Below are 144179 nucleotides of genomic sequence, written 5' to 3' on the forward strand. Positions count from 1 at the left end.
TAAATGCTGGAAAGGGCGTCGGCAACTTGCATATGCTACACCGTAGGCTTTACATAGAATCACTGCATAAATATTAATAACGCGCCAGTGCTCATGAGGTTAATTAGTAACATGAATGGTTACAATTAGCATCTCAGAAGCAAACATAGGGAGTTCACCACTGTCGCAGACTGCACAGGAGAAATCATTTTAGGATTTTTATAATTTATGGTACATGATATCATTAAGAGCATCCACAGAAAAGTGTATACACAATGGGCACCGCTAATTTTAGGAAACCATTATTAGAAAATATAGTTAATCACTCCACCCACAAATCGGGGTTAAAACTACCATGTGAAAAAAAAGGAGAAAAAAACATTTAAAAAATCATCTTGGATAAGAGGAGAGGGATGTGATCTGATTTGTGATTAGCATGCAATCCAAAGGGAAGGCGTTTCTGCGAATGACATCTGTTAAGGTGCCATTAATAGTGAGCAACATATGCTTCAATCCAGACAACATCTTTTCAGGGAAAGCCTTGTTTTATTTCAGCAAGACAATGCCAGACCACATTCAATATGTATTATAACTGCAATGCTGTGTGATAACAGAGTCCTGGTGCTAAAACTGCCGGCAGTCCAGAGCTGTCACCTACTATAAACATTTGGCACACTATGAAACAAAGAAAAATAAAAAGAAGCCTGTAACTGCTAAAATCTTAATGTAAGCAAGTAATGTAAAACACCCTGCTTTCAAAAATGGTCTCCTCGGTCCCAAATGTTTACAGAGAGGTGTTTAAAAAAATGCAACAGCAGCAAACAGCACCTTGTTGCAGCTTTTTTGAAAAGTGTTGGAACCATTATGATCGTCAAATAATTGCATTTCATTTTTAATTGGCCCTTTACACAACTTTACAGAGCCTTCATCAAACTGGGTTTGTATTGTACAGTATGCTTCGCGCTAAAAGCGAAACAGTTTTTTTTTTTTGGCGTTTGTGCAGTTTTGATCCTTTGATATCTTTAAACACAGAGTCAAAAATACGATTTCTGATATATAGGAAATTCCGCACAGCACAATGAAACCCTCCCTCAGCTAACAAAAGGGTAGATGGAGAAAACCAAAACGCTGATTTAATCAATTACAGTAATTTAAATGTTCCAAAGAAAACGATGGCACCTATTTGGAATTAAACGTCTCTGTGTGCAGCTCCTTATCTACTGTCTTGTGGCATTTGTGACCGTGACGCATTTTAGGAGTCCAGTATCCATTCATCCCCACGGAGTGGAGGATGTAGCAGATCACAAATGAAAGAAGACACAGTGTAGCAAGGTTGTGCACCAGGCAGGGCTGAGTGATAATAGATGAGATGTGGAGTGCCTGCCTGGGCTCTCCACCCAGGAAGAGTGTGTCCATGCATGCGAGCACTGTACTGTGTATTGTGTTTGATGATGGACCCCAGCTGGAGAGGTATTGACGACGCCTTATGAAACATGCTGGAGGATGATTACAATGGAGAATGATTATCACTTAGTCTCTTCTCTGTCTCTGCACGTCCCCTCCCACTGCCTCCCCCTCTCTTCTATTTCTCGCTTCTTCTTTCTCCTCTCCCATTCAGCACGCGAGGTCAAGTGTCACTCCGTCTCCGTTGTCAAGGCTGCCAATCACCCACACAGTGAGTGCAAGGCAACTGTTGCCAAGGAAACAGCGATTTGGTTGCTAGGCACCTGGAGCTGTGCTCACAATAGTCATTTTGTTGCTTAGAAGCGCACACACAAATACACGCCAAACCGCAGAAATGGCTTTGCCCAATCAACAAGTTTATGCAACCACGGAGTGAAATTTGTATAAATTATAATTACACACTCTTAAGAGATTTGCTTACACAGTAGTAAGAAATCGTGTGAATGATAAGGGTGTAATTTATCACGGACATAACCAGATGCTAATGTATTGCTGAATTCGCAATGAAATGCTGATTTTCTAATTTATAATACTTAGCAATAATGCTAATGCCCCCAAAATGTAAAATGTTTTATTCGAACACAGCTGCTACCTGATTAATCAGCACGCCCAAACGTCCGGGAATTTTTCAAACCCACACCTCAGCTTGATCAATAAAGAACATAAACATCCATCATTCTGACTAAAAATAGTTAACCATAAAATCAGTCAATCCCTTATTTCCTCACTGGCACGCGGACCCAGTGAACCTACTAGCTGCACCGTGAGTCATATATGTGAGATCTATCTATATGCCTATTTTTGTGAGATCCCTCAATCCCCGATTTTCCTACCAGCATCTAGATTATGTGAACATTCAGGCACTTGAGCGTATGTGCGAATGTGGGTCTGGATCTCCATCGTGACAGCCAGTCAGCTGAGCTGAACGCTGAAATGTCAGCCATGGGTGCAAGCCTTGACATGTCCTCATGTGGTACTGTCTACTGTTGCTGCTACGGGCATCAAACACACATTTTTAGCAAGATTCGAAAATAGGAATGCAACAGTGGTTGCAAGTGCAGCGGTACGATGCTTATGCACAGTTATAATATAATATATTATCCCCTTGCCTGGGGGATGTGAAGTCCAGGAACACACGGCTAGTTTTTTTCTTTTAACTTGAAATTTCTGCTCAGCTTCAGGAAAATGTTCAGTGCAGAGTGTGAAGGTCTGTGAAAGACACCCATCAACTGATAAGATTATAGGATCACTTGTGTGCACGACTGAATGACAAGGATATGCAATCAAGAATTTGGAATTAACGTCTAAGTCTGAAGACTTTTGTGTTAAGCTCCCTGAACTAATGCCTGGGGGTTTAGCTTAGTGGCATGGTACAAGTCTTTCCCACCAGCACCTCTGCAGGGGAGGCTGAATCTAGCCAATGACACAAACTCATTTCCTCCACAGGTGTAAAGGGTTGACATGGTTGATAAAACTGCGATGATAAAACCCTTTCATTGGCTGGATTGGATTTGGGCTCCTGCTAGCCTCGATTGGATTCTATTTAAAAATAAAAACCCTTTCTGATTAAACAAAATAAGCCTTTGCCATAAAAAGTCACCTCTGGGCGCTTAATTAAAAATCACCAAATGCCTCAGTTTGACTATACATTTAAATGTGTCTGCCTGGGCTCTGAGCAATGTTCTGTTTATGGTCCAGTGCTGATGATAAAGCTTCCGCTCGACTACGCGTATTCTCAAGCAATAACATCCACATCTGTATTATCAACCCAAGAATACCCGTGGTCGAGACAGGAGCAGAAATGCCCACCTCCTCCCCTCTATTACTTTCTTTCTCCTCTCGACTGTGGAGCTCACTTTCCTTTTCTGTGTGCTTCCCTTCAGCTTCTGCACTCTGAATAAGATTGCAGTGTTGAAGTAGGTCTGTGTGGAGGCACATCTTTAAGGACAGCACCTGGGATAAAAGAGACAAAAGAGATCATTTTTCTTTTTCATTTTTTATCCTTGAATGACAAGGGAGCGGCATTGCTCTGAGGTTATAATACGCATTTAACACACGCAGTCACATCTCGAGCACACTGTTAGACTGATAGCCCGACTGTAAGCAACAGCAACGCATACATCCACACACAGACACGCAGGCAGCCTGCTATGCGTCTGTACCTGAGCTGCACCAAGTAAACAGATTACACTGCCAACAGCTAGTCCCTGTGCTCTCCCCAGTATCAAGCAACCATTTAGCCAAGCGCTGAGGGAGAGGGCAGGCTCACCAATTATCAAATAGGTGTCAGTATGTGTTACACTGCACTGAGGGGAGAGAGTGATTACCAAACAGATGTTTAGTCCTCACCTCCATCCTCCCCTCCTCACCCGCTGTCTTCCTTCATACTGTTTACGACTCCGTTTGACCATCTATTCCCTTCTTCCTTTGCTTTGTCTCCTCTCCCCTCAACTATTGTTGGACCACTTCCCTGGATACGTCCCCCATCTCCTCCCCACCTCAACACACACTCTCTTTCTCTCTTGCTTGGTCCGTCCCATGGAGAATAAGCTCTACTCTCCCCTATCCACACTTGCCAATTAGAGCCACAGTAGCTGTCAGTCAATAGCTGAGGAGGAGAGAATGAGGGAGAAGGAGATTTTATTGGGAAAAGAGGGGGTGGGAGTTGTCGGGGTTACATCAGCACCACAGACAGTTCCCCCCGGAAACAAACTAGTTTACAAACCTGACTTGATGCACTCTCTTTTCTTTTCTTTTTCTCCTCTCATCTCTCACTTTTCCACTTAACCTTTCCTCTCTAATCATTGTGATCCCTCTGCTGCCTTTCCCTCTCTTTGCCACGCATTTACCCTTTTATCCCTTTGTTATCCTCGGATCAGCTTGTTTATCCATTTTCACACACACACACGAACCAATCACCTATCAGAGGTGCACTTCAGGGAACCTGACACCCCTCAAAAGTTCCCATTTGCCACTGACAAAACCCCTCACCTCTCAGACTCTGGTGATAGTCTACTTCCTATCCTGCTGTCATTCTGCGAGAAGTGCCAAAACTAGCTAGGGCCATCACATCGACAAGATCTTGACGCCTCCCTCATTACCTATACTTCTCTAGTCTTCTCGCCTCATCTCTCCCCTTCGCATCTTGCCTCTTCCTCCATCCCAACTGTCCATGTCTGGGCTGCTGATGATGACAACTCAAGTGGACGTGTCTTCTGTTCTCACCAAGAGCTGTGAAGAGATGTACGTAGGTGTCAGAGATCTGGTGTAAAAATACACCCTGCTGCTGCCCTCTTCACTACTCAGGACCGGTCTGTGTCTGCTCGGTGTCACTGGAATGTCTTCATGTAATTTGAAGACATGCTTCAGTGTGGTTTTAGCCATGTATGCGGGGGTTAAGCTATGATAGCAAGACACTCACATATGGGTGTGCCTGTGGCAGCAGTTTTGAGTGTACAGACAGGCAGGCCTTTTTTTCTCGCCTCCTTTTTACGTTCACAATCATATGAACTTGCCCTGCATGCACATTTTATAATTCTAATAATTTCTGCATAGACTTGGTAAGAACTTCATTTCGCAGCAAACGACATCTGGCTCGCATTTATAAGAAAATCCATTTCCTGAATTGACTTGATTGAAATTGAACTGGCTCCAGCTGGAGGGCCTAATGAAAGAAAATCGGTCTGTGTTTCATATTTATGTCTGATGCAATAGACTTATCAATCATTTAATGTACCTGGTATTTCAGATAGGATGCAGAATCACAAGTGGCTGTGCCAGGGGCAAAGACAAGACAGTCTTGAGATGGAGACAGACTAAGCGGATGCTGAGCTGCTGCTTGCACATTACTGCTTAATTGCTTGGAACTAAAGGCACTGTTATGAGGATGTTTATGCTTATGCCTGCAACAGCAAATCTTTCCAGTCATTTTTTTTCTTTTTTGCTACACTGTGGGGTCTTATAGTCACCACACAGACAAAAACTAAACGACCCAGCGATGGCAATTGCAAAAAATTCAGCCTATAGTGCAGAATAAGAATCCAACCCATCAGCCTTGGGCCAAACTTTTAGTGACAAACTTAAAAGAGACACTTTGGTTTCTTTAATCTTAATGCATAGGCTCCAGTTGGCCTACTAGCCCAGATAACCAGACAACCACACACACCACTGTAAAAATTGCAGATAGCCAGCACCTGTCCCCTACGTGACAGGCTTGGATATTAAGCTTTCTTTGTTTGTAAATACATCCGCTTCTACTGACAAGGAGAACCCAGTTCAGAGTGGCAGGCGTGGATTGAATCCTTAACCCTTTGCAGGGAGCGTGAAAGAGATTTTTAAGCATCTTTTCTTTTTTCTTTTTTTCGTTCTTCTTCCCCCCCCCCAACCGGATACAAAGGAGGAAGACACGTTGGCATGCTGTTGTGGTTAAATATTAGCCTAAGCTGCATGCAGGTACAATTCGCATCAAGTAATCTGATAGGCATTTGGGAGTGAGGCTGCTGGGACCAACCTGTTTAGTTATCAAATCCTAAAGCGTGCCAGCGACAAATTGATAGGGCGTAATCTCATGCCATGCTGTGCTGCAAAGCGGCTAATGAAGCAGAAATCTACAAGTCTTGTTTTCTTCACTTCAGGGATTATCAACAAAATATCTTTAATAAACAGGACAGTGTAAAGTGACGGGACCCTGAGCAACAACGCCGTGCTGCGAACTATGCCCAAATCGCTTTTCGTGGTTAATGAAAGCGAAAAAAACAAAGACATTTAACTTACCGCCACGTCCACCTTTATGTCAGCTGAAAAAGCCGCTCCATATGCTGTACAACGTATCCATGCTCAAGTGTGGTGATAATAGACTGTGCTGTGCAGGGAAACGCCCCCTCCCCGCTATTCCTTTTCTCCACTGTGCGCTCCTCACCCTGCATGTGGGGAATCACATAACCACTCCTTGTTTTTTCCATTCTCTCCGAGGGAGGGATGGAGCGATGGAGCCTATGCAGCAGCATCACTATCCCATGCCATGCAACTCATCTGCAACCTCTCACCTCTCTTTTCCCCCACCTCTGATTCTTATCCCCTCCTCCTCTTCTCTTTCTTTCTTTCTTTCTTGTCCATGCCTCCATAAAACCACGCCGACAAGGACCAATGCCCCCCGCCCATAGTGCAGCGGTCCCCAAGTCCAGGGCCATAATGGACCACTGGCAGGCCCTAGAGAAAGAAAATAGAAATATTGGCTTTACACATCGAATACAACACTGGTTGATTAATTCGCCCGCTGGCTGTAGCACACGGTGCCTTTTTGTTGTTGTTGTTGTTGTTTTTAATTTTCCTATGCAAAAAATATTATATGTGGGCGGCTTTCACACGAAATCTGTATTTATCACAGGTGTCACGTTTTGTAGTTCATTGTTCGTGGATTCGTGATGCTTTGAGCCCGCAGCAGTCTGACTAATATTCTAAATAATGTGAGTGAACAAACCTGGAAAACACAATGCAATCTGGAGCAACAGCCAGGTTTTAATCTTTCACGATATTGCTTCAACCCCATGGTCATTTTAGATTTTAGTTTGTGCTGTTATTGACTTAAAGGTCTGGGCTGTTGCAGTGCGTTACATTTGGCATTACATATACTTACCGTTGGCTCAGTTTGTTTTAAAATCTCATTTAGCTGCGTCTCTTTGGAGGGGAAACCGAATGTAGTACTTATTTGCCCACTTAAAAGAGGGTTCTGTTGTTTGTCATTGTTGTTGATGTTGATTTAATGGGACCATTTTAAAATTTACAGCCAGCAACACATTTTATGTTCACTCTGTGTTTCATTATTCTTCATCAAATAACACTCCTTTTGGGGGAGAACTGAGGATATCTGTAGTTGTGGAAGTGATATCTTTCCTCAGTCTTGCTCAACAGTTCAAGGCTTTTAGAATGCTGTATTTTTATTGCACAATGGGCCAGATGTTTTATATAGGTGACAGATATGATATGCAGCCAGCCCAGTTTTGCACCTGGACGCTCGTACTGTGTGCACAAGGTTTCTTGACTTTACCTTGCTTAAATAAGAAAGGCCTACACTGGAAAAGATTTTGTCGTGATTGCAGCATACGTTAGTCCAAAACACACGTATCCTGTGCAGCATTGGCGCTGCCTTCACAGAAGTTTGAGTCATCCATGCCGTGCTAGGTGGTCCCCTTGGACTTTGGGCTGCAGGGTGTGGCATCCACCGTTTCTCAAAAAGAATTTTAGCTTTTGATTGGTTACCTGATAGTACAACTTTTCTGCCCATCTAAAGTGAGCTTGGGAGTGGCATTTCTGGCTCTTGTTCATATTTGTTTTATCTTTGCGTGACAGAGATTTAACTTTCATTCATGGATGCAGAAACCAACTGTGTTCACTGACAGCGATTTTCGGATGTGTCGCTGAGCCCACTTTTCAGCGGTTTTCAGTAGAATCCTCACTGCAACCCAAACGGATAAAAGATTTCGACCACTTAGTGTAGATTTACAGATTTCTCACTACAGAGAATGAATCTGGATTCTCAGAGTGTTTTAATGACAATGTATACCACAGACTACATATTCTTCCAATTATCGTGTGTGTATTTATAGTTGCACTTGATTAAGGGCGTTTGCTGCAGAGTCTCAAAAAGATTTCTACTGTATATTCCCCCGGTGGAGTGTCTGTGTTCCTTTTAACAATCTTTCTCTTATATATTCAGCGGATGGTCTTCCTTATTAGACATGCTGGATAGGATTGGTGGTAAAGACATTTTTGCTCATCTCCTCATTTGGTGGTGTGTAAAAGGGCTGACCGCTCAAAACCATTAGAGTGTGTGCATGTGTATGATTGCCAAGTGCTCAGTAATGGCCGACACACGAGATAGTCTGTATACACCCTTTTCTAGTAACTTTTGTGTATGATTTGTTTTTTAATCCATTTCTTTCTTTGTGCCTTACTGTCTCTGATTTGGTCAGAGGCATCAGTAACAATAGCAGAAAGGCAGCAAACATGTAAATTTAATGTTTGAGAGCCCAGAAGGCTGATGCTGTAAGGCACTGGAGCCTCCAGGGCCATAAAATAAATGAAAGCATATTTCTTCAAATCAGCAGCCATAGCGTCTCTGTATCTCTCTCCTTTCTCTTTTGGACACACACACACATATATATACACACACACACACAAACGTGTATATATGTGCACTCACACTCGCAGTGTTAATGGCTTCATAATTGTCAGAGGCAGACCACTGAGGGTAATCAGGAGACTGCAGCAAGGCAACAACCACTATTTGGAATTTACTATGACAGATAGTGCCTTTTTATTACTCAGAGGCCTCTGGTTTGTTTTGGGATGCGATAAACCACACTCATTTGACTACCCCCCCCCCCCCCCCCCCCCCCCCTTGATACTTCTCTTTCTCTTTCTCTCTCTCATCCTCAGTCTCTGCTTCTTTTTCTCTGTCTCTCTCTCAAACACACATGCATAGCGGTTCAGTCCCAGACAGCGTGTGACTCAGGGATCAAGGCCATTACTACCAAACACTTAGTCAGGGAGTAAAGTTCAGCTTATCACAGGAAGTCACAGACACGCACACACACAAAGGCGCACACAGACAAGCATGAACGTACTCAAGGAAACGCACACATAGAAGCGCAGTCAGTCATACATGACCCTTTAATACATAAATTGAATGCCTATGAGCAGTTTGGTCTCGGGTGAGAGCCAGATATGTTTTACATTTTTCATTTTTTTCCTCAGAAGGTTTAATGGTGTAATTACATTTGCACTTCTTTAAAACTGTCTCACTCACGATGAACAGGTAAAAAAAAAAAAAATCCAGATCAAAATCCATGCATCAGGTCCAGATATTTAGCTGAAGCCTCAGCACAATACAACGCAATAGCTCTGCACCAAATTCTACTTTTACAACCCTTCCTCATTTTCATTTTTTTTTTATAGTTGATTGCTCTGCTATATAACTGAGTGGATGGTCATGGCATTCTGATAAATTGCATCACTACATTTATAAAAATGCTAATTTTCTTTTGTCCTTTTGTGTGTGTATGTGCTGAAAGTAGTAGGCTATATGTAGAAGAGCTGCTGTACTAGCCAGTATTAGATTTCACACATGTATTTTGATGTTAATGTAACATCAGTCTGCTCTCCCAGCCTGGCTAGCTCATTCTTTCTAACTCCACCTCAGATTTGTTCCATTTTCAAGCTTGTTGTCTTCAGATCCAAGTGCTTTGAGGCAATTTATAAAACTTCACACGGCTCCCTCTGGAACCACAAAAGGCTTTATACTACTTTTTTTTAGTTTTTTACACTTGTAGTACTCCTCCCCAAGACATTTAATAACATTTTGATGTTTAAAATCAGTGGAATCCTTTCTCTTTCACACAGGTATCTTAACAGATATGTGTGCTTCTCGTGTTCGCGTGTTTACGTCTTGCGCATTATGTTCTGTCATAACCGCTGATCTATCTCTGACTGCACTTAAAGTGATATTAACACATTCTAATCACCCAAATCAAGTTCATCATTCATCTCAGATGGCCTATATCAGCTCTAGTGGCTTGACATGTTACAAAATATCCATCCTGTTTTCTCAGTGTCTAGCTTTGAGAGAGAATTACTCATGTCCAAAACACTAATTTAACGGTCACAAGTCATTAGAATAGCACACGTAAATTATTAAATTGAGTGGTTTTGCACTCTGAGGCAGAACTTCAAGATGTAAGTGATTCATACTCTAATTGGAGTGGATGTGTGCTTTTGCTCAGTAGCCAGTTCGTACGATTGGGAATGGGGATGCTGGCAATCAGGATGTAGAAAATGTGTGTGTGTCTGTTAGTGTGTGTATGCGTGTGTCAGTGTTAACAAGAGAGACAAATAGGAACAGAGAGAGAAGCAGGTGCATCACTAATGGCTTTTTAAAAAGGTTACAGCGTAGCGCTCTTCTTTTCTAATGGGGCTCTGGCTGTGCTTGAGAAGCAATTTCCGGAAAAGATAATGTTGTCGAGAGAGTGCAGAGAGTTCTCTGTTTGCGTGTGTGTGTGCGTGCATGCGTGTGTGCATGTGTGTATTTGTGTTGCTATTAACAAGACTGACAAACACAAACTCAAAGGAACACAAAGAGGGGCGGGAAGAGATTGGGGCAATTGAGAGAGAAAAGAGAGGGAGAGAAATTGCCTTTGTCTTTATTGCAAAGTAATTGTGCCATATTGCATTGCATTTATTAGTTGACGAATAATGCCTGCTCCCGGGCCAGCAGAGGTCTCAAGCCACAATAAATAAATAAATAAAATTTTCTCTTTTAGCATATTTTTACATTCATAATGTGGGGTTTGATTTCATAAACATTAAAGCTGGTGAGTCCTGAAAGCTCCTCTCTTGCGCTTCCCTTTCCCAGTAACCATGGTAAACAGTGCCACCCTGTGTCCACAGTTATCTGCTTCAACGTTTTGAGCCACGTTTCTGCAGATTCACAAGGAATAAAGCTGCAATCCCGAAATGCTGCAGATTTTAATAGTATATTGATAAAGACAGATTTAGACAAATGTACTTCCAAGTGCGCGTTAGATAATTAAATGCAAGTGCATATGTAAATACATTTCATGTGTTGATTGGTACATCTTAAACAAGAAGTTCAATTAAGACCACTAAGGGGCAGTACTTTCCCATTACTGCCTGCATGCTTTACAACAAACCCTGTAGTGTTTACACTGTGAAATTGACAAAATTAGTAAGAGTCGGCTTTTCAGAATATGATGTTGATGAGAATTTTATTATTTTATATTTATTTATTATTTTCCTAAAAAGGAAATGAGTGAAGCAATCACAGATGCAGACTAATTGTGGTTGTTGTGGTATCTCCAGGAACACTTCACATAAGAGAAACCCTTTTTGTGAAGTGTAGTGAGAATCTAAGATCACAGTTTGAGTCAAGCCCTAATTTCTAATATAAAGTCTTTTTGTGTCGAAATAGCAAAACGGTGTGCTGTACAATACACTGAGTACTTGTAGTATGTATTGTGCAGATGTGTGAAACTGGATCATGACTCCAGAACCTGAGCACAGACAGATCTTTCCCACAGATCATCGCATGTCATGACATACAGCAGCAGGAAAAATGGAAATTGAATTCCATCTAGTGGCGTGCTGGGTCACAGTCACACTGTCCCGGCTAGAATTCTTGTAATCAGTCACGCCGGTGTTTCATTTAAAATGTCTAACACCAATCAGCTGCAATGTTAAAATCACCAGCCTTATATTCTGTCCGTCTAGTTCTGACTCTAGACACCTCTAGCAGTGCCCTGTGGTTGGATAACCACTGTGGATCTGGTTCATTTCAGTCAGAGACATTATAATAGAGAGACATGGCACTCATATTCAAATCTATGGCACAATTACACAATGGCAAAAATGGTGATATTAGTATAATTTCCAGGGGGGAAAAAGGAGTTTTTAGAAATTCTTTTAGGGGCAAAGTCAGCACACCACTGCAGCTGTTTTTATTGAATTTGTCCCATGATGGGTTGAGATGATTTGGACATGTAAAGAGGAGGGATAGTAGATTCATTTATTTCAGCCTGTACTACTTGATTATTCCAGCATCGCCCATCATAACATACACTGGCATCAAAAGACTTTCCTTGTAGACCTTCACTGGCTTAAAATAGTTTAAAAAATATTATTGCTGGTTTTTAAATCGCTGCATAGTCGGTTTGTGGATGCGCTCTGCATCCATAAACTGCTGACTCCATATAATATTGCCTGAGATCTTCCAACATGACCTTTATAAGTAATGCCAAAAACTTGTCAGGACACTAAAGATGATCAAGCCCGTGCACTCTCAGCAGCACGACTGTGTAATTCCCTGCACGAAGAACTCTGTGAGATAAGTGTGATTTATTTGTATTGTTTTGCTTCTTTAAACCATGTGTACTTGTTTTCAATTGTTTCCACTGAATTTGAAATTGCTTTAAGTTCCAGTGAAGTTATTTTTGCATTTTTCAAATTTGTACATTCTTATTCTTTAGCACTTTGTATGTTTACTTTGTTCTCTAAAAATCCAAAAAAGTCAAAGCAAAATAAAGGGTGCTGTCAGGGAAGAGGAAAAGAGGAAGACCACAGAGACGCTTCATGGATGTAGTGAAGGAGGAGATAGATTTTTCTGGTCACTGTTGTCAAGATTAACAGAAACCATTTGTCCATTTTCTTCAGCTATCTAATTCAGGGTCACAGGGAGGCTAAAATAGGGCAAGTAAAGGGTACACCTGGGACAGGTGATTCAGCGCTAACACACAGAGAGACCTATGGCTGGTTTAGTATTGCTAATAAACCTAACCCTGTGTATGTCATTAGACTGTGGGTGGAATTACACAGAAAAGCCTCAGCCGCCTGTGGATTTGAACCCAGGACTCAGGGGTGGCTGTAGCTGGGGGTAGTTGGGTTTGGCTAGAATGGGTCATCTACTAATTGGTGGTTGGTTGGTGGTTTGATCCAGACTGCATGCAGAATTCTTGTAATGGGGCAAGATACTAACCCCAAGTTGCTCTTTGACACAGAGTATGAATGTATGTTAAAGTTATATAAAAAGCACCAAAGCATAGTGAATATTTGTGTGAATGGCAAGTTATATAAAGTGCTTTGAGTGCTCAGCCAGAGTAGTAAAGTGCTATATAAGAACCGGTCCATTTACCATTCTTGCTAGCTGCCCAACTGAAACAAATTGTCCAAAAACCGTCACTTGCATGTGCAGCATGCACCACTACTGAATGTCCGGTATTTCAAATAAGACCATGCAACAAAAAAAAGAGTAACACATAAAATCCATATCCTCATTAACGGTAGCAAACAAAGTGAAAATTAGAAAATGTAATTCACCAAGCGGTGTGTTATAATTGTGATTTATTTTGGTAAATAAATACAAAACAGTGACATTTCAACATGAAAATAACATTATTTAGACAGTTATGGTATTCTCTATCTCTTCAGTTATTTACAAAGTTTCACCGCAGGTAATCACAGAGCTATAATGAGCACCTGCTATAACAGGCATTGTTAAGAAGCCTTAGCAGGGGTCCTTCGAAGGCCTGCAGTTACACACATGTACAAGTGTGTAATTATAGCAGCTACTTTTGACAGTTTAACTTAAGAAAACAGATTGCCAAATTAACAGTTATGCTGCCATACAATGTGCTCATTATAAACATACACACAAATATGCACACGCACGCACACACACGCTTAATAAAACCTTAACAACGTCTTCTTTATATAACCCAGTGTGTAGAGTAGTATACCCTCCCTGGAGTGTCCTTTTGAACTGAGCAGAAGCAAGCAAGTTGTGAGCCAAACACCCCAATTTTATGCTTTTAGATTTCACACACTTCTCCGCTGTGCTACATTCCTGCTTTAGATCAGGCTACTACTCATGTTCATACAAGACAGCTTCAGGTAGCTTCACATTTTTCACACAATAAAACACAATGTGGTATATACTGTGTAAAAAAAAAAACCTATATTCTGTACAAAAGTATACACAGCTCAGAGGGCTTACCTCTGTCTTACACACTGGTCTGTGCCATCACTGTTAGAGAATCGGTGAGAGGAAACACTGATGGAGCTAGGAACAACTAGACAGGACAGATGCATGAACTGCAGCAAACTGATGTCATAACCACTCTTATTACAGACTAGTTTTGGAAACACCAGCTGATATAAATGTAGGAAACATCATACAGGTGTCCAGTATTTAGATGAATGTACTCTGGAATAAAAGACGATGCATGGAAGTGTTAAAAAAGGGGACGAGGGAAACAGACAAAAGGGATTTTGTTTTTACAGACTTTCACATTGGAACAGGCAGTATGTCAAATCACAGAGCTCTCCATAATGTTTCACAGGATGGAGATTAATCCTACAGTACATTTAGAACACACACCTGAATAGAAAGGAATAAGGATATTTGGAAAGTTGGTGAAAATCAAATGCTGTTCACTTCGAGGATGAATTAAATGATGCCACAAAACACGTGGCATCACGAGCACAGCTGTGGTGTGTATAAATCTCTCTTCTATCACGTCACACAATATAAAATAAAAGAAAATAGGATACAACACAGTTTCGTGAACACTGAGTCGGTTCATCTGTGCTATAATTTACAAAAGTGCTTTCTCTTTGACAGCATCTCTTATTGACTTTGAGGACAAAAGAAAATGTTAATACTCTCGATGGTACGTGTATTCTTATTATAAAGGTCTTTGTTCTTATTCCTGTCCTCTGCTTGTTTCTATTTAATCATCCTGAGTGTTACAAAATGGTCTTGAGGGCAATTCACTTGTGCCCGGGATTTTCTTCGATCCCCAAACCCTCAGCGCTGCTGAGTTGTTTTTTTAATTGTTTTTGTTGTTGTTGTTGTTGTTTTTAAAATATCAAGTCATCACCAGCCAACAGTCTTTATAGTCTTTGTGGAAAAACTGGACAAGAAAGCAGGAAACAGTATTGCTTTAACAGCTCTGGCTTTGGCGAGTCATGAAATGGGTCTTTTTCACCCAAAGGAGAAGGTAGGCCACCGTGGATGACAAACAGGACAGTGCAAGGTAAGGAGGGCAGGTCTCTGTCTCCGTCTGGTCCTTAGCAGATGGCGAATTTTGGCCAGGCTCGCCGTGTGTGATTTTTGCTGGTTTGTCTCATGTGACGGGTGGACCTTCAGACCTGGGTGGATTTGACTCGTCTGAGAGGCTTTCGTCCTTCAGGGTGGGCGTGGCAGGGCGGGGGGCACTCAGTGGGCAGGTCTAGACTGCGCTGGTGAGGCAACGTCGTGAGGGGAGGAGCACATCGGGAGGGGCGGGGGACGGGATTGGCTGATGGTCATGTGATCTCAGAATACGGTAGCCCTGGAGCCTAATGGGAGGACACAGGAAAGGGAGGGGAAGACGAGAGAGAAAATTCATATCAGAACACATTGTAAAATATTTGGGAAGTTCAATTTGAGCGAAAAGGGCAAATGAACTTGACTAGACTGAGATAATAACAGTAAAAAAAAAAAGCCCAGTGATGATGTCTAGACAAGAGAATGGACACACAAAGCTGGGATATCAGACAGAGATCAGAGCATCTGGTACACATTAAGACATAATGAGTCAAACAAGACAGGAAGATCATTCCATAAAAGATCCATAAAATCTGACCCCTCAAATCAGCTGACTTTTTTTTAGTATATAAAAACAAAGCCTTACAAAGTTGCTCCTTCATACTGATGTATGAAAATTTTCTCTAATAGGTTGTCTTGTTGCACATATGCTTTATGAAAATATCAATTCCACAGGTCTCTGGGTGCGTGTTGTTTTGTCACTATGGTTTTTGTATATTCACGTCAAATTGCAATCCAACCTCTGCACATACAATCACTGGCAGTCACTGGTACACCTGTTCAATTGTTTAATAATGCAAATATTTAATCACATAGCAATAATTGGGTCCATTTAGATCCATGTACACATGGTCACGCTGACATCCTGAAGTATAGTCAGACTGCTTCGAGGTAATAGAAAGTAAAGAGTAACTTTAATAACCATTAATCACATCCAAGCTATGCAGAAGAGCATATCTGAACACATGTTAAACCTCAAAGCAGATCAGCCACAGCAGCAGAAGATCACCTGGTGTGTGCAACTCCTATAAATTGCACAGGAAACAGAAGATTGGAAAAATGCTGCCCAGTCTTATCAGTCTTGATTCCTGCTGCGACATTCAGACGGAATCAGAATAAAATATCAACAACATGAAAGCACTGATCCATCCTGCCTTTGATCAACAGTTCAGACTGCTGGTGTAATGGTTTGGGGAGTATTTTCTTGGCAGTCTTTGGCTCCCTTAGAACCAATTGAGCATTGTTTCACTACCACAGCCTGCCTGAGTATTGTTGCTGACCACGTCTATTCCTTTGTGAGCCGAGCAGCTATGTTCTGATGGGTTGAACATGACAATGACATCACCGTACTCCAATGGTCTCCATAGTTACCAGATCTCAATCCAATAAAGCACCTTAGGGATGTGGGGAATGGGAGATTCAGGATGTGGATGTGCAGCCAAGTAAAAATCTGCAGCAACTGTGTTTCCAGCACTTTGTTGAATCTATGCGATGAAGCATTAAGGCTATTCTGAAGGAAATGGATGTTCAATTTTAAAAAAATGGTTAGTTGTTAGTAATGATTAGTAAAGGATTTCAACACAAAGGAATCAGAGCTGGAAAATGAACCTGGCATCAAAACAAAAGACCTTTTATATTCTACTTGTTGTGACCAGCCACCTCGATCACTTGTGGATATGACCCTTAAAAGTAAATGCTTTTTTTTCTGTTCTTCTACATTACAGACTACATCCCATGATATTGACGCTCAAAGCTGGTTATAGAAATAAGAGAAAACATGCATAGCAATAGATAAGATCTGGGTTTAGACTGTAGCACTCAAAGTGGGTGTAAAATTGATCTGAAGCTCAAAAAAAGATCACAAACACTGGAAAATATGTAATATGATGGCCTGTAATATGTCAAGTTTTTTTTTCTATAATGTTAAAAATTTATATAGTTTTTCTAAAGACACTACAGCTGATTCTGAGGAGGTCAGGTTGGATGTACTCACTGATTTGTCATGGAATGAAAATGCCCAAACATTTCGATAAAAAAACAAGTACATGCACATTTAAAACATTGTTTTGATTGCTTTGGTACATTTCGTTTCCCCCACCCCTTACCTGGAGGCCACTTAACTTTTCAAGTGGACTCTCCACGCGGGGCAGGCTGAGAAGAGGCAGCCCAACGGGGGGCTCTGAGCGCTGAGGAGGTGGAGGAGTCGACGCTGCTATCTGGGTTGGCCTGAAATTGTTGATCACACATGACACCTGGTAGAGAGCAGACAAAAAAGGTGTAAAGGGAAAAGGAAGGGAGAAATTCTCTCTACTCCACTATAGAGATGGATGATTTTCTGCTGCATGAAATGCTGAAGTGTGCATGGAAACAGATAGTGAAGTGGGAGAGACTGAGATAAAAGAAAGAGGGATAGGCAATGAATTTTGCGGGGAGGCATGGAAAGAAATTTATATTCTTAGGGACACACACCAGAAATGACTTTGATCTTTGAAGTTAATACTGATACTTTGGGTCAAGAGGTCCAACACTAAATGACATTATTTGAATTATCAATATAAAAGACTCTGTTTAGTCCACGCTTTTTTTTCTTTTACAGTCATGTATGGAAGTGCATCCTTTTTGTAGCCTTAATCATCAGTAAATCCTCCCACCATCATTCCTGTAACCGTATTTTACCACATTTCTCCCTTCAACATGTCCCACACACAGAAAATGGAGTGGAACAGATCACAGTTTGAGTTTTTATGATGGTGAAGGCTCAGAAAGTACGACATCCACAAAAACAGCATGTAAACTCGAGAATGACAAGAAAATGAAACTAAAATGCAAACAGACAAAGGACAGTGACATACGAAAAGCACGCTGGTTATGTTATTCATTTATTTTTGCAACGGTTGTTCTCTGTAACTGTAAAATGGAAATACAATAAATGTGAATTAAAATTCTACCTTTAAATCACACATTTAAATACAAGAATACAAATATTAACAGAACATTCAGTCAGTTTAGTCAGAGAAGATTGTGATGTCCATTGACAGTCATTTATATTTGACAGCAAGGCCTGATGGCTACAGAACAGAGCAGGCACGGTGGCAGCAGACGTGGCATTGATTAAGTCAGGCACAGAATGAAAATAAGGAGGGTGGAGGATGTAGGCGGGTTGCTGAGCAGCTTGCAGAGATAGAAGCAGCTGTAGGCAGCTTATAGCAACTGACAGCATATAAGGTGACTGTGTTCCTATCTGGAGGTGTATAAATAGGCTATGATCTATCGCCTCTTTCACCCTACTTTCTTTTACTACCCCTCTCAGTGTTTCCTCCCTCCCTTTCTCCTTCTTACCAGAAAGGCAGCAATGGCACCACCCGTTACAAATCCAGCCAGAACATCGTTCCAGTGGTTCCTGTGTTCAGTCACCCTCACCACCCCAACCAGCACAGCCAGAGACAGCAGCACCAAGCATAATGTGGGCTTCATCAGGCGGGTCCCTTTTGTCCTGAACACCAGAGTCACATACATCTGGAAAGCAGTAATATACTGAATTAGGTACATTTTTAAAATGCTATGTTATCTTAACAAAGCAAAGAGTTGAACAATGTGTTGAAAGCTCAAGCAGCAAGCTGAGATAATGCAAAATATTCTAGACACTGACTAGCTTAATAGTTCAAACAGCTTGAGTAAACCACAAGAGGCCGCACTCTGCAGGGATTTTTGAACAGCTGAGTGGTTTATCCGCAGGGAAAGCAGCATAATAAAACCACCGCAGCTGGTTTAAAGGTTCTAAAATGACAGGAGCAAGTTAATGTAATTCCAGAGAAAAGAGGCAGAAGGGTGTGCGTTCTTTTTGTCCAACTTAGTTAAGTGAACGTTTTTTACTTTATAATCTCTTACATGAACATATTTTAATTCTGAATATTCAAAACTTTGAAAGTCAGGTATAAAACTTGCCAGTTTGCAGAGGGATTGTTTTAAGAAAAGATGATTTTCGGTTTGCTATGCTCTATAAAATATATAATATTAATATAAAGACTGTGTTCAAGCTGTTTATTTCAGTATGTTCGTAAAATGTAGATTTATCTAGGGATAATCGGGAATTTTACTTCTGTTTTTTATTTGTGCACATACCTTAAAATGTGGTTGAAAGAACTACCAGGCTTAACCTTATATTTGTCATAACTGATGTAAAGTGGTAGCATTGGCTAGTGTTTGAATCCCGACACATATGATTCTGTACCCCAGGATCTCCAACGTGGAGATGGAAATGGACGGCTGCCTCGTGTTTGAGGAGCAAGTGACTCTGGGATGGTGTATAGAGCCACATGGCCATGACGAAAAGGAAGATGCACACAAATGCCAATTTAAATACAGTTTATTTTAAAGAAGAAAAGAACTTTAACTAACTATAATGGATGTAGTCAGTACAATCAGCGGTGTAAGTTAGAGCATGGGTAAAGAAATGGTTCATGCAGTGTTGTTTAGTGTAAAAATCCAAACCACAGAGCCACCCAGCAACTGAGCTCAGAGGCATTTCATAGAACGCTGGTGTGCTCAAAACATCACTTCTAGATGCAATAAATCAGAAAACTGGAGTTCTGCAGCATGTGAACCTTTCATTCTTTTCAGTGTCACTGATGGGAAACAAGCCACACCAGCCCTCCAGTGCCTGTGGTTAAGACCAGCCACACAAACAGGTTGAAAGGAAGGAAGGGTGGAGGTGGTTGTCACGGGATGAAGATCAGTTCATAGAGGTACATAGGGCCAAGACTGTGGAGGGACTTGTAGAAGATCTCATATTTATATCAGTGCACTCTATTGGGAGCCAGTGTAGGCGGAGAGTAGGGTTGATGTGCTGCCAGGATTTAGTGTGTGTCAGATCCAAGCAGCTGAAAAATACTTAACAGTGGAAAAAATAACCATGTTTTCAACCTGGTACAAAAACCTGTTTGGACATCTATACATATACAAATATATGGGGGTAGTCTATTCTATTATTAGTTTTTTAAATTACAGACTGTTGAATTACAGGTGGCTGAGGGCTCCAGCTGCGTGCTAGTGTTTACGTCAGCTATCTGAAACCAGCCATGTTTTCATTTCACTTCCTTTTGAAGCATTTTTACTGTAATTATTTGACAGATATGTATGATTAATTGCACAGCCAGTCCAAGTAACCTATACTCCAAATTTGATGAGTAAAATTATAGTATTTCATTTATATTTCTTCTGGCACAAATTGGGAGGTGTATGTGTCTGTGCAATTCACCTGTACAGTCTGTGGATGCACCTTGCTTGCCAAGCTCAGCAGCTGATAACTCAGCTCTCAGCATTAGCTAGACTTGAATAATAGTAAAAATGTTAAACAATATAAACAATATTAGTCTACTTTAAGCCACTTATCAGAAACTTTTCTGGTGCTTTGTTGTGTGTTACAGCTCTTCTAAAGACTCTTCATAAAGTAAAACCAGATCATCAGTCATCTCATCCGGTGCATCTCCCTTCACCCAGACTCAAAAAAGAAAGTCTCCTACCACCGTGTAGATGGCTGAGTAGAAGCTGAGCGCTGCATCTTTGGAGGGGAAGGATTTGCGGGCGGACACCACCAGATACGGGTTTCCTGTGCAGGCTCGGTGCTCTGCGATGTACTGCAGTGGAGACTGGCAGCCCAGAGCTGTGTAGTTTGGCTTACAGGCAGATAGGAAATGAGGCGTCTGGTTTCCTGTCACCACCTGACCGGCATTGGCAAAGATGGTGGTGGTAAAGAGGCCGAAAGAGTACACACCTGAGCGAAAGACAGACAGAGTGAAAGTGAGGGAGTGTGTACAAGAAAACAAGCACTCTCCTGGGATTTCAGCTGTTATTGTTGATTTTATGTGTTTCGCACCAAATGTGTAAGGACAAGAAAGACATTGTGGACAAAACAAGACACCCCCCATAATCTTTAGTGACAATATTGTAGTTAGTTAAATGGTCTGATTGTTCAAATCTGTATTTTCTTTGATTGTGGTAAAATAATGTGTGCCCCAGTCTCCAAAAATGACATAGTGCAGGAAGCGTAGTTATTCCTCCGTCACACCACAAGAGGGAGTATCCCCTAAAATGAGCAGCTCTAGCGGGAGTAAAGAAGCCAGCCACTACCCATAAGGCAGTGCGCCTATAAGCGTTATGTGAGACTGCAAAAGTGTGGAATGCTGTGCTATGTCCATGTATATATTTGCAGGTAAGCAGATACAAGATGGTAAATAACTTAAAATGTATCTACAGATGAGTCCACGGGGTTGCAGAGAATGTGGGAAAGTTGGCCGTTAATCCCCACTATGTGTTATTAGTATATAAGTTATTGGTAGCGATGTGAATTAGCCGTGATGCTAACGATTAGCAGCTAGATCTAATTCATTAGTTTGTGCGGAAACCTCGTGGCACTTTTGTGGATTTATACCTGTACCGGGCTGTAATCACAGCAGATATAGACTGGTGGATCACACTATCTTTTGTTTATGTTTATTTCATTGTTCCACTGTAAGAAATATTAGTGGTTTGAGTTTAAACACTACCCATAAGGCAGTGCGCCTATAAGCGTTATGTGAGACTGCAAAAGTGTGGAACGCTGTGCTATGTCCATGTATATATTTGCAGATGCAGTAAAGGCGAACTCACAAAGCCACACTGGTTTCAATTCATTTTAATTCAAGTGTGCAACAAATGACTAGACAGAAGCAGTCTTTGCTTTTATGCTTCAGAACCTCAGTCTGTCATACAGATGTGGTGAAAAAGATCACAGAGCATCAACAGAATGGGACATAAAAATAAGGCTAACGAAAATGCGTCCACAGGAGACTCATGTTAAGGACAAGGGCTTTTTGTGTTTAGTCTACATACTGTAAGATAGAGATGTAGTGGTGTGAGCCTTAATGAGGCTGCACCCCAGAGAAGAGAGGATTTATTAGTTAAAGCAGAAGAAGCTCTGATCTTTAAGACTGTGACTGACCCAGAAAACGTACGATCCTACGGAGGAGAGGGTTGAAGTAACAGCAGTCAGCCGTCACTATGGTCTTCTCCTGAGCGCCTTCTGTCTTCACAAAAAAACTGGTCACCTCCCCGATAAGAATCTGGGACACACACACACACACACACACACCCCAAGAGAGAGAGAGACCACAAACATTTTTGTCAAACAGAAAGCTTAAACTGTGCGCTTAAGTATTGATCAGCCTCGATGAATATTCTGTCAGTTAAACATGGTGCAAAGCCAAAATTATTCATGACTGTTTCTCCCACAGCCTTGATTAAAATTTCCCCTCATCATTTGGCTGATTTTATGCTGCTAGTAAATCCCGACACCAACACCTCCCATTCCTTGTCATCAGCGAAAGTTTGTTTGCCAGCGTCTATCCGGTTTTTCCGCTCAGATTTTACTGCAACTCCATAAAATCATGGATGGACTGGTTATGTCACACAAGTTAACAAGCTCGGTCTGAAAGATAAGATCAATCAAACCCATTTTATATGACTTTCTTGAAATGCTTAAAATCTATGAGCAAACGCTTTAGCTCACACTGATCGCACCCTATCACCCATCACTGTATATATCAGTATTTTTACATTCCAAAACTCATTTGAAGAGCGCACACCCAGAGCATCTGGCAGCTGTTTGAAAAGCACTTTTAAGTCAAAGCAGCAGGACCTTGATCTCTTTTGACAGGAGAATAAATTGACTAAACACTATAATACACACTCCAGGACACCATTAAACTCTGCACACTGAACCTGTCTTATCAGGGGACCTCCGCTGACAGAAGCATGGGTATATGTAGGTTGCCTGCTCATACAATATGCGTGGCCCAGGGCCAAAAGCGTGGGACGATGCTAATGCACTAAAGCTCATTGCCCTTAGTGTGGCAGATGAAGGCTGGGGTTTGTGTTACGGAGTAAGAATTACCAATAGAGGACTCGGTGTGACATGTAGTAGCGTGTGTGCCACCATAAATTATCTGTTTGCAGCATAATGTCACCTGAGTGCCGCAAAGCTATGCAGCAGGGGTGTGCAGGTTGAGAGTGTTGCTCCTGCATCCCTGCGATCACCTTCAAAGTTTAGCATGAAAATGAAGACGACCTACTACAGAGTTCTAACTATTTATCGAGATTAATTCAGCAAAAAGTGTAAATTCATTTTGCCTGAAGAGAGTTCTAGTCCCAGGAATTTTTCTTCTTAGTGGAAATTTTTCCCTTTCAAAGCAGTCCTAATGTTTGCCATCCCGTCCCTCTGAGCTATCGAGGAAATCCATTTAATGATAGTATATTGTATAGTGCTAAGTGCAAGTGATCCTGGATCTACATCAGAAGAGCTGGCGTGTGACTGAATAATAGATGAATAATAGATAAGGAATTAAAAAAATCTTTTAAAACAAGTATCGTAAGATAAATCTGTCTCAGGATGGACGATAAAGTTTTGATTTTTCAGAACTGAGTACTGGTACTGATGCTAGAGTGAGTGACAGGTGTGGGTAGGTAGAGCTATGTGTCAGAATGAAGCTGCTGTCAGTTACTGACCTTATGTGCACATCATTTCTGTGGACGTGATGGCTGTATGACACATTTATTCAGTATTTATTTATTTATAAAGTTTATGTAAGTGTGTTACGGTCATTCTTTGGGTCCGGATTTTCTCTAGCTGCTCTTGTGCACTGACTTGACATGTATGCGTGCACATGGCAGATTTCACCCTGTTGTGTTGCTTTCAGGCAGAGACTTGTACTCATTCATCCTATCCTGCGATGTCTCCTGCAGAGATTTAGGTGACACCCACCTGTCTCATAGTGCAAGCTTCTTGTCATTTTACTGAGGCAGAGATGTTGACTTGATATATAAAACTCTTTTTTTCCACATGAAGAAATACAATATAACAGGTAAAGCAGTTACATGTAAATTTCAGTCTGATGCCCAAACTTAAAAAGCTCTATCAAGCCTCTGTTGGTGGTCGTAAAACTTGGATCACAGTGAGTTTCACTGAGAAAGCAACACTACAAAGGAAAGGCTTTCTTGTATTTGGTTTAAAACATATGGTCAGAATCCACAGAGGCCGTGGCAGAGCTTTAGAGAGGAGGAAATGAAAGCAGTCTTTCTTTGATTCTCTGAACTGAACTTGGGCGTTGCTATAAAACTGAAAGAGAGCATCTGTCTGACAGGAACATGTGTAGTGAGGTAATTATTTAGGTTGCAAGGCAATACAAAGATTTAAGCCATCACAAGGAACTACCTTTGTAGTGTTTCTACAGTAGGATCATGATAAAACTCTTCTAATGTATTCCTGTGACTTGGCTGTGTGAAGTGAGTGTGGGGAGAATATGTAGAAGACCGGAGGAGACAGCACCACTGATGATAGATACAGTAGCTAGCAGCCAACAAGGCAGGAGGCAAAGAGACTTGCAAATGGTGCTGGCAAATAATCATTGTGAAGCTGAGATTACAGATTAAAGAGGTCTATAACAACATAATTAAAACTATCAAGAGGCTCAATCTACAATTCTCAAATTAGTTTTAGCAGCTTTCTTTCTAGTGTGGAGTGCAAAAAAGATTTTCTTTTGTTTGCTTTTGTTTTTATAACAAATCAAGGAAGCATGCCACGTGTGTGGTTTACGAGTGCTCTGGCTGCCACTAGCACGACCACAAAAAGGAAGACATCTCTGCAGGGCAGCAGGATGTGTAAGCAGCGTCACACAGACCTTATAAAGAACAGCATGCGCTAATTGGGTGCAGCGCGTTATTTGGCTATTTTTAAACTTCAGCAAAACCCACAGAAGACAGCTGCATCCCTATTTGTACATATTACACACACACTGTGTCTCGAATCTCATAATTCCATACTTATGCTCACACCATTAAGTGCCTACGCGCATTTGCGCTGACAATTATATGGCTACATTAAGTACTCTATGAGAACGCAAATGGTGGAGTGGTGCAGTATACATTTCTAATCTTTAATGGTTGCCATCTTGACAATGTTGCAAAAACTTTCAGCGTGTAGAAGCAGGACACAGCAGCTGTTACGGCCATCAACTTATCTCCATGACCAAAAAACTTCTTTTATTTAAATGGAGAGAGAAAGAGCGTAAAAAAGAAAAAAAAAAACAAGGTGAAATGGGTTTGGGCCAGAGAAACAATGGGGTCTTGGACCCAGAAACTCCTGCCCTGAAGAAAGAAAACGAAACTAACAAGTACAGCTGCAGAAAAACAGACTTCCAGGACCGCCATCCCAGCCATCAATCATGCCATGAGAAAGAAAGAAGAGATAAGTAAGGGAGAGGAACAGAAAAGAGGAAAAGTGGATAGAGGAAACAAATACAAAGGAAAGAGCATGTAACACTGAGCTAACTGTAAAAAACAACAGTGAAGGTGGTTGTGCTGGCTCACAGAACATCACATGTGTTGTGCACATTCAGACCTCCAGAAACCTGTTCTAAAAGGTGTGTTTGTGACATTCAGTAATAAGCTGGTAAACCTAAGGGATGGATGTTTTTTTTTTAATATATAAATAAGGACAAGTAGTTACAATTAAAGATCAAATCAAATCACGGTGCTATCAAGTCACTGAAAAGATTAAATAAATTAGAATACCATCATCTTAATCACTAATACATCCACAATTATAGCATCTTCGTTGTCTTTAAAGGTCACCAAGCTGGAATCTAGTGTAACACAATAAATATCCATCCACGCCTCCAGCTGGCATTTTCTGTTTAGCCACTGATGTTACGCATGTTTTTTTTCTTATTCATTAATGTTAAATTGTCATCTTCATTTCAGAAGAATCCAGTTCTAACTTCACAAATGCTCACAAACTGCAGAAACTAGCACAACCATCATTTCTGGTAAGAGGACAACTAAATCTGTTCAAGACAATCCACCTCACAACTGAATACTTAGTGAAGATGCACAAACAAATATCCTAATTAAGACTATACAAATTTCCACTCAAACAACCACCTGGTTTAATTCTTTCTTATTTCTAACAGCAAATGACATTTTGTGTAATTACTGAGGGAATATTAATCGTGCACAGCTTCCTCAGACAGCATACCGAGGTTACACAAACAGTGTTACTTAATGAATACTGATTTGTCAGTATATGCCTCAGAAAATCTTTGTTACAGACCCACCTCTATATTTTTTTTAAAACATTACATAGCTTTTCAGATTGCACAGGAACAAAAACAATTCAGGAATTTATGTGTCTGCTATCTTATTTATATTCCACAGCATTGAACTCAAGTTTCTTGATGATCCCTTGAAGGCAACATCAAACTGAAGGAAAATAAAATACAGTTAGGCTGAAGGGCATGTGGGAAGACAGAGTGGAGGACACTTGTTGAAGCATGTATTTGAAGGTTTACGTTTAAATAAAATATTCATTTCTGATGTGATAGCAGTGCAATGTTCAGTGCTTTAGGAAGTGTGGTGTTTCATACAAAGCTGCAGCTACAGCTAACAACTGAATGGGCTTGTTACCCCTTCCTCTGCCATGTTTTTCCTCCCCCTAATTCTCACTGTGAGAAAATCAAGACTGCACACCAATTAGGGAAGTGGTTGCCATATCCACTCCATTATCATTAATTTTTTCCCGCTACTCCAAAGCTGTGTTCACACTGACATTCACAGGAAGGGTTCCAACTGAATTGTTATCCCCTACATGTCTCCTGCTGTCATCAGAATTATGTGGTTTCAATCCTTTTCCCCCACACCGACCTCACTAAAAGTAACTTCCTGCTGCTCCACAAAACCCCGACTTTAATCACAGTGAAACTTCTGAACGGAAATTTTAAAAAGTAGTTTTGGTTTTCCCCAGCTTTTAACAAAGAAGTCTCTTCATAGTAATCAGTAGGTAGTCCAGCTCCACCAGGACTGTACATCAATATGTGGCATTGCAAGAAGGTTTGCTACTGTTGCAGCACAGTCTCAAGAGTGTGGCAGTTTTATCAGGACACATGCTGTAACACAAGGACAGAGCACCACAGCAGACTTACCAGTGTTGGGATTTTCTGGCGAATGCTGATTGAGCTGCGAAGTGTGAGCACAGGACCCACTAAGGATGTTAGCACTTGTTAGCCACCCTCATAAAGACTATTTCTCAGAGTCTGATTAGGAACATGCACATTAGTAACCTGCTGGAAGCAATTTTGTGCCTCCTCTTCTTCCTCGCACAAAGGAGCAGAAACTGGTCCTACTACCACTCTGTCACCCCAGCTCTACTCATGTAATGGAACATCTCCTGCTAAACCACTTCCTTTTTGGTTGTCTTGTTGCTTGTCCAGTCACTTTCATTTGCACTGGGAGGAAATAAAATGGATTCACAATGGTTTCTGCTTCCTAACTGAACAGACTGACATCCATGAAGTTTTGTGTAACACTGTGATGATCAAGTATTAACTTAATTTTGTTGAACAAGGTATGTTTGAAACATAGTAATATACAGTACCTTATTATCACAGCACATATATCAAAGCTACACTTATAAATACTTTATAATAAAAAGACATGGGGATTGTTTGCAGTTTGAGAGGGCTCCCCTCAGTGATACAGAGTTAATTTGTATTTGTCTCATTGTCATAGCTTTCCAACATTTCCAACGATACAAAATAAAATTCCCCATATTCAGCCTGTTCAGCTACAAACAGCAGGCACACAGTTAGCAGCTATGGGCTCAGGAGAGACAGCAAGGTGTTGACTAATCAGTAAATCTGTGGTTTGATCCCCAGCTCATCCAGTATGTATTCTGTAGAGTCCCCAGGCAAGATACTGCACACGAAACTGCCTCAGATACATCCATGAGTTTGATGTTCGTGCATGTGTGCGTGATAGATAAAGTGCTTAAAGTCTGCAGAATAAAGTGCTGTGTGACTTTTTTTTTTTTTTTTTTGGATTGCAAAAGCGTTAAAAAGGTCACTCAGTTTACATAGTCCAGCATTTAACAGAGTCACATATTTCTCTTAGTAGTTAATGGATGCTTTCAGATTAAACAGTTATAAAAGAGAATGAATAATGGAATTAATATTGCCAAGTATATTACCTCAAATGAATGCTAATGTTGTTTTTTTAATGGTAGTTGCTAGCTGTGTAAATAGGCACCTGTTGTTGGTTGTTGATAATATACTAGTACTGTGCTTTTACTGAATGAAGAGAGACCTGGCATCATGGCAGCAAAAATTCAAAAACACATGCACCACATAACAATTAAAACAAATACAATATTCTGTACCAGTATGTGAGAAATATACAATAACAGATCATTAAGAGCGACGTTAAAAACAATCACTGAAAGAGTGATGCCAGGTCTCTCTTGGAAATGAGATTTTTAAATAATAAATAAAGGATTAATAATATTATCACAGGTTTAAATGTGTGGTGTGCAACACATGTGCATGTTTTTGCTTATCCTTGCAGTCGATCACTTTCTCTCTTAGACTGTAATTCTCACTCACAAATATCTTTTTTTTACTTGTTGTATCAGTAAAAAGTCCTATTTTTTTTTTCCACAATAGGCTCTAAAAATCTGGTAGTGCCGTACCCTAATCCTTCTCCACCAATAGGATTCCTTTCCTCTTCAGCTCAGGCAAACCAGTCTTTGCTTGCTAACAAAAGATGCACTGGGTGGGTCATTGCACTGTGTTCTGAGGATGGTTTTGCCCAGGTGTGACCGGTCACCTTGCCCAGCTTTCACATTGCAAACAGGAGTTCAGAGCTCTTTCAGAACCCACACATTGCACACGACTATGTCAGCACGAATCTCTTGCTGCATAGTCAATTGAGAGAGTGAGCAAACACTAAAGATGGACATGGATGGACAAACCAACTGTCTGCCTGCTTCTCTTCCGCAGGAACACTGAAGCATTAATTCAGCAATATGCCTCCATCCCAGGCTGCTCATGCAAACGAGCAGACCGCTTATTTTGCAGCACTACTTGTTGATGTAAAGGGTGCCAGACTATGAATGTGGCCATGAAATGGACAGTCGGGCCACTTACAAATATCCTGATGGGCTCTTGCATTTGTTCTATATCAGCAATGAAAAAAAGAAAAGGCTCTTAAACCAGACAAAGCTAAACGCTGCAAGGTAGGAACATTTAGGGCGAAAAAATACACGCTACCGTAAAGCATACACACACAGACACGGATGAACATATCACTGATATTTATAACTAGTCTGTCACTTATTACATCAACCAGTGGAGCTAAGCTACAGAATGAGCGGTCTGGTGCTTTGTATGAACAGGATGGCCCATCATGGAGAAAAATCCTTGGTTGAATTGTTGCTCAGTATTCGGCAGGTGCGCCACATCGGAAATGCAACTGCAGACACAAAATTTAAAACTGCACACTATTAAAAAAATAAATAAATACAGAGAGATTTATCTGATGCTGATAGACTTACTCAACATTGTGTGCAAGGATTGGCACATACCCAATGCTTATTTACATACATACAATACCACACTCTAGATTTAACTTTTGTCACACAGAAGTATTTCCAGGCTTCCAGTGTATCAGTGATAGCAGCCAGTACTGAGTGTGTAAAATGCAATTGAACAGTTGCAATGTAAAAAAAACAGCTGAAACAAAGTTAATGTATGGAAAAGTATACTGAAAACACACAGTTTGCTGTCAGTATAAATGACATTAATACATAGAGAAAGCTTGAAAATGCTTTATAATCAAGCAGCAAGATCTTCTGTCAGCATGATTTGATTCTGACAACAACTTCATGTCAGCAGAATTTCTGTGAAACTTCAAAACTCTGCTAAAGCAGCAACAGTATATTCCTCTCGCATTTACAGCAATGCAAATTAAACCCATAGAAGATATCGCAATCGTAATCTCTGCTTTTTAGCAATAGCAAATACTCAACCACAACCACACACATATGGTCAACCAAGCCAAAAGAGAGAGAGAGAAAAAGAAGGTTGGTGCAAATATGAAAAGGGTGAAATATTATTATCCGACAAACAGATAGTAAAGCAGGTGACAAGCTTTGTGAGGAGGTTCCAGTTTAGAGGAAGGTAATGAGGTGAAACAACATTCAGAAATACAAAGCAACTGATTCCAAGCTAATAATCTGACTCTAATGGTGCTAAGCATCGTTGGGTAATTTGAAAGTATTTGTGAGGTTCAATGAATTTGTTAAGATCAGAACAATGTGGATGGGAGCTGCCAGACTGCCAGCATGCAGCCCAAAGCAAAATATAACCTGCTTTCCATGCTTTAGGTGTCTGGTGCCATTATGTTGATTGAAAATCAATCTGATTGTTTATGGGTTGCTTTCAAAGCCATCATGAGGTCTATCTGAAAGGTATTTTTGAGGCAACACATACCATATGTATTCATGCAAAAGTGGGATATAGTATAACAAATTCCGACATGCACTGATTTGATTTGATTTAGGAGACTCCAAATGAGCAAGGCTAGGCTGTAACAGTATGAAAACACAAGTACACGAGACAGGTGTCTGAGTCCTGCCAACATTAACTTTAATTCGCACAGTCTTGGTGGACTGAAAATCCACTGAAGCAATGTGAAAATCTGACTTGGCAGTCAGTTAGTTTTGAGCAGATGTTGGCTGTTTTCTGGAGGCAGTTGCTGTGTTTTTTAGGCCATATTTATTTTTTTGTAGGACTATTCAGGGAGGGATAAAAGAGTTCTCAGGTAGTGAGAGGAGATGGCAGGATACAGGCAGGCATTTGTGTGAAAAATACCTGAAGAGAGATAACGCAACAGGGTGTGGGAATGAGACGACACGGAGATAGTGGAGGGCAGAACATGGGGTAGCAGAGAGGGGCACTAAAAAGAGAAATGATGAATGAGTGTCACAAATTGCCCTCTCCTGTCACAGAGACCAAACAACCTTCTTTGTTGAGAAAATAGGCACATTTATTCATGTGTTGTGCACAAATTTGTAGGTGTCTGTGTACAGCAAAACCCGTTAGTGTGACTTTGCGAGTCAGGGAGTAGCTGTGGAGTCTTTGATGTGCAGCCCTGACAACTAGAGGTTGAAAAAGTTATAAGGACATCCAGGGAAACAGAGGTGGCACAGGAATGAGAACATGAATGTGTTCGCTCAAAGTGAGGGAACAAAATCAAGAGGCTGAGTTGATCTTAATTGGCGTTTTGGGCTCTCTGTGACCAGTTTTGGGTGTAACGTAAATGGTAAATGGTCTGTATTTGTATAGCGCTTTACTTGGTCCTAAGGACCCCAAAGCGCTTTACACTATACACAATCATCCACCCATTCACACACACATTCACACACTGGTGATGGTAAGCTACAGTGTAGCCACAGCCGCCCTGGGGCGCACTGACAGAGGCGAGGCTGCCGGACACTGGCGCCACCAGGCCCTCTGACCACCACCAGTGGGCAACTGGTGAAGTGCCTTGCCCAAGGACACAACGACCGAGACTGTCTGAGAAAATGCGGTCCGTTACTGTTTTTCAACAAACAGAAGGTTGAAGCTGTGTTCAGCTTACCGCATCTTATATACATACAATCACATGAGTGCTGCTGTTTGAGTGAGGAAGAGTAAAGTAGTTGTGGTAAGCCAGTCACATGACCACTTAAAGACAAAGCAACAAGGTGATATATACCAGCTTTCAAATTGTGTAGATAGAGTCAAAACCAGAGTCATGATACAAATGACTCTGGTTTTTCCCTCAAAGCTTAGTCGCGTTTACTGTCTAAGGACAGCGCTAGCAAGCACTCTGTGCTTATGAGAGAGAAAAAAACACAACAGGGGACGTTTTAGGAGTGACGGAGAGAGAGAGAGAGAGGGAGAGACAGCAGAAAAAGAGAGAGAGCGAGTTTTGAGATGTGAGAGATTTGTGTTTAGCGTGTTTGGAGTGTGTAGTTAATGCGTTGTCTTGTGTAGTTAGTGTGTAGTGTTGTGGATAGTTTTGTGTTGTGTGTCAGAACAATGAGGCAACTGCTGTCTCCAGGTAGAAACAGGAGTGATACGCCTGCTGCTGTCAGACCTGCAGATATCAGGCTGTGATGTTCTCCTTCATAGTGGACAGAAATGATTTTTTTGGAGTGGCACAAATAATTTGTGTGGCATCTTATTTAATGCAGAACAGCTGATTTGTTCTGTAAATAGTTTGAAATGGTTATTTAAAAAATTGAGGTAAAAGGTAAATGGATGCAAATAACTTTGTTTGCAAAACTTGTGCATAGGATTTTAAAATTGAAGATTTACATTTGCATTTAAAGTTATGAAATATGATTCACTAAACATGTTTGTGGTTGTTACAGTAAAAAAAAGAAAACTTTTTCTACTCTGATTTTACGATTTTTGTCTGATTTTATTGTGGTAATACAGTATATCAAAATGAAAACACAACTGTAAATTCAGACATGTGAGGTTGTGCTGAAAAGAATGATACCAAACAAGGCAAAGTAAATTCCTTTTTAAAGGTAAAATGTGGAGGGAAAATCAAAAGTAGTTAAAAATGGCCAATTATACCCTGGACCCCAGAGGGTTAAACGTTTTTTTAAAGTAACGCAATAGTTACTTTTCAAGTAATTAATTACTTTTAGAATATTGTAACTCAGTTACTAACTCAGTTACTTTTTTGAAGAAGTAACTAGTAACTATAATTAATTACTTTTTCAAAGTAACTTGCCCAGCTAGAGCCTGAACTTCAACAGGTAACTAAAGCAGTGACGAGCAGTCAGGCTTGAAGCCTCCATTTCTGCTTGTTCATGCTTCTAAAGAATCACTGTGGAATTTGCTTTGTAGGAAGTGTCTTTGTGCTGGTGTTCATATGTAAAAACTGAAGAAAAGATGGTACGTGTATCCTCATTAGGATAGGAATTTGTGTTGGTGTGTGAGCCTGTAGCCTGAGATTTCTATTGTTAGCTGGTTATTATGTACGTGTTTCAGGTCATTTTAAAGAGAAACAAAAACGTAACGAGTACTCGTGGCTTTCTCTGCTTTTAATTATGCTACGTACTTCATTACTTTTCTTGAGTAACAACCAAAACACTGCCTGGGTCTGAGTGACAGCTGATTGTGGGATGTGCTTTTGCCTGCTTTTGTAAGCATGACTCTGCACACTCATTCTTGCTTCACAAGCGAGCGAACATCAAAAAGGATGAAAGGGTGATCGTTATTATTTTAACCTCAGAGAAAAACAGCCTGTTGAAAACCTAATTTTTCAGAAATGTATTGTAAGACAACGGAGCCGTTAACAGGCATCTAATCGTCAGCTTTGTCTGTAAAGGCAGGACCTGCAAACTCATGTTTTTCTGTAACATCAGATGTATCCAGGGTGTTCAGTCAAGCGTCACTTTCAATTTCTCAGCCCCTCCGCAAAGAAATATACGAGAGCTCCTTCAAAAACAGACATCATATCACACACAGACACACAATATACGTAGAAAACAGACACACACACTCGTTCGCAGGATGCACTGTGAGTAACAACAATCAGGAATCAGTGATGCAGCATTAAATGTTGGTTTGACGTCACGACGTATAAAAAGCATGTAAAGCTTGAGGCAGAGTGTGAAAATGTAAACCGATGCATCCATTCCTTCCCTTTTTTTTGTTCCAGATTTGCGAGGACTTTTCTTCGCTAACACCTCGGGCACATCGTGAGAAAACAGTAAATTTAGCTATCCATTTACACCGTGAAATGCTCAGAGTGACTCACATTTGATGCAGTGCTACATTCCTGCTCTATGTATTTACGGTTTGTGTCTATAACGCGTGTCTTGATAGATGTCCTTTACAATTATCCACAGTTTAAAAATGATGTAATTCTGAAAACGGCTCTTCGTTGGTTAATGTGGAAAGAAGCAAATTGAAAGAAAAAAGCCTTCATAAGGATTACACTCAATCTACATAAGCCTTCTGCAAATATCACATGACATCTGTTGACACTGCAAGCCCAGTGCTCTACTTTAAACACACACGCACGCAGATACACGGCCAGCCTTCGCACAGACTAGCAATGGTAACCATGACAATTTAGCTTCATCATCACCCACACTCTCTCCATCCTTCTCTGTATCTCTAGCTCTGTTTTTACTGTTTTTATTTTTATAGGCCGGCTTTCTCAGGTCTTTGTGGAGGAGAAAGTAGGCTACCAGAAGCATCTCTCTTTTTCACTGTTTTTCTTTGATATAAATAAAAAAAAAGTCCTTTCTTGCCTTCTCTCAATCCTCTAAGATTTTAACTATGACCCCAATATTCTACCTTTCCCATTTTCTCTATTGTTTCTTTTGCATTTTCATCTCTCTCGTTCTTTGAGTCTCCCCCTCCCTGTCCTCTTCCTGCTTTGTCTCTGTTTTTTCTATTTATTTCTCTTTCCATATACTCATAATCTTCTCCCCATATAAGTTTCCTTCCATCTGTGTCCTCTTAAGAAGAAACTGAGGGATCCTGGCTCAGTGTGGGAAGAGACCTTGCAGCTAATCTACCAGAGTGCGAGTATATTGGGGGATTAGGGTTCTCATCTGCGGGTTAGACCATGTCTTACAGGCTATCACAATGGGAGCAGATAGCTGGTCAGGCGTATCAGCATGGGCCCTTCTGTCTTCATTTTTCAGACCTCAACCAAGTATGACTGGCAGTGACAGGATAAAGCTGTGATTATCCCTTATTATCCCTGCCCTTTTTTCCACTGCTCCACCTCATACACATGATGACGCAATGATCTCGCCAATGATCTCGAGACACTGTGATTTGATGGTCACTGGTCAAACAGCTTACAACTTTTTTTTTTTTACCAGTGCAAACCCCTTTAGATTATGAAAAGTAGCTTATAATTCTAATAATTCATCAGTGACAGTCAGATAACTGATGCACAGGAAGTAGAATGGATTATCTATAAATTGGAAGACTTCTCTATCATTTCAATCCACACGTATAAGTGTCCTTGAGACCCTACTGCAGTTTAAAGGTTTTAAGGATCAGGACACAATACAAAACATCAGGTCCATTGCATGTCTTAAAATTAGGTAAATACATCCTCAGGTGAACAACATCACATCACATATTAAATTGTTATTATCTGTTAAACAAAAAAACTAAACCAAACGCAGAAACAGTGTTTGCCCAACTGATACAGGATTTTAAAGACATAAAATTTGATTTATGGGCAGATATTTTTTTCCCAGACAAATAAAACATAAACTGATTTCCCCAATATTTGTGTAGTTATGTGTAGTTTTATGAGTGCCTACTAAGATAAACAGTAATGCCATTTAATTATGTTTGCAGATTTGAAAAATGAAGGTATGTGTTAATACAATAGTAAAGGAGGAAAGACATCTGAGACAGGGCCATTTCAAAATAATTGTATACCTATCATTTAGAGTGAAAAAGATTATTTGCAAGTGGAAAAAGTTCACCCCCAATGTCTGACCATGCAATGCTCAAAGAAACTGCAAAGATATAAACAAAAACAAAACAAGAGCTGCTTCTCAGACGAGCCTCAGTTAGTTAGATGTTAAAATTCTTGACAACTGGAGAAAAATGTGAAAAAAAAATATCTGTTGTTTGGAAGTGCTGGCAGGAGACGCTGTTCTCTCGAAAAAGAACATGGCAGCAGCTGCAGAGCTGCATCTGAGAAAACCACAAGACTTCAGAAACAATGTCCTTTGGACAGACGAGACCAAAGTGGAGATGCTTGGCCATAATGCTTGGCAAAAGTCCAATTACACAATATCAGCACAAACACCTCACACCAACTGTTAACTACAGTGATGGAGGGAGGATGATCTGAGATTTTTTCACAGCCACAGGACCTGAGAACTTTGCAGTCGACAGGTCAACCATGATGTCAAAGGGTTCTAAAGTAAAATGTGGGTCCGCTGTCCGACAGCTAAAGCTTGGCCAAAACTGTGTCATGGAACAGGATGATCCCGAGCACAGCAGTAAATCTACATCAAGGTTTTGCAATGGCCGACTTAAACCTCAATGAAATGCTATGTTGGGGCTTTGAGAGCGCTGTGCATAAATAAATGTCCCTGAAAGTGATTACTTTAGTTTAGGTTGTACTGCTAAAGCTGCTTCTGCAAGCTACAGGCTCTGTAGTTTTTTCCTCATTGCTTCTGCATTTTTTGTTAAATAAATAATGACATCGTGATTTGTTGCTGTTCATCTGAGGCTGTACTTACCCAATTTTAAGATCTGGTGAGAACCAGGTGAATTTTTTATGTGCTGATATGTAGAAGGTTGTGTTTCCTTTTTCACAATTGTTAATGCCAGTCTAATTATAGTCACCTTTTGACAGTTTAATACCTTCTCTAATGCTGATCTATGACAAGGAGAAAGTACTAGGCTAATATTTTGTGATTTTACTTACTTCTTGTCCTTCTGGTAGTTCCAGACCATGCCATTTCCTCACCCTCAAGCAGCTGTCCTGAGTTTTTCCCAATGTTCCCCAGCCCCCTCATCTACTCATGCCAACAGTACACATTTGCCCATCATTTCCCTAATCAGTGTACAGCCACTTTCACTCTGTTCCCTGCAAGAATGTCTTCTGTGATTTTGCCTTCACATTCTCTGCTTATCTCTGTGGAGTAATTTTAACCAGAAAAATATTTATACTGGACTGCGTGCAGGAAAGTTTGTTTCACTTTAACCTGGTTCTAGCATTGATAAGCACACAGACACTGCTATGTGTTTGTAGTGTTGGTTCATTTTGGAGCATGTTTATTACACTCATCTGACACACTCTTCCAGTCTGCGGATGGAAAGCACTAACCAAGTTTGCTGAAAACTTCACATGCACTCTGTCAGCAAAACGTGGTGACTTCTAGCTCTGAAAAATCAACAACCACAGGCTTCAAAAGTTAACAAACAAAATATAGGTGACATCATAGTGTCCACATCTATGTGTTATATACAGTTTAAAGCTCTCATGCACTGCAATTCAGCAAACCATGGCAACAGACACAGAAGGTAGCACTGAAACACACAGGATTAATCAAACATAATCAAGTAAACTAGAGAGTGCAAACAATAAGCACTGAAAATACAGTGACGGCAGCATTACAAGCACCTTTTCACAGCAACTACAACATCCATGGTTTTGGAACGAAAATACTGGAAGAGTTTCAGTGTCACACTCAAATCTGTCCTCTCACCCAGTGGCTCTGCTCAGTCTTCTTCTGTCTTTCATATGTGACTCCATTATTCATGAGGGATTGTGCCCAGGCTTAGCAGTATGCAAACTTCTGGTCAATTTGTATATGATTATTTTGTTATGTTAGGCTTATGTGTGCACGAGTGTCCAAAAAATACAGAAGGTAACTGCAATCAATCCGAAATGTCTGTACAAAAGTATGAGTTCAGAGCCGTCGTGATCCACGAAAGACGCTCGTTTCAGCTTTCCTTTACAGTTTATGAGTATGTAGTTGTATGTTTCTGTGCATTGTTGTGCATGTGTGCGAGCAGATTCCTTTTGGGCTGCTTGTCAAAGATGACAAGTCTGATTAGAATAACAATAGGAGGTAAATATAGAATAGAGAAAGGCAATAAATGGGAACAGGAAAAGCCCGGATTTTCTGAACATCATAATTTTCGAAACATTAGCATAACAAAGGCTCTGTCAAGGAGTATGATGGGGACCATTTTCATACATGAGAACTCCACTGTTGCTGGGCTCACCCACACCCTTCCACCAATTTAATCTGCAAGTCTACACCTGAGCTGGGAGTAAAGAGGGAAACCAATTTCCCTATCCACAAGTGTTTACGATGGAGAAACAGAGGACTAGTTGTTGCCGGCTGCAGTTACAGCTGACATTTCCATCTCTTTTCTGACATCTAATTGAGCAGATTGGCTGTTGTGAAGTAGGGGGAAGTGTAACTGCTCCTGAAGGTTTTTCATGTTCGAAGTAGAATAAAGGGCCATGCTCCAACTGATGTTCAGCCAGTATTTTAATCTTCTTTTCACCAGCAAACACCGTGAAAAACTATGGTGAAATGATCAATGAAAAACACGGATATTACATCAGCAGAACAAAAATTACAACTCAAATAAAACATACACACAAAGTAAATGCACCAACATACCGTGTGCGCCTTTCTACTGAACATTCATGAGCAATTGTAGTCCATATCTTCTATATTTCCACCCTTTACACAGGCCAGCATTCTCTTTCTGGCTCGAGCCTTCAGTCTCTGGTGACACGTGCGCTTAATTGAGCATCACCCCAAAGCATGTGCACTACAAAGCGCCACACTCAGGCCCACCAGTAGGTGGCGACAACACAACATGAATCCAGATTAAACACCAAATTTTGAACATTGCAATCACATAATAATTACATTTCAATGCGACGGCTACACTGCCACCAAAATTACAAAGGATTTCTATTTACATGTGTTAAACAAAATTAAATCCTGTAATTTTTAATAAATTGACAATCAAACATCAACTTATGTTACAAAAATGTTATGTTTGTGTTCTTAACCCTTGTACTACTTCACTGTAGTTTAGACCCTTTAACTAGTACCACTAGTTTCTGAACTGGTCTCTCAAGAAAAGAGACTTGTTTCAAACGTTCACCTTTCTTTCCCAGATCCTTTTGCCCTATTTGGATCTTAACCTTCCGCACTAAACCATCATCATCTTCATTGGCTTCAACCACCCTTGCCAATTTCCACTCATTTCTTGGAATATTGTCCTCTTTTAAAATCACTACATCTCCAACCTGTACATTTTGTTTAGGAGTATGCCATCGTTGTCTTAAACTAATGCTGGTTAGGTATTCCTTGCGCCACCTGCTCCAGAACAACTCTGTTAAATATTGCACCCTCCGCCACCTCTTCCTGGCGTACAAATCTTCTCTTACAAATCTACCAGGAGGCGGAAGTGGCACAGACTCTTTCATTGTGAGCAAATGATTAGACGTCAAAGGCTCAGCACTGTTGGTGTCGTTGATTGTATCAGTAGTGAGTGGACGATGGTTCAAAATTGACATGGCCTCGTAGAAGAAAGTTCTCAATGAGGTGTCATCTAACCTCCCTGTGGCTTGGGCTAGGACAGAACTCATGACATTCCTAACAGTGCGGATCTGTCGTTCCCAAATGCCTCCTCTGTGACTAGCTTCAGGAACATTCATTTGAAAGTCACACTGGTTTTTAGCTAGATAAGTAGAAATCATCTCCTTGTCTAATTCCAACAGACCCTTCTTGAACTCGTTCTTAGCTCCGACAAAATTTGTCCCTTGGTCAGATTGAATCTGTCTGACTGTGCCTCTGATTGCTATGAAGCATCTTAAAGCGTTTATAAATGCGTCAGTGGAGAGATCCTCCAACATCTCAATGTGTGCGGCTCTCGAGCTCAAACACGTAAACAATAGGCCATACCTCTTCCATTCCTTTCGACCTTGTTTCGTATAGAAGAGGCCAAAAACATCAACTCCAGTGTAGGTGAATGGGGGCAAAGGATCCACTCTGTCAAATGGCAAGTCAGCCATGCGTTGTTCTTCAGCTGGCCCACACACTTTTCTACAATTGACACACCCTTCAATGTATTTGGCCACTACCTTACTGCCACCTATGATCCAATAGCCACTTTCCCTGAGTTTGTTCAGAGTTTGGCCTCGGCCTTGGTGTTGCGTTTTGTTGTGACAGTGGTCAAGAACGAGTTGTGTGACAATGCCTTCCTTTGGAAGGATTACTGGATGCTTCAATGCAAATGATGCTGAGGATTTTCTCAACCTTCCTCCAACCCTAAGCAAGTTGTCTACCAAAATAGGATCAAGTTGATACATTTTATGAGTTTTTGGTAGTCCAGCTGAGTTTTGACTGAACCATTTGAGCTCTTCTTTAAAGGCTTCCCTCTGTGCTGCCTGGAGGAGTACAAAAGCAGCCATTTGTCTTTCTTTTACACTAATGGGTCCTGAGTTATCTCTCCTTGCAAGTCTTTTAATTCTTGCCACAACGTTAAGAGCTGTATCCCAATTGGAAAATCTTGAGAACCTCTCAAGAAAGCTGTTTTCTTCAAGGGCATTTGTCTTCAGGACCTTTACTTCTGGGTCCCCAACAAGAAGATCAGGGGAATGTTGGTTTGTGACAATTTCCCTTTCCCATAGGAATTAGTGAGCCAATTCGAGCTTAGCAGATCTGCCACCTTGAGGCCCCTAGACGCGTGATCAGCTGGATTTTGATCAGATTCAATGTAAAACCATTGCTTCGGATCAGTAGAGTCTCTTATTTTCTGAACTCGATTTGCCACAAAGACATGAAAGCCACGAGCATCATTTTTTATGTATCCAAGCGTCACTTTAGAATCGTTCCAGAAAAACTCCTCGTCAATTTTCCGCTTGAGCTCTGACCTGAGGAAGTTACTTACAGCTGCAGAAACTGCAGCTGCAGTGAGCTCAAGGCGTGGGATAGTGATTATTCTTGTGGGTGCCACTCTGGCTTTACCCATGACCAGTGCGCAATGCACGTTCTTATCAGCAACAATCCTGATGTATGAACATTGTCCATAGCCACTTCTGCTGGCATCCGAAAAATGATGCAGCTCAATTTTTTTGACCTTGCCGAAGTTCTCAGGAACAAGGCATCTTGGTATTTCAATCCTTTTTAGATTCTCCAAGTCACCGAACCATGCTTTCCATTTGGTCTCTAGTACCGGGGGAATAGGATCATCCCATCCCACTCCGCGTTTGCACATTTCCTGGCCTTTCTTTGAGGGCTACACTGAATGAGAACACGTCAGCGTCTATGTTCCACTTTACTCCCAGCACACTTTGCATTTGAATTACAGAGTAGTTCAGGTTTACATCTTTGGTCTTGCTGGCTCGTTCTGTTTCTGGGATAATGCTCATGACCTCCTTGTTGTTGCATGCAAATTTGTGCAAGCGCAGTTTCCCTTTTGCACAGACCTCTTGTGCTTCACAGACCAGCTGCTTGGCTTCCCTTACTGAATCAATGCTGATTAGCCCGTCATCCACATAAAAGTTTTTGTGAATGAATCTGGCTGCCAGTGGGTAGTCCTTTTTTTGTTCCCTGGCGAGATACTTCATGCCATAGTTAGCACATCCCGGTGATGATGCCGCTCCAAAAATGTGGACTCGCATGCGATACTCCTTAGGCTCAGTATCTGTATTCCCGTCCTTCCACCACAGAAACCTTAAGAGGTCTCGATCCTCTGGGCTGACATGGAAGCGATGAAACATTTTTTCCACATCACACATAATTGCTATTTGATGCTCTCGAAATCTGCACAAAACCCCTGCCTGAGCATTAATCAAGTCTGGGCCTGTGAGTAGGTGGTCATTTAAAGAGATGCCTTCGTGTTTAGCAGAGCAGTCGAAAACAACTCGAATTTTCTCTGGCTTCCTGGGATGATACACGCCATGGTGCGGAATGTACCATGTGTTACTACCTGATGTGCCATCTGCTTCCTCTGCATCACCATCTTTAAAGACACTATTCATGAACTTGATGTAGTCTTCCTTGTACTTTGGGTTCTTATCCATTTTTCCTTTTAAACGTTTCAAGAAAAACATTGCAAGCTGCTTGTTATTTGGAAGCTGTGGGCGTTCTCTAAAAGGCAGAGGCATTTCTAAATGGCCTTCCTCATTGTAGTGAATGCTCTCATTCAGCATCTCTAGAAACTGAATGTCCTCTTGAGATACACTCCCTTCTTTATGGTTTGTGTCCAGAAAGTCATTTTCAAGTGCTTTAATCACAGAAGCAGGTGTGACAGATGGCAGCACCTTTACTGTGACACGATGACAGATCCCTGCTGCTTCCATCGAACTTTTCCATGGCTTAATGGCTCCCACGATACTCCACCCTAAGTCTGTTTTTATTGCATAGGGATCATAATCATTTCCTGGTATGACTTCCCTTGGCTTTAGCGCTCTTGCACAGTCGTAACCGATGAGAAGAGCTATAGGACAGTCCAAGAGATCTGGCATTTCATTTGCAATGCTAAGTAGATGGGGCCACTTTTTTGCTGTCTCTCGAGTTGGAATAGTGTGTTTCTCCAATGGAATGTACTCTTGAGTGTAAGTTGGTGGCAAGTCAATGAACTTTTCTGAGTTGTACCCTCTTACCCTCAGTCCATCCACTCTTTGACTAGGTACAATCGAACACCTGTCAGTCATTGTTGTCAGCTTTAGCTTCACTGGTTCCCTGCTTGCCTGTATCTTTTCACAAATATCTTGGTCAATAAATGTGTTGCTGCTTTGGGTGTCTAGCAGAGTATAAACCAATGTCTCTTGATTCTTCGCTGATGAAGAAAGCCACACTGGAACAATCATTGAAGTGCAATCATTGTTGCCCACTCTCACACTGCACGATACGGTGGCTGCATTCTCCTCTTCTGATGGTGGTTCAGGTTCATCTCCCAGTGGAGGATCTTCATGGAGAGGAGAAGGGTGGCTTCGTCTGCAGACATTACATGTTGCTCTCTGTCGACAGTTTTTGGAAATGTGGCCGACTCGCAGACAAGCAAAGCACATATTGTTGTCCCTAATAAACTGTTTCTTTTCTTCAAGCGGCATTGCTGTAAACTTTGCACATTTATAGATAAAATGATTTTGCTTGCAGCAGATACATTCAAGTTGCCGTTTGTTCTGAGTTGAGGAAGGGTTGGGTTTTGATTTTCTGTTGCTCTTAACTGTAGTTGTGTTCTTCACATCTTTAGAGCCATTTGCTGATGTCACCAGGACACTGGCCTTCAGACGTTTTTGTTCTTTCTCAGGTTTTTCAAATGTGTTTTTTAAGGCAAACAGAGAAGAAACTGGATTACATGCTATACGCGCCTCTTCAGCCACAAAGTCTGCAAATTCTGCAAACCCTGGATATGCCTTTTCTTCATCCAGTAATTTTGTGACATAACGATTCCAGCAGGTTGTGGCCCAGTCAGGAAGTTTCAGCAATATTTTTTGATTTTCTTCACAATCATCTAAAACCTTGAGGCCTTGGATGTGAGGCATAGCATTCTTAAAAGAAATGAGGAAATCACTAAACTCTCTCAATTTAAGTGACTCCTCTTGACCAATCTTTGGCCAACTGCTTAGTTTTCCCCTAAAGTCTCTTTGAACTACAAATGGGTGTCCATAGCGTTTGTTCAGAGCACCCCAAGCTTGTTTGTAAGCTTCCTCGTCACTTCGATAAAATGTCCCTTCTAAAACACAGAGAGCTTCTCCACCAATGTACTTCTTCAAGTAGAACAGCTTATGGGCTGAATCTGTGCAGCTAGTCTCGATAAGCGCCTTAAAGCAAGTGCTCCACTCAACAAATTTAAGTGGGTCTCCTGTAAATGTAAACGGCTCTGGCACTGGGAGTCTAGACATTACTAAGGACTCTTTTAATGCCTGCACCAGAGACGGCTCACTTTCTTTTGGCACCACTTGAGTATCATAGTGAGGGGCGTGAACACTTTGTGAGGTCAGGATGAATTTACCTTCAGAGTGAGGAGGTGCAGTGCTCTGAGGAACTTGGGTGCATGGGGGACTGCTAAGTGGTTTAGGAAGCTGACTGAAAGACAAAGTACTCCTTACTTCACAATTTCTTATTTCAGCATTCATTTTTGATTCCTCTTCAGCATATACATTGTATTCTGCCGGAATGACCTCAAGATCTCTTTGATTTTCCAACATTTTCAGTTGCTCTTGTTGAGCTAATATCTCCTTTCTCCGGGCAGATATTTCCATTTCTCTGTTTATTTCAGCTTGCTTCGATGCCAGTCGTGCTGCTGCCTCTGCTTTCCTTGCAGATACATGACTTCCTTGCTGACTATGGCTGTGCTGGCTATTTCTTCCAGCTCTAGACACAGTTGAGCCATAAATTGATTCTGCACCTTCTCTTTGGAGTAACTGAAGTAGTGATTCTTTTACAGCTCCTGCATCAAACTCTTTGTCAGCATCTGCGTAACGTAGGGCTGCTCAATTAATCGAATTTTAATCACGATTACGATCTGGGTTTTCAACGATCATTAAAAATGACTGAGCCGATTATTAGCCCCTCCCTCATGCTTTACTCTCGCGCTGCTCCGTGTGGCAAATTGAGTGCACCGCTCTGCATTTCGAACACGCGTCACAACAATTAAGAGGACCCGAGGGAAGCTCGGAAAGCTAAGCAGAAGTTATTTGGAGAGAAGAGTGACTGCCGTTGGTTGAAAAGAGGTAAAAAAAAAAAAAACTTCAGTGGTGTGGAAACATTATGGGTTCGCGGAGTCAGACGTGGATCAAGTAGACATAGTGTGTAAACTTTGCTAAACACTAAACATAGATGTTTAAATTTTTCATTTATTTCTTATATTGCAAACATTTGCACTGTTATCAGTATTTGCACACTATTTTATATTATTTTTTAAAGTCATTATTCAACACATTGTTATTGTTAACCCTTTAAAGCCGGTCAGAGCAGCAAGCTCCATTTTGTGTAACTATTTTTAAATCCCGCTAAGCTAGCGCAATAAATTTTTTTCCATATGAAACCAGAGGAGTTGTACTTACATCTTATGCCATCAGCTTGTCCTAGGTCACGGTTTCCTTCCACATAAAGCTTTGCAAAAATTGCATAAAAAGCGCTTGCAGGAACAAAAACATAATATTCCAGAAACACGCTTTGCCGATCCGATCAGCTGTTCGTAACACTACCCACATTGAAAAAGACGTCAACGCGAACTATCGCATGTCCGCCATTTCCTGCCCGAAACCGGAAGTGACGTCATTTTCGCGGAAAATGTAGTTTTTTACTTGTAGGCCTTAAAAGCCTATACTGGTGTTTTTATAAGTCATGTTTGACTTTTCTGAATAGTTTCTGGGATACTTAGAACTCGAATTGCACTGCTGGAAATAGTTTAAGATAAGATAAGATAAGATAAGATAAGATAAGATAACCTTTATTAGTCCCACACGTGGGAAATTTGTTTTGTCACAGCAGGAAGTGGACAGTGCAAAAGTTATGAGGCAAAAATTAGAATACAATAAGAATAAATACAGTACACAACTGTACAGAATAGAATAAAATAAAATACTATATACAGTAGAATAAAATAAAATAAATATACAATAAGATAAAAATAGAATACAAATACAAATACTATATACAACTGAGTAAAAATACAACGATGACAGAAAGGATTATTGCACTTAGTATTATTGCATATGTATGGATGTGTGTGCTTGATCAGTTAAAGTCTTTGTTGTGGAGTCTGACAGCAGTGGGGAGGAAAGACCTGCGAAATCTCTCCGTCCCACACCGTGGGTGCCGCAGTCTCCCACTGAAGGAGCTGCTCAGTGCTGTCACAGTCTGCTGCATGGGGTGGGAGATGTTGTCCATCAGGGATGACAGCTTAGCCGCCGTTCTCCTGTCACTCACCACCTCCACTGGGTCCAGAGGGCATCCTAGAACAGAGCTGGCCCTTCGGATCACCCTGTTCAGTCTCTTCCTGTCCCCAGCAGAGATGCTGCCGCCCCAGCAGACCACGCCATAAAAGATAGCAGAAGCCACAACAGAGTCATAGAATTTCTTCAGGAGTGGGCCCTCCACCCCAAACGACCTGAGTCTCCGCAGCAGGTACAGCCTGCTCTGCCCTTTCCTGTAGAGGGCGTCTGAGTTATGAGTCCAGTCCAGTCTATTGTTCAGATGAACACCAAGGTACCTGTAGCTGTCCACAGCCTCAATGTCCATACCTTGGATGTTCAGTGGTTGCAGTGGAGAATGCTTGTGCCTTATTTTGATGCACCTGCTGTTTTCCTTGCAAATTTGCATCATAGGATTGTTTTTTTTGTTTTTCCTGCAGTATATAAAAATTGCTGTATCTCCAAAATAAAACTATGAAGACACTCAAAATAAATTTCCTGTTGTTGTAAACTATTTTTTGCAACTTTTTTGTATTTAAAGATTTGAGGGATAAGCCTCTTAAATTTCTCCAAGTAGAAATATATGTAAAAAACAAAACAAAAACGATTTTCAATTTTTTTCTAGTTTATTGCACTTTTTTGCAATTAATGTAGTTACTATGGACTTAATACATACATATTATTAAAATATGGGCCATAACAGTTGTATTGATGTATAGCAACTTGAAATGCTCCCACAAATGGCACTACAGCATGTAAAATAAATAATATAAGCTCTGGCCGACTTGGTTCTATGGTAGGTCTTAAAGGGTTAAATAAATATCATCAAATAATCGTGATCTCAATTTCAGTGAAAATAATCGTGATTATCATTTTTGCCATAATCGAGCAGCCCTAGCGTAACGCCTTTTCAGAAGTATCATCATCTCAGCAGAAACTGAAGTACAGCTATCCATCTTTCTTCTCATATCTTGAGATGGTGTAGTCAGTGCACGTAAAGCCACATAATCTTGCTGTAGGTCTAACTCACATTTTTCTACTGACTTGATCATTTCAGCTAATTCTGCTTTAGAACATTCTTCTTTAAGTTTGGACCTAGTGAGCTGAATTTCTGCCTTAAAGTTTAAATATGTTGACATAAACTTTCTTTCTTTGCTTGTTATCTCTGTCTGTTTAAAATCACGCATTTTTTCTGTTAGTTGCCTTTGACGGTCTGTCCGCCTCACCTCTGCGTCAGGTTTAGATGATGGCTGAGGCAGCCCTATTTTGTGTATTTCAAGGTCTCAATGAATTTCTCCTATGCGTGCTTCAACTTCTTCTCTTTCTGCATCTTCAAGTTCAGTTTCTAATTTCTTTTCTAACTGTGCCTTTTCATCTTCTAAGGCTAGAAGTATTTGCTCAAGGATATGAGTTTCTTGTGTACTCTGCTCCATTACAATGTTTTGAACCAACAACTTAGAACAATAAAAGGAAACTTACCCAGAGTACACTACCTTAAATATCAAACAGCACAGTAATAAACTTTCAATAAATGAACAAATGTACAATATCTACACCATACAATTTTCTTTTTGGCTTTTTCTTAGATCTCTTTATGCCGTTCAAACATTTCGCTGATGTAAGAACTCACAGTCTACTCTTCCATGTGGGCTGCCGTCTTGGAAGAACGGCGTGCAGGGCTCTGGCTGCTCGCTCCATAACAGGCCACGTTTTTCACTGTAACTGCTCCTGAAGGTTTTTCATGTTCGAAGTAGAATAAAGGGCCATGCTCCAACTGATGTTCAGCCAGTATTTTAATCTTCTTTTCACCAGCAAACACCGTGAAAAACTATGGTGAAATGATCAATGAAAAACACGGATATTACATCAGCAGAACAAAAATTACAACTCAAATAAAACATACACACAAAGTAAATGCACCAACATACCGTGTGCGCCTTTCTACTGAACATTCATGAGCAATTGTAGTCCATATCTTCTATATTTCCACCCTTTACACAGGCCAGCATTCTCTTTCTGGCTCGAGCCTTCAGTCTCTGGTGACACCTGCGCTTAATTGAGCATCACCCCAAAGCATGCGCACTACAAAGCGCCACACTCAGGCCCACCAGTAGGTGGCGACAACACAACATGAATCCAGATTAAACACCAAATTTTGAACATTGCAATCACATAATAATTACATTTCAATGCGACGGCTACAGGAAGAGTTTGGTTTGTGGTTACAGAGAGCAAACGTCTTCTAAAGAGTTCACAGGTTAGAGCACATTTAATGACTTTGAGCCCAAAAAGATCAGCAGGGAAGGAGTTCAGCTTTTGTGTTCGACACCTTTGACAGAAATAACTCTAAAAAGATAGTTTCCTGAGGGAGAAGCTAGCTTATTAGAGGTGTGAGAACATTACATTTGACAAAATCATGTTCTCTGAAATGATAAGCAGCAGGGTTTTTTGTTTTTATAGCCACCTTGTCATTGAGAATACTAACCAGTAGTCACGATGTCATCTGTCAAATGTCCTAATCTGATACGTCCCAGCACACAGACTGGAAATATAAGCACTGGCGATTTGTTGTTTTCTGTACAATCCAGGTTTAATTTTGTGAACAATTTCCTGTTTTTATTGCAAACAGTGGCAAAAACAAAAGAGTTGACACTAAAAGACTTGAAAGGCATTTAATTTTTATGCCATTTCTTCATTTTATGGTGTTAAGCTCCACTGATGGAGCTCTTTTAATATCTCAAAATAACTCATTGTGACAAAAAGATAATTATCAAACAGCAAAAGAAAGGAAATTGACAATTAAAAAATAAAGCACTGTATCCTGTCTCTCCAGCTTCATCACGCTGATCTGCAAACACCCAGACATCTGACAAGCAGGACCATCTCCTTCCCCCGAATGCTGCATTTATTCAAAGCTACTTTGCTTTCGCCAGTCCTCTTCCACTCCCACTATTGTTCCCCTTCATCACTTCAGACCCTGTGATGGCAAAAACAGCACCATACAGATTTTCATGCATCAAGAGCTCTCCCTTGATAAACTCTGGCATGACTGGATAATGTGGTCTGTATCCCTGGTTTGCCCCAATCCCCATCTTTCTGTCACATGGAATTGCATAATGCATGAAGGTTTTTTCCCAAGCTTTAACAGACAGCAGAAAACAAACTTGGAATAGAGCCTCTTGTTTCTTCTTTCCTTCTTTTTTGGCTGCCCTAACACTTCTTTTTCATTTTCTTTTCTTTCATTTCGCCATTTCTCTGCCTCGATGTTGTAGTTTGTATTTGCTGCGTTTTGAACTCGTTCTGTCTCTGCGTCTCTCCTCTCAAAGAGCGCCCTCGCTGTGCCTTCTCACACAGTTTGAGAGGCTTATATTTAGCAGCATTAGAACGGAGCTCTCAAGGGCAAAGGTATTTAGCATTATGCCTCTGACCCACATAAAAAAGGTGGAGAAATAAACCTCTGCATTCAAAACTTCATTCATTTGCCGCACCCTTGTGTGTGAGTGTGAGTGTGCGTGTGTGTGTGTCCACGTGCTGTGAAAGCTCACACCAAGCCTGCAATTACCACTGGGTGGATTGCAGTGTGATATCAACATGTGCACATAAGGTCTCCATTCACTCAAATACACTCAAATACACACACACACATGCACGTAATTAGCAAATGGTTCAAATAGCACTTCACCTTGCTCTTTCAGCTTTGAGTGATGATTAAAATGAGTGCTGAAATGTCACCTGTAATGCATTTGCTACATGTATTGCACACGCGGGATGCTACATGCTCTGCACTGAATACTGTGTCTGTAAAAACAGAATTATCTGCAGTTGTGGAAAGTCATAGAGATCGCCTGAGGCTACTCTGACTAGTACTTAGATCCGAGCACTACTGCGTGCGCGCACACACACACGCCGTTTTCTATCTTCACACACAAAAATGATTTTCAGTGGCCGCGGAGGAGATGTGTGCCGTCATCCTCCCACACACTTACCTTCACTGATGCACTGAAACCTACAGCATTTTTGCCAAGTACCACACAAGTACCTTTATTTCACTCACCCTCTCACTTCCTCTCTGTGTGTCCCTTTAGCATTGTGCAGCATTCACGTACTGCACACACTCACACACAATCTGGTGTGTGTGCTATTCAGTTCTTACAGGTTGTTTGAGATTAACAAGATTTGCACTGCTTTTCAGCACAGTCAGCTTCAGAACAGACTTTTGGGTCAGAGAGATGGAGTGGACTCTGTTTTAACCAGTGCAAATCAAATTTTCACCAAGGCTAATGTGTGCTACTAGCTATTGCTTACCATTTTTTCTAACAAAAATATGTGAAGGACTTGATGGAAAAACAAATGGAAAATAAATAATTATATTATGAAAAAAAAAACCCTCATGGAGCTTTTGATTGTAGTCCAGTGCCTTAGTCATTCAATCACCCTTGCTTGGGTGCGATTGCAGAAAACCATAATGGAAGCCAAAATTTATTCCAGGGTGAAAAAACAAGCTTAAATAAACAGATAAAAAGAAAAAGCAAGGCTTAATTTTAAAAAAAGTAAATGGATCCTGAAACTGAAATGCACCCAAAAAAACAAATTCATGGTCCCACACCAGTGCAGAGGTCTGACAGATGTGTTGAATAGACCTGCTTAATCTTAAAACAGCCGAAAACTTGAAATATTTTATTTGTCTTAATTCCTCGCAGCATAGTCTGAACAAAGCGCTGGAGACATTCCTCAGAGACTTTGGTTCATAATGACACAATAGCATCACACAGTTGCAGAGCTGAGGCCAGTGAACTCGCTGTCGTGTTCAAGAAATCAGTTTGAGATGATGTGAGCTTTGTGACATGCTGTGTAATCCTGCTGGTTAACATGGCAGTTACTGTTGCCTTTCTATCAGCTCAAATTAATCTGGCCATTCACCTCTCATAGCAACATGGCATTTTCACTCATAGAACTTTTTTTCAGACCATTCCCCATAAACCTCAAGAAATATTTGTGTGGGAAAATCCCAGTAGATCATCAATTTCTGAAATATTCAGACCAACCAGTCTGGCACCAATAACCATCACCCGCTTGTAGTCGCCCTTTTCCCCCCAGTTCTGATGCTCTATTTGAACTTCAGCAGGTCGTCTCGACCATGTCCACACGTCTAAATGCATTGAGTTTCTACTATATGATTGGCTGATTAGGTAACAGTCAGTTGAAGAGGTGTACCTAATAAAGTACTGGGTGAGTGTATGTTGCTCCAGTAGATCAGTAGAAAAGTACAGAGCCATTTCCAGGAACGTGTACTGAAGGGTAGGAAACACATTCTGTAAAATGTTAATGGTGAGATGAATTATATAATGTTCAGCATATTGCTAGTAAGAGGAGATTTAAATGAAATTTGAATTCCTGAGTCATGCCTCTGACACTGTCTGACCTCACATATCTGTGTAGATGAAGACAAATGTATTCCGCTGAGCAGGTCCTCACCTCACTTCAGCTGAGTTGTTTAGTTAAAGTGCATTATATTAAGCATGTAGCACTTAGAAATGTGATGTGCACATCATTTCAGAACTTTATATCACTTTGAATGGTGATGTCCTCGTCTGAACAGAATTTGGCTTTATATGTGATACAAAATACTATACAATATATATAAAACATCACTTTTTAATTTGTAAAAGACATGTAAGGTATGACTTTACTAATCGTATAGAAAATATCTTTTAATGCTCATTAACTTATTTAGCATAGCTCTGCAACCTCGCCTGAAATCCATTATTACATAATTGCCATCCTTACATATCAATGCATATGCTTTCCTGAAAACAAAGACATACCAAAGAGCTTTGCACTTTGCCATCACATTCTTGAGAGAGCCTTTTCACGCACGTTGATGCATCTCATGATGTTTTCTTTCTCTCTTTTCTTTCTCTTTCTTATCTCCTCATTATGCAGATAATTGAAGAAGTTATGCAACACAAGTGGCATAATTTTTGGATTAGAAAGTAGGATGAAAACTCTGAATCTAAGAAGACTAATGCATTTCTTTGTTACATTACAGACATATTTAATCTCATTACAGTAGTGCACTATTTTGTTTTGCTGCTTAAATGCTGTGTCAGCCAGAGGAGCACCTGCCCTGAGTGTCAGTGCAACACATGCCTATCTTACAGAGAACTAAACTAAACACATTCCTGCATGTGACAGATTCATTGAAAGGTTGTGCAAAGTTATGCAAAGACATTTCTAGGGGCACTCAAATTTCACTGTTTATCAAAGGGAGTATCTCTCGTCTCACAAAAACTGCAGTAAAATGTCTTCAGTGGCTCTGGAAGGGGGGTTGTGTAGTCAGAAAATTTAAATCTGGGGCTTTCACTTGGGTTATTCTAATAAATAAATGGACTCTAATGGAACAAAAAAAACTTCCTATATTCATTATAGAAAGTGTAGGTGTCAGCATTTCTGGAGATTCAGTCACACTAGGGCTAGATGTCAGAACATCTCAGTCCTCATTTAATGGAGAGACTAAACGTAAATCTCCAGAGTTCTGTTATAAATATTTTAACTTGGGCAAGACAATGCAGCAAGTGTACGTGAAAAGAGAGAGCAGCAAAAAAGAAGAGGGGTTAAAGGGAAAAAAGAAAAATCTGCACAATTTCTGGTGAATTTGAAAATAATCTTGAGCTATCAAAGATAGAATCCGCACACACGAGATATGGATACTTTGTTAAAACAAGTGTTTGCACGGTCACTTGAAAGAGCTAGAGTTGTGTTTGTAGCTAAAAGTCTGAGTGAAATTTGAGGGAAAAGTTTGCAAAATGTCTGCCTTTTTCATTGTTACTAAAGAAAGACTTGTGGGATGGAGCGTTATCTTCCAGAAAAAGAGAACACAGATGCTCTGACTTTTAAAAAAGCCGCTTCCCTTCTCCAGGCAAAATCACACCACTCTGCTCCCACTCTGTACCCCGACGCTTGGAGCCTGCAAGCATTAGAGCACACGCTAGGCTCCACCTGTGCATCTGTGATATGCATGTCAACTTTGGATGATTCCTAAACTGGTGGTAAAGTCTCACACAACCTAAATATCAGTTACACACAATAATGTGCAAGTGATACATAAGTAAAACAGGCCAACTAATGATATATGTAAGTTTATAAAGTATGTGTGGAGGATTTTTTTTTATGTGTGCACTGCCCTAATATGTGTTTCCGAGGCAGACATGTCCTACTGCCAATTAATTGTAGGGCATCAAAGAAGTAGTCCCTAAGAGACAGAAGTCATGGATGCACAGCTTTGATGAGGATGTGAATGTTTCATTATTAATGATATTCAAATCTACTGATGAGAAACTGTGCATGCTGTGATTAACTTGGGGTAATTACATGAATTATAGCCACTATAAACTGATTGAGTGCCAATGAAAATTGATAAATTCCTAAAGATAATTACTAAAAGAAAGCACTTTAACACTGATTGGTCTGATCTGCTGTATTATGACTGACAGTATTCAATTCTACTCAGCTACTGAAGATGCTTCTATATGCATATTGAAGTAACAGGTGAAAATAATGAAACTGTGCCTTGCAGACCTAAATAAGTCAGACCACTCAGAGGTGATGTTTTATTCTGTTTTAATGCAATGTGGAAATAAGGACAGACTTTCTGCACACTGTAGCTATCTCTGACTGCTCTGTGGAGGACAAATATAGTGCCCGTTGCCATGGTTATTACAGAGAACGCAACCACACAAACAGAGCTGCGAGTCCACGAGGATGCACACCTACGCATCGCTACCCTGTTTTAATCCATAAACACCACGTGTAGATGAGGAGGTACTGTCCATGTGCATGTGCGTGTTTATTTCACATGCTGTGGGTCAATGTTGTGTGCATGACTGTCACGTATATTCATGTAAGATATGTGTGCATGTGTGCAGGATGATCACATGTGGAAGTATCTTTTTTTAAATTTAAGTTGAAAACAGACTCACCGTCACAGTGGGTATGGCGGTGACGAGAGAGTAGACGAGGACAGGTGGAGCCTTGCTGTTTTCTTCTGGTCCTGGGTACGGCTTGGAGTAAGCTTTGTCAAAGCAGAAGAAGCCCTGGATGTGCACGGGGAACGTGTCTGTGTACTCAAAGTAGTACGCCAACAGAACGGTCCCTGCCATGATGACCAGCTGAAAATAAAACATATTGGTTCCAGCTTTAGGATTGGATCCACAGGAGAGTGTAGGAGTTGGGAAAGAGAAGACAGCCGTAAAGAAGAGAAGTGGAAAAAACTGTTGCGGGTTTTTTTTTTTTTTTTTTTAAAGAAAAGGGGGAAAAAAGAAGAGATTTTTCCTCCACAGAGCAAAATGATGGACGCTTCCGTAATGTGTAAAATGAATCAAGTGTGCATGGAGAGATAGCGAGGGAGGAGGATGACAGGGAGGGAGGAAAGGAGGGAGAGTGAGGGAGGGAGGTAAAGATAGAGACGGAGGGAGGCAAATAAGGAGAAAGACAGATAGAGAGAAGAATGAGAGCAATGAGGGAGACAGAGTGTGAGAGAGAGAGATCCCTTCAGCTGTGTCAGTATGCTGAGTGGGAGGGTAAAGAAACAAATGGAGAGCGATCAAAGAAAAAAAAAGCTGTATGGAGGAACAGAAGAAGAGCTGAAGAAGGGCAGGAGAGAGAGTGGAGGGTGAGACACAGAGAGGTGAAAAAGAGCAGAATAGTGAGGAAGGAGCAGGCAACAGGGAAAGGAAGAACCCGGGCAAGAGCAGAGAGTATGAGAACAAGCAGAATCAGGGTACATGAGTCTGCATAACTTTGTGCTACTCTGACATTTATAAAATATCAGATTTATGCAAAGCAGGAGCTGTGAAGCATAAAATATGACCTTCATTGCTGTTAAAACATAAATAATAAATAAGCATTTCAAAGCAGATTGTATGTATGTGAGGGAGAGGACAGGAAGAGGCGATGATAAACATAGAACACATCAAAAAATGTGAGATATTCTCCCAAGATGAGACAGATGCACAAGTTCTAATTATTCATTTATACTCCAGTAAACAGCACACAGACGCTCTTTGCAGGAAAAAAAAGTGACTGCAGTGCGAGCTCCTGTAAATTTGCAACTGAAAACTGGAGGTTTGTGCAATATTAGCTTGCCCTCGCAGATCGGCCCGAAACAAAAAAAACTGCAAATGAAAAAGGAAAATGTGAGTTTAAATATAGAGAGCTGCTGATTAGTTTCCTCTTAAGCTGCAGCCTAAATGCTTGCTAGATGGACTTGCATTGTATGCGAAGGACAAATTTATCAGCAGCAAAACATGAGGAGCCTCTGCTGGCAGGCTGAGCTGGTTTGCAGCTTCAGGGACAGTGAGACAAGGAGCAAATTGTAGCGGTTTTTGTGGCTGTCACTAACAATTTCTTATTTTACTTGAAGAAAGTTTTACTATTTAGCATTTGCACATTAACAAAATATAAATGAACAAATTAATCATGTGATGAGATCCTTGGTTTTCAACCACAACAACAGAGTACTACATCATAAGTCAAAGCGGATCTTAAGAAAGGACCCCAGCTGAGAGTTAATAATTATTACAGCTTATTAATGATTTCCTAGGTTTGTTTGTTTTTGATTATGTGCTGGACTTCAGAGTTTTCCGGTTGGTTACATTTCAGTTATGCTGCCTCATCTATGTCTTGTTAAGTCTCTATGTGTGCTTGGTGTTTAGTTACTTCCTGTTTTTTTTGTCTGTTTGGTTTTGTGGGACGTTATCACTTTTTCTTCCCCTTGTGTTTTTTTTTTTCTATTCAATTAACCCATGTCTTGTTTCCCCCCGCTGTGTCCTCTATCCCTGTTACCTTGTCTGTATTTGTTTTGGGGTAGGAGTAGTTTTAATGTTTTATTCTGTGTTTTTTAGTGGTTTAGTTTATACCATGTTTTTTGTATACATTTTGCATGCATGCTTTTATTCTGAAGTTTTTCTTTTACTTCCTACCCACACCTTAATCAAAAAAAATTATCTGCACCTGCTAGTGCTGCATAAAAGATGGGAGGTGAGGGCAGTCAGACAGGTGGCACAGAGCATATGCAGAGGTGGCACAAGCATGAAGATGGCAGAGCTTCACAAGAGCAACAGGATGGATTGGCCAGATGGATGCCAATGAGATTGGCCCTGGAATTGTCTGTGGAACTGGTGCTGGATGTAGTGGAGGAGTTGGAACCAGTAAGAAGGCCTTTCCCAGTGTGATACGACTGGTGAAGAGTGACTTCTGTGATGTTTGGTGTTTCAAGACTTCTGCATGTCGTCTGTATAAAAGGGACATCTAGCTCGCCGTTAGTTTTTCCATTTTTTGAAATGCTCTACTCTTGTGTTATTGTAAATAAATGACGTTAACCGCTACGCTTGAGTTTTGTACTCCTTGGCTAACACTGCCCTCATATTTTTAGCTGCTCTCCACCTGATGGAAAAGGACCTCCCCTCATTACATATTTAAGCTTTCAGTTTTCCCATGTTCCTTGTTGTGTCGAACTGGTGAGTTTCACTGTGTTTCTTCATTACATCTCTGTTTGGATTACTGGACTTTTCTCTTTTCTCGCAGCATAAAACATGTTACAAAGCTCAGTTTTCTAGCTTACCATGAGATCTACTACCAGAGGTTTTAAATGCACGTAAGTGATCAAAGTTGGTGTGCTTAAAAGAAAAATGGCACGCCTTCTTTCATTCATCTATCAGGTGGTGTTAATGAACAAAATGGGGTCTGGGTACATTCTTACGCAATACCTCATGTTGCCGTAAAAGTAAACTGCTGAACTGCTGTCATATTAGTGATATCAATAGTGTAGGTTTAAAAGAAAATCAGGCAGGAAGCCCAAATCTCAAATATATTTATTGATTATGGAGATAGTCCATAATAAATGGGGTTTTATGGAGCTCCAGTAAATGTAGTCTTCCCTGAAGTTGAAATGCAGCCAAATTTGGTGCAATGGGATTACTAAGTGAACAGGCTCTCTGCCATTTCAAGAAAAGCAGTTTTATTAAAACTTATACTTCATGTAGTTCATGTATATATTTCATCTTCACGATCCTTGCAACTCAGAGAAAAGGAGAAACTCACATTAAGTGTGACTTTCACACAAGTGTAACATGTAGACAGGATGCTGTGGTGGACAGATGGGTTGACAAAATACTGGATTTTACACAAAGTCCTTTATTTTTACTTTCTGATTCACTTATTTAGTTTTACTTCACATAAACATAAACCCTAAAAGCTACTACTCACTGCATTTCAGTGAAGCATCATGAAATCCTCAACAAAGTTGGAAGTGCAACGTGCTTCACTGTGTATATAACCCCATGCATCGTGCCATAGACACTGATGGGCACCTTGCACATGTCTTTGAGAAGTTAGTCACTTGTAAATGTGCTGGCTGTAGCAACATCTTGGAGACCAGTTAATGAGTGCTGTGGATTCCCGCAGTCTCAGCTGACTGTTGAGCAAACTCGCTGTTGTGTAAAGACTTCAGGGAGTCACCTGGCAAGGCAAACATGCCATCTACAAAACTCTTGCTTTAACTTCCTGCATATAATGTAACTTCAACTACACACAGAGCAAAAGATGCTTAACATGTTGAGTGCTTTTAACCGAAAGCTTCTAAAATGCTATTTCAGTTTATGCGACAATGTCAAGCAGACTTGCATTTATTCATTTGAAATGAAGAGATGTGCTGAAGGAGCTTCATCTTCTTTTACAGCACCAAAAGAGAAAGGTTTCACAGTGGCAGATGGCTGGAAAAGTGACATAACACTGAGAAACGTCCTCCAACACGTTTATGCTCTTCAGAAAACAGAGAGCCCACACGGATTAATGCTATGGGAAGGGGAGGCTTGTTATGTCTTAGATACTATTCTGCTTTATTACACAGAAAGGAGCACTGAAGATGGGATGGAGAGGGTGACCTAATTTAAACATTCATTACACACCCAGCTCTGCTGTCTGATCTGCAAGTCTACACGTTTCTCTTCAGTGTTTTTGTAAACAGTTATTGAATTTCAATGAATGGATTCCCTTCATGAGCAACAAGATCAAATAATTGATCTGTTCCTGTTGGCAATATGCAGACGTAATCTACATAACTCTGTTTATGGGAGACGTTTCACTGAGGGTCCCAAATGAAGAGAGCATCATCACGTAGGCCATTCGAGCAAAATCTTTAAAAAACACACACAGCCTGTAGTTTATATATAGACCAATAATATCAAGCAACTTATTCCTCCATGGTTTTTTCGTTTCCCTTTACATGAGCTTTGTGTGTGTGTTTGTGTTTCAGTATGTGGGTGTGTTTCCGTGAGTGTCTGTGGGCATGTGGGTGCATTCCCATGTCTGAGCAGGAACTCTGACACAGATACGCTGTGTTGAACATTTCTTTCCATCATCCATTTCTCTCTTCTGCCCGAGCAACAGAAGGCTTGAGGCAGGGAGGTGTAGATAGTGGGAGAAAGAGAGCGAGGGAGGTCTGCGAACAACCATCAAAGTTTAAAAAGCGTTTGAAAACAACCGCAGAAAACCTCCCTGGGAGATTACGCGTCATTTTGGTATCTACTTTTGCTCTACGCAACCGTCAGTGTTTGTGTACTATATGTCCCATCAGACTTATACATCGTGTACTATAAGAATTAAGCATCATGTTTGCTTGTAGTCAGAACATTCAAATGGGGGGTAATTTTCACAAGAAAGTCAAAGTAGATCATTGCAAGCCTTACGGGATTTCAACACTTCAACGGCTCTGGACCTACCTATCCCCTTACTTTCCTGGCTTTGTGTGTGTGTGTGTGTGTGTGTGTGTGTGTGTGTGTGTGTGTGTGTGTGTGTGTGTGTGTGTGTGTGTGTGTGTGTGTGTGTGTGTGTATGAAGGGGGTATATCAAGGTGTTCACAAGCCAGTCTCTCCAGTGTCCTTGGTCCTGAATATGACTGAAGCCTGAAGCATCTCACCTAGGGGGCATGATGTAAGGGGGGTTTGAAGCCCAAGTAATCCCAGCAGCTATACTGTCTAAGGCAACTTGCCCCTGGTAAGATTTCCCAAAACAAAATGTATTCTGATTGAGAGGCCAGACTAAGTGCAATTCAAAAGACTCCTGTGACAATGATACCTAATACCCACCCGGGGTATTAGGGAGGAGCTCACTCACGACCACCAGGTGTCCAAACCTTAGTCCATGGGGCCCTTTAAGGACTAAGCCAGAGCAACCTACATAGGCCCATCCTCCTCTGGGCCATTCAGCAGCAAGAGCAGCCAAAGAGGTCGTGTGCTTTGTGGACTGGGTTGGGGTCAAAAGCTCTTGGTCTCTGCTAAACCACTCCCCAGTTTCTAAAACTGGCTAAAAGTTCTGCATTTGGACAGATTGAAATTCTTGAGTAATTAAAGTTCGTTAACTTGGTAAAAACAGGAAATATACATAGTATTCCTACTGATTACAAATTCAGAGGTGATATATAACATTTAATCCATCTTTATTACACACAAACAAGAAACCAAATCCCTGCATATTCCGCAGGCACTGCCAGTTTGCCGTAATATCTGTAAAGGTCAAAGCAACTTCAAGTTGATGGTTTCTAATTAGCATCGAGGAACATCCTGCACAAGTCACCTTGGAATATTAATTTGCATAAAATTATTTCTAAAGCATCATGAACAGCACTGATGAATTAAAGTTGGTAGTAAGGGTGGTAATGAAGGGCTATGGCAAGCCAAATGTCATTCTGTCACAAGTCATCTTCACACATGCTCTTTAACCAGGATACTGCCGTTGTAAATTCATTAACATCTTTGCTACAATAGTAACCAGTAGAAGTGCTTAAATTTTGATTTTTTACACAGTAAGTCTTCCTTGCAGCCACTGAAAATAAATGTCTTCTTTATTGCCCCAATACGTCGCGACTCTGGCACCCTTTGAATCCAGTCGGTCCACCTGTTTGTCCCACTTAAAGGAGTGCTCACCAGATGGTCCACACCTTCCCCTTTCAATTCTGTCCTCATTTTTGTTCAGGGTGTACACACATAAGACCTCCGCCTAATTCTCACATACAAAATAAAACAAAATGTTTTATTTCCTTTTTTTAAAATTTTTAAAGTAGCATACTTAAATTTTTTGTTAAAATGTATCTTGCACTAGATTTATATCTGCTACTTGTAAATGTTCAATGTTTCTCTTAGTAATTTATCAGCTCTTTGTTAAATTCTTTAGAGGCTATTTGGGAAACTCGCCTGGAAATAGAAATAAAGCATGGTGAAATTGTAATGAAACACAGACAGAACCAGGCTTAAGAGCTGCATTCACACAAAAGTCCTCCTAATCAAACAATAAAATATGTAATTTTTGCACGCCTTCAAGAACAACAACTATCATGTGGAGGATAAGACAAAAATTCAAATTAATTCACTTTCATTTTAAGAAATGTGACGGTAGAGTGCAGAATGGGTGAGCGACAACAACTCACTGCTGTAAACATGAAATGTCTCCAAAAAACTGCAAATACATGACAACACAAAGCCAGTAATGATAGACCTCAAAGTCCAAAGAGATGCTCAAATGTGTGCCAGCCCCAACCAAGCAGCCAGAGCCTGAATTTTCAACAGGTCACCGAAGCAGAGATGAACAGGCTCGCGGAATTGAAAATAGTACAGTAAATGTTGCCCTTCTCTTTAATATGAGCACTGTTGACACAGCATTTTGAAGTGCTCTTTGTGTTTGCTTTTATCAGGTCTGCTGGTGGCTCAGTAGAACAACACTAAAAGGATGACCTTGTGTATCCTCGTCTTATTTTCAGAGTATTTGTGCACAAGCATTTGTGCGGATATTTAGCAATACGTAAGGTTTAATGTTAATATTATGAATTGCTAAGCAAACCAACATCACTCAGGTGGTAAATAAGAGTGATGCATAAGTAGAATGATTTACTTTCTGAAGGGGATAAAGTAAAGTAATGTGTAAGCACCTGTAGCGCTTCCCTGAGGGAAGCGCTACAGGTGCATCAGCACAAAAACCCACAGACTCAAAAACAGTTTCTTCCCCAAAGCCATAACTGACCTGAACTCACACATGCACCGATAACACAGCCCCCCCCCCCCAATTTTTTTATTCCCACTTCCTCTATGGACCACCACTGTGCAATACCAATTCTATGTGCAATAACTCAACTGTATATACACAACACTATTTATTACATATTACTTTTTTTTTAAAACGGCTTGCATATTTGTACATTATATGTATATATATATCTCTTTTTCTCTATGTTAATACTGTCCATATGTATATAGCGCTGCAGAACTGTACCCCCCCCCCCCCCCAGCATGTTTACACTGAGTAGGAGATGCTCTGTATCTCATCGTACAACTGTATAGTGACAATAAAGGCATTTTATTCTATTCTATTCTATTCTATTCTATTCTATTCTATTCTAATGATAGTGTGCCAAGAGTAGAGTGACAAGTTGCTGGTTTACTGTGTATTATATATATTCTATAAGAAATGAATCCACATAATCATAGTGTCAAGAGGGCAGAGAAAGTCTGTGGCTATCACATATGTTATCACAAAAAAGGGTCTAAATAAATTTGCTTGTTATCTTCTCTGAATGTGAAAATTAGCAGTTGGTTTTATGCCACAAAGCGTGTTCCTTTCACTGCTCTGTCAGTCTGTTTCAAGAGATGTGAAATTAATCTTTCAAAGACTATAAAGGATAAAACACTAAAGCCTCGAAACATTGAATGCCAGTTCAACGACAGGAAATAAGACAATGGCTTCTGTTCACATATTTTAAAAAAAAATTCAAATATGACGAAACTAAATATTTCATGCATTTTTTAAGTCTTGGTGGACACTGAGGTTTGAAAGGCTTACTGTCATGCAAACACAACTATATGCTTGTAAATCTTTGAAATAAGAACGTACAGCCGTACTGTACTGTACAGTAAATATCATAGCACAGCCAGGAATTGGCATCCCTGTTTATGAATCACATAGATTTGTTATTTCTAGCCTGCTGCTTCAGAATCTGGAACAATGTTGCCAGCAGAAATGATTATGAAAAAAAGGGATTGCACTGTTATGCAATAAAACCCAATTTGATTTAGATACTAAAATCTGTCAGGATAAATTTAGCCATGGGATTAAATCAGATTTGTAAATTGCAAAAGATTCAAGAGCTTGACCTCTTTCCATCTGAACTAGTAAACTGAAATCACTTATCAGACCATGTAATTAAGACTTAATGCTTACACCTCTGCACTTCAAAGGGAGAAAAAGCAAGAAATCAAAGAGACTAATATGGGACTCGTGACAGAAAATGAGGAAAATCTCCTTCCCCTAAAAGCCCTTTAACTGGAAAGGGGGAAATGAAATGTGACAATAATGGTGCATTATGGGTAGGGAAACTAGAGGTGAAAATAGAGTGGGCATCACTAATGTCTCCTGGGGCCAAACTGTGAGTTCGCACATAACTGCTGCATGTCTACCGTCGGCCTGTGTGGAGCAGCCAGATGGCAGAAAAGTCAACTGCTAAAGTCAAACATGTTTACAGGAGGTGAGAATGTGTGGATGGAGGCTGGTGACGAGATGACAGCGTCCTGCTGCAAGAAGACAAATGTCACAGGGCTCAGGATGAACTGGAGGCATGCTGCTGCTTTTTGCTAACAGCAGGTCTGCAGTGTTTTTAAATGAATATACACTCTATACTATAACTGAGTCATAATGAGCACGGGTGAGGCTGGGTACGCCTACATTTAAGAGATAATTTTCTATATTTAAGTATGGTTTTGCACATTTGAAACTTCATTTATATAAATTAGTTATGTTGTTTTTAATTTTTTTGAGTCATGTGTATTAGTTGCACCTGATGTAAATGTTCTGCAATAAAATCTACTTTGGAAAAGTCTAATTCCTTTGCTTCCAAGGAGCCAGACTTTATTGTAATTTTTTTAATGTGCTCTTAGTTCTCCAGGCTTTCTAACTGAATGCTTTTTCCCCACTAATTTTCAGTCCAGGCTGTAGTTTTTATGTCATTTATCACTGACCCATGAATCATTCAAGCATGAAAAAGCCCCCTAACTGGAAGGATGAAGTAGTATTGGATCTCCAAATAACAGAAAACTTAGCAGCCTGTTGCAAAAACACAGCATTTGTTCCCAATTATTTAAACGAATCTACAAAAAATGCCAAACATAACACAGTTTGACAGGCATATAATAGTATTTTTGCACTAACAAGGTGATTCCCAAATAGCTATTAGCTGCAAACTTGGCAAATCTCAGCACATTGTGCAGTGTGTCCTTGGCAGGCCTAAAAAGCTATCTGCAGCAGATAAACAGCATCTGGAAGTCATGTCCTTAAGAAATAGGAAAAGAAATCCAGCAAAGACCTGACACAGGACCTGAAATATTTATCTCTACTGTTGACTGAAGCCTCATCAGAAATGGTTTTAGTGGAAGGGTGGGCATCCCTTGTTAAGGAAGGGAAGCAGGGAGAAAAGGCTGAGGTATGGCAAATTACTCAAGAAAAAAAATCAGCAGTCACAGATCTTTTAAAGCTGAAAATTGTCGTCATCAACATATCCATATATACAGAAGACGGCAGAAGTGAGTGTCTATCTGTAAAACACAGTGGAGGCTCTGTCATAGTTTCTGGCTGCTTCTCAGGCAGTGGTGTTGGAGACGTTAAAAACTGATGAATTATGAATGCAGAAAAGTACAAGCAGATCTTGATCCATCATGCAATATCACCTGAAAAGCATCTGACTGTCAACAGCTTCATTTGTTAGCATGACAATGATCCAAAACACACAATGAAACACTATCAATCATGGATTGGCCTTCCCAGAGCCCAGACCTCAACATTACTGAAGCAGTGTGATCTTGACAGAGAACAGAACAGCAGCCAACATCCAAAGAAGAGCTTTGAATCACCTCCAAGAAACGTGGAGAATTATTCCTGAAGACTATTTAAAGAAATAAGAAGAAAGCTTTCCCAATAGAGTTAAGGCTGTGTTGGAGAAAAAAGACATCAAATATTTAATTTCAAGCTTGTTAAAACGATAAAAAATCTGTTTTTGTCTTATATAAAATATGCATCTAAGCACCTGTTTCACTAACTTGCTACATACATTTTCTATTTTCCTAGCTTCATATAAATAAATGAGGGGTAGTGCAAGAGTTTTACATCACAATGTATGCTTTTAAAGGGAAAGTTTAACCCATAATCAAATTTACTTACATTTGTCCTCTGACTGCCTCCCTCAGCTGACTGGTAATATTGGCTTCTTTTAACTGGCGGATGCAGACAGATAACTGTTTCTAAATGAAACATATCACGGTACAATTATCATTTAGTTCTATTATATTAAAGAGAAAGCAAACATTTTTGCAGCAGATACCTGCAAAACCAGACAACCCACACCAAAGCAGTCTGTGTGAATGAACATCACAACAGGGCAGAAGAAAAATATGTAAATTTAGTTAATAAGGAAATTATTATCTTGATTCTTTGTTGTGCTGTTCCTTTAATCTTTCATTGAATTGTTAAATACATTAGGTCCTCAATAATACCTCCTTTAACCTCGACCACAGTTATATACATAATATAACTGAATGAACATATTTTAATAATGTCACCAAAAACAAATGATTATGATCTCTGGCACACATTAGCCTGTGAAGGTGTTTCTCATAAAGTGGCTGCAAAATGTTTAACCTTCTTCTTATTATATGTTACTAAACAGCTAAATGTTCTGTTTTTTTTAATGTGCCAACATTAATCAGCCACAATTAAAAACACATCCACACAAATTAACCTCTAAACCAAAAGCTGGCATCTTCAGCTGAAACGCTTTTTATATTTGCATGGCTTCAGTTGACTTCAGAGTTACAACACACATCACAGAGCCTCACTGAAAACATTTCACCTAAATTAGAGTGAGACGAGGCAGCAACACCTCTCCTGTTTTCCTGATGAGCCACATGATTACTCGCTCACGTGATCGGAGCCACTAAATATTTTACAGCGGCTGAGATCTCGATCTGTGCGTCTCTATGAGATTCAGCAGATTTCCAGATAAAAAAAAGCAAAGGTGTTGGGCGCATGCAGCCTCTGGGACAGAAACAGCTCAAGTAGAGCACCAATACGATGCATCGCAGGGACACTGCCCCTTAAAAACATATTTGTTAAATAGATGAGTGTGATTATATGAGATAACAAAGTAAAAAAAAAAAAAAAACTCACTAAAGGAAATCATAATCAGCATGGATAACAAGCAAATAAATGGCCTTGACTGCCGCCTGGTGTCACTGGGTTGTATTACAACACACTGAGCAAGAGGACTACAAGATGGATTAGATGGAAAACCTTGGTCAAGCCAGAGGGATAGAGCCTTTAAGAGAGCACTGGGAGAAGCAGCAGAGGGTTAGGGTTAGTGGAAGTGGAAGAAGATAAACAGACAGATAAAAGAGTTAATGAGACATTAGTACATCACAGAGTGCGGCCGGGCAAAGCCGCTGGGAAATAAAACTAGGAGTGGAAGCGGGGAGGAGGGGAAAACAGGGGAGAGGAGGTGCAAGAGAGTAAATGAGGATATATGAGAGAGTGAAAGAGGGTGAAATGGAGAGTGAGGTAAAATACAAAAAGGGAACAAGGGAAATGAAGAGGATCAAAGCAGGCGTTCAGTTTTTTGTGGCGAGGTGGGGGGGGGGGGGGGGGGGGGCACCCACATGTCCTCCACTCTTTTCCCTGTCTCTCTCTCTCTCTCTCTCTCTTTTCTCCCAGTGCTTTTGTTTCTCTTATGGGTTTATTTATCTTAAAATCGCCCCCCCCCCTTCCCCGTCATCTGTCAAAAACATCTTTCCTCAATAATTTTCAAACCCACGCTTTCTGTGTCTCCCCTTCTCGCTGCATTTCCTTTTATGTCTCTCAATCATCCTCACTGTCAAAACATCTTTGTCTCTCTGTGTCCACAGTCTCTCACTGGCTCCCTCACCCCCGTCTCTCTCTTTCTCTCCCCATAGCAAACAAATGCATTTAGAGCTTCCTCGTGCCAGTGGACTACATATCCATGAATAGTGCGTTTAAATGTTCACTGCTACACACCAAAGAACAATCACATAATTGTATGAAATCCCCAGTCCTCAAGCACACATGCCCCCGCATCTTACAAACAGGGAGGAATAAAAGGAAGAGGCTCACTCGCACAAACACGCTGCCAGAATAAAAGCCTACAGTGCAGTTAAAGGTTTTTATGCCAACGCTATCTTGCTTATGAATATACACATGTATTTGCTTTTTTTTTTTTTTTTAAATAAACAGTTATTTGACATGCATCCCCCTTTTCTATTGTTACTTCAGCCTTTAAAAAAACAGCACTTTTGCAGAATAATTTAAATCTAACTTGATTTTAACGTGTTCTGGAAAAAGTGTGTACAATTTAGAATTTAAGCCGAATCTATTTAGAGCTACATGGATAACCAGCACTGAGAGCCAACCTCTATATCTGACTCCTGTAATTACATGTAACATGAATAGAAGGAAGAGTTTGTAAAGACTATATCTTAGATACAGATTTTATTGAAAGTCTCATTCCAGCATCTTGTTGTTCTATTTCTAAAACAGTTAGCTCTGATGCCGCTGGCCAGATATTCAGCTACTCTACTGATTACCTGCAGATGACAGGGACCTACAGTATATTGTGATATCCATACAGTACAGGATCTCTATCACCCCCCCCCCCCACATCCCTTTCTTCCTCCCTCCCTAAAGGGATAAAAGGTGGGAAGCAGCGCAGCTAACAAGTGTTTCAAACATCCACCCAGAATATTGAGAAATCCCAGAGCAGCAGACAGGCGGGCAGGTGCTATTCATGGAGTCAGAGAGATAATGAGGAGAGAACTAGGGAGAGAATGATGTGCCAATGAACTGTTACAGTGTCTTCATGGGAGTATGTGTGTGTCTTGAGGAGGGAGGGGACATAAAAAAAAAATTAATCTGTGCAGGCACTTTTTCATCACCCAAAAATTACCAGGAAACTATGACGCTCTAGTGTAAAGGTAATGTGCTCAGAGATGTTATGAAACTGAATTAATTTTTTTCTTATCTTTCCTTTGTGGCATGAGGAAATGTTGATTGTGAATAAATGGATCATAACAAAGTTAAAAAGAAGTTAATGGCAATCATTAGCACTATTACAAAACGACTTACGGGGATGTACAGTACTTTAGCAATAACGTTTAATCTACCGGAGCGTTTTAATTTAAGTAAAGCTGGACTGAAAGCACATATGAAAAGGAACACTAATGGAAAAGGTAATGGGGACCCTCTATGCTCTTTTTAATTTCTGTCATATATAAACTGACAGCAATAGATGAGATGGCCATCTCAAGCACACAGCTCTGACTCGTAAACCAACCAATCAGAAGAAAACTGGGTTATTCTACAGTCATAAGGAAAACTGTGGTTGGACCAAAAGAATTGTGACTTGTGATCTGGCGATATTGTTACCTTTGAAATGCGGTCTTCAAAGCAGCTTTGGTGATGACAGCGATAACACAGAGACAGTCTGATGTCAGTTTACAATTAAATGGGTCAAGGTGGCAATTACTTGCTATCTGTTTTTAAAATACAGTGAATAACTATGAGAAATGGTTGAAAATTGCAAATTTGTTGCTGTCTGTTCCAAATCTGTTTCCGTCTACATACACAAAGAGATTCAGACAGAACCTCATATAGCTGAAAACTTCAGAAATTCCTCCACAAATAGTTTAACTGCAAAATGACATAGGCGAACGACATGGTTTGACATAGGAGCAAAACCAGTGGGCAACAAATTGAGTCAGGTCCCCTTTTACGCAGATGCCTGTCACAGATGATTTGCACTCAGTGGTGCAGACTGGATTAGGTCAGTTGCAAAGGCTGGGCAATCTGTCTGCATTTATAAATTAGAAGGCAATTATTTGCCAACCTTTGCCAATCTAAGAGGGACTGATCAACCAATCGTTGATGGAGACCTTAAAAGACGAGAAGCTAAAGTGGCTTGTTTCAGGCAAGACTTCAGTACAGGTTAAACAGGGATTGTTTTGAACTGGGAATCATGCAAAGCTGCTGCAATAGAGCCTAGTCATGTTTATTACTTTGTATCTGAGAAAATATTGTGTTTCTTCTTCCTAGCACAAATGAACCAAAAAGAAATATTTAGAAAAAAGCAAACGATATATCAAGCACGTTGCCTGAAGGTAGAAGATGTACTGAGATGATATCATACCCAGCAGGGACTGTGGATGAAGTGAGCGCATGTAAGGAGAAGGCTTTGGTGGAGGCAAGTGTTGGTCTGATGTATTAGCAACACTGTTTATTATTAAAGCAAACTAGGCTAGGCTAGAGAACTTGTTTTTAAAACCTGAAACGATAAAAAGATGCTAGATTTGTGTCTGTCCTGAATAACATAACATATTAAGAAGCAAACTGATGCCGGGGCTGAATCCAACAAGATGGACAAAACAAAACAGAAGTTTGCTCTGTCTTTGTCAGGATCAGTACTGCCCCCAGAAATTATGGTGATATTTATGCTCTGTGTTTCTAAAAGGGATGAAACCATGTATTTGGAATGTGTTCAGTGTCTCTATTTTTCTGAATACTGAAAATATCAGAAGGAGCAAGTCTTTTTGAGACCAGAGATCTAAATTATGATTAGGCGAGCACTCCACTGTTTTAGCACTGCATTGTAACACTGTCAGAGATGGACAAAGGATCAAAACAGATGCAGCAGATTCAGAGATTTAAATTTTTCATTCTTGTCGCACTCAAACAACAACCGGCTCAGTGACATCACTTCAGACAAGTCATTTCACGCAGCTCCCTCTGAGACACAAAAAGGCTTTGCACAACTTTTTTACATATGCACGAACACTCCCCAATGCATGTAAACAAACCGAAGCGTAAAAACAGCAGTGCTTAACCAACCAAGAGCCTAAATATTAAAACTTTTGTCTTGCTTTGGATGCTAGAAGTGAAAACTGTTTCGCTAGAAAGGAAAAGCAAAGACATCTGTGAATGTTTTGAACTTTCAGTATCAAGAAAATTTGTGACTTGCAAGATATCCTCAGTATGTTTTAGGATTGAGGATGTAAATTATTACAGTTGCATATAAATGCACCTATTTATTAAAACTTCAGAGTTTTAATAAATAGCCTCACTGACCTCTTTAAATTTGACTTTGGATTTGGCAAGATTGTTGTTGCCTAATGGGCGGTGGTTTAATGAGAATGGTCCAAAAAAGAGAAATCAGTTCTCTGGGCACAGATGCTTTGATTATGCCAGAGGAGAATTAGCAGACTCCTTTGAGTTGACAAGAACGCAACGGTAACTTGTTACAAACTCGGCGTCCAGAAGAGAATCAACACAGAATGTCAAACCTCGAAGAAGATGGGCTACAGCAGTGCACCCCAGGGCAGCTGTTGCTACAATGTAGCTTGCCATCACCAGTGTGTGAATGTGTGTGTGAATGGGTGAATGACTGAATGTAGTGTAAAGCACTTCAGGGTCCTTAGGGACTAAGTAAAGCGCTACACAAATACAGGCCATTTTCCATTTACAGCAGCGGAAGACCACACCGCATGTCACTCCTATGAGCTAAGAACAGAAAGCTGATGCTACAATTCACATGAGGTCACCAAAATTGGAAAATAGAAGGCTGGAAAAATGTTGCCCTGTCCAGACCAAATTTCTGATGGAACAATTAAATCGTTGGGTCAGAATTTGATGTAAACCACATTAAAACATGTCTTGTATCAGTGGTTCAGGATGGTGATGGTGTAATTGTGCGGGAGAATTCTTTTCTTGCCACACCAACTGAGCATTGTTTAAACCAGGGGTGCCCAATCCCGGTCCTCGAGAGCTACCGTCCTGCAGCTTTTAGATGCATCCCTACTCCAACACAGCTGAATCAAATGGTTTGATTACCTCTTCAGCATGCCATCGTGTTTGGCAAAGGCCTGATAACAAGCCATTCATTTGATTCAGCTGTGTTGGAGTAGGGATGCATCTAAAAGCTGCAGGATAGTAGCTCTCGAGGACTGGGATTGGGCAGCCCTGGTTTAAACACCACACCCGACCTGAGTATTGATGCCCACCATGTCCAACACATCAAACTATGTCCATCTAGTGATGGACTGAGCTTCTCAAACTGGTTTCTTGAACACAACAATAATTTCCCTGGACTCAAAAGACCTCCACAGTCACCAGATCTCAATCAAACAGAAGACCTTGGGATGTGGTAGAACAGGAGATCATCGTGGGTGTGCAGCCAACTATGATGTTGCCATGTGGACATGGACCAAAATCTCTGAGGACTGTTTTCAGCACCTTGTTGAATCTATTCCATGAAGAATTAAGGCAAATTTGAAAGCAATAGAGTTTCAATTGGCTATTAGCAAGATGTATATAAATAGATGGCCTTTGAATGTATTACTGACCTTCCAAAAGTTGATTCTGTTCATCTGGACGTAGCGTTTTGTGGGAGAAACGTTTCGTCACTCATCCAAGTGACTTCTTCAGTCTCAACTGACTGCAGGTTTCCCCAATCTTATAAACAGTACATTGCATAATGACTGAAATCAGCCAAGTGAAGGAACAATGGGCTGGGAGGTCAGTTCCTTAATCCTAATTATGCAAATCTCATGACCATTGATCAACAACCACTGATCAAAGCCCACTGATCAATGGCCACGAGTATTACTGTATTATGAATATTACTGACTATTAAAAAATTACTAAGCAAACACGTACTGGTGTATGTACAGAAAAGCTCAGCTATGAGAGCTGCAAGCTGACATGAACTAACACCTCAGAATATCGTCAGACAGCATAAGCTGCAGACCTGAAATATTATGTGGTCTGATGCTGAGCAGTCTGTTTATTTTACAGAAGTTGCTATGCCACAGGAGGACGCAGCCAACGAGGCGTGAGGAAGGAGCGAAGAGGAGGAAGCTTAGCGAGCCCGAGCTGGCCGAAAAGTAAAGCTGGAAAGCCCGCGCGCACGCTTCACAAGCTGTGTGCCATGAATTAATAACCACAGCACATTAACAGTTGACAGTAATAATTATCATATTTTACTATTGTTGCAGCTGATACAACACTACTATTTGACGGCTGCAGTGAGAACAGTCAATTTATAGTCACTCCTACTTCGATACTATGTAACTCGACTTCAGTACAGATTTTCACAGTAGGCCCGCCTGGCCTAGATCACACCAAAGAACAGCCCTCCTCCCACCCACCAGTGTCTAAAGCAAGTCAGGAGCCAGTCGTATCAAAATGACTTTTTAAAGAGGATCCTTTGAAGCCGTGCCTCTGTTAGGCCCCAGACCAGCCTCTTGTGTGGCTTCACAGCTGCAGAAGCAGCATGAAGCAAAAACAAAAGAGAGCAGCAAGGACGGAGAGATAGAGCGGCGAAGGAGGACGACTAATCTGCTGTCCATTATGTTGTTTTCATCACATGCAGTTTAAAGGAAAATGGTGTAAACGCTTTCTTGTTTTAACAGGAAAGTGATAGGGCCAGTTCTCACATTTTAATCAAGCAGAGGGAGAGAGAGAGGCAAAAAACAATCACTAAAGGGGGGGCGACACAAGCACGATCACAGGGGAAGAGAAATACAGACAAGCGCGGTGAGATGTGGTAGACAGGCCTTTATAAAAAAAAAGGAGTGACGAACTGACAGAGACTGACTGAGTAAGAGGAAAAGGGCCATCGCCATAAATAAAATTATAAGTAAGGAATAAAAGAGATAGAGCGGCAGACAGTGATAGATAGACAGTTAGATTGTGCGGGAAATGAGAGAGGGAATCGGCAACACGATCACAAGAGCGGAAGGGAAATAAGACTGGGCGTTTGGATTGAAAAGAAATGGGTAATGAGATGCTAATGTAACAACAAAGGAGAGTGTGCCCTCCGGGGGGAGCTATGCTACAGCAAGCTGCTTTAGTCTGAATGCAGCAGAGGGGGGAATTTAATTTTAAAACGCTCTTTATTAAACTACTGTAATGCACGCAGATTCATTCAGGTGCACATACAGTCATTAAAGTCAGACCAAATCTCCATCTCCAAATCCATCTCTAAGCTGAAAAAAAGAGGGGTCCTCAGAAATGGGGTAATAAGGTGGCAAAAATGGGAAGAAGCGCTCACACCCTGGTACGTAATGCCATCCTGTCTCCATTCTGATATGAGGTAAGGTTGGGGACAAGGTCTACCGAGGACAAAATCTATCCTGAGGAGGAGCAAATGAACAAAGCCAAGAGGAGCGGCACAAAGAAATACCAAGAAACGATGGACACTCACGGGAAAACACGGACAGAGTGTTGGTGAAAAATGAGGAGAATAGAGACTTTGTGATAGCAGACTGGCTTTTGAGTGGGAGGAGGAGACGAAGCTTTACAATCAAAGGGGAATAATGGAGAAATCTATGGTACAAACAACGTACGGTAATTACTCAAGGGACCGAGTGCTGAATAGGAGTGATGCAGAGAGGTAAAGAATGACTGGGCAGTACTCAGGAGACCATCAAAGAGAATATAGAAGGAGGTGAAGAGCACCTGTGACAGATTCAAGCCTAGAGATATTACAAACGCACTATGAACAATTTTTTTAAAAAGGTGGAAAATCATTATAACATGTCCTCAAGAGGATCCCGAGAATGAACGAATGCTAAATCGCAATGAATGAAAAATAAAAGCAAGCTTAAGGCCGCGTGTAAACCTGGAGGGATCGTGAGATATTTGAGCTATAAAGAGATGGAGAGGTAACTGAGGTGTGTGCGTGGAAACAGTGCAGGCTCCGTGTGTTGGCTGAGGCACAAAGAGCAGATAAAAAAAAAGTTATAGTCACATCTCAAGAGGTTGTTGTGTTTTTGAACATATAGAGAGATGAAACACAAGGCTGAGGAAAATCCCTTTGGAGTTTCAGGTGAAGAGGTTGGGTCGTGTAGAAAAGAAAGAGTCAGCTTAATTTTTTTTAAAACTGCAAATCCACAGCACTGAAATAGACTTGCGACCTGTCTAAGGTATACCCCACCTCTCAACCGATGGCAGCTGGCTAACTGGAAGAAAAAGGATGGATGGATACCACAAAGAGACCAGCTTTTCACAATATCAGTGATAGTCAGTTTAAGTTTGTCTCAGTTGGTAAATCAGAAAAATGGCCATATACATCATCAGCTCTTTGCTTGACTGAACAGCCAAGCAGTCTCCAAAAAAAATACAAATAAAAATACGTTCCCATATAACTAGATTGCTTTCTCAGTGATGTTTCAAGAGAAACCAATTTTCTCTCCGGCAAAACACCTTATAATTTAAAAGATCAATAAAGACTGCATGAGGGGGCGGATAAGCAGAATGGTGGCAACATAATCCGTGAGACTAGGGTTCATTTAAAGGCACTGTCATTATTTCACCTACTTTAGTGTCTGTTTTAATTTGCTGTTTACTTTCATTTTCACTCGCCCTTTGATTACGTTTAGGCACAAAAAGCTGTAAGTAAGTACCCATCAGTTGGATCAGACATTAAACAGCTTTTGCTTTTGCTCCAGGCGCTACCCCTTGCCAAATCCAAATTGAGTATTTCCAGTAGTGAGAGCACATCTGACACAGCGAAGCGCCTACTGTGTGATGCATATGAGAGAGGGAACCTGTGGACAATGTCTGGGCCTGATTTTCCCAACACTGTCCCGATTTCGTGTTAGCTTCCTGAAAAGGGGAGACACTATGAAAGCAAGAACACAAAGATCAAAGATATGTTGGTGACACACACGCACACAAAAAAATGCTTTCCTCAATTTAAAAATGTACATTACTTGTTTAGGAATATCATTTTAGGGTACAGGGCCCTACTGGAGGCACTATTGTCAATTGCAAAACCTCTATTTCTAGTCAGCTCTCTATGGCACTACTTGACTAAACAGCTTTCATCAACATTAAACATTAACATTTGATCTCATGTAAGAGTAAGAAATTATATTTCTAGGCTGAATTTAAATGCAAAGACCCTTATTTTAATGCTAAAAAGTGCTAATTTTGCATATTTTGCTATTTCTGCTGTAACTCTGAGGATCCTCAGGCTTGGAGCATGTTAACAGTAGCACAGGCTAATTGGGTTTCCGTTCTTAATCAGGCCAATTAATTAGGAAATGCAGCTTGATCCATGAGAGCTTCACCGGGTCATTTAGGGATTACAGGGAAAGAAGAAGAGTTGTGGGAAGAGCAGGAACATATGAGGGAAAAGGTCTTTGTGACAGATCCCTTCACCCTTGTGCTGAATGTTATCACTAAACGGACTCATGGACGAGGGGGTAATTACCCATTTGTGACAGTTAATCAAAATCAATCACTTCCTTCGAGAGTCACTGAATTGAAAAGTGGTTCAGCCAATTCATGCATTTTTTCCCCAAGGGACACATTTTGCTCTTCATCCACCATGAGAAACACAGGAAGAGATTGCAGAAAGCGATGCAGGAGTGAGGGAATAGAAAGCGAAGAGAACATCCACCAGCAGACGGCTGTAAAATGTGCTTTTATGTCTCCATCCGTTTGCTCTGTGTGACTCCAACTTACAGAGGTTTCTAAAATTTCCAACAAGACCTAAATACACAGCTGAATTTAAAGCATTTTTTTTTTATTTCTGCTGTGCTTGCTACACAGCACATCATTTTGTTCCACAGCACAAAACACATTAAACCTTTAGATTGCAGTAGATTTCTTTCAGTTATAGCTTCCAAATGATGTTCGGGCCAAATCAAGCTGAAATGTCCTGTTGTGAGTTAAGCCTGATGAGCACAGCAGGGACCAAAGCGCTGAAATGTTGAAGAAAATGTGCCTTAACAGTCACACTCACCTCCACAAGGAGGAAGCAGGGCACGATGTAGGTGCTGGTTTTCTGAAAGCCTCTGTCTGCAGGAAGGTTCCTCATTGTCCTCTCCTGTGCTGACAGGCGACTGTCCATCATCTGTTGGGGAAAAGAAAAAGTCTCTGTAAAGCTTCAGTCTACTGGATTTATAGTGTTGAACTAATCCTTATACTGAGCCTTTGTGTCTACTCGCTTCACCCACTGTCTGAAAGAAGCTGCTTTAGCTCCTCACCTCACTGCTTTCCACTGACTGGCTGCCCCCTGCAAACAAATAGGTTTGAACAGCAGGTAGATGAGGGTCCAGTGCTTTATAGCCAGGACTGTGGCTCTGACCACTGTGGCAATATTGCCTCTCACTGTCATCATACAGAACCAAGAGTAGAGAAAATGATCTGAAACTGAGTGTTTAGAGCAGTTTGAAGCCTGAATGTTTGGCTTACACTGACTATTTGTATACACACTGACCTCACGTTGTCTCACGTGTATTGAGGAGATTTTGGACAGAATCAGAGTCAATATTAAGCTTTGGCAGAGGTTAATAATTGATTTGAAATGTTGTATTTGCAAAAAAGAAACCCATCAAAGAGACTGACACTTCAGTTTGGTCACTTTCTTCAACTTTGTACCTAATATGAGTCACTAAATAGTTCTGGGCGATAAAAAGTGGTAGTTAATATAGTGCCAATCATAGAGTGGACTGTGTGTGAGTGGAAAAGCCTGTATAGCGGATTCTTGTGCAGTTTTTTGTGTATCACTACATCCTGTGATGGTTTCAAATATATTTGTTTTAAAATATGATAGAGAAAACCTCTGCAAGGCCTTACTCATAGAGAAAGAGGTCAGCATGCTAGAAAAATCGTTTTTATGCTGTTTTTGTTCGGAGAATGCTGAACAATCAGACTGCAATAAACTTTACAATGAAGCAATGTTCAAACACAGCAAAATACATTTAAAAAGCACTGCATGCTGCTGAAGTTCAGTTCAGATCTAGTGTTGTGCAAACCTTTTGAGCTACCTCTCATTTCTCCTTACTTTGCCTCTAATAACAATAGTTCTCGTGCATTTTATAACTTTGCCACTGACCCTTTTTTGCTAAGCTACATACACTCACCTATGAATCATTCAAGCTTAAAAAAGGCACCTAACTCAGAGGGTGAACCTGTGTTGTGTCTACAGACAACTTTGCAAAGAAACAAATGTGCATTTTACTGTTTGACACTTTAATTTGTTTCTTTAATTGAGTCTATAAAAATACCTGGGATAACACAGCCATAAACAGTATTTTTGCACCAACAAGGTGATTTTGAAATAGCTATTAGCTGAAAACCTGGCATATCTTGAGAAAAGGTCTTAGTGGTGAGATGGCTGTCAAGAAGCCATTCTTAAGAAAGTGAAACAAGGAGAATGGATGAGGGATGCCAAATAAACACAAACTGGATTGAAAATCAGTGGCATCCTATGAAGTGATGGATCCAAATTTTTGTTTTAAATCACTGTTGTATGGAGGAGGTTAGGAGAACGATACAGCAGTGACTGTCTATAGCCATCTGCAAAACATGGTGGAGACTGTTAAGGTTTGGGGCTGCATTTAAGCCAGTGGTGTTTGTCTTTAAGTACTCCTAATTTAAGTACTGTCAGATTGTGATCTACCATGAAATACCATCTGAAAAGTGCCCGATTGACATCATCTTTCATCACATCAATGATAGCGAACACATACTGGATAGAAAACCAAACACTGGACCACTATCAGTCATAGACTGGCCTCCCCAGAGCCCGGACCTCAACATTATTGAATCAGTGTGGGATCGCCTTGACAGAGAGCAGAACAAAAGGCAGCCAGCATCCAAAGAAGAGCTTTGAATCTCCTTAAAGAAGCCTCAAGAACTTTCTTCTTATTTCTTTAAATAGTCTCAGGGAAAGCTTGTTTAAGACAGTTCAGGCTGTTTTCATATTAAATATTGACTTTCAAGCTCATTAGAATTGTAGAAACTCTGTTTTGTACCATTTACTGTATTTCATTTATATTTCTACATTTGAATAAATGCACCATTTTCCATTTTCCTGGCAAAATATAAAGAAATGACAAGCGACACAAGACTTTTATACAGTGGTGTATTTGCATGATCAATTTATGCTGCTTTATAGTTCTATGAGATAGGATGTTTAGTTGTTTTTAAATTTCTTTCATTTACTAGTATGATGATTAAACTGTTATCTCACAGCGAGAAAGGTCAAATCCAGTCTGGAGCTTTTCTGTGTGGGGTTTCTGTGTTCGCCCCATGTCTCTGTGGGTTATCTCTGGCTACTGCCACGGTCTAAAGACATGCATGTGGTTAGGTTAACAGGTGTTTCTAACTTGGCCATGGATGTAAATGTGAGTGGGAATGGTTATCTGTCTCTATGTGTTAGCCTTGTGATAGACTGGTGATCCTGTGTCTCACCCTGGGATAGGCTCCCAGGTTGTTGCCCCCATGCAACCCTGAATTGGATAAACAGATAAAAATGGATAGGTGGACACTTACTTGCCTAAAAGTGAGTATTTATTTTGTAGAATATATAACTAAGAAATTAAGATATAAAATTGTTGATTAACTCTGTGGTATATAAAGTAGATTGAACCTACCTTTACAAAGTCAATATCAAAGTGTTTTTTACACACATCTTCTTCTGCAGCAGTCTGAGTCTTCACTGCTTACAGTCAAGGCTGAAAATGCCTCTGCACCATGCATGAATTGAGACCCTGGGTGCAGAAGGATATTTGGACTGTGATAAGAGTATGACGTTTTCTTGAAGACATACAAGAAAGTGTATTCTAATTTATCTTATTTAATTATGATATTTATTTGAGAAAATATACATCACATGCAAATATATAAGCTGCCCTGTCTCGTAAAGATAATAAATCATTAATCAACTCCAGAAATCACTTTGTTGTCGATCCCAGCCCCGCCTCTTCTAAAATTTTCATGCAGTTTTGAATAATCTTGATTACAAACTGGCAAACAACCACCAATCATCTCCTTGGCAGACTAGTAATTTTTCATTTGACCTAAAACACAACCCCCCTGACATTTCCCATGGTGAGTTTTTAGGGGGGATTTTTTCAAAGTATATTCTTCTTCATTTAATAATGAAAAAAATGGACCTGAGAACTCCTAAATATAATTGAGGAAAGGTTTTCTCACAACTCATCTTGTTAGAGCACCGCTTCTCCTAGCATAAGAGAAAGCTTCACTCGCTATCACTTCATCAGCTCGGTGATGTGTTTCTTTAAAGATATGGTAACGCTTTTCTGGGACTAAATCTTCACGGTGAACAATAGAGGCACCAAGTGTTGTACTACTTAAGATCATTAACTATAATGAGGACACTTTTTGCCTGATGCTCACAATGTGCCATCCATCCATTAATAAATTGGCCCCATTGAAACAGCTGATAACCCCTGTGCTTCATATTTTCATAGATAATCATGTCGGAGCACAAAGAGAGAAACCATTTATTATCTATCATCAGTACGAATACAAAAAGATTATTCCAAAGCAAACACACAACCACAGTTGTATACATCCACACCAGCTCACTCACCAAATTGTCGGGATGCCTGTAAAGACACTCTGCATGGCACATCAAAAATGCACACAGGTACACACACGCACACAAACCAGTATGGGTAGGCAATCAAAAGAATTGGAGGGGAAATGAGGTTGAAAGGAGGAGAAGTAGAGTGGAAACAGAGGAGCGATGATCAAAAACAAAAGCCTGACAGTAAGAGATAAGAGCGAGACAAAGTTCTGATGCAGACGTTCGGAAACTCTTCAGAAATCAAGCAGGTGGGGTGAAAGCCAGCAGACTCAGCAATGGGAAATTATAGTGACTGAGGGATAACAGGTACACGCTGAAGAAAAACAGATCCAGTCCCCAAACTGAGAAGAGGTGGTAAGGGGGGGGGGGATGATGATAAAAGTCAGAGTAAGAAGAGTAGCTTATGAGTTGCTCAGGGGTTTGTGACATGCAAATGACTGCGCTCATGCTAAATAATGACAGCTACTACTCTTTTAAGTTTAGGAGAGCCTCAAAAGGCTTTCCAATATATCCTCTGATTAACACAGTAAATGCATTTTTCAAGAACTGTGAAATCCTGATATTATCAATCATAAAGCAAAAGGCTTCAGCAATCTTCAATATAATTTTACTCACTCGCAAACCAATTGGTTTTCCTCTCAGATATCGAGCTTAGCCCCCTCCCCGATCTCCCTGACAACAATTATCTTGCTGACTTTATGGCTTAGTGAGAGTCTCTGCTGCCTTGTCAGCCCTTTCCCCAATCAATGGTCATTATGGGTGAGAGGAGAAGGAAGGCACTTCACAAGTTTGGAGTGTGTCCATGCATTCGTTGTGCACTTGACCCCCTATCAGTCACATCCTAAAATGATAGAAGCCAGATTAAAAATAAAATAAGAGTAAAAACAAGGTAAATGATTCATTCCTGTTTACACAAACACTAAAAATACACCATCTTGTTATTCGTGACGGCGATTCAAAGTGCACATTTGCATGACGAACAGGAGCACGGCAGTTAAACGCTGTCATAGTATGCATAGTAGAGATACAATATATGCATTAATAAAGAAAGAATTAAAGATGTAATACTCTGACAACCCGGAATTCATTTAGATCTTCTCTCATCTTTAACAGCTTTTTTTCCCCTAGCAGATAATTTAAGCTCATACATATATGCTATCAAAGCTTTTTCTGACTTCTGAGGCAGCAACAAGATAAGATTTAAAGAACTTATTTTTTTTATATAATCATCTTATGCTGTGAAAGGAGTGAAAAAATTATATTTTTGTCACTTTAAACATGGAAGATTTCTAAATTAAAAATCCCAATTTGGGCAAAAATCACCCTCAGGTGACATTGTGCACAAACTTAAAGAATCAGTGGTTCCTCTGCAGTTATCAAACATCATGTCCCGCTATTTATAGACCTGAATGAGGCTTGTTAATGACCAAAAATTCTTATAATATTCAAGAATTTCCTTCAGACATGTACGCTTAATGAAGAAACGGACACAAGTATTCATGCTGTGGTTCATATAAATGTATTTGATTCTTTAATTTCAAGGCCACCTGTCTGCTTCATTAATTAAACACTAAGGTTCTGCTTCAGAGCATGAAAGACAAGATTGTTTAGGTTATGGCAGGAGATCAAAAGACTGTGTATTGTATATGCATACATTCCCACACAGGGGGCTGCATGCTGTAAATACTGTATTTGGGTCTTCTTTTATGTTCCCATCTTCCAAAGCAGTGAGAAGCAATCAGGCATAAGACAGCTGTGTCTGATTGTCTTTTGTGTTGCTGTCCATGTTGCTCACAATGATTTTTTTCACCCTTAAGCCTTGCATTGGTAGCACAGCACAAAAAGAGTTAGTCACTATCTCACACATGCACAGGTGCATTCACACATTCACTGATATTCATGCAAATGTGTGCACGCATACAACTGACCAGTATTTCAATATTCATAGCATGTCAGTTTGGATGTCAGTCCAACAAGTGGTGTCACACAGCTGCGTGCGAGTCTGTGTGTGTGTGTGTGTGTGAGAGAGAGAGAGAGAGAGAGAGAGAGAGAAGGAGAGGAGAAGAGAGATAAGAGGAGAGAGAAGGAGAGAGAGGGGAGAGAGACATCCTACAGAGAATTCCTGCTGTGCTGCTCCTCAGGTTCAACAATGTGGGTCACACTGATGCACATCTGCACTCACACTTTTTCCTTTTCGCTCTCTCTTGCACACACACACACACACTCACGCAAATTTAGGAACAAAATGTTTCCCAAAAGAGCCAGAAGAAAAAAACACAGCAGTAACTGGTTTGAAAAAGTCTCACCTTCTATGTCTTTTTGTTGGAAGCAGTGCTGCTGCAAAGTAACGGCTGCCACCTCACAGTTTCTGTCTCTAGGAGGTTGTGCTCCTGCAGCGGACTTCCATTCTGAGGTTTTGTTGTGGTCTCAGCTCCGCTTCTTTCTCTTTTCCCCTTCTCGTCTCTTTCAAAGCAAAAACGCCCCTCACTTCCGCCGCTCCGCCACTGAGAAGCCCTCGGCGGTGAGTGTGAATAGAGAGAGATAGAGAGCTTGCCCGCTGCCAGGCACTCTGCCTCCAGCCAGCCAAGTCTATATCTGTCTGCACTCTGCCGCTAGGTCACTAAGCTAAATATGATGATCTTCAACAGCACTTCAAGGCTAATTAGTCAAGTGAAGGGATCCACGGGCTTGGTGAGGGAGCCTGCTCAGTTGCCGGTGGATATGAGGAGAGGGAGAGAAAGAAAGCGAGAGAGAAAATGTGTGTGTGCATCTGTATGCGTGTGTGGAAGAGGAAGAGGAGGAGGAGGAGAAGCAAAGAGGAGAAGAAGAAAAAACAGAGTTGGAAGAGGGAACAAGAGAATGAGAAGGCAGGAGTGGAGACTGAGAGTAGAAAGCAGCCAGAATGTGTATGAGAGAGAGAGAGAGAGAGAGAGAGCATTAGATAAAGAGAGAAGGAGGGACTGTATGTGTGTCAAGCAACACAGTGGCTAAAATGGTAGATGCTGTGCACTTTAGTACCCTAGGAAACCACTTTGACACAGGAAGACATCATGTACTCTGTGAGAGCGAGTGTACCGTTGTGTGTTGTGTAATTATGGTAAAGTGGAAAGCCAAAGCAATGGAGAAAAAAAATAAACTAATGGTATGGTGCCATTTCGTATGTGTGCGTGTGTGTGTGCTTTTGTATCTAAATTCAACGGTGGGTTCAGGTGAGCTGCAGGGACTTGGCTTTGGACAGTCAGAAGTAGGTTAATGATGCATCGTCAAGCGGAAAAGTGGGATGCATCCCCCACACGCTTCAATGTAGGTCACGGGCCTTCAGGTGAAAGTTCACGGGCAGCTTTCTGGGCTATTGTATGTACGTAAGAGCACACTGCATAATTTTTAATAAATTCTGCCTCCCTCAGGGCTAAAACGAAACCTTGTGCATTTCTGTGGCCGCGCATGCATATACATGTTGATGTGCTGGTAACCTTTGGTAAATATTTAGACATGCTGCAGAGGCTGAACTGTTGGACCACTGTGAAATAACCAGGCAGCACTGTTGCACAGGTCTGTACTTCTTTGTCTCATATAGGCATCGCAATTACATTCATCAATGGGTGGATGTAGCCTGCACAGATTATATTGTGAGCTTATACTTTACTTCTTTATGCTGTAGTGTCTTGTCTTGGCTGGCTGTTCACACTGACAGAGGACGTGGCGTCCACTGAAGATGCATTCGGACTACTGGCACATCATACAGCTGCGGCTTCACATTGACTGCAAAGAAAAAAATGACAAAGACAAGAAAAAAATTTGTTGTTGCATTCACAGACACACAGAGTTCTGAAACAGAAGGAACTCCGATAATTCATATTTCAATCATACATACTAGCACAAACACACACATGCACATACAAAACCAAACAACAAAAAAAACACCTAAAATCATAACCTTTTCTAAATGCACTGTAACAAAATTTGTGTTCTAAGTTTCGTTTTGTTGTTGACAGAATTTGCTGATTTTGTTGTGGCTATGTGGGCTTCCTCTGGGGCTCCAACCCACTCTAACTTGGATAAGAAACAAAACAAAACAGTGATAGATATATTTAAGTGTTTTTAGTCCTTGTCAGGGACACACACACACACACACACACACACACACACACACACACACACACACACACACACACACACACACACACACACACAACAACAACAACAACAACAACAACAACAAAAACATAATCTCAGAGAGATTGAGAGAGCTTTTGATCTGAAATTACCAATCCATTTTTCAAACCTCTTCCTTTTAAATTTCCACCCACTACTTCCAAAACCACACCCTTAGATGACAAGCTGAAACCAACCTTGTTTACGATATCTGCATCCCTCTTAAATATATAAAAGCGAGGCAATAATAGCAAATTGCATCTTGAGACTATAGCATTATGATGAATGAAATCTAAAGAGAATAAAAGAATAAGTAAAGGTGTTTGGCATCCCTATTGCTAACACAGTTTTTTGAATACATCTCCGTCGTTAACAGGAAGCCACCCACCTTTCTAATGCACTCAAACGAATCATTCACAGCTGGAGAGGGACAACGGACCACATGTGGTAAAGTGTGTTTCTTTTTTTCTGAAAATCAGAGATAATATCACGTGGTGTCACAGATGTCATGGTTCCCATGGTAACTTAATACATTCATTGAATGGTATATCAAGGAAAGGAATGTGAATACGCAGAAACGTGTATGCTATTACAGCACAAACGCAATGTAGATTCAACAAGTGCCACTTAATAATGACCTTGCCTTAATGACACCACTTGTAAAACACACACAGGAAAAAAAAAAACACTTTAGCAACTAGCCTAACTCACTGCTCTCGGAAGCAACAAAAAAGTGTTGGGCATGAAAATAAATAAATAAAAGAAAATCATATCAATAACTGCACAGCTAATAAATCTGAATAAAAAAAAATAAGGATAAGTGGATTTTTTTTCCACAGATACAAATTTCCTGTCACCACAGCACCTGCTTCCTGCGAGGACATCATAAGAACTGCAGTATTTTTTTGTGACTACATTAATATCTGTCTTTTATAATCTCCCAAAGGAGAGCTACTTTCATCCATCCCATCACTTTAGCCCAAACACTGCAGGTGTACATTTTTCTGTAATATCTCTTCTATGACAGCTGATGCTTTTAGATATGCCCGTCTGGTCTGATACCACGATGTATGTCTGACAAAATAACTTAGATTGCATCACGCTTTCTAAGAACAGAAAAAGCACGAAAAGTTGACAAAGTCAAGGGCAAAACAAGCAAGGTAAGACACTGCAGAGCTCTTTAAATAGACCAAGCACACAGAGGTGGGCGTGTGTAGCCTGCAAACACTGAGACACACAAGTGCAGTGGACATGCACACAAACAGAAACACATGCAGTACACTTATCATCTTTACAGTCATTTTGAACACACTCCTTATAGCCCCATCTATAGGAACTACAGCTTTGTGTTTACAATAGACTTCACAAATCTTTATTAAGTTTGCAGCTAATGTTTTATTAGAGAGTGGCAGAATCTAAATCTTCACAGGTCATAGGTTTGCACTAGAAAGGACTTTTCAGGCATGTAAGTAAGAAGTAATGTAAAAACAGTCATGTGATGCTGATAGCCTAATCAGCATTTACATCACAAGTGGATCACATGACTGTTTGAATACAGGTGATGGTGAATAAAGGTGAAGCTTAACATTACTTAAATGCTTGACAACACACACATAAACACACACACAATTGTTTGCAAGCACCAGATGAAGTCCAAAGATTTACTCCTTCACTGTCACATCTTATGTCAGCACTGTTTTCAGCCCCAGGTTATACCTTTGTGCTGACAAGCGTCTGCCCTGTTAATGTTTGCCTTAACAACTGTGCTCACACTGGTTTGTTAGAAGACACAAGGTGTTTTCACCAATGAACCGCAACCCCAATGTTTTCTAGATACAGAGCATCTGATGACCAGGGTACATGTAAAAACAAAGTTTCCTACTCAGTCAAATGGAAACTAGCCAGCCTTTAGTTGTTTGTGTGATGCTGGATTGCCAAAAATGTATGAATGAAGTGTATTATTTCGTGCTGTTTGCTACAACTGTGGAAAGTACCTGTTTACCTGATTATGTGTGAGAACACCTACACGGCAAACAACCTGGCTGAACCTCACTGAGATAATTCTGTCTCTTAAAAACCACAAAACCCTGTCAGTAAACCGCCCATTAGAAACCAGTGTTCCCACTTCCTCTTTACATTTGTATTGTGTTTACATAAGCACGCAGACAAGAACAGCGCTTTTTTCAAACTATGCCATTAAAACAGATGCAGGCAAACAAAGAGCCGTGCTGGTACTTCTACACGTGAACACAAAGGTACAAAAAGCCTGTGCATGCAGTATTGTTAAAGAAACGCTGCTACCCTGCCAAATGCCTCCCCTACAAACACAGACAAAGGACTAGTTGCTGTATTGTTATCTATATGATTTTAGCCTGCGTGCTCCCTCTCTCTCTCTCTGGTGTGGTGTGAAGACTGTATCTTGGGGAATTAGAAGTAGGACGAGTCAGTGGATGCACTCATTTCATATAATATCACTGTAGGGGATCACAGCCAAGGACATTCTTACTTCAAATTGCCATGGTAGGGACTTTCAGATATAAAGAATTAATCAGATTTTAAGCAAAATGGGATTATAAAGAAGAGACAGCACAGGTCAGCTAAGCTGTGATTCATGAGGCTAAAATACATCTCTAAAGAACTTGTTACACTTGGACATCAGGGGTTCATACCCTACATTTGGGAAAATTAAAAAAGCAATTAATGGTGGGAAAATGAGGATGAAGTATATGTAGTATAAATGAAATATGACTAAGCTGTAATGATACGTAAAAATAGCTTGGCCTAGTTTTATTTCATGGGTCTATAGAGTAGCTGAATAGCGCCTTTGGTCTGTCCTTTCTGTCACTCATAAAATTATTTTATCACTGATATAAAGTGCCCTGAGACTTTTTCACACGTGAACCATAGATAATGTCATGTGAATCAGGTCAAGACACTGTCTGAAGCTGTCCTTCCTCACATGTGACAAAGAGCCGGAGCTAGATTGCGTCAGCTAATGGGAATACATCGTTGAGTTGCAATGAGCAATGGGAGTACAGGAGGCCAGACAACTACTCAGTAGCTGTAAATTTACTGGACTAAAGGCACTATCGGCCCAACTTTGCACAACTGGACTCACATGTATTTTGTACTAGGGAACTGGCAGGTTAAAGACTGATTAATGGGCAGTCTCCCTGAGTCAGACATTAGTATTTTCCCGTGCACTTCCTCTTAATAATGTCTAGAAAAATCTGCTGCAGGGCACATGTGAAAACAACTTTAGTAAGGATTTTGGGCCCAGTGCCTACCAGCTCACCAAAAGTGCACCTTGAAATAGATTCTGTCCAAATTAACACACAGATCTGGTGACTGTGAAGATGATAGTGCATTAGATTTTTGGAGGTTAAACGAAATTAGTCTTAATGGAGCTTTTAGGATGATGACCTTGGCTTTCTTGTGGTGCCTGGTGTTTTGGCTCCTTGGTAGACACAAGGACAGCCTAGCTGCTTGCCGACAGTGCAGAGACATACTGAGCTTCTTTATCTGGAAAGCTGATATATAAGAAGGGGTATGTGACACTGTCTGAGATTAGGACTTCAGAATGGTATAACCGTGCCTGCTTTTCACCCTTTTTCCTTGATATGAGGCAATATATCATAACACAAGCATATATATTCTCTACTATTCATCTGCATCTCAACATTGATTTTTCTGCACAAGAGCCTGAATGATTACCAGTAGCAATGAGGCTTTGTTTGTGGGGCACTGTTCAAAACAGTGTGGTTGCAAAGTGCTGTACAGAAAGCAGGACAATAGATCACAATCCAAACTCAAAAAGAAAGGCAAACACAGTTAAAATAACAATATATGAAAGCACGGCATAAAACCTGGACAGACAGACTATGAGAGGTAGGCTAAGTAATGAATTAATTAACGATAAGAAGAAATGGATGATAAAGAAATAATATTGTATTATTTATTTAAAAACAACTTTTGGTTAAAGTAAGCTTTGAAGAGTAATTTAAAAGTAGATGCAGAGTTTGTTAGGCTTTAATATGTTCACAAAACAAGCAAAATTACTACCAAAGGCAACAAGAAATTCTTCTTTGTGTCTTTCCCCCCTGCTTTTTAAAATATTGCAAACAGAAAAATAAAGGTTAGGGACATGACACATTAGCTATTCCAAATAAATGTGCAACCCACTCCTACATTACCCTTGTCTCATTTGCTTATTAATATTCCAAACAGCCTCTCGTGTTTCCATCAAGCAACCAGAATGCAGCTGAATTAGTTGATTTCAGGCACCTGTTTACATCAGACACTCAGGAGCATTTAGGCAGATGACCCACAGGTCACACTTTATAATCTAATCCCTGGCTCCCATCCTATATAAATAATAAATACACGCATAGCTTAATGCAGCCCTGAGCAGTTACAGTCTATTAATTTTACAGCTACATATTGGGCAATCCAATATATACCACCCACTCACCTCACAGCTAGAGGTGTGATTAATATAAAGACTGGTCAAAATAATATAAACACCTGTCAGCATAACACAAAGGAGCTGAACAGCATCACAAATAATCATAAAGCTGGATCACAATATATAGGCTACCTAATTACATGCAATTAGCTGCACTTTTACTGCGCAGTCCTCTGAAGTGTTATAATTGCTCTGAGTTCGGTTATTTTTAATAAGCTTCTTTTCCTTTGAAAACAGACAGGAAGCTGGGCTAGCTGTGTTAGATGGGGCTGCCACTGGGTAAATGTATTGCAGATCTAACAGCGGGTTCAAATCAGATAGCATCCACCTCTGCACACATACGAAAGAGAGAGAGAAAAAAAGCATGCATATTAATTTTGCCACTAATGAAACCGAAACTGAAAGGGATGCTAATAATGATAATTATATTTTTGTTCATACCCTGGTTAGACTTTCGTGATGGTCATACCTTTTAAACGACTTGCCCTTGCACACCTACGAGAAACAAGCATTGAGACTTGGTTTAATACAGTGCAGCTACACAGCTACAAGGAAACGCGAAGAAAAGTAAATACTACAGTAACTGGAGTTTTCGCCGTTACTCTTATGTTAATGTAACGGATCAGAGCCAGAGCCGCAGGTCACAGCTCAGTCCTCGGCAAATAAAAGAGGAAAGCATCTCAACCTGTTGCTTTTGAGGAAAGCTGTTTGTCGGTTTTGCAGCCACTCAGAGCGACAATACCAGGAAACATGAGGCGGCAGCTGCTGTTGTGAGGAGGGCTGGCCTCACGGTAATGACTGGAGTCAGGTAACCGCCGGACAGACCGACTCTGGTCCTCCTCACACACGCATACACTCCAAAAAAGCGGGTTTGGAAGAGCAGGAGAGCGCCGAAAGGCAGGACTCTTTCACTTTTTCAAGCGCTTTCTGTTTGACGAGGACTTTATTTTCTTTCAAAGTAAAAAGTTTCACACATTTGACGACGCGTCGTCCAGCCTCCATGTGACGACTGTCACATTTTGGGGCCAGCTCCGCGCTGAAGCTACTCAGGTGTACAGTTACACTACCCGGGGAGTTTGTGTCGCATTTTTTGTAACTCTTCTTGCTCTCTTCATAAAATTGATTGAGCCGGAAGAAGGGTCACTTTTTTTTCTCCCCGCATTTTTTTTTAACTTTTCTATTTTGTGTAATTCAGCTTTCCCACCGTGTTGGACTTATAATATCATCAAGCGGGCAAGCCTGAGCTGGTGAGTAACAGCGTAATGTTTTCATTTTCCCCGTGAATATTCTTTGCATGATTTGCAACAAATATTTGGTGTACGTGGTCGGTTGACACCTTTTGAGTTTGAGCCAAGAGGTGGAAGCGAGCCCAGCCACAGTGTTGGGACAGCCCATGCTGCTGTTGACTTGTCTGACCTCTGTTAAGCATTCTACATTAATGAGTTACCTTTTGATTAAAGCCATTAAGAAATAATTTTAAAAGGGTCGCATATGTTATTTTTTTCGGACCCTCTTTAGTTTCTTTAATCCTGATCAAAAACATTAATACAACTCACAGAGAAAATTTTGGTCCTGCATATTAGGACTTTATCATTTAACCCCCCACCAAAAAACCCCCAACTTTTCACAGTTAAGTATCAGACTATTTGCGTCTCTGTTCTCCAATATCTTTCTATCAGTTTTGAGAGATAGGGTAATTACGCCCATGAGGCACAAGTCTGCAGTTCATTTAGAGTAGCTTCAAGAAATGTGGTTTGAGATAGAGGCTCCATCTTTTTGCATGTTTGTAGTTATTGTTGCAGCTGCATGTCACCAGCGGTGCTCGCAGACACCCCGCACACGGATACACAGCAGGCAGATTTTAAGGTGTGCATATCAGACCAACCACACATTTGTTTTTCTCGCTCTCATGACTCACTAACTTACATTGCTGTTTCATCATTTTCGCCAACAGCCATGCAGGATCTGTGTTCTGAGTTTCGCTTTTAAACAACCAGTATTTAACTTGCAGCCTATCAAACAAAGGCTGCTTAGCATGCAGCTGAGTATACTGATTTACAAGCCGAGCGCCCAGCAGGAGCTCCAGACATGGCTCGTCTTCTGTCAGGTTGAAGGACTGAGGGCCTTGAGGCCATTTGGAGAAAGAAGGAGACTGAAATGTCAACCAAGAGCAAGTTGTGCTGCATTCAGCTGCTGTCACATTTTCATCTGTTTGATTCCAACTTGTGTTTTTCTGCTCTTGCACAGTGACAGTTTTATTTTTATCTTAAATAACCATTAAACTCGCTAATATCTTCTGTGAGAAGCCAGACAGCACATCTGTCTAAGATAGCCTTCGAATGTTCCACATTATGTGGACACAAATGAAACATGCATGAAGGGTATTTTTTAATTTCATACTTTTAATGGTGTGGATGTCTTTGTTGCATTTTGGCTGTCACAGCAGTCTCTCTTGCTTTGTGTCATAGTAATAAAGCCAACTCCTGTGTAGCAAAAAGTGACGGCCTGTTTGTTGTTGTTCAGCTGAAAAGTTTTATCTTTGATGCACAAACAATATACCATAGCAGCCAGATCCGCATGCACGTCGCTTGCAGAGCATTTAGATTTTATATGAATCTGCAGAAATCTACACAAATGTGCAAAGAGGAAGAGAGAGCGGGCTGTTAAAGGCAGATAAAAGGACAGGAGAGACTGTGTGGTCGTCAGCACCACCAATCAGCAAGAGTTTTATCTTTTCAAATCCTGTTGAAAAGAGCATTGGAGAGTTAGACTCTGACAAGGCAGAGGGAGATTAAAAAACAGAAAGATAAAGGGGAGGAGACAAAAGTGTAGCTGGGAGTGATGAAACCCACCACTTCTTTGCTTGGCAAACTGGGTGATGGATGAATTTCCAGCAGGAGGGAAATTCCTCACTGTCAAATCGCCTCCAGCATTTCTCCGTGAAAGTCTGTCCATCCCTGGTTTAAGTGAGATTGGATTTACACATTTCTTTGCCCCTCACTGAAGCATTGACACCAGTAACCAACTCCTCCATGATTGTTAGCACATTGTCAAATTTTAGCTGAGCTTTTTACACAAGTGCAACTTTTTCCATTAAAAGTATGTTCTGTGGAGCTTTGCCTGATTAATGATTCCCTCTGCTCACTGTGTGGTACTGCTTGGGCGTACTACCTCACACACACTCTGTGCCTCATGCTTCTATCTCAGTGTGCAAAATGCACATCTTGCTTCAGGTTATTTTTTTGGCTAAACAGAGAATTAGACTCAGATTGCAGAGCATGGGCAGAGCTGGTTCCTGTGCAAACAACAGATTACTATGATAATGGTCACATGTAAAGCTTTTTTTTAGTCGTTCCTATTGCGACAGAAAGGTCTCAGCATTCTAGTATTATTTGGTTTAGGTTTGATTTGCCAGTATTTAAATTTTAGCAACTGGAATTCGAATTTTAGGCAAAGCTGTTGTGTCCCACTATGACTTTATGACTCATACTGCAGTTCCTCCACCAATTAGGTATTGCATCAAAGACATCATACATGGATAGATTCTTACTTAGTTCCTAATATGGGCCAAGCTTTAAAACAGAACTTAAAAGCGTCCCTGGTTAGAGCCTTCCAGCTTTTTGCACTGCTATGTTTTTAAAACTTGACATGCCCTGTTTGTAACACAGGCTTTCTTGTTAGAAATCTTTTTGCCCAAGCCAGCATAACCTTCAAGATATAACCTAGTTTAACTTTTCCAATTTTAGTAGTGAAGATATTGATTTGTGTAAAAGGATGGATTCTCCCTTTAAGAAGAGTTCATCCTAGAATATTGTTTCCTAGTTTGCTTACATGACCTTGGAGGATGTTTCAGCGATATGTCACCATGTCACTTCGAAGATGCCTCACATGGCAACCATTCCCTAATACTGAGCTATCAACAGTGGTATAAGATTCATCTTTTTGTCAGGTCTCTTTAGCTTGTCTTGTTTAGGCACAGACGACTGTTTTTCTCTTCAAATCAATGCCTGTGTGTGGTATTCCTTTCATTTGCAATAATAATGACTTAAAGCCTCAGAAAATCCTCGCTGACAGTACGAACAGGGAGGGGGTGGATGGAAAAACATTTACTATCTTCAGTTTACTGGGTAAAGAGTAAAGATCCCTTCTTTTGTCTGCACAAGAAAAGTATTAATCAAGCGGTCAAGGATTAGGGAGTTAAGTAATGTGTTATGGCAGCGAAGGAGTCTGAGGAGATAACAAGAAATATCAGAGCTGCCTGAAAGCTGTCTGAATACTTTAGCTTCTTAGCTTGCCAGCATTTAAAACATCCCTCTAATGCATTTCTTTTTAAATTGTGGTGTAAGATTGCAGTCTTCATTAAGATGTCACCTGTGCCTTTGTGACTTTTATCATATATTAAACGTTGGAGGAAAGTCAACTTGTAAAATTCAAATTTATACATAGAAAAGGAATGTTAATGAACCGCCACAGGATAATCTGGCCTTTCTGATGGACATACAATGGTAATTAACAGCAAATTAAGCTGCTGCTTGTGCAAAACTGTTGATCATTTAAGTACATTTTCAAGCAAAAATCCAAAAAGGTTATCTGAATCAGTGTCTCAGTTGTGATTTTTCTTTGTGTTACTCTTTATATGATAATAAATTAACAACACAAGCGCTCCATGACAAACCTTGTGCTTTTAGAAATGTGGGAGGGTGATACGAACCAAACAACTGATCAATAATGGAGAACAATGAGAGTAACTGCTAGCTGCATCTCTGTTCCAGAAACTAGAATGATTTGGTGTTTCTATCTGCAAATGAAACAAAGATGATAACATAAGTAATACAACCACAAGACATCAGAAAAAACAAAAAAAAAAAGCCCACAGTTGTGGTTACTAGGTTACAAAGTCAGGTTGGCCATCAAGCAATGCACAGATGTAACAAAAGAATCCCACTAATGCACACTGTACGCAACAATTACTCTGAACAATGTGGTAATCTTTATCTGAAGTATTGGATGTTTAAAACACTGGAATAGCATGGTTGCAAAACAGGAACTGGATATGTTTTAGATTATGTGCACTAAAGTGGTTTAACAAAACAGCCCAATTAAAAAAAACAAAACTGAAAGGACTGTGTCCACATTTTTGGTGAGTCTGTGTCTTTGTGGTGGGAGAAGCTGAAGTCTTCTCACATTTTTGTGATTCCAGAAATCAGTCTAATGTTAGGCATCCTTCCATAGCTGCAGCCAATGTGTGATGCTCTTGTCTAGTCAATTATATGGTAAACCACATCTTCTCACTGGCACTTCACAACTAATTTTGGAAGAACCTCACCTGTAGCTGAACTGCACAAACTGCCAGTGACAGATCTACATCCCACACTGAAAATATAACTGATGTACCAAGCATAGTTTGTCTGTAGGGGCTTGGTGGCTGTGGTTTAGTCCTGGCAGAAATGCTTATTGCAATCACAGCATAAACACGGTATTTTCATCATCAGAGGGGGTTGACATGTGTTGTTTTCTTTTGCTGCCTAGAGGTATGTGTCCTTGTCCGCTATTCAGTAAAATACAATTAGTACAACTACTGCTTGGTCAAGAAAGGTCCTATGCTCTTACGTCTGCCCCTCCCAGTAAAGAAAGGTCCAGAACACATGATGATGTCTGTACCTGGAAACCCATCCATATTACTTGTTCCCTTATTATTGAAGTTTATTTTGTATAATTGTTTGCAGTCACGAGTTTTTATACCAATTAATGTTCAACATGTTGTTTTGAAGTTGCATTTAAACCCCTTTTCCGTGTCTAATGGCAACCATGAGAGATTGTGAGCTGTAACCTTTCTGGATATTTGAAGAAACGTGTGTATCATACCTGCTCTGAAAGGTTTTGTTCTTACTGGACTCTTCACTCTTACTGGATTTCTGTCAATAAGTCTAACTAGACACAGAGCTTGTGATGGAGTTGCAGGTGTTACGTGCCAGACTTTAATGGCCAACTCCAAAGTTTGGCTCTGTAGATAAAGAGAGTTATTACCTTCATACATTGACTAATAGCCTGTTTAGTGTGGTAAAGTGTTATTGAGTCAGCTGCTATTGAAACCCTTGCCAAGCCTATACTTCTGCTACAAAAGACTTTTCAAGCATATATGGTTGGAAATAATATTCATTTACACCATTTTAATAGATTTCAGTACTGCAAAGAACCAAACATTCTTGTACAGAATAAGGTGGTGTAGTTAAGTTTTGGCCGTACGTAAAACATTTTCCAACCAGGTAGGCTCAGTCCACAAACTGACAAGCTAAGGGACCAAAATCATTTCACAACTTGCTGCCACTAAATTAACAAACAACGGGGATACAATGAGTCAGTGATGGGAAACTATTTATTCGTTGACCTCCTCTCCCCTCCAAAAGTATGCAGTTTGCAGCCAGTCACAGAGGCGTCCTTCCTAATCAGTTGATTATGTCTGTTTGTGTCAGCAGGTCTGATTCTGCATCCCCAGCAGATCACAGCAAAGTATACTGCACTCACTAATGGACTTTTGGAAGAAATCTCCAACATTTTGCTGCTTGTATTAAAGGATCTGAATTTCCTTAAGAAACAGAGCCTGCTCATCTCGTTCTTGTATGCAGCCTTAACTTGTATACAGCACTGGTCTTCCAGCCCGTTGTTGATGTGGACGCCCAGGTACTTGTACTCTTCCACCATATCAACATCCTGCGCCAGGATAGACATGGGTTGTGTAGCTGTCCTCTTCCTTCTGAGGTCATCTCTCTGGTCTTATTCACATTCATAAGCAGATTATTTCTCCCAGACCACTCCACAAAACCACCCACTAGTGTTGTATACTCCTTCTCATGCCCATAACTAATGCATCCAACCACTGCAGAATCGGTTGTACTGAAAGTCTGAGGTGTACGAGGACTTGAGATAGCATGACCTGTGGAGTTTATGTACCTCATATTAAGAGTGGGATTTTGGATTTATGTGATAAATAGGAACCAAGGAGGTAATGTTCTACATTTGGAGGATATGAGTGAATAAGGTCATGGTTTCTTAATGTGGTTTCTTATCTACCTCTTAATTCTTAAGTTTCATTGTATTCACAGAATAAGCATTATGTGATCAACAAAACAACCCCTTTTATTTTATTTTGGTGTCCTGGTGCAGCATCATCTTTTGTCTAAAATGAGCAGTTTTAGCTCTTGAACCTCTCCTTAAGCCAAGATGATTATATTATGAATTTTCCCAGTCCGACATCACACATGTAAGAGTATCTAAGCACAAGCATTTCAAGTATGGGGTGACTTACACAGACAATGAGTTTATTATTTGCAGTTTTGGCCATCTTTAAATATGAGCATCCAACATGATAATAGTGTGTGTGTGAATGACTGAAAGTTGGAGAAATTGTAATAGATCCCCTTTAAGTGGAAAAGAAAATCAAGATGAACGACACTGTACTCTACCCAAGGAGTGATTTGGAGCAAAGGCCAGGGGACAGATGTATAAAACTGTGTCACATCTGTGTGAACGAAGGAAGAAATGTGTATATGGATTCTTTTCAGAAAATGTGTTCATCTTCATCTACAAGCCCCATTAATTGAAATCCCGCACACCAAATGTAAAATCAAGGAACTCCGAGAAGAGTAGAAAAGGAGAACTGCTTTATTAGATGTTCTTTCTTTTGGAATCAGGACTGAACAAACACTACTGAAGGAAAAGACTTCTATGCAATAGCAAAGGAACCAGGCAGGGGTGAAAAAAAGGAGAAGTCGTCAGACTACAAATGTGAGGCAAAAAAAGCATATCAGCACAAAAAAAGCTTGAGGGCAACATGAAGAAGAGCAGCAAACCCTGTTTTATCTGTGATAGCTTACTCCACTTGTGTTTAGAGCCACTCAGCTTTGGGTGGCTCTAAGAGCCCGAGATGAAGACGGAGACACAGGTGCACAAACTGTTGAATGTTTTTATTAGATAAGCTCAAGATAAATAAGGCAGTTAATTATTTAGCCTAATAAACTATTCCACAATGCCAGAGCAGGCGTCTCTATGGACAACCATTACACACGAATGCAGCTGTTTATAACAATTACATAAGTATGAGTGTGTGTCTGTGCGCTTGTGTTTGCAATCCAAACTAAACTAAACATGTTAAAGCTGAAGTTAAGAAGTCTGAGAATATGTGAGGTGTGCATTTTTCTCTGGGTTTTTTTTTCATAATGATGAAAAATATGTTGTTAAAAGAAGAATGTTAAAGAAAACATTAGGTCCTACAACACATCCCTGAGGAACGCCAAAGGTCAGCAGAGCAGAGTCACTCAGTGAGCAGTAGAAAAAGTTAATTTTGAAAAAGAGGGTTGTTTAAGTCAGCGGTCCCCAACCCCCGGGCCTCAGGCCGGTACCGGTCCATGAGTCATTTGGTACCGGGCCGCGAGAGTAGAGGCTCAGGTGTGAAATGTATGGTTTTCAGGGTTTTTATCGGTTTTCAGCGTTATTTTGTTATCGTTTTTATCGTTAACTCGGTTTTCCTGGGTCTTTTCACGTGTGTTATGAATAAATCTTCTTTTTTTTCAGTACCGGTACTACTTTTATTTTGTTGTATTTATCTGCGACACCTTAAAGGACAGTCTGTGAAAATATTGTCGGGCATAAACCGGTCCGTGGCGCAAAAAAGGTTGGGGACCGCTGGTTTAAGTGACAGATTTCCCTAACTGTCTATGACTATGTTTAAAAAATATTTAAAAATGTTAGACTCTTTGGTAGGGTAAACCAGGTTTGTCAAACATAATGCCCCAGGGCTAGAATCGGCCCGGCAAGGACACTTTGAAAAATGTGAAGCTTAAATTGTAGACTTTTTCATTTTTCCCCACTATCTACTATAGAAATTTAACTATAGTACATGTTTTGTTTTCTACAACGGGCCCCCATTTAACAAAACAGAAAAAGAAGGGATTTTTCTTCTGTGAAATAACAAAAACTAGCTATGTTACCAGAACTTCACCTGTAATTTTACGCATTTGTTTGTTACAATTTAAGCACAAATGACGGATGTCTTTCATTCACTGCCATGACACAGCATTTTAATGTGTAGTTAAACATCTTTACAAGTTTGACTCATCTGGCCGTCCTTAGATCAAAGTAAGCTGTATGTGGCCCTCTGTGTAAAACGAGTTTGACATCCGGGGATAAACTATACCATAATAACTAAATCAGCCTAGCTAAGTCTGGCACTGATAATGCCCAAATGAAATGCAGCAAAATCATGTCACATTTCTAACATTGTGTTTACATAATGGTAAGCTGAGAGTGTTGACAGCTATGGATTGAAGGATCAGTGTATTGTCTTTAACGTATTTAATGATTGGTTGAAATTGTGTTTGCTTGTCCACAATGATTACAAGGAAGGAGGGAAGTTAAACATTAAGTTGCCTGACTAGACATTTGCAAGGTGACTGGATATCCTCCAGAACAAATTTAAACAAACACCACTTTGAAACTCCAAGGTCATTTTGTTACCTTAGTGAACTGTATCCTTAGGTTATTTCAAAACTTGAAATTTAAAGATCTTTTAAGAGTTCTTTTCACTGTATCTACAGATTGCTTTTCTAATGATGTGTTGTCCCGTTGTTGTTTTAAAAACGATTTAGGCTGCAGTACTATATGTGAGAATATGTCTGTAGTCATGACTGAGCTATGGGGCCCTGTGGCAAACAGGCCTACAGGCTTTTGACTCGGTGACAATAGCGAAAATGAACCGAGACTGGATTACAACAGTCCTGCATTCCTCTCCAAACCTGCCTGACACACACACATACACGCACTAATCCGGCACACAAGCAGACAGATCACAGAAGCAAGCCAATACATGTCTAACACACTCTTGCCTAAAGTGCAAAGAGAGTACTTAGGACAAGAATTGTGTGGGAATAGAAAGTCTGAAAATACTTGAGTAGAACATCCTAAAATAACACAATCATAAGTCTTAGTAACCAAAAAGAGGTCAAATCATTGATAACGATCATTAGATGTGTTTCACTGTACTCGCTCAGTTCTACTCCCAGACTTTTCTGTGCTGACTTGAAAATAAATGAAGTCCTGGCCCAGTCTGCATCATCAGTACGCTAGCCAAGAAATACATTTTAAAATTGATTAGTATTTAATTCAGAATTTGTTCGCAGCCTTTGTTTATTAGATTCTGCTGCATGAATGCCACCTGTCACGACCTGCTTTCAGTTAACACAGTCGACAGTTTCCTAATGCACAGAGTGGTGAATGATTAAACCACAAAGCAGCACAAACAGATAACCTGAAGGCAGCAATATAAATGAACATCCTTACTGCCTGCGTGCATCATTGAGCAGAGGAGGCAGAGCCACTTTGGGCTGGGGAGAAAAGAGTCTTCTCCTTCATTTTGATGACATTTTGCCAGTGCACAAGGCTTCTAAAGTGCTCTTTGAAAAGAACAAGCCCAGTCTGTCCAAGCCTAGTTGAAGCCTCCTTTTCACATCAGCTCCTAAATGAAGTCTAAACAAAACAAGAGTAATTGTATTTTCAAACCCAATATGGTTTTATCAGGTTCTAATGAATGAATAGTCAAAAGTACCCAGTATGTTTTCCAAACTAAATTTATGCTTAGTGAACAGTTTCGGTATATAAGCTTGTGTCAAGTTTAAAACTCAGTTTTAGTCCAATATTTTTTATGGAATAGAGCGTTTATAAGAGGATATCATCAAAGGTTATTTCAGGATATTCAGTAATTTACTTACAATGTGAATGTCACTTTTGTATTTCTAGGAAAAATGACTATTTTACAGTTTTAACTGTTAGTGCACTATTGCAGGTGAAATTACTATCGCATTCCTAGTTTTATTCTAGCTTTGTTGTGAATGTGTCTGCACAGAATGAAGACAGGGGCGTTATAAAGAGTCTTGGTGTGAACTTAATGTGTGCGGGTAGACTGTTAAAAGTGGTGTTACTGCCTCAAGTGTCTTGTCAGGACTTGTCAGAACAGGTGTCTGAAACTCTGATCCCCCTCTTAACTTCACTTCCTCTAATTCTTGTTCTCCCGCTTGTTTTAACCTCTCTACTTCCTTTTATGTCTCCGTCTCATCTGTCTTTTATGCTTTCTTTAATCTCCCCTTACTTTTTTCATTTCTGAAGCGCGCCCTGCTCCTCCAAGTTAGGAGGTTTTAGTCATTTTAAAATTACAGATTCATTTCAAGTTTACACTTCTAGAGCTATTATGTAAACAGTATACGTCTTGCAATGACACTGGCACCATGTACCAAAGTGAAATATACTGTAAAAGGTTATAATGACTGTAATGACATCGAGTTACCCTCTCTCGCTTTCCTGTGAAGCCTCATCTAACATATAATCTTCACTCATCTGAGTGTAACACCACCCACTCGGTGCATTCCACCTCAGGGTTAAAAACCAGTGGTTTCCTACTTATCGGGAAAACTAATACGTACCTTGACTACCTGTGCACAGTGTTTCGTAGCTGCAGATAGAGGGAATTTGTGCATACCAAAACACTGAAAGCACAGTGATTACGCATCTTACAGTTTAAGGGTGACACTTTATAACTGTCATGCAGGGTCATGACTTAGTCTACATGCAAACAAAAAGCTGGGTGGTAACCCAGCTATTAGCCAGTGCTTTCATGATGGTCATTTTGCAAACATCTTCCTTGTCAATTCGATGGGTTTCACCTAGGCCAGGGAAACACGGCTGAAACCTTTAGTGATATTAATAGGGATATTTTATTAGACCCACATGCTGAACAGTGTGTTGCATTCCTTTGCAGTTTCTGCTGGCCCTGCAGTGGGACAGTGGCTATAGTGTTTGGAAGTGCGTGGGCTTAATTGCAAGCTGTCCACAGCTAAGAAGATGTGGATAAAGGCACACCTTGGGTGGTTTTAGATGGCCACTCATCATGCTCTCATAGCTGTGTTTTTCAAAGCAGTGACTAAGTTGCACTGTCATCGACTGCAGTAAACCAAACAAAACTAGCTGTAAAACTAAAAGTTTAACTACTGGTTTTGTTTTAATTGAAGCTTGAGGCTGGGATTAGGCTCACTTGTGGATGCACACAAACAGCTACAGGCACCACGGATGAGCAGTTACTGTTGTTCACTTTTTCAAGTCCCTGAAGAGTACATCTCGAGTACTGGAGTACAAATTTGAGGGCGCTGATCCTCTGATGACAAAATTCGCATCACTCAAACTGAATCAAGCCTTTATTTATTCATTGAGATGAAAACTCTTAACACATTTTCTGTCATTTGCACAAAAATGTCACAAATAGTAGCAAAAAATGTATATTAAAAATAATTTGTTCAATGTTCAAAAGGTCAATTTAACATTTTGTGCTTCGTTTTAGGTTCAATTCGATTTTCATTTATACAGTCACAGTTCTCAAAAGTTAATGGTTTTCAGTGGTGGCTTAAGGGAAGTGTTCAGTGCATCATGGATGATAAATGAAATGCAATTATTTTATCTTTTTAATAGCCCAATCGCAAAGTCGTTACATTGTATAATGTTAACTTTCCTTAGAGACGTCCAACCCAACATACCATAATTTAAGGCGTGAAGAGATTCACTGACTTTACAGACCAAATAAAAAATACTGAAATTTTACCTTAATCTAGTCCAAGTTTAAATATAATCTTTGTGAACATTATGAAATCTTCAGTACAAAATAATAATCCCCTGTTAGCTCTTAATTACATTAAGACTGCCTGAGCTGACTTCACACAAACCTTCAGATCACAGAGGTGTTTCCGCACACTGACACTTCTAAAACTGAGCCATTCTATAAAGTGCGTACAGTTAGACTCTTACAGCAATCTGACTTCTTCACATTTGGATAAAACAGATAATCCTGCATGTTAATCATGCTCAGTAAGCCACGATGACTCATCCAAGCTGCGTCGCGCATTATTCTTCAGCTTCATCATACATATGTATGTTCTGGATGACCGTGTTAATCTCTGCAGCCCCTCTGCTGATTTGATGAGTGGATGACAAGGTCTTAACAAAGGCCTCGCCATGCTGTCGCTTTTGATCAGTCGCTCAGCCTAATGGCTGTGGAACTGATATTTCTCACCCCAAATCCATCTAGACTTAATATTTTAAATGTGTGTGGCAGATGGTGAGTTTGACATAGCCAGTGATCAGAAGCTTGCCCGTCTTGAGAACCACTCGGAGGGCAGCATCGAGCAGTAGGTAGCCATATACGGTATTTAGTATTCTTTCAGCCATCTGTGTTTGCCTGAAGACATAATGGCTGCACAAACTGTAGTTTAACAGCACAGAATATGTCAGTAGGCACAGCAAGGCAGACTTGGTAGATCATTTTGTCAGATACAGGATAACACTATTCAGTCAAGCTGCAGTATTGACTAAAATTGTTCCCAATAAGTATTTCCTGTACCTTTCTGAGCTATTTGTGACACAAAAGAAACTAAACCTTCCATAAAGAAAGAGCCCCCTATCATTCGCTTTGCTTCATTTCTGTACATGGATCCATGTAGCACTGACATTCCAGGTCTAATAGGTTACAGTGTGTAACTTTTTCTCCCTGCTTCAAACCAAGTGAACCAAACTCCAGTTGGGAAAGAGAATCACAACCGGAGTTCATGAATCAGCCGAGGATTATGAATATGATTCACTTTCTGCCCACCTAATCTGCCCAGGAACAGGTTACGTTCAAGATAAGAGACCAGCACATATGAAAATCACTTCCAATTGACCAGTTACCTCTTTGAAAATTGCATCATCATTCATTCCTTCTCAGAATATCCTGCAGCCCTGCGTAAGAGATAGTGAGGTGTATAGATTTCAGAGACTGCTTAAAATCTTTCTTTCCTGGCGAGCATCATGAGGAATATAGATTCCAGCAGAGTCAGCCCTTTTTTCATGCAATCTATAAATTTCTTTTTAACCACTGACTGCAAGTATTTTTAAACCCTTGCTGTTGTTCTTTTTCTCACAGATGTGACTTATCTGTTTCCATTGTTTCATGTCCAACTCTTTGTAGTTGTTGACCTTTTGTATAAGCGTAGGTTTTCTTGCTGGTTGTTTATTTGTTCTTTACTTGCTTTCAGACAGTTTAATATTACGATCTGAACACTGAACACTTTTCCTAAAACACACGCATTCACACAGTGCTGCTAGGGCTGGAACAACGCTGCTGTTTTTAGCATGTAACGTATTTAACCTTGTCATAGTTCATATATATAGTTTGCTCTTTGTAAAATGTGTCTGCTCTGCTGCTAGTAGATCTTTCCTGACTTGTGACTGGTCATAAGTTCATAAGCTGACAACATCACCCATTTAATTTGAATGTGGTCGTAGCTATATTGACAAATCTTTGGTAGATTCAAATATTTTATAAGCAGCTTTGTATTTGCCCTTACTGCAGAAATTAGGTTTAGTGGAGCAAGATCGCAAAAACATATCTTTGAACTTGCTTTGAGGTACAACCCCGGATGGAGTTCTGTGGGTGTGTGCTATGTTGGAGCAGGATACTGCGGGCAGAACGAAGACCAGCCCACTACCTGCTCAACAGAGACTCTATTGTGTGTGTGTGTGTGTGTGTGTGTGTGTCTGTGCGCACACATGCACTTGTGAGTGTATTACCTGACAGGATCCTATTGATCCCGCTGAATCTTTTTCACTGCTGTAAAACTTAAGAGACCAAATGAGAGCAAAGAGATTTGCTCCTTGGAGGTGCTTTTGTTCCATCACTGTCTCCTCTCTCAACACTGTTTAGTCAGATTGTCAGTGCATTAAACTCACTTTAGTCTTAGCCACTGGAACATGTCTTTTGATATCCTCCTGCAGTGAGTCCTTTGATGCTTTCAAGCAAATGCGTTCCCTTGTGATGACTTGTGCAAGCTTACTGTTCGCATCTGCAAAGGTAACCCTCTGATAAATCTGAGATTCGTAGGTGGATGATTTTCTCTGCGCTTTTATATTCACAAATTGTTTTATCCTCTTTGTTACGTAGATGCTAGGTTGTAGTTGGAGTTATGAAGTGGATAAATGACTTGGAGTGGCTCTGTGATGTCTGCTGTTGATTCTGATAATCCTCAACATGCTCCGGTGTCTACTACACTGTTAGCTCTGTGATTTAGAATGCACACACAAATTGCACATTAAACTTTTTTTTTTTGTGATTTGTGCGCAGACACACACACACGCGCGCGTGTGCACACACACACACACAGAGCAGTGGAATGTGGTGTTTTCATTTCCCTGGCCTGGACTGTCAATCAGAGGATGTTGGCCGTGTGCTTTTGAGACAGAACGATCCAAGCTACACAAATTCCACTCATACCACCCACTCATGTACAGCACACACACACACACACACACATAACCCACATAAACACACCTTCCCACTGCGTGTCAGATTTATTTCCATCTAGATATGCAGGATGTCCATCTCCAATAAGTAATTTCTGCTGCTGGGTCTGCAAAGCAACCAAAAGTCAATAGCTGATGAAAAAGCACTTTACTACAGTTTGCTCTGTCCATCCCTCAAGCTAAAGAATAATTGCTTCTTTGACTGACTCGTCTCCAAATGAAGTTCAGTCTGCTAATTTGTTTTACAGTAAGTTTGCAGGCTCTTTAAATCTGCCTCTTCCTGAGCAAGAGCCGGTGACGAAAGCAGAGGATGCATCGGTTCAGAGATCAGGGTCGGTGAGATTGCACGCTCTCCTGCCGAAGGATGATGTTTTCGCTCTTCCTGTTCCCAAGCACTTTGGTGGAAGGATATTTTGAACTTGCGGTGGCCTTGAAATACTTTGTCTGTCTCTCTTTGTTTCACAGATTAGAAAATGTGAAACTTTCCAGATTGAACTTTTAGTCCCAGTGTGTTTTTGAACCTTTTTTTTTTGCTCCTGTCATCTTTGACTATTCCTTTCTGCAGTTTAAATGCTACAGTTGAAGACTCTATTCCCCAAGGCTGAAAAGAACTACAGCAATACTGAACAGAAACACAAATAGGACATTTAGAAGCAATATTGTAAATGAGCCTCAAGCTGATGCAATAAACTTTATACTTGATTTCAGTGTATGAGGTTTGCTTTTATGAAAGAAAAAAAGCTAACACTGTTAGTACTTAGGTAAGCTTATAGTAATTGAGGACACACGATACCGCACACTTATCTGCTCCCCACTCCTCTCAGTCGGCACCTTCTTTTATATTATTTTTATTTTTTTGATCTCCCATCTCCATCCCCACATCTCTTCAAAGCCCCTTTCACATAGTCATACATTGCCATTATGCATTTTTATGTGATTATTGTTGCCTTTAAGCCTGTAACAGAGCCAGTCACAGAGCTGAATCAACATCTGTGTGAAACAGGGAGCCAGCATAGCAGGACGCCATCCTGCACACCTACACTGCTGTGTTAGTCGTCAACCCTCTTTGTTTGCTTCGGGTTGAACCAGGAAAAGCAGTTTAATGAGGGGGTATTCTTAGCGTCATTATAGGATGAACTGTGAAAGGAGCTTTAACAAAAATGGAGCAGAAACTTGCGGTGCTGGCCACCCTGCTTCTCTGTATTTCTGTCAGCAGCATGATTTCATCCTCACCCACAATCAAAATGTAAATGGGTGGCCTTTCAGTGACTCCCTCTCCTCACCGTCCTCCCCTATAATCTCAGTTTTTGACTAAATTGATGCAATTTCCCCAAAATATATTTAGGGTGTTATAGTGCTCCTGTTTAAGCCAGTTGTTCATCACAGGAGCTTTGTCAGTCATTTATCCCAATGTAGCAATGTCTGGACTCAAAGTGCACCATGTCACAATCTTGCTAGTCTCATACCAAAAGTTCAGTTTCCATGCTTCACTGCAGTTGCTGCTCTCATGTTTGAGTCATTTATTATTTTTAAAAAAGGTTCTGAGCTCAGAAACATCCTTTAGATTTCTATGACACCCATGTAGCAAGCTTATAGACATTGCATCTTTCCTACCACTATAGGTTGTATTCCACCTAATAGAGACCAACATGAGGCATTGATGCATGTGATGACTGCCTATCAGGTAACACTGACTGTGCTGATTGCATCCCACGCAGACTCTTTAGAGACTTTCTTTTTAAAGTGGTTTTTGTGGTATTTTCTCAGACTTTTCTTTACATTCGCCCTGTGATTTAGCTGAACATCAAAGTTTGTAGGGAAGTTGTTCTGGTCTTTTGATTAAGTGCCTTGCCTTTTAGAAATAACACTACCCAACTTTCCCATTTTTCAGTCTCATATGCAGTCAATTGTGCACTCCCCGTCGGTGTGGATCAGAGAACAGCACAAACTGCGAGCTGTAATTCTATAATACTTGTAGTTTGCATTGCAGACACCCTACTGTTCCTCCATCTGTTCCCACAGAGCTAATGTCACTACACAAGCACTTGGTATACAGACTTCATGACTCCCCACTAGTCAAATATACATTTTTACATACACATGCATGCACGGCAAATATGCACCACATTCTTTTGCAACGGAGCAGGAGGAATGTTTGTAAAGAAACCCTGCTGGGGTAATGCTGAATGACGGTGACGCAACTCGACTTCCTCAGCCTTCCAATGAACACATCAATTAGCAGTTCATTGAAGTGTCCAAGAAGGGCCAACAGGCTGATGCAAGTCAGCGTGAATCGGTCAACTGGCGCTAAGCAAATGTATGGTTGCATCCCTTGAAGCTGCCATTTATTTCTGATAGTGGATAGTTGACCCTTACATTTCTCAAGAGAGATCTTTTCTATACCAGCCATTTTTATATGTCACAGAGGGGAAAGCACTACGACATCTAGAACTTTGAAAAACAAAGTTATTGATGGCTGAATTCTGCTCTTCAACCTGTCCTTGTATTGTTTATGTTGGCCCACATTCACACTGCTTTGGTTCACTGGCAAAATGGTTATTGTTAACGATATCTCAGCATTGCTAGACACACACAGACTACTGTGTGTGAGTGTGTGTGTGTGTCTGTGTGTGTGGTAGAGGGTCATACCACTGAGAGCAGATAGCTTCAATTGGCAAGCTTTGTGTTCGACGCAAATTACAGCATTCAAAACCAAATCTGGTTTAATGGAACTGATCTAAGCTGGCATGTAGCAGGTGTTACAGGTGAAGCATTATCTGTAATTAAATGCTGTAGTGGCAAAACTATGATTATGACCACATGACTTAATTGCCGCTGTCTGCTTCTGGGATGTATTGGATTTAGGCCAAATTAACAAAGGCCCTGAAGTCCCACACATTTATGCGCTGCTGGGCTTTCTTAATGCCAGAATATGATTGTGGGAGTCGTGTTAATATTCACAGTTGAGGTGAAAAGATTCATAGTTTAAAAAAAAGATTTCATATTCATATGACTCCTAATTTGGGGGGGGTTGTTGACTTGACTTTTCAGTTTGTACTTGGGTGGTCTGCATTCGAGTGTCAATGAGAACGGGATAAAGATTAGCACCTCCAAGTCTGAAACCGTGGTTATCAGTCAGAAAAGGATGGATTACCCAGTTAGGGGTTGGTAATAAGTAGCTCTACCAAGTGGAGGAGTATCAGTATCTTGGGTCTTGGTCATAAGTGAGTAGAGAGTGGAACTGGAGACTGAAAATTGGTTTGGTGTTAGCAGTGATGTGGACGTTGTAGCTGTGGTGAAGTGAAGCTGTTGATTTACTGGTCGATCTATGTCCCTACATTCACCTATGGCCATGAGCTCTGGGTGAGACTGAAAGATTGAGATAATAGATACAAGTGGCAGAAATGAGTTTCCTCCCAAAGGTGGCAGGGTGTCCCTTAGAGACATGGTGAAGAGCTTGGTCATTCAAGAGGGGTTCAAGCCAATATCCCCCATGTGGAGGTTCAAGCATCTGACTAGGATGATTCCTGGCCACCTCCTGCGTGAGATGCTTCAGGCATTTCCTACCAGGAGGAGGCCCAGGGGCAGACCCAGGACTTGCTGGAGAGATTATGCCTCTCAGCCTGCTTGGAAAAACCTTTGGTGTCCTCCTGGAAGAGATGGCAAGGGAGGAGGAAGTCAGGTTGTTTCTGCTTAGACTGCTGTCCCCACAAATCAGATTTTTGTTTTTGTTTTACCATTTCTATCTATTCTAATATGACCTACACATCTTCCCATCATGCACATCGTGCTGTTTTTTATCCTTTTAAAATATGCTTGTAGCGCATTTGCTTTAAGGTTCTACAGTTAGACAGTGTCAGTGGATTTGATTTGGAGCTGTATTAACAAAATTGACTTAGCTTGACTGATTGGTTTTGAAATCCTCCTCACCAGAGGGCATGGAAATCAGTTCTCCAGATGTTGGATGTTTTTCTTTGCGCCACTTCCAGGCTTTTAAAATTCCAGATTACAAATTTATTCTTTGGTTTAGCTGCAAACCCACTGACCTGAGTTTGATGACAATCAGGATCTGTTCTTCTAAATCCTTTGTTTTCTCTCTGGCTCTTTGTGTTACAGGTCAGTCACATTGACAATAAGTCGCAGTGACAATAAGAAATCACAATCCCTAAGCAGTTGCTACATTTGCACATGTCACCTCCGTCCCCTTACATCTTTTCCGTTTCTGTAGCTTCAGCCAGCTTGACTTTCCTAGTCTCTTAACTTTTTGACTTTGTCAGCCTTCCCTTCTCTACCCTCTTGTATCATGTCTAATTATCGAAGTCTGTGTGTCTACGGGGAGCTCCTCAATACCTCCTCATCAAAGCTCTTGTTTGTGTTTGCTTGTTTATCTCTGGCTGCTATTCTAGGCGCTCTCCTGGAGCCCTGATGAGACACAAGCCGCCGCTCCCCACGGAGGGTTATACTGTAAGCTGTCACTGCACCTTCAGTCATTCAAAACCCTGGCACAATAAGATTTTGTCTCTTTCTACCTCTTTTGCTCTTTTGCTCTTGAAGGCTGCATTCTATGTTGTCTCTGTATATATAGCATATGTATATACTTTCCCATGTCTTTCTGCTGATGCTTTTACTTTGTGCACATTTTAGAGAACGGCAGAATAATGAGAGCCATGCTGGAGGTTGTGTCCTCATCAAAATTTTTCTCTTTCCTCCTTTTTTCCATCTTTCTCTGTTTCCCCTCTCCATACAAAGTGCATGCACATTTTCATATATTTTATTTGAGTCCCGCTCCCGCTCCCCCTCCACCACCACTACCTTCCCCACTCCTGGAGGGTGCCAAAAGGAATCCTTCAGGTGTTGGTAAGAGAAAGTTTCTTGCTATGATAAGCCCTGAAAGATCTACCATATTTTAGGAGCAACATAAGCTAAAGTGCTAGGTTGCCTTCTGGGAAGAAAGAAAAGAGACCTGATTTGCAATGTGCGTGTATCAGGATGGGGAGGGCATTTTGGGGAAAAACAAGCAATGTGTCCAAGAGTTGATGTGTCAAGGCTTATTCTGGCAGCTTCTTTAATTTTATTGAATTTGATGTGCCAGGATAAAGTTTTATTTTAGTCTCAAATCTGGCATCATCTCTGAAATGTAACCTTCCTGTTGGTGTGCTTATTGCCATCTTTATGAGGTTTTACAGGTTATGCATCTGGAAAGTGTTTTGCGAGTGCATGTTGTGCATTGGTAAGCACATATTTTGCGCTTCAAAGTGCTGTGATGGCGATTAGCAGCAGTAGTTGTGACAGCGTGGCATTTGGTATAGAAACGGCTCCCTGCATTAGTCAGATCTGTCCCAGTGTGACATCTCAGTTACCCTGGTGGCTAAATGTTTACTGGTGTAGGACAGCACTCCTAGCATACCACACAGGATTGACGGTGACAAGCAAAATGTTGCTGTCATTTTGTGGGGTAAAAACCCCCAAAAACTTCAATTTCCAATAACTGTTTTAATTATGTTTCCTATATTTTTATGGAACCTAGTCAGTGCTGAATTACATGCGGGTCAGAAATACGTGTTGTTTTTCTTCTAGGAAGTTAACTTTATTTTTAAATTTTATTTTAAGAGTTTCACTCTGTGGAGAGCAAAATATGGAGAGTTATGGCTTGTGATGGCAGGAAGTCGGTAATGACTGAGTTGCCGTGAGCTGGTTGCTATGTGTGGCTCTGCTCCTAGTTTGGGGTAACTCAAATATTATCCCACAGAGTGTCAGCTGCAAGGGAAAACAAATATTGTCTGTGCTTATCTTCTTGCAGATGCCTGAGGCTGCGTCATGACAAAAACAAAAAGCTTAATGGGGGTACTGGAAAGACATTTTGGGCGGATGATCGTGAGTCATATTGGGTCCGATAATGAGGATACATAGTAATGCTAGTCCAGCTGCATACTTCACAAATAGCAAAGGCTAAATTCCTGCCTTTGACTTTTGATACCGCTCATTAGCTGCCGCTGTCCTCTGATGTAGAGACTCAACTGCACTCCAAGAGTTGGGGACCAATGCAGAAATGTTGTTTGATTCTCATCTTTATACACTCTTCAAACCAGTGTTTCTCAACTGGGGGTACTAGAACCCCTAGTGTTAGTCTAAATAGAGCTGAGGGTTCTTATGATTTTTATGTTAATTTAAAACCTATCAGTTATGCATGTTTTTTAAACAAAACTGTTGTAAGTTGATATAAAAATGTTTGACAAGCCACATTTTTATGTTCAGTATTTCTGTTTCCGATGCACTTTGTAACTGTCATTAGCCAGTTTCTAAACCAGACAGAGGAAGAAAAACAATGCTACAACACAGCAAAAATAAAGTCATGAAAATACTGTTTATCACTAACTTAGTGATGGATTTAAACAGCTAATGAGTAGTATTTTAAGTCTTTTTTTATGTTCAATGACACATATTATGCAGATGTCTTCTTTTTTTTTACTAGAAAATGCTTTGAGCTGCTCGGGCTTACTTCCCTTAGAGAAGACAATTCAAAGGAGGAACATTATTGAGAAAAGTTTGAAAAAAGTTTATGAAATACTGCTTCAGGCAAGAGACATTTTTTGCAAGAACACAAAAACCTCGTCAAAAACTGCATAACATGGACATCTCAACAAAAGGAAACACATAATAGGAATCCAGAGCATTCATCCAAAATAAGTGCTGAAGCTCATTCTCTCAATTCAGTGAATATGGTACATTTTGAGCATAAATGCATCCAGCTGACTCGCCTCATATTTGTTTAACCTCTGATCTTTAACCTTTGCTCCTATCCCGTCTTGTTTTTGTCCCAGGTGCCGAGATGGATGAGGCTGAGAAATACAAACAGCGCATTGAGGCCATCGCTGTGAGTCCACACACACACACACACACACACACACACACACACACACACACACACACACACACACACACACACACACACACACACACATATATTTGTCTGCATACACGGAAAAAAAGAGGGTGAAGAGACCGTGCTCTTAGAGCTGTCCTTAACTCTTAAATATTTTAATGAGTGTGCTGCGTGCTGAGCCAGTCTGTCCCCGGTCCCACGAAAACAACACCAGTTTGCCAGGCAACAGCTGCTTTGAGCGTTATGTAAAATAGAGTACACCTAATGTTCACAGTGACAGTGTCCTATGACATGATGGGTGGTTAGATAGGTGTCCTCATTTCACTTCTCCTCTCCATTAACTTCTTCTTCATGGCTGCTTCTCACCTTTCTTTATTTCTGATGTGTTATTTACTCTTCCAAATCATCTTCCTGCTGCCTCTCTTCATTTCTACTAAACTCTCTAAGTATGTCCATATTTATTCTCTTTCCTTGCCATATTTCGCATTCCTCCACTTCTTTTTTGTAGGAGAAGCGTCGGTTGCAGGAAGAGCAGGACAGATCCAGAAGAGAGAAGGAGGATGAGAAGCTCAGACTACGGCAGTTCAAGGTCTGACACACACGTATTCAGGATGAGCTAACCTGTCTCATTCATTTACACACTTACTCACACAGAGAGACACAGCCTTAATTTCACTCAGCTAAAATCCTCCGTAGGCTCATTCCAGCTCATTCCAGCTTGTTAACAAGCAGATTGCCTCCAAATTTATTTCCTTTTCACATTCAGTATCTCACACATAGACACATGGATGAGCTGTAAGTACAGACTTGCACATTTCCTCGCCCTGTCACTCTCTCACAAGGTTAGCAGCAAGCCTTCCTTTGTTGAAATCAGTTTTTATGTGTGTGTTTACACACTCACATACTTACAGAGCTGCTCTATTGTTTTCACATCATTTCCACACTGGTGTTCCAACTTCCTACTCCACTGTGTTATGCTGCCCTGGGGCACATTCCTCAAATTTTGTGAAATTTGTGCAGAAAGTGTTTGTGTGCATGCAGGTATGCATGTGTGTGCCAGTATAAATCCTGTAGCAGAATATTGTGTGTGCCTGTGAATTTGTGCAGAGTGCTCCAAATGTGCGTTTTTGAGATCAAAAGTCTATGTGCAAGAGGCTTCAGCGATTAATCTTACATGATTGTATTGCCGTCTCGCAGGAGTTATTATCGTTACAGCTTTTAGCACATTCATTAGCTTTGACATTGACTCTAACCTCTGGTTAGATGCAAGGATTTGATAAGTGGGAGTAGCAGCTTATATGCAGTTCCTGACCTGCAGAGAAGTTTAGAGGGGCCTGCCTAGCTAGCCAAAGGCACAGGGAGGGGAACAGAGCTAGGCTTGTCCTGCACAGCAGGAGAAAACACAGAGATGGTATTGTGACGTTTACTTTTGAGTAGGAAACTACTGGCCAACGGTGGCCAGATTATGAACACATGGGCCAATAATCTGGAACAGAGCGGTTTCTGAGAAGATTGCAGACATCGCCTCGTATTACAGAGTGAGAGATATCACTTTTACAAGATTTATATCACATTGAGGACTGTGATAGAGCTCACCCGGTGTCAGCTGGAATTGATTTGACCAGACATTTTAATAGAGAGACATGACACTCAATAGAAATCTATGCCTTCTATATGCCATGCTTTATTTCGAGGTAAGGTTTGAGCAGTTTTTATCAGATATGTGCTTTTAAATTAAGGTTATTTGATGTAATGCTTCGATTAACTGCACAAGCAGGTGCCTAGAGACATGTTAAGCAGAGATTCACAAGTTGCAATTTTCTTGGCCAACTGGGATTTCCTTTATAATATGGTAATATTGACTTTTGCCAATTTCAGAATATACAGTACATGTCAACAAAATCTGTCTATTATCATAACATTATCAAATGTTAGTTTTTGTAGTAAAACAAGATTAAATTTTAAATGTCCCCAAACTGCATTAAATATATTAGCGCAAGTGTTAATGAAATATTACTGCACTGTTTTCCTGTTTTATTATACTGCCACCTGCAGTTAGTTCAGAGGCCTTGAGTTTCAGTTAAACGTCTGTTGCTGGTAGCAACCACTACTAGCAATATGCTAACTCGGTTCCATAACCTAACAGCACAGTAAGAGTAACCTAACAGTAAGCTAGCTTAACTCTATTGCTTTCACTACGTTCCAGATATAACTTATCTAACCTTGCTGAACCACTATCTGTAGGTATTTCATTTTCTGAAGCTGTTTTATTAATATTCTTGTAGTCTATTAATTTCTACTAGCCCAGGTTAGCCTCGTGCTAAATAGGCTAGTAGCGGTGTGCTAACTGTCATTTGTTAAACTTTCTGACTGTGCTGTTAAACTTATATGTGGACTGCTGTAGTATAATATAATCACATTAGTAAGAATATTTTTATTTAATATTTCATATCTATATGTATACAAAACATAATAAATCAGAATAATAAAAAAATAAAAGACAGAAGATAAATATAAATTCATACAGCTCTGTTCCCCTGTGCTAACAAGTAGCAAAAAAAAAGTCTCTTGGTTTCTGGCCAATCCACCAAATGAAATACTCAACAAATGCAAAAATAAAATATCACAGAGCTTTTCAAACCTGTCAATAATTTGACTGTTTGGATACCATGTTTTCTTTAAAAATCATGCTAAATCCAGTAGTACAATATTAGAAAGCTTTTCAACTTCACTGATTCAAACATATGTCCCAAGTCACATTTATTTGTTTTCATCATTTTATTACCATACCTTCGAAGTAAAAGTTGTGAAGCATCTAAAAGATCTTCCTACAGAGTTATTAGTTGTGCGCACACCTCTTGTGTCAGGTCTTGTGTTGGTATCTTAAGGTGGCAGAAGAGTTGAAATTATATACAGTGTGTTGATTGTGTGCCTAGACAATAGACGGTCTGTTTTTTTTTAAAGGATGTAGTCACCATGATTTCAGCTGCTGGTTTGTCCTGTTACGAAACCTGACCACTTTATTGTGGGATTTTGAAATTAGACACGATGGATACGAAGCTGCATGTTTACTGGCTAACCACTTGTGAGTGACATATTGTTAACTAATCAGCAGTACCCTTTATAATCCTCCTGTCTGAGTCTTAAAATTACTATAATTTATAAAATGAATAATGTTCCATTTAATGTGACCTGTAACAGTGTTTGAGTCCAGTAAAGTCATCAGGAAAGTGTTTACTGATGTCAAAGACCGAGGGGGCAGAGGACTGTTTTCCCATAAACCTCTATGCAACGATAAGTCTTGGAGCCACGTCCCTCTTTTATTATGTCTGTGGTGTAGACTGTGTTTCATGGATGGTTTGGCAAAGTGAATATCATTAGACACACAATGATAATGCTGGGAGTCTTAAAATACAGGAGAAAACATGAAAAAACTGAATGTTGGCAGGCCTCCAGTGCTGCTAATAAGCTAGTTTATCTATTGATTTGCAGTGCTGCTTAAACATATGACTGAAAATGATCTGAGATATAATCAGGATATATATAAAATATTTGCAGTCTATTTCTCCATATTATTACCCTCTAAACCCATCAGTAATATAATTACATTAATGAACTACAATACTAATGAAAGTTGGTTCACTGTTTTTCCCCCTTCATCTCCTTCACCCCTTCTTTGTTCCTGTAGAGGAAGTCGCTGAGAGAGCAGTGGTTAATGGAAGGAGCTCCCTTATCCCCAACCTCTCTGGACGCTGAGAGCCTTCACTCACCTCCATGGAGTGCCCAGGCCCAGCATATGGAAGAGCACATTGAAAAGTATATCCACAGTTTGTGGGATTTTGTGTGTGTGCATCTGTGTGTTAGTGCTAGAAGACAAGGAAGACATTTTGTGTTTGTCTGAGACAGTTAGCAAAGCAGAGAATGAGAGAAGTGTCACAATTCAGTTGTTTTTGCATAGTTGAAATTTCATGTATATTGCAGAATACCCTCTTCTGTTTCAGTCTTCTAATAGTTTTCTTCTCTTTTTTTGCTTTTGTTGTACATAATGTATTCTTTGGCAAAACTGAATTTTAATCCTGCCAGTACTGAACTCACGCAGAGAAGGAGCCACACACGAAGAGATTTTTCTGAACTGTAGTGCACAAAGTTGTCAAAGCTCTGAAAATTACAAAGATCCCACTCTAATTATTCCAAAGGTCCACAGCTTTGTATCACTTTCCTATAAGTTTTCCAGCACATGTTGTACATGGCCTTTGAGGAAATGTAAACTAAAATTTTGGGGGAAAGTGCTTGTAGTAGTGATGCCTACTATTATTCAGTTAGGGTAATGTAATATTTACCCAAGTTCTTTTAGACCTTACCCAGTATGAGGATGTTGTTATCATAGGTTTGATTGTGTTTGTTCTTTCTTTGTACGTTTGTGTCCATCTCAGGTCGCAGTCAGAGAATAAGCAGTTGGCAGACGAGCAAGAAAAGCTGGAGCAAAGGACAGAGGATGGTGAAACGGTGCGGTAGTTGTGTGCTCACACACACTCACACTCACCCACTCACCCAGTCACTATGTGGACACAAAAGGGGTTGGTATATGTGTTGAACAAGCTTGCTCCATCATCTTCCATTAAGCAGAAAATTTCCCACAACCTCTGTCTGTGGCTTTTTGCCATGCATAATGCATTCCACTCTTAATGTACCTTTGATGTAGCACCTCTTGTTCAAAAGCAGGAACTTTATAAATGCAAGCAACCCCGTTATGTAAACAATACGGCATTAGATCCTCTCTTGAATTATTGTTTTAGCTCAAGCCAAGGCCGTGTATGTGTACTTCACGTCCGAAGGCCTTTATAGTCGGACAAAAGTTGTCTGTCCTCGTCAACTGCCTGCTCCAGGGTCTTTTAGTAAAGTTTGTCATACTTGTATATCTTAACCTTGGCTTTTGGAGCTCAACTAAAATCAGTAGGAGACGTAAACAGAAGATTCCACTTTTAATAGGTTTTACAGCCTATTAGCCATTCTGGCTGTGATAGAGGAACCTTTGAATGCTTGACCTTATCTTCTGTGAAAATTAAATGTTTTAAACAAGCTCAGCCAATAAGGCTTTGATTTTAGTGGGCCAGACTGGGAGTGAGTGAAAGGTACAGTACATCTGATAAACCAAATTCACATTTTTCTTCACTTCTTGCGTGTTTGATGTGGTTAAGTACTTTAGATGGGGTCAACTTTCACCGGTTACAGCAAAACCACATAAATTTTGCTCATCAGCTGCAGCAGCAGCTTGTTTATAGGGAGCTGGCAAAATAAATTGTGTCGAACGCTAAATCTAAAGGAGGAGGACTGGGACGTAGCTTATTAATGACTCATCCAGCAAACATAAAATCATTATCTCAGTGCAAATCATCAGCTAGTCTCTCCATCCATGTTACATCAGCATGATTACGTTGGCCAAAAACATCTGAACAGACAGCGGTGCTGTGCTAGCTTTACACTGATTGAGTGGTGCTGACTAACACAGCAGGGGTGAAAGCTCAAGCCACAGCAACAAGTAGATAAGTTAGTCAGTATGTGAATAAATGCCATTAATACTGCAATCATTCTGCAAGCACATTCACACACCACAGAAAATAATATGTGGTGACCTTTAAAAAAAACTGTAGAGCGAAGTTTTAGGCTAAAATGCCAAAATTTCAGTCACTAAAAGTGGAGAATGAGCTTCTTGGATGGTCTGCAATTAGGTAATTGCATTAGAAATGCCCCAAAGGGCATCAACATCACAATAACGGTTGAGAGAGTCAGTGACTCGAATTAGCAGAGGTGACGCCAGCAGGCAGCTGCTGGCTACAGCCACAGTCTGTTCAGAAATAAAGCTTCATTTCTTTCTTTCATGCTATTGTGGTTGTTGCTTTTTTAATGTTTGTATTTTATGACAGAGCATTGACTTTAAGTACACTTAAAATGTGCATCATCTTTTTTTGGCTGCTCCCTTTAGTGGTTGCCATAGCGGATCATCTGTCTCAATCTCATCAGATCTCACCCATTTGAAGGGGGAAGTTTAGTCAGTTTAGATCAGTTTAAACTGCACTTGTCTTAACTGATTATAGTGCTGGGTAGAAATTAGCAAACTTTATAAAGTCAACACTTCACAATGTCACCATTTGAGTACAATACATTTCATTTGTCCCCTGTTCCTTTTTACCCAACAGGTAAAAATGTTACATGCTGGAGATGGTAAGTAGATGAACATCTCTTTGGGAATTAAGAAATGTAAAAATTTGGTGCTTTGCTTTTCATTGTCTTTTTAATCAAAGAAAGTGATAAATTCAGTAAATCAACCCTGAAAAATAGTTTAAATTCATAAAGAATTTGTATGTATAAATGTAGAGTGAGGTATTGCTGTCATCCATCTGCCTGCTTCACTTAACACTCACATGGTATTCTGTCCAAAACCTTTTAATGTGTGCGTGCACACTTTTCTGGCACCTACCAACTATCAGTCAACAGCTGCGCTACTAATTCTGCTTTTACTTAATTGCATCAGTCCATACTGGTTAGATTTCATTTCTTTAATTCTGGGACTTCTTCCAGCTTCTCTTTCTTTACTTGCAATGGATTGTGAATGGATGCCATCCTATAGAAAAGAATAACGTTATTTAGTCAGGACATGACAGCTTATCCAAAGCACAGGTGTAATAACTGATGCACTACACCTTATACTGTAAATTCTGGTTAATTATTGCTCCATCATGTTCAGCATGCTCAAGTTACACATTACATGTCTATTAATAACTAATTATTTTGTCCTTAGAAGTGGTCAGTGATGTTGCACAGAATGGAGAAAACAATTCAACTGGATCAGGTGGGCATAGGACATTCACCTCAACAGAATATCATCCAGAAACATCCAGGCTTTTATTAAAATCTCCGTCATCATCCTGAGCCTGATAAAATCTTATCCTTTCTCTGTCCTTCCTCTTGTTAATTCTTATCTAATCACCAGCTTGTGCTGACCCTGTTTATCTCACCTCAAAGACCACGTAATTCCCTGCAGATGTGCTTGTCTATATGAGTTGTATACACTGATAGAAATTTGCATTATAAAGGACAGAGTGGCACACGCGTACCTATGCTGTACTGGAAGATCATATATTCTGTTATGAATAATTACACATGTTGGATAAGGGTTTGAATTTAAATATATGCTAATAGAAACCTAAGTGCATAACTTGCATTTTTATAGTTCAGCAGGTTCATGGACATGTCTGTTGGGATGCTACTCAAGCTGTTAAAGTAGACAAAAGAGTTGGTGAAATGTAATCAACCCATCCATTTATATTGAAATCATCCAGTGCCTAAAACTTTCTTGTCCAGACTGCAGAATTTAAATGGCTTCAAAAACATTAGTTGGCATACGTATCTAGTTTAAGTCCAGTCCTTTTTCCATTCTCGTGTCTCCAACTCTTTATAAAGCTAGTACTTCTTTACCTCATGGCCGAGCCTAAAAGGTTTAGCATATATTTATTTTTTTACTATTTGATATATACACTATTTCAACATCAGCTAAAAAATATATCTATATTATTATTATTTTTCTTTTTTAATGTATTTTTAGCTGATGTTGAAATGGTCAATATGTTCTGCTTCATTCAAATGGATACCTCTCTTCATTAGTATGCACTTCATGGAGCAGGTCAATAATTTTTCCATCTAATGGATCATTCATGGATAGAAAACCGTTTGGTTAAATGTTGCACATGAATTGGCTGCACTGAGCTAATGATGTAAAAAGCAACCTCTAACTGTATTGAAAAGCTGCTTCTACACCAGCCATTATGAATGTTTATAATCAATGTAAAAGGTTCAGTTCAATACTGATGAATGAAGAACATTTTTTAACGAATTTTGTTGACCTTTATTGATATGTATTTGTTGGTTTCTTCAGAAAAAAGTGAAAGTGATACGGAGGTATACCAAGAAGCACCACTGGATGAAAATGGAGTCATTGTAACCAATGGTGTGGAAAACACTGAAGTTAGTGCTTCAGATGAAAATAATCAGTCACTCACTAATGGGCCAACCAGTGATGTTAGTGTGGAGATGGGAAAGAATTTGGATGTTTCTGAGGAAGATCCAGTCAAGGTTCCAAATACCAATGTTAAAGAAGAGGAGGAAGAAGAAGGGACTCTGGTGATGAGAGCAGAATGCATCTTCATCACAGATGATGGGGATGATGTTTCTGGAGAGGTTGTGCCGCAGGCAGATCAACAGGAGTCCGTGCAGTCAGACCAGATCCTTCTGCCAAATCCAGAAGCAGAAGCCAGCAAAGAGGGAGGGGAGGCTGCAGAGGAGGATGTACAAACAGAAACTTTTACAGAGCCAGAGAGTGAGCCATTGGGAGACATAGATGATAGCATAAAGGCAAATCCAGGTGAAGATGAAGATAGAGATGTAAAAACTGAGGGCCAGGACAACGAATTGAAAGATCCAGCCTGTGTGCAGTCGCAGTCCCTAATCAGTCCTCCAGAGAGCACTGTGGTGGCTTTGTTGCCTGTCTATACTGAGGCACAACCTTCTAATCTTAGTCCCAATCTACAGGTTCAAGCTGAAGAATCAGCAGCAGTACCAGAGGAAACTGAGGCAGCATCAAAAGCACAAGAGGCTACCTGTCTTACTGATCAGTTCCAGGAGGTGCCTCTGGCTGATGCCCAAGAAAACCAAAGAACAGAGGCAGGGTCTGGGGAACAGGAACCCCTTCTGTTGAACGCCAAAGCCCCCAGCACCATGGTAGAGCCAGCAGGCGCTGACAGCCCAGCCAATGCTGGGGCACCGAGCCCAAACGCAGCTAGCCAAGGAGAGTCAACCAAGCCCAAAAAATGCGACTGCTGCTCTGTCATGTAAATGCCCTCTGTGTACATGCATTTACTCTCAACCTCTTCACTCTGCCAGTATCCTTCAGCCTGTGCATTGGCTGCTCAGTTCATAACAATTACTTCCCTCATCTCTTTGTTTTGTGCATCCATCCATTTTTTTTAATAAGAATGCCTGGAAGCTGCTTCCCTTTCCTCCACTGTCCACTGCCAACATTCCTAGTATTCCTCTTGAAATTTCCTCATCCCCAGTCTCAAGCTTTGATGCTGCAACAGGAAGTGTGCTCGCTCCAACATGAGGAGAGGAATCACATGGACTGAACTAGTTTTAAAGTGGAACTACAGTTTTAAAAAGAAAAACCACACAGTTTTTTTTTGGGCCACACTGTTTTGAGTTTGATGAAATTCTCTTGAGAGAACAAAAATGATTTCATGTATTTTACATTATTTGCTGAAGTCATTTTGTAGTTTTAAAAATCTGAGTTGTAACTGGAAAATTGCAATGTTATGGAAAGGTTCATAAATTTCTGGAGATATTCTGTTTTACTGACTTGAAGCTGGACTGTTATCGCTTTAGGCTTTTTAATAAATGTTTTTAATCCCACTACAGTAGCCTAAACAGGTTTAACCAACTGACTATTTGGTTAAATTGTGTCATTTATAAACAGTGTGCTCCATTGATAGTTAAAAAAATATTACCTAAAAGTATGATACATATGGGTTTTTTAAAAAAAATTCTTAACATGGAAGGCCTGGAATTCCTGAGATGACTCTGTTACAAATGTACATACTGTATACAGAAAGCGTGTATAATTTTTTTTTTTTTTTTTTGAAATGATTTAATGATTAAACTGTCATTTGCAATACTCTTCTTAACATAACTTGGTCTGCATTCAGAGTGTTTGTTCTTCAAATACTGAATTTATCCCAAAACATCATCCATGCTTCATGCAAAAGAAATGCAAAAACGGCTGTATTACATTTTTTCTCTGTTCATGGTTTTTTACCTAGTTATATAGACACCACTAGGAAACAGAATTTAAGATTCAGATTGAGAAATCCCACGACACAAAACTTAACTTTGCATGTATTACTACATGCAGTTTACTTTTAGATTGTATTTATTGGTTTTTATTTTGGACATACTGCTTAGAAAAAGATATGTTAAAGCATTGAAAGGTGAATCATGAGTGCACACTGGACCAGTCTTCCAAATGTATGCACATGAAGCTTTTTATTATGAAAGAAATAAGGGAACTAGTCATCACCTTTTGGCAGTAGCTGGTGTTCCCTTCAACATGTCTCACTGCATGTGCTTCTCCCAGGTCTTGGGATAGTCCCATGGATAACAGCAGGGTCTTCTTATTGACCAGACTAAAGCTGGAGTCTTTGGAGAAAGGACTGCAGCATGTCCTCGAACTGAAAAGAAGTCCTGCTGAGCTGAGAGCTCCCAGAATCTCTGCTCCATCTGACAACAAAGACATTTCAAAAAGTTATTGCATGGGGATCCTGTACCTCTCTAAACTAGGTTGAAACATCACTGTGCAGATTGGCTGTGCATGGATATATTTGTCCAAGCTATAAATTACATATTTACAAATTTGCTATTATAGCCAACCCTTTCTTTCAACACCAAGATTAAGTCTACTGACCTACACGCTTATTTCTTTCAATTTAAGATTTCTTTCATTTATTATTGTAGCATTTCTTTATCATGTATGGTCATTTTATACAGAGATATTTCAGTGATTAAATGTGCAGTTTAAAGTCTTCACACTGGCAGAAGGCAAAGTTTCACTGGTCCGGCCCACACATCCATGTCACACCTAGGACAGGTTACTAGTCTGTTGCAGAGCTAACAAAGAGAGACAGACAATAAATTTCCACCTACAGCCAATTTGGAATTATTGGTTGAGCTAATATGCACATGTCTGGACTTCAGAAAGAAGACAGAGTGCCTCAGAGAGCCCACTTAGGCACACGGAGAACATATGACCTCCAGACAGACATGAGCCAGCCAACTGCAGCATTCAAACCCAGGAAATTCCTGCCGGGAGGTAACAGTGCTAGTCACTGCTGTTGTGCATAGCATTGCAAAACAGGCAGATATTCCTCCATCGCCATCACTCTTTCCTTTCAATAACAGACTTAACGAGACTTAATGAGATATTGCCCAACCGGTGTTATTACTTGGCTTAACTCTGGTTAAGAATGCCTTAAAAAGCAAAGTTGTTCAGTTACTTGGTGCAAACCACAAGTTGTCTTCTCATCTCAAGAGCTCAGTGTTAGATTTGGTAATATGTAGGGGAGCATCTGAGAAAGAACTTCTCATTTATGATTTAATAGCCTGAAACCTGAACAATTAAAAAACTTGCACACAATATATTGGAACAGCCTGTATCGTGTTAACATTATTACTAGATTTTCATATTTAAGATTTTCTCTCTATGGGGAGAGCAGATGATGAATTTTACGCTTAAAGCAGCCACGCTGGCAAAGGTACTTAAACCAACCCAAAAGCTTTCAAACGTCTCTGCTAAATAAAGCAAAAGTGAGGTTTTAATATTTTTCCATTTCTTCTCAATTTAAAACAGATTTATCACAACTGATAAAATGAAGAGTGCATACAACTTGAGGTCATTGACCATTTGTTACTCAAATATTGCATTAGACTGAATGTTGAGTTTACCAAACGTGGTGTAAACAACACACAATCCTTTCACCCATCCTGGAATTTCCAGCACTAAAAAACTGAGAATGTGAAAGAATTGAACTAGAAGGAAAACCTCTTTACCAGACACATTTTCAGTGAGACCCCACGGTGCGACGGACATCATGTTTGCGATACTTCTCACACTTCTCTGTTTGGTGTCTGTGAGCCGTTCAGCTCCTGTGGCCTGTGAAAAGTTGGTCAAGCCTTTGGAACAGTTTGATATTCACAATGTGACAGGAAGGTGGTCTTTAGTCGCTGTCAGTCTGAAATTTGATTCCATTGCCAGAAGAAGAGCCAGTGTAGTTGTTGATATCCGCAACTCCTCGTACATCACAGCTGAACGAGTTGCTGGCAGATGCCAGTATGAACTCCTTGACTTTACTTTGGAAGGCCACGTCTTAACCATGACGGCGAGAAATGTCAACCTCACTGGAACTTTGTTTTATACATCCTGTGCAGACTGTATGGTGCTCACCATGCACATCAAGTCCCCCACTTACCGCGCAGTGGAGTTCTACGTGCTTAGCCGGAGGAGACAGCTGGAGCAGAAGGAGATGGAGGAGTTCAGTGCTCAAGTGCTGTGTCTCAGCATGCCTCCACCTATTGTGATGGATCCTAAAATGGAGCTTTGTCCTGTACAGACAACCAACCAACAAACTGACCAGAGAACGATAGAAGTCCCATAAAGGGAGCAAGGGGAAAGAAGAAGAAGGAGGCGAAGAAGACAGTTAACTTCAATGTGCCAAATGTCAGCGTATAGTGTGACAAAAAGAATAACAATTGATGATCATGTGTTGGAAGCTATAAAAACGAGTTCTAATTCTCCATTTTTTTAATCTGTGTTTTTTTTTTATGTTTAAGGACCAACAACAGCTTGTTGAACCTGTTCTTGTTGGATGGTTTTATGAGTTTTATGTGATCCATTATATAGTGCATTTAATCATATCTTACAAATGACATACTGCACATCAAAAAATGTCTATATTTTTGCTTGTAAATTACCATGCTAGACCAAGACTGTAAAATGGTTTTTATTGTAAATTTATAACTTTAATCTCAGAAGTTCTCAGTCTTTTCTCTGCACATTACCCCACTATACCACTTCATCATTTTTAAATTACCTTGATAAGCCCTTTTACACAGAAGTAAATAGAAGCTCTCTGAAAAATGTATTCAAATACATAGTATACTGAGAGGTTAACCAAAGTATTTTGTTTAACCAAGAGCATCAGAATAGTAGCTTTAGCTAACGGTATTGCTCCATATCTTTGGGTGTACTAATGTTATATTACTAACCTACTGAAATTGCTAGTGCATCAAATATAGCACGCTAGTACATTTTCATATGCTGTTAATTAAATTCCTATGTTGCGTATTATGATGATACCTTTTTTCCCCTTGTCCTCGGGAAGAGCAAAGTGGGAAACTGTAGCATCATAATAAACCAAACTAAAGCAATTATGGGTTCACATGGAAGTATTCATAGTCTGCTTCAGTATTCCCAGTGTGCAAAGAAAGATAAAGTCTGTTTAGTTTTGTTGTGCAGTGGGAAATTGTGAAACTTGAGATTAATGACATCCAGTTTACCGTAACAAAAATGACTATCCACACACAGTTTCATGATATTTCATGTTCATCATGTTGCATATTTGGTAAGCAGTAGGTCACACCTTTTAAAATGTGTGCTTGTCTTTAAGGTAGAATAAGAATGTGAAAATATAGCTTTCAATCAGCATCAATTCATGACAAAAATTAGTTCACTGTTTGACTTTTTTTTTCATTATTTTGTTGATGATAGAATAAAAGTGTATCCCTATTCAGTAACTGAATCTGATTTTGCTACAGTTCACAGAAATTTCTGCTATTTCAAAATCATAGAACCTGTTATTGCCAGTGTTGCATAACTGGAGGGTTCTGATCCAACTAAATAGTTGTACACAGTACAGAAGAGGGTAACTGGCTTCAGCACTATTTTATAGCAGTTTATATCATTTTAAAGAAATATATGTACGTCTATTTTGACGTTCTTATTCAGTAAACTTCTCTTATTTAGTTTGGAGCTTTTATATGCTGTGAACTGTTCTAACATAACATCCAGCTAATTGCAAAAATATGCCAAACTGAAAATATTTTTAGCCCTTCAGAAGCTACCTTAAATACCAATCGAAAATGAGTGCTGCAGCTTTCAGTAGCAGACTACATATTGTCAATAAATGCAGTCTGCTAAATACATTGAACCCTTTCATTTATATTTATATCATCCAGTGTCTAGAACTTTCTGTCCAGACTGCACAATTCACCAAGAGTTGTGTTCAACTCTTCAATCAGCCATTGCTTCTTTGCTTTGCGACGTAGCATAAAGGTTTAGAACATTTTATAATTCTTCTCTTTTTGTTTTGTTTATTATTTGCTGTTTTTGAAGTGGTTGATACATTTTGTTAAACAGCAGAATGAACTCATCCTAACCAATAGTAGGGAAAACCTTGCTCGAGGGCAGAATAATCAGTCAGTTGCTAACAGGTCAATGACACCCACTGTTCTTAGCATGAGGATGGAAATGGATTTGGGTTTTCCTGAGGCAGATCCTGCTCGGGTTTCAAATGACAATGTTAAAGAGTGGGAGGAAGAAAGGGGCACTCTGATGATGAGAGCAGACGATGATGGGCATGATGTTTATGGAGACGTTATATAGCAGGCAGATCAACCGGAGTCCACACAGTCAGATTAAATCCTTCTGCTAAATCCAGAAGCAGGCGACGAGGGAGTGAGGAAAGGGGGGTAAGACTGTGTGGGAGAAAGTAAAAACAGAAACTTTTACAGAGAAGAGTGAGTCACTCACAGGCATAGATGGTAGCATTACGACAAATCAAGATGACGATTGAGAGATAAAAACTGAATCAGGACAGAAAATTGGAAGGCCCAGAGTGTCTGTTGTTTTTCGGTGTCTGTGCCTTTTGTTCCCTTCAGCATGTATCACTGCATGTGTCTCTACCAGCTCCTGGGATTGTCCCATGGATAACAGCAGGGTCCTTATGTGGATCAAACCAAAGTCAGAGGCTCTGGACTCGCCTGGAGTAAGGGAATGCAGCATGTCTTCTACGTGAAAATAACTCCTGCTGAGCTGAGAACTCCCAGGACGTCTGTCCTGCCTGACGACTGGATTTCAAAGGGCAATTACATATGGATCCTGCGCCAGCAGCTAGATAGTGGTCAACCTGCTGCTTTATACGAAAGCAGAGATTAGAAGCCCAGTTTCCAATGAAGATGGCTGTGAATAGTCATTTTTTTAATTAAACTGAATTTTTTTCCGCACCTAGATTCAGGTTGTAGTTTAATTTTAATGAACCCTGGTAGAGAAGACTTTTTTCCCCTACTCAGACTTTAATTCATTATAAAACAATAGCCAGATTTGCTTCCACCGCCTTTCTTTTAGTGTTTTGTTTTAGTTTTTTTTTTTTTTTTACATTTGCCTCAATACAAAGTATTGTACAACTATTGCTGTAACCAAATCTGTCAATCTGGATAAAAATTATTAAGACATTTAACGCGGAAACTAACACAAAATCAAGTCAAGTGAAACTGAAGCGGAAGAAAGGGTGAATAAAGACCACCTATTTGTGACCTATAGGTTCAACATGAAGCTTTGATGTCTTACCATTTTATGAGTTTTTATACAGTTTATTTTACAGCTTGGTAGAGCTAATGTGGCTATGTTAGAATCTCTGCCCACACAAGACATTACTGTCAGACAAACGTGTGAGACACAACAAAGTAGACCTGATGTCTCAACAACTAAACACAAGCTATATAATATAAAGTTAAATTCTCTGTGGAAGTGCATTTGATCTACTTAATAAGTTTATTTAAGTCTAACTGCTCACATTGCATGTTTGCAGAATGTATGCACATTTTGTGCAAGTGAGCTTTTTCATTAGTATGCATGCAAATATATCCATATGTAATAATCACAAGAAGAGTACAACTCATATTTGTTCCCCAAATATTACAAATATCACACTGAATACTGAATTTACAAAATTTCACAAAAACACTACACTTCTGTTTTTGTAATTTTATTTAATTTCATAAACAATATGCGACTAACCAAGACCAAACAGCCAGTGTAAATAACGCACAGTCCATGCCCTTTGGTCTGACAGTTCCCAAATCAACATATCCAGGATCTTTTGAATTCCTGAGCTAAATATGTGAAACTGAACTATGAAACCTGAACGTCTTTACCAGACACAGTATCAGTGAGAAACACAGTACGGAGAGTACATTACACACTGGCGCTCTTCCTCATGAAACTGAATAGCTTCACCTTTACTCTAACATTCTTTCATACATGTCCAAACTGCGCTGCTGGCATCATGACCTCCACTTACAAGTCAGTTAACTTTTTCAACCAGAGGAGAGCTGGAGCAGAAGGAGATGGAGGAATTCAGTGCTCAAGTGGGGTGCCACCACCTACTGTGACAGATCCTACCAAGGAGCTTTGTTACTAAGCAGAAATCTCTCTAAGTTTACCAAATCAAGGTCATGTGTTGGAAACCATAACAGATGGCTGTATATGAAGTGAATTCATTTATATGATGCTACTTTTTGAAATGTATGCTTTTTGTTTTTTCACCGATTGCAATATTTGTTGCTGATTCTGACTTGCATTATTTATATCTTGGACATAATATACTACAGATAAAAAAATATGCAAACACCCACATACTAAATGGTTTTCATTATAAACTGACAGTATAAACTTTAATCTTGGAATGTTTTTCCTTCACATTTTTATCATCCTACTCTCGCTTCATAAATATGTAGTTTAGCTCTAATACACAAAAATAATCAAAAGCTTTAAAGTACATGTGCATGTACTTATTGTATTTTAGTACATCTTTGGATGTACTAAAAACAGATAATTATCATTCTGACTGAATTAGGTTTTTTTTATGATATTATACCTTTAGTATATTTATATGCTATTAATTCAGTTGTTTTGTGTGACATATTTTTTGATCCCAAGAAGAACAACTTAAAAACTGAAACTAAATCAATTATCAGTATACTTAAATTAAGTCTACTATTAAAAAGAAGAAGAAGAAGAAGAAGCTCTCGCTATCATAGGTATGTCATGATTAGCAAAGAACATTCGTTGGCTCATATTGGCTCATATTGTTGGGTCTGACTGTCCTTTTTGATTAAATAATTGATTTAATTTGTTAAGCTGTGGGAATTTAGGATATAATTTTAATTAGAAATAACAGGCCTTTAATAAATCCATTATATAATCTTACAGCTTTAGATAACATTATTAAATTATTTTCTTAGTTTGCTCATTTAAATGGATAGTTCAGCCACTTATATTTTTGGGTTACAGATACCAAAATACACAAGAATATCCCACTTTTTTTTTTTGATGTATACAAACTAAAAAGGTTTTATTAAATAAACTCCTACAAATCATGAACTGAATAAAAAACTTTGAACAGATGTGATGCAGTCAGACACAAAAATATGCATGCCATGTTGTAGCCACTGGGTTGTTTGTACCTGCTTACATCTTCTTTAACAAAATAAAGATATCATAAGAATATAACAATGTTGCTTTTAAACACAAATTAATGAAGGAAGTGTGCTCATTCTTTGAAATTAGGGATTTTTCTTCTTTTTTTATGATGAAGCAAATCCCAGTTATGTAATTACATCAGAATTCGAAATGGTTTCAGAAAAATGTCAGAGAATCTGCATGTAGAGGGAGGACTCTGCCCTCTGGCTCTGGTAGTGTTGCATAACTGTGGGGTTTCTGACCAAATCAAATAGTTGCACACAAAGTGCAACAGAGGGTAAGTAAATATCGCCACCATTACCTCCACCCATCTTTCTTATACTTCATAGTTCATTGTACTATAACAGAATATTATGTAAAGTTGCTTTATCAGTAAATAAAACAATAAAGTTCAGCATCTAAATTTATTATAATCAGAGTAGATGAAGATGAATAGAAGAAGAAGAATTTGACTTGACAGACTTTGACAGATTTTGAATTTTATTCATTTGGAATATTTTATATACTCCAAACTCCATATTTCAGCATACAATTAATTGTAGAAAATATGCAACACCAAGCTGATTTTTATACTTTCCCAACCAGGGTAAGTTTACCAAAGTGCAATAAAAAAGAATAAGGTTTTGCAGCTTTCATTAGCGCACCACCTGTTGTTAATATGTACTGTTTATTCAACTCCTGGCATTTCATGCCTTACAATATGTTTGGACAGCCGGAATCTGGGAACAGTAAATAAAAACAATATGACTTCACAGTGTTACACCACAGGTACTGGAATAGAGAAACCAGTCAGCGGGTAAAACTTATCTGTGAACAATCAATAGTCACAGGCAGGACTTCAAAATATTGTTTAGTTTTACAATCACGGAAACCACAGGTGAAAAATTACCGTGCTTTTTTCTCCTGTGTTGTGAAACTACATGTTTCCGAACAACTATAAAACGACCCGGCACACTTCACCGTCTCCAGAGGTTTGAAACTGCAGTGTGACTGACAACATTCCACTGACTGCCTATTAATAGCTCAACATGATTTTTGCTGCGCTTTCTCTTCTTTGTTTGGTGGCTGGGAGTCATTCAGCTCCCCTGACCTGCGAGGAGTTGGTCCGTCCATTAGACCGACTCAATCTTCATCATTTGAAGGGGAAATGGGCTTTAGTTGCAGGCAGTTTGAGCCACCCACCATTCCTGGAGCGATTTAAACAAAGAGACAGTGCCTCTGTGAACTTCTACAGCAACACCAGTGAAACTCATATTTCCTACACCCGCAGCATCAGCTTACACAACGAGTGCCAGTATCACACCTACAACATCACTCTGAATGGCAGCAGTTACACCTTTGACGGGACAGAGAACGACAACTTCAGTGCAAACTTTGCCCATACGTCTTGCCATGACTGCATGCTGATGCACATGAGAATGGAGTCGGGGGAAAGGCAGCATTTTTACCTGTTCAGTCGGAGGAGACAGCTGGAGCAGAAGGAGATGGAGGAGTTCAGGGCTCAGGTGGAGTGTCTTAACATGCCTCCACCTGCTGTGATGGATCCCACCAAGGCGCTTTGTCCCGAAGAGACTGCCAGCGATCCAGCAGCACAGCCTGAAGAAAAAACAGAGGGACAGAAGGAATAAGAGAAAGTGAAAACTCTCACTCTGATGTGGTGGATGAACATACAGCAATAAAAATTATTTGTGTGTGTGAAGTGCATTTCACACTCCTTAGTGTAGAAAGATCAAAAGTCTGATATTTGATTTTGTAACTTGAAATAAATGATTGTTATTTCTATGATACAGTGTTTTGTTTTTCAACTCATTTGAAGATTATCTGAGAATACACGTTTTAGCTTTCACCTTCACCACCATATTATTCTCTGTTTCATAGGTTGTTGTATCTCAGGCATGTTTGAGAAGATATTTTAAGGTGCAAATTTAAATTCTAAATTCACAACCCAAATAAAGTAATTAATTAAAAACATGAAAACTGTTAAAATCACAAAAACTATCATTTCTTAACTTTTACCTCAGGAGTTCCCATCAAACAGTGAGTTGACTTTTTTTGTTTTGTTTTAATAATGACACATTATTAATTAATAAATTATTATTAATCAAATGATCATACCTTAATCATAATATATATACATGCTTAGCCTTTATAAATGATAAAATGAGCATGTTATGAGCTTATTAAACAAGAATAAACATTTATATCTGTATTTAAATAAACTGCATACTAAGGAGGAGTATTGCTCTATAAATGATGAATTGAGCACTTACTTATTTTTATTAATGTTTAGTAGTGTGTCATTATTATAAAGTTTGACCCCGTTTGGTTTCGTTTGCAAGCTGAGCGAGCATCCATTTGTCACAAGGGTGTCAATTCCAAACCAGGGCCCTTGCTGCATGTTTTCCCACGTGCTCTTTTCCCTGCTTTCCCGTCACTCTTCACTGTGTTATCTAATAAAGGTGAAATGGCCCATAAAAAATGAATTTCAAAAAGCTTGCCAACTTCTGTGATGTGAACTGTATGAAGACAGTTACATAGAGGCATTTTTGTGTCTTCATTATCTTTCAGTTTGAGATGGACAGTTGAATAATGTAGCTGTGTGAAACGATGGAAAATGTACCACTGCAAGATGGTATATTTTGTCATTTGTTTCATTTTATTCATACAGCACATTTCATCACATGCAAACTCAATGTGCTCAACACAGAAGGTAAAAACCTTTATTGGTCATGGTGTGTTTTCTGGCATATAAAAAAACCCATACAGATCCTAACAAGGCTTAAAATTAAAATTTCATCAGAGGGCCTTTAAGACATTCTTGAAAGGGAAAAATTAGATGCTTTGAACACATAAGACTCATTTCATCATAAGTGCCTGTAATATTATCAAATAAAATGTAGTTTTCCAAACAAACATATTAGAAGTACTTTGCTAGTAAAAAGGACCGGACCCTTTGCCTTCACAACTGCTTTCATTTTTCGTGGCATAGATTCAGTTCAACTCACTTGTATATTGCTAGTTAACAATAAAAACAGTCACATAAAGGATCAGCAAGGTGCTGGAAACATTCCTCAGAGATTTTGGTCCATGGTGACAACAAAGCCTCACACAGTTGCTGCAGCGTTGGTGAGCCCGTGTGAATTGTAGCCTCCGTTTCCCGCTCTTAAGTGTCAGGGATTGGACCTGGTGTGGTCTTCCGCTGCTGTAGCCCATTATCAATGTGTTGCACATTGAAAGATGCTCTTCTGCTACCTGCTTCAGATGCTTCTGCATACCTTGTTAGCAACAAGTGGTTTGTTGAGTTACTGTTTCCTTCCTATTATTTCAAAATGGTCTAGTCATCCTCCCCTGACTTCAATCAATAAGGCACTTAGCCTCTTAAGCCCCAACGCCCCGGGGCTTAAGGGGGGGGGGGGGGTGTTATTACAGATTGTACTTGTTATGCTTCTTTTAACAGATTACTGATTGATGGATGAATTGTATAAGATCAGCGTGGTGTACTTATTTACAAAGCAGTGTCCCATTTATTTATTGTGTAATCAAAGAAACCACAGATGAAAAAGGGACTCTGCTCCCTGGTATTTTCAGTATTGTGAAAGTAATGTTTGTTAAGCAACTATAAAACCAATATATATTTATTAACCAACCTTTCTGATACAAACTGAGACTTAACAAATCAACACAATCCTGCAGAGAGACGGTACTGTGTCAGAAAGAGCCATGTTAGCTGTGTGTGCCGTTGCTGTCATCTACTTGATGTCTGTGAGCCATGCTGTGCCTCTAGCATGTGAATATTTGCTCCGGCCTTTGAATGAGCTGGACCACCATCATTTGGAGGGCAGATGGGCTATGATTGCTGGCAGCCTGAGTGAACTACCCCTGATTGAGCATTTAAGACTTAGAGACAGTGCTACTGCTAAGTTTTCCAGCGCCAGTGAAACCAACGTCTCCTTTAGACGTACCATGAGTTTAAATAATACATGCTCTTATAAGTCCTTCAACATCTCGCTGGAGGGCAGCACCTTCACCTTTGACAACGGCAGAGTCAACACAACCTTCATCCAGACATCCTGTGACGACTGCATACTACTGAGTTTTGATGTAAAATCGGGGACCCGGCGACATTTTTACCTATACAGCAGGAGGAGACAGTTGGAGCAAAGGGAGATCGAGGAGTTCAGAGTTCAGGTGGAGTGTGTGAACATGCCTCCGCCTGTTGTGATGGATCCCACCAAAGAGCTTTGTCCTGAAGAGAAAACAGCTAAAGATGCTAGAAAAGCAGAGGAAAGGAAGTACTGAAAGACAATGAGATAATAGCTCGGTAAAATTAAACTGTCACTGATGGAAACCATCTCATTAATATCTGTTTTCTTCAACCAGTCTGTAACTAGAAGTATATTCATTTTTAAGCCTCTGGCTTCAAAGAAAACTTTCTCTTGCAGCGTCTTGAGCTTTTAATTTAAGCTTCGTGACAACAGGAACCGTGCTGCTAATATTCTGCGATAGGAGAAAACAATGACTGAAAACATCACCGAAAATAAGTGCCAACACGGTATCTGTAAAAGCTCATCACAGAATATTTGACGGATTTCTTTTAAAGTTACTGCTTTGTAATCAGTAAAACTCTTCAGAGCCTGATTTGTTTCTTCTCTGTATTTACATGAATCAACTGTCGTCTAACACGGTGACGCCGTTACACTCGTACAGATTGTGTTCACAGCCTGTAATGTTACGGCACATTCATCCTTTTTAACCATTTTTTCAGGGGCTTTTAACTTCAAATACACATAATAACAAAATAATAACAAAATTACACAACAAACGATGCCAACACCATCATTATCCCAACCTGATAAAATTAATTATTATGTTAAATTGTTTAATTTTAAACTGCAAAAAGTCTTAAGTCATGGTTTGGTCTTTCTCTCACCCCAGGCATCTGATTATTTGTATGTTCTTAACACTGAATTTAATTTATGTATGTTCAAATGTTTGTTTTATAAGTCTATTTATATGAGTGGATTAATTTTCCTCCAATATTTCATCTTGTTTCTGCAAGCTGGCAAATTCTTACACGATGAAAAGAGAAGGTGAGCTGTTTTGGGACTTTTTTTTCCTTTTCTCTTTTTCTTTTCTTTTTGCCTTCACTTTGATCTTTAATCACAGAAATTGCATAATTTATAACAGGAACCAGAGTTGTGCTGTGAGTAAAAGTGTATGTAACTATACTGACAATCAACCCAAAGAGAGGGTTTAAAAAGCGTGTCTCATGAAAATAATACAAGTATTGTATCTAAATATTTGCATTTTATAAAATAAATGCATTAAAACCCCCTGAAGTTTCCCACAATGTACAAACCCTAGAACAGCCGAGTCACAGTTGACCCAACAGTGAACCAAATGCTGCATCACATGTAATGCAAGAGAGAGGCGAGCACTGTTAATATTAGATAGTCCCAGAACGCTCATTTCACAATCACAAAATAAACAGACACACAAAAGAAAAGGACTCTGCTCTTCAGAGCTTGCAAAAAAAACAAACAAACTGGATGAAAACCCCCTGAGCTGCATTCCCAGGCTCATTTTCAGTCTGATGCTAACTTGTGACAGTTAATATCTGAACACTGCCAACATAAAGAGGGCCACATATCACACATAAGACATGTTTGCTGTTTATATCATCGTTTTCATCTGCTGGAAGTCTGTGAGCCATGCAGCTCCTTCTGCCTGTGAAAACTTGCTCCATCCTTTGGAACAACTGGATTTTCACCATTTGGAGGGCAGCTGGGCCTTGGTTGCAGGAAGCGTGAGTGATCCGGCGCACCTGGAAAGCCTCAAGAGCAGAGACAGTGCCAGGATTATTTTTGCCGGTAACAATGACACCTCCAAAATATCCTTCACGCGCGTTTTCAGTTCTCACGACAGCTGTCAATACATGCATTCTAATATCACACTACAAGGCAGCGGCTTCACCTTTGAACAGCTAAACGTCACTGTGACGGCCCTCAATACATCTTGTTCAGACTGTGTGGCGATGCGTTTTGACAAGTCAAAGCAAGTCCAGCGTTTCTACCTGTTCAGCAGGAGTAGGGAGGTGGGACAGACGGAGATGGAGGAGTTTAAGGCCCAGGCGGCATGTCTGAACATTACTGCACCGTTCGTGATGGATCCTTCCAAGGAACTTTGCCCTGAAAAGATATCCGGCAATCCAGAGGGTCAAAATGCCTAAGACACTCTGGCTTTTGACATATTGTGACAAAGAGCTGAATGAATACAAATGTGGACATAATGTGCAAAAACTAAATTGATGCAGATTTTCTGTATTTTTCTTGTTGCTTGGACACGAATCCTTAAATCACCCTTCAGACTGCAAACACATGACTGACTGGATAACGTTAGGTAGAGGGTTTTATGGTTTCATTGGTTGCCATTGAAAACAGCGTAAAACATCCTAAGATTAGAAAGACAAAGTGTAAGAAAATGAATTGCATCACTCTGTGCTCTTGAATAATAAAAAAAATGTTAATGTCTCGATATTTTTCAATTACTTCCTCAAAAGAAAACGTAACCAACCATCAAACAACTGAAATGATGTGCAGTGGGAATCGTCCATTTAAAAGCACATGTTTGAACTTGATTTGCTCATTCTGTAAAAATAATGAACCACTTAAATAAAATTTAAAAAACAACTCTGTGAAATCTGGCCTAATATTTGCATTTGCTAAATGATTTTTAAGTGTCTTTTATTTGGCTTTTTTTTTTTTTGTCTCATTATGATGTGCCTGGCTCTATTTCTCTTCCACCATTATTTATTTGAATGGCACAGAGACGCAGCTATGGAGAAAACTCGGATTTCTTTAATCCCTGAATGTCTGCCAATAGTTTCCAAATCCACATCCCCTCACAGTTCAAGTTTACTTAGGGAAGAGTAACGAAATACAGCTGTCAAAACTGTATTTTTAAAGCATATTACCAATAAATACCAACTTTTTTATTTACACAAGTATATAAAGGAAACTTTGAATAACTGTTATTTTTCAAACCACACATTTTGTACCCTTTTGGCTATATATATATATATACATGTACATAATTTTATACTGTGAGAAACCTTTGGCAATATTCGTTATTTCAGGACAACCAACAGATTTTTTTAATCAAGGCACAGTAATGACAAAACAACAGAGGGGTTTTTGTGTTATCCGCGTCTTTATCTTTATTGTATGAGTCCATGAGTGGGCTGATTTTATTTTATTTTTTAAAAAAAGGAAATTTCATAAAATAAAAGAGGACTCTGCTCTCTTACATTTCCAGTATTATGTCACTTGCGGTTAATTATAAACTAAGACAGGCTTTTTTACTGTTGGTCGCATACAAGATTGAAACTCAAGTCTGTGACCACTAAAGGTGTCTACAAAGATAACCATGCTTGCTGCATGTGCCGTCGTTCTCCTGTGGTTGATGCCTGTGAGCTATTCGACTCTTCTCACCTGCGAAGAATTGGTCAGGCCTTTAAATGACCTGGATCCTCGTCATCTGGAGGGCAGATGGGCTCTACTTGCAGGCAGTTTCAGCGACCCAGCACACCTGAAGTTCTTCAAACTCAGAGACAGCAGCAGCATTCACTTCTCAAATACTAATGTCACCTCGAACGTTTCCTATACACCCAGCGTTTATTACGGTGGAGAGTGTCATCATAAGACTTATAGCGTCTCACTGGACGGCAGCACGTTGAACTTTGATGAAAGAGAGCAGGTGAACCTCACCCTGACCTTCCTCTTCACATCCTGTTCAGACTGTCTGGTGATGCGATTTGACAGTGAGTCAAAGAAAATAGAGCGCTTGCTTCTGTTCAGCAAGAGAAGGGCGGCCGAGCCAGAAGAGCTGGAGGAATACAGAGTTCAGGCGAGGTGCCTGAATCTGCTTCCAACTGCTGTGATGGACCCTACCAAGCAGCTTTGTCAAGGCCAGAGCGCTCAGACTGAACGTGAACAACAAGCTTGAGACGACATCAATTTGTGGATAAATAATTACTGAAAATATGCATAAATCTCCAATGCAGTTTTTGATATCTTTAATTAGTTATCCTATTTTCGTTCTCAAATTTGAGATTGTCAAGATAAAATTGATGGTGCACTGTATGAATATGTTTTTAAATTTCTCTTTATCTGTGTTTCTGTATAGCATTAAATTTAAACTCTTTAAAGGTTCAAGGTTCAAGGTTCTTTATTTGTCACATAACACACAGTGAAATGTAGCCTGACACGCTCCTCGACATGTGCAAAAATTGTGGGGGGGGGGGGGGGGGGGGGGGGGGGTGTAGAGGAAGAACATATATATATATATATATATATATATATATATTCACCCAGTGTATATATAGTATATACACTGGGTGAATGTGCAGTAGTAGCAGCAAGCAGGTGAATTCTGTACATTAATATGAATAGACATCTGACTATTTTACAGGATAGACAATATAAACATATTTAAAATTAAAGGAATTGAAATGTACATTGTGCCTTGGTTTAGTGTCTGGAAGAGAGTCCTGTCTCAGTCAATTATAGATGATGTGAGAGGGCGGGTGTGTGTTTAGGGCACGGATGGCTTGGGGATAGAAGCTCCTCTTGAGTCTCTCTGTCCTTGCCTGGAAGATGCGGAACCTTGCAAACAGGTTCGAGTTTTACAGTAAAAATCAGCATTTTCAATGATTTAATTTCTATGGTGATGTTTTTATTTCTTATTGTTTTTAAATTTCGATTGGAAGACAAAATCATTTGTAGATTTAATTTAATTAAACACAAAATATAACCTGCAGCAACAGTGTTGTACTGATAATCAGACAAATTAAATCTGAATAAAACACACAGACATTATGTTTTTTCTCCTATTTCCCCCTTTTAATAGGCCTTTATAAATGATGTAGGGCTAATTGTTGGATTTTAAAATAATTATAAAGTCTACTTTCTGAGAGCCAAAAAGATACAAAAACAATGCATAACAGATGCATTTTACTCAAATACAATAATAAATTAGGTAAAATGTCAATTTTAATCTCTTACCCAGTTTTAGAGTTTTCCTGTTTTCTAAAAGTTTAAGTTTTATTTAACTGTCTTGTACTCTGTACAAAAGTGTTTGGCCATATTAACAGTGGGGTTGGTCTGTGCCTCTTGGTTTCTGTCCATAAAAGCATGGTTGGATGTGTTTGGTGTGGAAGAATGTGTGTGGTGCACAAATAACTCTCAAATCAAACCCCTAACCAACAACACTGTCTAGATTTTCTGCTCTTCTAGATGAACTGGCAAAAAATATCCAAACTCCAAAATCTTATAGAAGGCCATCTTGGTAAAGAGGAAGTAGCTTAGCTGCATTTAGCTGTAATGTGCAGGTGGCCCAGTATTTTTGCATATATAGTGTATATCAACAGCATGACGGTGCCGTGCCGCAGAACCTTTTAAGGACTTTTGTTCTCCTCTTGCTTGATGGGCTTGCTCGGGTGCTCCGATTTCTTCTCACAATGCAAAAACATCCATGTGAGGTGAATATGTGATTTTAAATTAGCCTTAGGCACAGATATGAATTAGGTGAAGCTTTTAGTAAGACTACAAAAAGTGCTTAATTAATGCCAGTCCATTTCCAGTAGCACGAAAAAATAATCTTAATAATATAAAATATAAAGTAAATTAATGGGTACCCACTGTCCTTCTTGAAAGAATATTATGTTATATGAAGGTACAAAAAGTTTCCAGAGGTTCAAAGATTGGTGTCCACAGTTTATAATAATTATACATCATCAAGGATATAAGATTAGTAAGAGGAGACAGCTCCACTGGCAAGGTGTTACTTTATTACGTTACTTTATTTTCTGAAAGTCTATGTTAATTTATCCATTTGTAACCCCAACCCTTCTGAGAAAACCCACAGTTGCTGCACTTCCACCCGAGATTCCAAGAACACATGAAAATTATTGACTTTGTCAATCTGTAGCTGTACTTACTTAAATCCAGGATAAACAAGGCAGTGTGACGGGACATGGCAGTGCAAATATTGATCAAACTGAAAAAAACCCCAGTGGCATTATTAGTAAAGCTAAAAATTAAAGGCAACAATAAAGCAGTTCAATGAGAAATTGTCACCTAAAAGTATGATTTCTGCACACACAGACATGTTACCTCTGTTTTCCATCACTCTGTTTGATGTCTGTGAGCATCTCAGCTCCTCTGTCCTCGGAAGTCTTGGAATAGTCTTTGGATCAGCTGGATTCTCATCATCTGCCAGGAAGATGGGCTTTAACCGCAGCTAGCATGGCTCTCCCACATGACCTGCAAGACCTGAAACACAGAAGCAGCACGATTGTGTACTTCTCCAACTCTAGTGAAACTTCACTCTATACCTACACCCATGTCAGTCATTTAGATGACAAGTGCTATTATCTGTCTTACAGCTTCACAGCAGAAAGTAGCACTTCTGTCTCTGATTTAGACTGGTACTTCAGTTTGACCTGGTCCTTCCACTACACAGCCTGTCAAGACTTGATTTGCTCTTTCCTGGAGAGGGAAAAACTTGACTTAATGCTATTTTGTCAAATGTAGTATTTTTGCATTTGCAAGATAAAAAATCCTCTTTTGCTCCTCATAATTCTGCTGCTATAACAGAAACCCCACTCCTAAATCATTCTTTGGACTGTTTATTTAGTTTGTTTGACTACTCTTTTGTACTTTCTTCTAATAATGCTGACGTATCCCAAATAAAAGAAGAAATGAGTTTAAAAAGTCAGTTTTAAGGTCTTTATAAAAACATGTCAGGACTTGCAGCCTTAACTGGTGCCTTCTTGCATGCAAGGTGGACTATAACAATATTTCAAGAGTATTTATTTGTTTTTTACCCTCTGACCCTAAGGATAAGAAGCTATAACTAGTGATACTTGACTCTCTTGACAAGAATTAAAAAGAGAAGAAAACAAGGGAACAAGGTTTACCTTGCTTGTCTCTTCAGAAAGTTTAAACTTTTATCAGTTGTTTTTTTTTTTTTTCAATTTGAATGCCCATCATTTTCCAGAGTCTTTTAAGCTGCTCACAGAGATTCACACATATTATACAAAACACTCTAAGGACCTTCAACTTCCATCTTGTTGGACTTCACTTAATCATACACATTGACAGACAGACATCAATCTCACTACAATCAACATTTCACAATTTCTTCTTTTCAATAACTTCACAGGTTATTACTGGTAAAACAACATATGTGACCTTGATAGCGAACACATCTTGGGTCAAGACATATGGACAGATGATGGATGCTCACCATAGTATAACCTCATTAATTGCTTGCTCTATGTAATTTTTTCCTGTATCTTTTTTTTTTTTTTTTTTACTAATTTAAATACAGGCTTTATGCAACAGTTGTTATTTAGATTGGCGGTATTGAGAGCTTCATAGTACGGTGACCCTGAGAGGCCAAATAGACTGCAACTTAAGAAAACACCAGCAATAAGAAAAACGCTGCAAAAGCACACAAAACACAAGGGAAATAGGAAGAAAAAAAAACGGAAATAGGAAAAACTGATTTCCAAAAGCACAAAGGAAGTGTTTCTGGGGAGACAATAACCTGACAGACCAGTTGCAGGAACCCAAAACATGGTAGGTGTGTTTGATCATGATTCATACAATACTGATGACAGATTTTTAGGCTAATAGTTAGGCTAGCACACTTGCTTCTCATCTTTTCTTTCCCCACAAATCCTCCACTTCTTTTAAGTGTCTCCCAGCGCAATTCTTAGCATATTTTGGTTCCTGCAACTGATCCCCTAAAACATTTCCGTTGTGCTTTGTGTGCTTTTGCAGCGTTTTTCTTATTGCTGGTGTTTTCTTAAGTTGCAGTCCATTTGGCCTGCAGGGCCACCGTACTAACCTCCACGGCACAATATAATCTCCATTGCCTTTCAAAAAAACTAAAACTAAAACTAAACTAAACTATATAAATATGAAACAGTAGTATAGCTCAGCATGAAAAAAACAGAAGAAACCCACTAGCTAGCATAGCTCTGTTTAGTAGCTTAATAAGGAACTGTGCAAACCAGAATAATAAATAACTTAGTTTGTTAATCGAATCTGTACCAAAAAAATGACATGTTTTAAAAAATACGTGTTTAAATTGGGATTATGTGGCTGGGGTTTTGTTTCTACCCAACTGACAAAGACTCCATATATTAATACCTGCTAATAAGTAATCAGATCATTCCAACTTCATTCAAACTGTTGCTGTTTTTAAAGTTGCATTGCAGATTCAACCAAGTAGAAATATAATAAGCACTAGAAGAGCTGTTATGTGGATTTGTAACCTTTGGACAGAGTTAAGCTAACTGGCCCTGCCTCTTAAGCTAAGCTAAGCTAACAGGCTACAAGTTGAAGTAAGCATGTCAAACTATTACAAACTAGTTTAATAATCATAGTTATTTTCATGTCAGATGTATTTACTTAGGCTCTATAAGTATAGTGTTGAGGTATTTCTACTTTACCTAACTTTCGTCAAACGGTATTTTATGCTTGTACTTAAAAAATATACTTGTACATTTTGGGGCTATTGAATTAACATTGTATTTGTATACTTATCTGACTTTTGGAAATTTCTTCTTCTTCTTAAGTTTTAACGTCAAAAACATTTTAACATCATGAAGATCTGAGAATCCCTCACATGCTGCATGGTTAAGACTGAACCAGTGACAAAAACGTGACGTATTACATGAGCATATTAGAGTCTCTAATGGCCTCTGCTGAAAAGAAAAGTTAAATCTACTCCAAGTGTTTGAATAATCTTTGAAGGAGCTTTTTAACTTTGATTTAGAAAAGGCAAAGAAAATAAGACAGGAAAGCTGGGAGAAAGAGCAGGGGAAGGCATGCAGTAAATAGCCTCAGGCAGATTTAAAACCAGGTCTCTGCAATAGCCTTATGGCTATCGATCGTCTGCCCAATCTGTTCAGCTACACTGAAACCATCTGATTTTTAACCAAACTTTTTGTGTGGCAATATGTAATATTTCTAAAAATAGAAAAAAAATTGATTTGATCACATGCAAGTCACAGACATGAGCAGAGGATATAATATTTAACTTTGTTGGTAACAATTTGTGCCTCTTGCACTACTGTCAAATTAATGAAGTGATCACCAACGTCAGTACTTCCTACAGTACATCCTGTTAATAAACATCTTCTCCATCTGGTGCATTTGTTCATTCATTAGCATGGTGCAATAATTAAAACACTGTTCATCACAATAATCTAGTTAATAATAAATGTAAAACAACAACCACCAAGAAGAAGTGGAACATTCAGATTTTGGTAGACAAGATTTACTGTGATAACAACAAAAATATATGCAATATTTAAAGTGTCATTTGAATATGTGCTGCTCACACATGTGTTTCTAAAATCTTCTGCAATGGTGAAGACAGAAAGGACGATTTTACTAAAAAAAAACTTTCAGTTCAGTGCCAACAGTTGTGCCCTTTTTATCTTAAGTTCCAACCAATGATTGCATGCATTGCTGCTGTTAATGTGTATTTATAGAATTTTAAAATTGGTGAAAGAGTTCGTCAGCACCGACAGTCTGGCGTATATTGCTTTTAATGTTTAGCCTCAGCTCAATATCTACAGCAAACAAAGACAAAGTTCAAGTCTGGACATGATGTTCCAAGATAAATAGCCACTCAAAATTCAATTTAATGTGGATAAGAATCACAAAACTTTCCACTATTTCAAAATGTCTTTGATGTCACAATAATGGAATCCACATTTAGATAACAGATAATGAACCTATCCTGTGTTGAAAAGGTGGATTTTTTTGATGCAGGTTTTTGTTATAAAAAGACAAGCCTGCTAATTGAATTCCAGTCTTGGTGAGAAAATAAAATAAATGAAAGGTTGGAGAATAAAAGGCAAACATTTAACCACAGAATGGGAAAACCTTCAAGAAACAGCTTGGTTGCTGTGTGTGCAGTCACTCTCATTTATTTGATGTGTGGGAGTCAGGCAGCTCCTCTAGTCTGTGAAAGATTGGTTCACCCACTGGATCAGCTGGTTCCTCATCATTTCGAGGGCAGCTGGGCTCTAGTCGCAGGCAGTCTCAATCACTCACCATCTATGGAGGCTCTGAGACGTCGAGACAGCATCACGATGTACTTCTCCAACTCCAGCGAAGCTTCAACATTGTCTTATACCCAGATCAACCGCTTTGGTGATCAATGCCAATACCTGCGGTACAACATCTCAGCTGAAGGCAGCACTTTTACCTTTGATGTGCAGAGTCGTTTCAGCCTCAGCATGTATTTCCTCCACACGTCCTGCCCAGACTGTGTGGTAATGAGGTGGCTTGTGAAGTCAAGCAGGAGGATTTCTACGGACTTGTACCTGCTGAGTAGAAGGAGGGAGGTGGAGCAGAAAGAGCTGGAAGAGTTCAGAGCTCAGCTGAAGTGTTATCAATTGCCTGAGCCTGTTGTGATGGATCCTACCAAGGAGCTTTGTCCAGAGCAGCCTGAGAACCAACCAACAGCAGCAGCAGCTCCTCAGGCTGAGGAGACAGTGGCTCAAAAGGCATAAAGGACACTGGCACATTGTAATCAGTTACTCAGAGAATTACTCTTACAGTGTTAGTAAGTTCTTCTTACAGACTGGATGTTTTTAATTTAATCAAAAGTTATACTTTAAACAACAGTTGTATTTTTCATTGGAGGGAGATGTTGCGAGTAGATTAAATATTTGTTTTATTATGGACACCTTGGTATTTGCATTTATTGCCTATTAACTCTCAATTGAAGCTTTTGTAAAAATATATCTTGCTCCTTTTAGATTTCTAAAGGTAAAGTGATTTAGAGCATCTAGAGGGTATACTAGTGTTGTCAAGATTGCAAAGTGCTAAAACAAGCTTGTTACTTCATGTTCTTTCATGAAAAGTTAAACTGATGCACAATTAAATTCCCTATTGCTGAATCCAGTAACCTCAGAGTTTTGGACGTACAGTACAATATGACCTTATTTGGTCTGGAAAAAAATCTTTTAATACATCACCACCTAGTGTTTTTTTTTTTCTGGCCAGTTTGTGTGGAAACCTGTGCTAAACTGACCTATGACTAGGGACAGGAATTGATGCACTTTTACTGATACAGTACCAATTAGGGCTGAACGATTATGGAAAATAATCTAATTGCGATTTTTTGCCCCAATATTGCGATGCGATATGCGATTATTTTTTAAGGTCTTTGTCTTCTGTATTATTAAACAAAGACAAGCAATACATCATATAGTATGGCCAATACTATATTACATTAATTTTAAACTGTTCTTTCCTGGAAGACAGACCTCTGTTATGATGACATGAGGTGATGCATGAATTGATGACTGACATTTTTATTTAACTTCTTCAATCACAACAGTATATTTGAACATACACAATAGTTTATTTTTAGCTTACAAACATCTGAGCATAAAGTGCTGACAAGGAACCCTGGTGTAAACATTAAAATGAAAGTCAGTACAATGTGCAGATTGCAGAAATATACATAAAAAAAAATCAGTGGCTTTACCACACTCAGTTTTTCGACATCTGTGAACTACTAGACAGTCATTCAATTAAAAAATAATATTAAATAAATAAAACTAATAAATAAAAAATACACACATCTTACTGATCTCTGCAGTCAGTAACATTACACATAAAGTGCAAACATAATAGCAATTGTATAAACACACACACAAACACGCCTTTAAAATTTAAAGGCGTGAAATTGGACGGTCTAGCCTTCTGATTAGCGTCACCGCTGTCTCGGTGGAGTTTAATAAACTCGGCCGTCTGCTTCTTGCTATCTAAAATATAACCAGACACTGGTGTAAATTCTCGACTGTCTCATACTTCTGTTTAATAAGTTTTCTGTTTGACGTTTAGTCAGCTGTGTGAAAACCAAGGAGGAACCCACCCGGGGGATTAATAAAGTTTTATTTTATCTAATCTAATAACTTTAATCTCAGCCAAACCGATTTACTCACGAACAAACAAAACACTGAAAAAAGCCCAACAATAACATTTTTAGGTTGTCTAAGTGACTTATATATTACGTTTAACCCGAGCAGCGAAACTCCGCGGTGATCTGAAAATGATGTGCCGGGAGTTGTGCCGTTCTCGGCCGCATCAGTAACCCTCGAGCTCCCGGCTAGCTGTCGAGCTGGTGGGTAGCAGACGCCTCTGAAAACGTCGAAGCACTTTTGCAAATATGGGATATCTTGATAAACCGAGCAGATATTTGATGTTTACACAACTACTTTCTTGCCTGAAAATATGTTAAAAGTTTATTTTGTGACCCAGAAAGATTAGTATGAGTAATTTTAAAACTTAGTAGCGGCCGCCATTGCTGGAAACTGGAGTTTGGCTGGGCCGCGCTATGAATTCTGGGATATGGTAGTAATTTGGACAGCCTTCGGCGCGTCGCTGTGACGTAATCGGTCTACAAATGCGGCCTCAGGAGGATGCAGCCCATGAATTGTATAATATAATCGCAGTATAATCGCAGCCTTTGCGGTTAGAAAATTGCACTTGATCATGTCGCGATATTATCGCAAATGCGATATATCGTTCAGCCCTAGTACCAATGTTATTGTTTCTGCCACTGATTAGAATCAATACTGCATATTGATCTGGTTCTTTATTGATTGCCTTACCAATTCTGACCCCGTTTTGCTTCAGGAGAGAAGTACACCTACATAGGTTTTTAGCATCTATAGCATTGCTTTATCACCTAAAATTCCCAAACAGAATAATGCCCAGTGCTAACTGTAGCATTAATTTCTCCATCAGCATCTAAAATAGGGAAACTGAAAGAATGATTGCATGACATTTGTTTGCATTTACGCAAACCGATAAAGAAACGGTTCCCAGTGTTAGTCTGCTTGCCTATTGGTCCTGCTTATCGGTGCACTTGTGCTACAATTAGCTGATTTCAGTTCATGTCCCAGAGGAGTCCATAGCATGGATATGGGCATTACTTTTATTTTTATTGCACAGATCAGAGTGCGATGATAAAGTGAAAACCAGAATACAAACATGTGCATTATCCTCCTAACACAACTTCAGCTCTTTGCAAGCATCTGCACAGATAGCATGCTAACGCTAAGCCAGCCAAGAATCCAGAGCGATAATAAAGCTCAGTGAATGCTGACCCCAGCCCAGCAGCCACACCCTGAACTTCAGCAGCTGACAAACGCAGCGATGAGCAGTCAGGCTGGAGCCTCTGTTTATACTTGTTCATGTTTCTAAAGATAGTTTTCATCTTTGCTGTGTGTTCATACCTAAATACTGAGAGAAAGATTGTATGTGTGTCCTCATTAGGACAGGGACTTGGTTTTATTGGTTTGTGGGACTGTAAACTATGGGTTTATATTGTTTTGAGTAATGAAGCCAACACAGCACAACAAAGAAAGGAAATACCTTCAATATGCACAGAAATTTGGCCACGCAGCATGTAATCACTATGAAAGTCTTTAAGTCATTCCTGCAGTTTAACAAATTGGTGTGTGCCATCTGGCTTCATGGAAAGATAAAGATTAGTTTTAGTAGGATCTTTACCTTGAGGCCACTCTTGTTGTGATTTGGCACTATATAAACTGAATGAAATGTCTGTCTCTGCAAAGCACAGTCTATTTATTCATAAGGCTAACCAAGCCTACTCTTGCTAGTAGCTTAACACTATTGTCTTAAATGCGATGCAACTCCAATCCAGTCCAATAAGATTATTACTACATATCATATTTTCAAATCCATGACAGCAGAGTAAGCCTGGAGCACATGTGTTTAAGCAGACTCTCATGCATATTTGTCCACGTATTAGTGATTGTGGGTGAATGAAATGCAAATGTGGGCGTGCACAATTGTTGGACTGATGGTGTTGGTGTGCACAAATGAGGAGAGCCGGGCTCTGAGGCATTGTGAGAGCCGAGAGCAGACAGAGTCCTGTTCTGCTGATTACACATCAGTGAATTGAAGCAAGACAAGTGTGTATTACACAGGAATCTATCATTTGGAGGGCATCTTCAAGACAGGTATGTGCAACAGGTATGTGTAGCTGTATATTCAGTTCCTGTAGTATGTTCTTGTTGAGTAGGAAACTGCTCTAAATACATACATGAAATATTTTCTAGGGTAAGTAATTACCACTGGGAAAAAACAAACAAGCGTAGTACAGAAATTTGGAGCAGCT

At 39.9% G+C, this 144179-nt stretch overlaps 5 protein-coding genes across 12 annotated transcripts in view; 4 read left to right on the forward strand and 1 right to left on the reverse strand.

Annotated features, from left to right (window-relative positions):
• Positions 1-13343: 13343 nt before the first annotated feature.
• LOC146668257 (phospholipid phosphatase-related protein type 5-like) lies at positions 13344-74464 on the reverse strand. Its single transcript, XM_085410151.1, has 7 exons — positions 74325-74464; positions 53401-53589; positions 22080-22200; positions 20623-20873; positions 18440-18616; positions 17222-17352; positions 13344-15351 (listed from the first exon to the last, which is right to left on the reverse strand). The coding sequence occupies exons 1-7, from the start codon at positions 74433-74435 to the stop codon at positions 15243-15245; spliced, it is 1089 nt and encodes a 362-aa protein (XP_085266277.1). The 5' UTR covers positions 74436-74464; the 3' UTR covers positions 13344-15242.
• A 12759-nt stretch (positions 74465-87223) lies between these two features.
• On the forward strand, positions 87224-118541 carry palm3 (paralemmin 3). Of its 7 annotated transcripts, XM_085410155.1 has the most exons (10): positions 87226-87591; positions 87737-87788; positions 106320-106377; positions 108735-108787; positions 109305-109385; positions 112485-112612; positions 113230-113302; positions 114994-115018; positions 115596-115646; positions 116730-118541. In XM_085410155.1, exons 4-10 carry the CDS (start codon positions 108743-108745, stop codon positions 117683-117685), a joined length of 1359 nt encoding a protein of 452 aa, XP_085266281.1. In that variant the 5' UTR covers positions 87226-87591; positions 87737-87788; positions 106320-106377; positions 108735-108742; the 3' UTR covers positions 117686-118541. The 7 variants fall into 7 exon arrangements, with proteins under 7 accessions (XP_085266282.1, XP_085266281.1, XP_085266279.1 ...); XM_085410153.1 differs by having other exon boundaries at positions 87226-87788; XM_085410154.1 differs by lacking the exon at positions 106320-106377 and having other exon boundaries at positions 87231-87591.
• Positions 118542-120355: 1814 nt separating this feature from the next.
• On the forward strand, positions 120356-130801 carry LOC146668259 (uncharacterized). The gene is made up of 2 exons (XM_085408835.1): positions 120356-121044; positions 129612-130801. Exons 1-2 carry the CDS (start codon positions 120490-120492, stop codon positions 130233-130235), a joined length of 1179 nt encoding a protein of 392 aa, XP_085264961.1. The 5' UTR covers positions 120356-120489; the 3' UTR covers positions 130236-130801.
• Positions 130802-139838: 9037 nt separating this feature from the next.
• On the forward strand, positions 139839-140733 carry LOC146668260 (uncharacterized). The gene has a single exon (XM_085408628.1). The coding sequence runs from the start codon at positions 139891-139893 to the stop codon at positions 140530-140532; it is 642 nt and encodes a 213-aa protein (XP_085264754.1). The 5' UTR covers positions 139839-139890; the 3' UTR covers positions 140533-140733.
• Positions 140734-143901: 3168 nt separating this feature from the next.
• misp3 (MISP family member 3) overlaps positions 143902-144179 on the forward strand; it is a 9144-nt gene continuing 8866 nt past the window's right edge. Inside the window, exon 1 of one of the 2 annotated variants that reach the window (XM_085408629.1) lies at positions 143902-144034. The gene's annotated coding sequence lies outside the window, so the exon portion shown is untranslated. The remainder of the gene's footprint in view (positions 144035-144179) is intronic. The other variant, XM_085408630.1, reaches the window with a different exon arrangement.

This window comes from Rhamphochromis longiceps, linkage group LG6, assembly GCF_057381845.1.
Source record: "Rhamphochromis longiceps isolate RC_006_pf linkage group LG6, R_longiceps_female_GT1.1, whole genome shotgun sequence".
NCBI lineage: Eukaryota > Metazoa > Chordata > Actinopteri > Cichliformes > Cichlidae > Rhamphochromis > Rhamphochromis longiceps.

Bases quoted from the DNA above. Each gene is read 5' to 3' on its own strand.
- LOC146668257 (XM_085410151.1), bottom strand. From the start codon at position 74,435: ATGATGGACAGTCGCCTGTCAGCACAGGAGAGGACAATGAGGAACCTT. The intron at 18,617-20,622 runs GTAGGAGACTTT...ACTGCTTTCCAG, and splicing joins ACTCAGCCATCTACACGGTG to ATGTATGTGACTCTGGTGTT. The intron at 17,353-18,439 runs GTAAGAAGGAGA...GCTCTCTACCAG, and splicing joins GTGCCATTGCTGCCTTTCTG to GTGTCATGTGTGATCAACAA.
- LOC146668259 (XM_085408835.1), top strand. From the start codon at position 120,490: ATGTTTGCGATACTTCTCACACTTCTCTGTTTGGTGTCTGTGAGCCGT. The intron at 121,045-129,611 runs GTCCCATAAAGG...GAGACTTAACAA, and splicing joins CTGACCAGAGAACGATAGAA to ATCAACACAATCCTGCAGAG.
- palm3 (XM_085410153.1), top strand. From the start codon at position 108,743: ATGGATGAGGCTGAGAAATACAAACAGCGCATTGAGGCCATCGCT. The intron at 108,788-109,304 runs GTGAGTCCACAC...TCTTTTTTGTAG, and splicing joins AGCGCATTGAGGCCATCGCT to GAGAAGCGTCGGTTGCAGGA. The intron at 109,386-112,484 runs GTCTGACACACA...TTGTTCCTGTAG, and splicing joins TCAGACTACGGCAGTTCAAG to AGGAAGTCGCTGAGAGAGCA.
- LOC146668260 (XM_085408628.1), top strand. From the start codon at position 139,891: ATGGGAAAACCTTCAAGAAACAGCTTGGTTGCTGTGTGTGCAGTCACT.